General features: G+C 41.7%; 1 long non-coding RNA gene across 4 annotated transcripts; it reads left to right on the top strand.

Annotated features, from left to right (window-relative positions):
- The first annotated feature begins 65,219 nt into the window (after positions 1 to 65,219).
- LOC135050815 (uncharacterized) lies at positions 65,220 to 140,632 on the top strand. Of its 4 annotated transcripts, XR_010241843.1 has the most exons (11): positions 65,220 to 65,341; positions 72,128 to 72,180; positions 72,260 to 72,324; positions 72,406 to 72,484; positions 76,295 to 76,425; positions 80,345 to 80,475; positions 84,395 to 84,525; positions 88,447 to 88,577; positions 92,498 to 92,628; positions 96,539 to 96,669; positions 104,268 to 104,517. It is a non-coding gene; the product is annotated as an uncharacterized LOC135050815 (long non-coding RNA). The 4 variants fall into 4 exon arrangements; XR_010241844.1 differs by lacking the exons at positions 72,128 to 72,180; positions 72,260 to 72,324; XR_010241845.1 differs by lacking the exons at positions 72,128 to 72,180; positions 72,260 to 72,324; positions 72,406 to 72,484; positions 104,268 to 104,517 and adding an exon at positions 140,349 to 140,632.
- The last annotated feature ends 3,547 nt before the right edge of the window (positions 140,633 to 144,179 follow it).

The raw sequence follows: 144,179 nt of genomic DNA, 5'->3' as shown, positions 1-144,179 counted from the left end.
TTTTGTGGCCACACCCCTTCCCCATGAAGCCTCACCCCTATATTTTTTGCACGCGCCTATGGAGAGTACTGCCCTTTTTTACATAGGGGGGGTGCCGATGCCCTATCTTGCACACAGCGCTAAAATGTCTAGTTACGGCACTGATAACTGGAGTCATTTCTCAGTGCAAAAGAGTCCCCCCAAAAAAAGAAACCCAGTTCCAGTGACCCAGCAATCCTTCTGGTTAGCTACCAGAATTAGTCCCGGGAATAAACAGGGATAAGTCTCAGTGTAAACAGTTAACCTGAGTTAATCTAGTAATATATTCACAATTTACTATACTATTACTATTATATATAGAGAGAGAGAGAGAGAGAGAGAGAGAGAAAGCGAGAGAGAGCTAGAGTTAATTATTAAAAGACCAATGGGTATATATATATATATATATATATATGTCCAGGGTCAGTATTAGCTTCTTCTGCCGCTCACCCGGACTCATGCACTTGTTCCAATATTCAACAGAGCACGATATTGTGGATTATATTTGGAAATCCCCTCTCTAGAAATCCTGTGTTTGCCTCAGATAACTATATATAGATTGATGGTGGAAAGTGAACTTTTTCCCAGGAGTAAATGTAACAGTTGTTACTTATGCTCTTTGTGATGCTTTGAATCTGCTTTCACTCTTGGTTTATTTGTCTGGATTTCTGTCTCTTGCTGTGCCATGGTAATTGTTTTAACAGGATCAATAAAGGATACACTTTTACCTGAGTGCCTCTGTAATTTTTTGTTGTTATTGCATAGTATATCATCACATTAAGTTTTTTTTTTATTTTTTAGTGCTACACATATCAAAAATTGCTTAACAAGATTATAATGACTGTACTGTACTTTTGATTTAAATTTTTCTGTCTTCCAACTATGGTAGGTATCCAACTGCCAGCAGTCATTTTATCGTGATTTTAGCCAGATGTTTTTATGGGGCTATCCTATTGTAGCCCATTTTTGCTGTGTGGTAAAATACCCGCGATCGGATGATAACACATGGGATCTGGAATACGTTCCATGACCGATGTGTTATTACCGCAAAAACGGGACTCCTGGGTCTGCTTATCTGGAAATAGGCTTTACGTGCTTCAGGCCTTATGGAATTGGAGTCTCCCTGTTCCTTCCGTTTTTCCTCCAACCTCTGTTCTCATCAATCTCATTAATGTGTATGTTGTTAATAGATGGGAAAGAAGTACCAAATAATGTAATACTGTATTTATTCCAGACAACGCAAACAATAAAAACTTCAAAATTAAGGGTAATAATGTTAGATTGGACTCTAACCATATAGATTAGTCTACTAGCATTGTAGACATAAAAGGCAGTGACATAATAAAATCCAGGCATCCCCAAAAATTAGCATCCACCTGCCCTGTCAGTTCCAGTCATCTCCCAGTGTCTTTTCCTTCCACGCATTTCAATACTTGGATGGTATCTACCTCAAAGCATGAAGAGGATTTGTTCATGGTCTAGTTTTTATACCCCCATATACTGTACACACATTAGAACAGCAATGAGTAAAACCTTTTGCCAGACATGAAATCCCAAACTTCTGGTAAACCCATATGTCCCTTATGCATAGTTCAAATCCTTTAGTCCATTTCATCTGTTAATAGTAATCCTTACAGATGTGTTGAATAAATCTAATGTCACAGTCATTTAAAACAATTTATCAATCTACTCCGCACTTCTGGATACATCTGGAAGTCATGGGCGGTGGATTGTGTTCCACCTGCAGTCCATTGACACATCACTTCCCGTGATGTATTTTTGGGCGAGTGTTTCCCGGGAACGGTGCTAGAGAGTGAGCTTTTTGTTTCTTCCCAGGGTGATGTCCTTAGGACCATCAGCAGCCATTTTGGGAAGGATCAGTACCCCAATAAGAGAAGCAGCCATTTTAATGAAGTAAAGATTTAAAAGTCCAGATATACTATACATTGAAACAAATACAGTAAATAAGTAAATAAATAATCAATCATTAAAACTTGTACCATAAGTGGATAAACATAAGAAATATCAATATCAATAGAACAAATGGATAAATGGATAAAAAAATCTTTAAAACCCATTAATGAATAAGGAAAACAGGTGATAAAATACAAATAAAACAAGCTCTACAATTAAACAAATGACAAAAACCACTTAGTTCAAAATCCTTATTTAGGACTGACGGAGTGAGTATTTTATTTTGTACACTATTAAATATGTTATTAATTTCCCAGAATGCCATGATAATGTCAGTGTAACTTTAGTAAATTTTGATTCTAATCGCTCTCCCCATTACTTGGCCATAATAATCTTAATCCAAGTAAAGGAAGTTATTTTCTGGAATTGAGAGTATGGCTTCAGTGATCAAGTATTTTTTTGTCTTGAGAGAAAACTCTATTCTCCAAAAACCAGGTGATGGCTTCTATAATTTTGTTGTACTCTATGCACACACTGTATATAGGAGCAAAACATCTATGATCACTAGAAACATATTGGTGTCCCACTTAATGTTCTGGAATTTGAATAATGAATATCCAGTGTTCTAAAGGTAAAATGGGTTTTTAACAACAATTGGGCTGTAAATTATGTTTAATACTGTATGCTGAGAGATTTGATGTTAATCTGGCAGTCTCTGCAATGCTGGGTCTACGTGGAGGTAATGTGCTTACAGTGCATCCAGAAAGTATTCACAGCGCTTCACTTTTCCCACATTTTGTTACTTTACAGCATTATTCCAAAATGCAATACATTTATTTTTCCCCACAAATTTCTACACACATTACCCCATAATGACAACTTTCAAAGTTTTTTTGAGATTTTTGTGAATGTATTAAAATACTAAGAAATCACATGTACATAATTATTCACAACCTTTGCAATGAAGCTCAAAATTGAGCTCAGTTGTTTCCACTGATCATCCTTGCGATGTTCCTACAGCTTAATTGGAGTCCACCTGTGGTAAATTCAGTTGATTTGACATGATTTGAAAAGGCACACACCTGTCTATATAAGGTTCCACACTTGGCAGTACATGTCTGATCACAAACCAAGCATGAAGTCAAAGTAATTGTTTGTAGACCTCCAAGACAGGATTGTCTTGAGGCACAAATCTGGGGAAGGGTTCAGAAAAATATCTGCTGCTTTGAAGGTCCCAATGAGCACAGTGGCCTCCATCATCCATAAATGGAAGAAGTTCAGAACCACCAGGACTATTCCAAAAGCTAGCCGACCAAATAAGTGATCAGGGGAGAAGGGCCTAGTCACTGAGGTGACCAAGACCCCAATGGTCACTCTGCCAGAGCTACAGCATTTCTCGGTGGAGAGAGGAGAACCTTCCAGAAGGACAACCATCTCTGCAGCAATCCACCAATCAGGCCTGTATGGTAGAGTTGCCAGACGGAAGTCACTCCTTAGTAAAAAGCACATGGCAGCCCACCTGGAGTTTGCCAAAATGCACCTGAAGGACCCTCAGACCATGAGAAACAAAATTCTCTTGTTTGATGAGACAAAGATTGAACTCTTTGGCATGAATGCCAGGCATCATGTTTGGAGGAATCCAGGCACCGCTCATCACCATGCCAATACCATTCCTACAGTGAAGCATGGTGGTGGCAGCATCATGCTGTGAGGATGTTTTTCAGCTGCAGGAACTGGGAGACTAGTCAGGAAAGAGGGAAAGATGAAAGCAGCAATGTGCAGAGACATCCTAGATGAAAACCTGCTCCAGAGCACTCATGACCTCAGACTGGGGCGATGGTTCATCTTTCATCAGGACAATGACCCTAAGCACACAGCCAATTTATCAAAGGAGTTGCTTCAGGACAACTCTGTGAATGTCCTTGAGTGGCCCAGCTAGAGCCCAGACTTGAATCTGATTGAACATCTGTGGGGAGAATCCAGGGATGGCGGTGCACCGACACTTCCCATCCAACCTGATGCAGATTGAGAGATGCTGCAAAGAGGAATGGTTGAAACTGCCCAAAGATAGGTGTGCCAAGCTTTTGGCATCATATTCAAAAAGACTTGAGGCTGTAACTGCTGCCAAAGGTGAATTGACAAAGTATTGAGCAAAGCATGTGAATACTTATGTACATGTGATTTCTTATTTTTTTATTTTTTTAAATTTGCAAAAATCTCAAAAACACTTTTTTCATGTTGTCATTATGGGGTATTGTGTGTAGAATTTTGAGGGAAAAAATTAATTTATTCCAGTTTGGAATAAGGCTGTAACAGCAAAATGTGGATAAAGTGTAGCACTGTGAATACTTTCTGGATGCACTGTATGTGTACATTTGGTGAGATGTATATGGTTGGTGTCAAGATGTTATGTCTCTTGTCAGGATTGTAGGCATAATCCTGTTTTACGCACTAATATTTCATTGTGTTCTTTCTCTATGTACCATTTTATTGTCTGCATCATTCTCCAGTTTTTATATTCACATTGTGTCATGTAGTTTTTAGAATTTTATATTCACATTGTTTTATTTAGTTTTATTTTATTGTGCTTAATAAATGTCTCTGTGAAAACACAGAGCGTGCGCTCTTGCTATACCATATACATTGCCACTATACTCATTTCTGGTATTAGGGAGACCTTAGGTATAGCATACAGGCTGCACAAGGGTTGCGATGTATCATCCATTTAAACTCCAGTACAACTTACTATCAAGAATGACTTCATTGATAAAAGTCATTGATTAGAGCTGTTGTATGAACCTGAACAGAAATATGCACATGGTGTGCAATGGTCAACTTGTAAAGATTACCATTTTCCTGGAGCAGTTTGTAATGACTGAACTCTTTGGGTTCAGAAAAATAAATAAATAGCAAAGTATGGAATACCCCCTAATGTCATTCATCTTGCCCCCCAATGGCTACAGCAAATGACACGTGTTTTTACTTATACACAAACACCTACTGTGATCACATAATAATGTAACAATGAGAACTAAAGTGCTGTACTGACACATTAAATGCTGCATGTGAGACAAAATGTGTATGATGTAGAGGTAGATGCAGTGTCAATGTTGCATGCATATGACCAATGTCTTAAGTCTGTGCATGCATCTTGTAACCATGAGTGTGTGCATATATTCCTCATATCAAAAAAAAAGCATACAATATGATGCTTTGTATCTACTTGAAAATTATGATGGCCTATGCAAACTTCGAGAGAAACAAAACCAGTTTATATAATTCAAAATATAATAATTAATTATTTATAAAGGCACAGAGCAAAATTATTTTTTTTAACACAACAATCATCCAAACTGACATGCTTTAATAATTAATTCTTTGAGTGTACATAGTGGTTTTTATCTTCTATATTTATACCTTTAATCCAAATGTGCATACCAGACTTGGCACAGGTATTTATCATTCATTGCAGCCATGTATCATTTACACAACATCAGTGATTTAAAATATTTCACTAAAGTTAGAGTATGTTTAGCCTATCACTACCATTAATATTAAAAGAATCAAGTCTGCTACAGTATATAATGTGGCTGGGGTAAACATGGGGCCAAATTATGCAACCAAAACATATAAAATTCTGTGGTCACATAAGAAATGATGCAATTATTATGTTATTAGGAAAATAAGAAATTAGACTCTTGTGTGGGTGCACTCTTCCCAAGAGATTTAAGTTAAGTATGACACATTTTAAAACATAATATTTAACAGGTACAGTATTTAAAATAGCTTGTGTGTCTGAATAAAGAAGAAAAGAGCAATACTGAGACAGCTATGTATCAGAGGCTTAACAAGGGTTTATTGAGCCCAGGGCAAGATTATGAATGGAGCCCCCCCCCAAAAAAAAAATATATATATATATATATATATATATATTTTTTTTTTAAATCATAAACTAAGCTAACCTAAATAAAATGGGCATGGTCACGCACCAGAAGGGGCATGGCCACTGAAAATGGGGAGTGCCGACATGACACACCACCTGTTTCGTGTCACAATGGAAACATTCTTTTCAATTGCACACGCACCTTACCTGTATGGTGGTTTTTCCCAATGTGGAACCTCTGGAGAAATGTATGCTCTAAGGCAGATGGCGTCTTCAGTTGCTATTCACTATTCATGTAGGAGATCACATCATCCAGAATATGCCTGGTTGTGTAGGAATACTAACAAGGTAAGCAATGTACAGCAGCGGTTCCACCAGACTCACATCCTGCTCCCTGCATCTCTCAGCCACACTGTTTCAGATGTATTAAATGAAGACAAACACTGCATGCTAGTTCCAAGTAGTCATGTTGAACAAGGCAGCCTGGACAGGAAGTCACACCCCCATCACAAGCAGCTACATCTATATAACTCACATGGCAACACTAGGTTAGATTAACATTACACAAACATCTTCCTTTTTTTTTTTTTTTTTATGCTGCAGATATAACATAACTAACAATGCTAACAATGTCCTCCATTACTTTGTTTATTTTGAAACTATAAATCAAGTCTGTCAGGTGGCCGTGAATGACGGCCACTACGAGTAAAAACAGGAAGTTGAGTCGGAGATGAAGTTCGTTGGGCAGGAGTCTGTATAACTCTAGCGGGTGATAATGATGGACTGCCATCTGGAATGTCTGCATGTTCCATGTTCTCATTTTCTCCAAATTCAGGTATAACAATCTGTGGCCTTTCAAATTCCTGATTCACCATTGGCGCAACCGGCTCCATAATCAAGCCAGGAACGGAATGCCCAACATTCTCATGTAGTATTGTCCCTTCAGCTACTCGCAAATCCACACGATTGCGTCTGTACAAATTACCTTCCACATCCACAAGATATGAGCGTGGTGCAACCTTGCGCACACAGGTACCAAGTCTCCAACGGCCTGTGCGATCTCCAGGAAGGGGCTTCATGTGAATTGGCTCACCAATAGCAAGTTCAGGCAACTCCTTAGAAGATTTATCATACCCCAGCTTAGAAATCTGCTTCCTCTGCTGTAGCAATTTAGGCACACCTTGGACTACACACGGATAGAGCAAAGTGCTGGCAACTGGTAAAGATGTCTTAAGTCTCCTTGACATCAGACGCTGTGCAGGACTAGTCCCAATGCCCTCGGTGGGTGTATTTCTCCAATGTAATATGGCCTTCCATTGGTCTGTATTATCACTGCTAGCTTTTTTGCACAAATTCTTTACTATCTTAACTGCAGACTCAGCTTTACCATTCGATTTTGGATAACGTGGGGATGAAGTAACATGCTCAAACTCCCATTCAGAGGCAAATCGTCTAAATTGTTCACATGCAAACTGTGGTCCATTGTCAGAGATCACTCTTTCAGGCTGGCCATAACGTGCAAATTGTGCCTTGCAGTGCTTTATTGTAGTCTCAGATGATAAGTCTGGGAGAAGCTCAATTTCCCAAAAATCAGAATAATGGTCCACTATTAACAGAAAGTCTTTGCCTGCATAAGTAAATAAATCCATGCTGACAATCTGCCATGGACGCACTGGTATCTCATGTGACATCATAGGTTCTTTTTGTTGTGCATGAGCATATTCATTGCATGCCGAGCAGTTACCAACATAGTTCTTAATCTCACTTTGCATGTTAGGCCAGTACAATGTATCTCTTGCTTGTCTGTAGCATGCATCACCTCCAAGATGGCTGGAATGTATGCGTGCCAGCATCTCGGATCTTAAAGATTTTGGTATGATGACTCTTGGCCCTTTGTACAAAATGCCATTCTGTACGCTGATCTCATCTCTAAATGACCAATAGTCCCTCACTATGATTGGTGTCTCTTCTTTTGAGTCCGGCCATCCAGCCAGTACAATAGACTTCAAAATCTGCAGGCTCTCATCAGTCATGGTGTGCTGCTGAACCTGCTGCAGTCGCCGATCAGTGACATTCAGATAATCTGCCTGGTTAATCTTTGCAAAGTCAGTCATTACCGGATGCATGGTGCACACTGTGTGATAACTCTGAGCTGCTCCAGAACTCCCATCCATAGCTATTGCTCTACTAAGAGTGTCACTGATATACATCTCAGGGCCTGGCTTGTAGGTGACACAGAGATTGTAATGCTGTAATGTTAACATCATACTCTGAAGTCTTTTAGGTGCACACAGAAGAGGCTTTTTAAAGATGGCAATTAGTGGTTTATGATCAGTCTCCACTGTGATCACGTCCCGGCCGTATAGAAAATAATGAAAACGGGAACAAGCAAAGACAATGCTCAAGCACTCCTTTTCAATTTGTGCATAATTCTGCTCAGTTGGAGTCAATGCTCTTGAAGCAAATGCAACTGGTTGTCCTTCTTGCATCAAGCAACATCCCAGTCCAGTTTTACTCGAATCACTTTGTACAGTTACTGGCTTGGTAACATCATAATACTTCAGCACAGGTGTAACTGTGACCAAATGCTTTATTTCCTCCACAGCTTTATCATGCTTTGGAAGCCAGTGCCATATCGAATCTCTGTCCAGAAGCCTGCGCAGGGGTTCACATACCTCTGAGAGGCGAGGCATAAATTTGGCCAAATATGTCACAAACCCAATCAAACGTTGCACAGACTTTACATCAGTGGGCTTTGGCATTTCCAAGACAGCTCTAACTTTTTCAGGGTCAACTTTCAAACCTTCAGAGGACAGGATATGACCATGAAAATGAACCTCATTCAACTTAAATTGCAGTTTCTTCACACTAAGTCTTAATTTCACTTGTCTGCAACGATCCAATAGCGCTAGCAACTTGCGGTCATGATCAGCCTCCGCTTCCTTTACTGTCTCGCCACAGCCAACCACAAGAATATCATCTGCTATCGGCTCAATGCCGCTAAGTCCAATCAGCAATTCGTGTTGTTTTCGCTGGTAAACCTCAGGTGCTACGGAAACTCCAAAAGGAAGTTTAAGCCATCTTTTCCTACCCCAAGGGGTCCAAAAGGTTGTCATATAACTGCTTTTATCATCCAGCTTACATTGCAGAAATGCATCACGTGCATCAACCAGTGTAAAGACTTTTGCTTTGGGCAGCTTATATAAAACATCCTCCAATGTCGGCATAATATAATGAGATCTTCGCAGTGCTTGATTTAAAAATTTAGGATCAATACAGATTCTTAACTTGTCAGGCTTTGCCACAATGACCATATTGCTAATCCAGTCCGTTGGTTCAGTCACAGGTGCAATATGCCCATCTGCTTCATACTGATCAAGCAAAGCTTTCACTTTCGGTTTGAGGGCTATAGGCACATTGCGTGGAGCACACTGGAATGGTGGAACACTTGGATCAAGTTCAAAATGTACTTCCCCAGGAACAGACTTCACTGGCCACTTGAACACATCATCATAGGCCTCTATTATTTGCTCTTTCCTCAATGGTCCAGACAAATCATGTTCCATCTTATGTAACTCAGAAGGAATAGTAAATTGCATCAACCCCAAACGCTCACATGTGGAACCTGACAATAATGGTTTCTGGTGGGCCTCTACAATTTCAAAAGTAAGCACATGGGTATGTCCACTAACAACGCATTCTGTTTTGAACCGTCCCAATGATTTCATCAGCTCTCCAGAATACAGCTTCAGTTTAGTGTCACTTGGCAGTAATGGAACTCTAGGAGCCAATTTCATCTTATCTTCCAGACTCATAACATCACATGTTGCCCCTGAGTCTAATTGACATGGTTGCCTCTTATTATTCAAAGTCAGATGTGCAAACCACTTTTGGCCTTCTGATCTTATAGTACCAATACATTCTGTTGAATAAATCACCTCAGCACTATGGGTATCAGCTCCAGGTGTTTCATCTACTATGTGTACTTTCCCTGCTTTATTCCAGCTCTTGTTTGATAAGCACATTTTAGCAAAGTGATTGGTAATACCACATGATCTACAGGTTTTCCCAAATGCTGGGCACTGCTCTTTCCCTAGCCTGTGCCTATTACCACAGTATTTACAGGCCATATATTTGGCTGCTGGTGAGTTCTGCTGCCGATTTGCACACTTTGGGCTATCCAGCAAACCACCCCTGCTGTGCTGTTGTCTGTCTGTAACATTGACATTATCAATCTGTCTGTCTATTGCTCTGATTCTCTGGTCAGTGAGCTCTGCTGTGCGACACATTTCAATAGCTGTTGACAGATCTAAATTCCGCTCTCTCAGGAGACGGCGGCGTGTGTTTTCACAATTTATGCCCAATACTAATTTATCTCGTATAAGTTCATCTTTCAATGTGCCATACTCACAGGTTGCTGCCTTTTCTCTCAGCCGGGTAACAAATTTATCAATGGATTCACCTTCCTCTTGTTTACTGCAGCCAAAAATATACCTTTCATAAATGACGTTTTTTGCAGGCTTAAAGTATGCCTCCAATGCATCCAGTATTGCTTTTACATCTGTTTGTTGCTGCGCAGAAAGACTCAGGCTGTGCTTATAAACATGACGGCATTCACTGCCCATCACTCTCCTCAGTGTGGCTGCTTGCACCTCAGCTGATTTATCATTCAGGCCTGTAGCTAAAGAAAAATCTTCAAACTCAGCTCTAAAGTTCTCCCAGTTGATGCACAAATTGCCACTCATCTGCATCCCATCAGGTGGAGGAATATTGTTGTTAGTTGCCATGTTGTTGTACTCCCACTCCAGAGAAGGCAGACAAGTTTAACACAATGGTGATTCAATCCACTTGATATCTATGCAATCCTTATCCTTTTCTTGTCACTGCAGGTCTTCTCATAAGCTTGAGCTGCTGCTCTGCCAATAATCAGCATCATTTGTGGGCTCAGGAACTTCTGACACCATGTTTCAGATGTATTAAATGAAGACAAACACTGCATGCTAGTTCCAAGTAGTCATGTTGAACAAGGCAGCCTGGACAGGAAGTCACACCCCCATCACAAGCAGCTACATCTATATAACTCACATGGCAACACTAGGTTAGATTAACATTACACAAACACACACCATCACCTACCCCCTGTGTCAGCACTCAGCACACCATCACCTATCCCCTGTGTCATCATTCACCACACCATCACCTATCCCCTGTGTCGTCACTCAGCACACTATCATCTACCCCCTGTGTCATCACTCAGCATACCATCACCTATCCCCTGTGTCATCACTCAGTACACCATCACTTACCCCGAGTCGTCACTCAGCACACCATCACCTTATCCCTGTGTCGTCACTCAGCACACCATCACCTACCCCTGTGTCATCTCTCAGCATACCATCACCTACCCACTGTGTCGTCACTCAGCACACCATCATATTTTAAGTCTCCTGGTGTCCCCCCCATGTCTTAGTGTACCCCTTTCCCTCCTTCCTATGTCTCCCAGTGTCCCCCTGCCCCTTAAGTAGCTCTCCCCCCTTCTAGTCCTATCAATGTGTTAACTCTCTCACCCCTTCCCCTTTCTTGAGTGGGAGACGGAAGTCGTTTTATTTTACAAATGTTTTATTTTACAGCAATTGTCACCAGGCCATGAAGGATGTAAAATTAGCATGTAACAAGCTATAGTCTGCCCCAAACACAGTGCGGTGTATGTAATATAGTACATCAGACACATGCAGGCCCAATGATCATGGTAATCCACCTACCAGATTATCTATCTGGTGCGGTGTTTGAGCACTCAGATCCACACACAGCAGACTTGGTAAGAAAATCTGCTACACTGGGCATGTACAACAGCTCCTTAAGGTGCATGCAGTGGCCGCTGGCCAGGCTGTAGGGAAGGCGGGATTCTGGGCAACTGGACCTTGCCTATGAAGTGTTTTTCTTTCAATAGTCATCTTTGCTATCAGCGCACACTTTCACCTGCCCTATTGCTTGGAACATAAGATCCACCTTTAAACAGACAACTCTTTGCTTATGCAGAACTCCAGGGACAGCTCCAGGCATGTTCCAATAGAGCGGCCATGCAGGGCACCACCCTTAAAGGGCACCGCCATATTGGAGCCTGCCTGGAGCCAGGTCCTGCTGCAGTGGCTGTGTGTGCCATCGAGGGGGAGTGCTGTGGGTTGGACAAAGCTAAACTACTCTGTGCGTGCTGTGCAGCGCCTGGCATCAGATGCTGGCACCACACAGCATGCACAGAGTAGCTTTGCTTTAGTCTGCCCACAGCACTCCCCCTCGTCATCACACACAGCCACTTATAGGACTCAGCCAGGAGGCGGGCCATGGGATGGACGCTGCTGCAGATTCACTGCAGCTGTCCCACAGCCAAACGAACGCAGGTGTATCTGGTACTCTGGGGGCAAGTGTATCTGGGAATCTGGGGAAAAGTGTATCTGGCACTGTGGGGGCATATAATGTGTATCTGGCACTGTGGGGGCATATAATGTGTATCTGGCACTGTACTGCTGGGGACATATGTGTATCTGCCACTGGTGGGAGCATATAATGTGTATTTGGCACTACTGGGCTACTGGGGGTGTATGTGTATTTGGCACTACTGGGGGCATATGTGTATCTGGCAGTGCACACTATACTGGAGACATTGGGGCAAATGTATTAAGCTTGGAGATGGCATAAGGGAGTGATAAACCAGTGATATGTGCAAGGTGATAAACGCACCAGACAATCAGCTCCTAACTGTTCATTTACATATTGGAGCTGATTGGCTGGTGCGTTTATCACCTTGCATGTATCACTGGTTTATCACTTCCTTATGCCTTGTTCAGGTTAATACATCTGCCCCATTATGTGTAAAGCACGCTACTGTGGGCATTATTATGCTTAGCTGCAGAGCGTGTGCAGTGCGAAACATAGCACATGAATAATTTGCAAAACTGTGTATGCTCCTGTGTATGAAAGAATGAATTTATCCACACGTTTATTTTTATATTTTTATCCCTAGTCACCAAATCCATGGCCTGGGATATCATCTATTAACACTAGGTAGGAGACAGATTTGACAGCACTTTGCTAGCTTCAAAATAAAGACTTCCCCTGCTAATAATCCTAGATGGTGCAAAGAAATGGTAATTTTAACAACGGAATTTCTGATATGTAGATAATAGCTAGTTAATTATGTTGTAACTGGGTCTAGCCATCTCTAATAATACATAAATTATTCCTAATTATTTACTCTTTTGTCGGTTTGGGTATGGGATCCCGGTGGTCAGAATAATGATGCCAGGATCCTGACTACATTGCCTTTTGCCTTTCTGTCTCTTACCTGCACTCCCCGCATGATGTGTCGCCTCTTATATCTGCACCCACCTCATGATCAGGCCGTTTCGTCTGCACTCCCCTCATGACCTGTCCCTCTCTTGTCTGCATTCCCCTCATGACCTGTCCCTCTCTTGTCTGCACTCCTTATGACATTCCCTCTCTTGTCTGCACTCCCCTCATGACCTGTCCCTCTCTTGTTTGCATTCCTCATGGCATGTCCTTCTCTTGTATGCATTCCCCTCATGACCTGTCCCTCTCTTGTCTGAATTCCTCATGACATTCCCTCTCTTGTCTGCACTCCCCTCATGACCTGTCCCTCTCTTGTCTGCATTCCTCATGACATTCCCTCTCTTGTCTGCATTCCACTCATGACCTGCCCATCTCTTGTCTGTATTCCCCTCATGACCTGTCCCTCTCTTGTTTGCATTCCTCATGGCATGTCCTTCTCTTGTATGCATTCCCCTCATGACCTGTCCCTCTCTTGTCTGAATTCCTCATGACATTCCCTCTCTTGTCTGCACTCCCCTCATGACCTGTCCCTCTCTTGTCTGCATTCCTCATGACATTCCCTCTCTTGTCTGCATTCCACTCATGACCTGCCCTTCTCTTGTCTGTATTCCCCTCATGACCTGTCCCTCTCTTGTCTGCACTCCCCCCATGACTTGTCCCTCTCTTGTTTGCATTCCTCATGGCTTGTCCCTCTCTTGTCTGCATTCCTCATGACCTGTCCCTGTCTTGTCTGCATTCCTCATGACATTCCCTCTCTTGTATGCATTCCTCTCATGACCTGTCCATCTCTTGTCTGTATTCCCCTCATGACCTGTCCCTCTCTTGTCTGCACTCCCCTCATGACTTGTCCCACTCTTGTCTGCATTCCCCTCATGACCTGTCCCTCTCGTCTGCATTTCCCTCATGACCTGTCCCTTTCTTGTCTGCATTCCTCATGGCATGTCCCTCTCTTGTCTGCATTCCCCTCATGACCTGTCCCTCTCTTGTCTGCATTCCCCTCATGACCTGTCCCTCTCTTGTCTGCATTTCCCTCATGACCTGTCCCTCTCTTGTCTGCATTCCTTATGGCATGTCCCTCTCTTGTCTGCATTCCTTATGGCATGTCCCTCTCTTGTCTGCATTCCCCTCATGACCTGTCCCTCTCTTGTCTGCATTCCTCATGACATTCCCTCTCTTGTCTGCATTCCACTCATGACCTGCCCTTCTCTTGTCTGTATTCCCCTCATGACCTGTCCCTCTCTTGTCTGCACTCTCCCCATGACTTGTCCCTCTCTTGTTTGCATTCCTCATGGCATGTCCCTCTCTTGTCTGCATTCCTCATGACCTGTCCCTCTATTGTCTGCATTCCTCATGACATTCCCTCTCTTGTCTGCATTCCTCTCATGACCTGTCCCTCTTTTGTCTGCACTCCCCTCATGACTTGTCCCACTCTTGTCTGCATTCCCCTCATGACCTGTCCTTCTCTTGTCTGCATTTCCCTCATGACCTGTCCCTCTCTTGTCTGCATTCCTTATGGCATGTCCCTCTCTTGTCTGCATTCCCATCATGACCTGTCCCTCTCTTGTCTGCATTCCTTATGACATTCCCTCTCTTGTCTGCATTCCCCTCATGACCTGTCCCTCTCTTGTCTGCATTCCCCTCATGACCTGTCCCTCTCTTGTCTGCATTCCTCATGACATTCCCTCTCTTGTCTGCATTCCACTCATGACCTGCCCTTCTTTTGTCTGTATTCCCCTCATGACCTGTCCCTCTCTTGTCTGCACTCCCCCCCATGACTTGTCCCTCTCTTGTTTGCATTCCTAATGGCATGTCCCTCTCTTGTCTGCATTCCTCATGACCTGTCCCTGTCTTGTCTGCATTCCTCATGACATTCCCTCTCTTGTATGCATTCCTCTCATGACCTGTCCCTCTCTTGTCTGTATTCCCCTCATGACCTGTCCCTCTCTTGTCTGCACTCCCCTCATGACTTGTCCCACTCTTGTCTACATTCCCCTCATGACCTGTCCTTCTCTTGTCTGCATTTCCCTCATGACCTGTCCCTCTCTTGTCTGCATTCCTTATGGCATGTCCCTCTCTTGTCTGCATTCCCATCATGACCTGTCCCTCTCTTGTCTGCATTCCTTATGACATTCCCTCTCTTGTCTGCATTCCTCTCATGACCTGTCCCTCTCTTGTCTGTATTCCCCTCATGACCTGTCCCTCTCTTGTCTGCACTCCCCTCATGACTTGTCCCACTCTTGTCTGCACTCCCCTCATGACCTGTCTCTCTCTTGTTTGCACTCCCCTCATGGCCTGTCCCTCTCTTGTGTGCAGCCCCAGCATGATATCTCATTCTCTTGTCTGCACCCCCTTGCGGCTGCTGCTCTCATGGTGTACTTCTGCGGTTGCCTGCACACTGTGTCTCACTGTTCCTCACCCTGCCGATCCCGAGTCTCTTGTGTGCAGCCCCAGCATGATGTCTCCCTCTCTTGTAAGCTCCCTCTCATGGCTTGTTTGCATCCCCGCCGCCGGCCAGCCCCGATGCGACGCCGCTTTCATGATGAACTGCTGCAGCATAACTTATCATAGAATACTGGCCCCCGGCTCTCCCCGACATGTGGCATACTCAAGACCTTCCTGAGAGGAGCTGTGCGGCAGCTCCCACTACTGTACACGCAGGCAGCAGCCAGCCTCTCAATTTCTATGTAAGGAGGCAGCTGCTGCGGACACAACCGGTGGTATCCACATGTGGCGAGTGGGCTGTGCAGGTGCTCTGCCCACCAAGGCCCCAACATGTCAATCATGCTACAGCTGACAGTGGGCTGTGAGCTACATCGCAAAACCCATTCTGCACATGTGCAGAACGGTTCTTGCGCCTACGCAGACCCCAAAACATTGTATTTGTATACAAATGTAAATCATGCCCATAGTACCTTTAACTAGTGTATAGTTGGAAATTGCTATTCTCAATTATTATGGGTGAGATGTATCAATTCTTCTAAAAAGCAAAAGTGGAGAAGTTGCCCTTGACAAGGAGAGGATGGAGAGCACATGGGCCCCCTCCTCTCTTAAACCGCTTCTGTCTTGTAGTATTATTAATTGAAGTTAGTCAGCTTAACTGGCACTAGCACAAACACTTGTATTGTTAGAAATTGCATGTTAATGGATGGCCCATATGTAATAGTTTGCACTGGCTGAGCTAGAGTGTTTAAACCACATAGATTAGTCAACTGCCAACTGTTTCATCTATTTATCCTTTTTGCTATTAACAGAATGACTCCTGACAATAAGCTGGAACATCTGCACCCATACATCACTACAGAGTTTGCAAGTTTTATTGGATAGAAGGAGGTGTGAGAGGAGAAACCAGAAAGCCTTCAAGTGTGTGGTTTACAAGTTTATGTTCTTAGCATAAACAAAAGTCAGCTAGGTTTTATAAGGAAAAGCGAGAGACATAATTTAGTGTTCTGCCAGTAACAGGATTTCAAGCCAAGTAGGTGATTATATTTATTGAGAGATGATTAAGCCAAAGCACTACCGTAAGTTAGTAAACTCAAGTATTACTTTCAGCTTGTTGTAAAGATTCAATGCAAACATTTATAATATTGCAAGAAAAGGCAATTCATTATTTCCATTCAATAAACATCTACATATACAACAACATATACGAACAGCTCTAGAATGTGACATTTCGCAAAATAAAACTTTAAATCCTGTAAAAGATCATTGCTGTTTATTTTAAAATGATTCTCAATGTCACTAAATAAAATCCACTAACTTGGTGAATATTGCAGAATCTAATTGTGACAGTGTTCGTACTTTGGGCTTAAATCAATACCTTGGTGTGATCAAACAGTTCGAAATATATTAGACTAAGATACAGTAGCAACCATTAAACTAGTTTATTAGTAAAGCAAGATATATGCCTTAAATTTGTTGAGCATATTTTATTCCACAAACCTTTTTTGCCTCTGTTTTTCTTAATGTTATCCAGGTATGGTCAAAGTTTATCAAAGTTCATTTGATATATATACTGACATATACATATATTAGAAATGTGCAGCTGGCACTTTTCATGTTTTGGCTTTGGTTCTAATTCCACTTTCGTGTTTTGGTTTTGGATCTTGATGATTTTTGAAAAAAACTTTAAAACCGCTAAAATCACAGAATTTGGGGGTAATTTTGCTCCTACGGTATTATTAACCTCAATAACATTAATTTCCACTCATTTCCAGTCTATTCTGAACACCTCACACCTCAAAATATTGCTTTTTTGCCTAAAAGTTGCATCAAGGTGGCTGTATGACCAAGCTAAGCGACACAAGTGTGCGGCACAAACACCTGGCCCATCTAGGAGTGGCACTGCAGTTGCAGACAAGATAGCACCATTCAAAAACTAGTCCCCAAACAGCAATGATGCAAAGAAGAAAAAGAGGTGCACCAAGGCTGCTGTATGACTAAGCCAAGCGACACAAGTGTACGGCACAAACATCTGGTCTCTCTAGGAGTTTCACTGCAGTGTCAGGCAGGATGGCACTTTTCAAAAACAAGCCCCAAACAGCACCTCATGCAAAGATGTAGATAAGGTGCAATAAGGTAGCTGTATGACTAAGCCAAGTGACACAAACAATTGGCCCATTTAGGAGTGGCACTGCAGTGGCAGACAGGAGGGCAGATATAAAAAAAGGCCCCAAAAAGCACATGATGCAAAGAAGAGAAAAAGGTGCACTGAGGTTGCTGTATGACTAAGCTAAGCAACGCAACCACCTGGCCCATCTAGTAGTGTCACGCAGTGGCTGAATGTCGAGAGTGGGACGCAATTGTTTGGTCCACTGACAGCATCTCCAGCACGCCCCTGTCATTTTTTAAAAATTCTGCAATTGGTGGACTTATACGGCAGAACCCCAGGACTCATACAGCAGTGTCAGACAGGATGGCACTTTTCAAAAACTAGGCCCCAAACAGCACCTCATGCAAAGATGTCGAAGAGGTGCAATGAGGTAGCTGTATAACTAAGCCAAGCGACACAAACAATTCCAACTGGAATTATACGTCCAAATCACTGGAATTATACGTCAAAATCACTGGAAAAAATTGGCAAAATCACTGTAATTAATAATTATACGTCCAAATCACTGGAATTATACTGCAAAATCACTAATTATACGTCCAAATCACTGGAATTAATTGGCAAAATCACTGTAATTAATAATTATACGTCTAAATCACTGGAATTAATTGGCAAAATCACTATAATTAATAATTATACATCCAAATCACTGGAATTATACTGCAAAATCACTGTAATTATACATCCAAATCACTGAAATTAATTGGCAAAATCACTGTAATTAATAATTATATGTCCAAATCACTGGAATTAAATGGCAAAATCTCGGAATCACCTGCCTAGTGAAGTGGAATCTAGATGAGATTTGGTACCGGGGATACAATACCTCCATCAATTGTCTAAATCCCACTGCACTAATGGTGGATACCGGACGCATGTCTAACACCAACATAAGTGTCAAGGCCTCAGTTATGAGGTCTTCCATCGTTATGTGAAGCTGAACCACTAGTCATGAACATAGGCCAGGGCCTCAACCATTCCTTACCACTCCATGTCGTAAATGGCAAGTTTATGTTTCTATTCAGACCATTTAAATTTCTTTTTTTGGTTCTGTTTACTGAACTTTGGCTTTTGGTATTTTACATGCCCTCTACTATCACAATGGGCATCGGCCTTGGCAGATGATGTTGATGGCATTTCATCATCTATGTCATGGCTAGTGGCAGCAGCTTCAGCACTAGGAGGAAGTGGTTCTTGATCTTTCCCTATTTTATCCTCCAAATGTTTGTTCTCCATTATTTTTCTGGAGTTATATAACACAATATGCAGCACAAGAGAGCATACCCCTACACCTCACAGGGCAAACCCTGTAAAATTATTTGGATTAAATATTAATAACCCCTTTATTTGGAGTAAATAATATACAACACAGGACAGCACCACTGAATTTATATGGCAGCACCACTGGACTGAATTTATACGGAATTATATGGATTTATATGGAATTATACAGCAGTATCACGGGAATTATATGGCAATATCACAGGAATTATATGTCAGTATCATGGGAATTATACACCAGTATTCCAAGAATTATATGGCATTATCACAGGAATTATACGACAGTATCACAGGAATTATATGGCAGTATCACAGGAATGATACGCCAGTATTCCAAGAATTATATGGCAAAATCACAGGAATTATACGGCAATATCACAGGAATTATACACCAGTATCACGGGAATTATACGCCAGTATTCTGAGAATTATTTGGCAATATGACAAAATATATATGGCAATGTCACAAGAACTATACGCCAGTATCACAGGAATTATATGGCAGTTTCACAGGAATTATACGTTAGTATTCCGAGAATTATACGGGTATATCACAGGAATTATGCGGCAATATCATAGGAATTATTTGCTGGTATTCCGAGAATTATACGGCAATGTCACAGGAATTATACGCCAGTATTCCGAGAATTATAGGGCAATGTCACAGGAATTATACAGCAATATCATAGGAATTAAACGCCAATATACCGAGAATTATACAGCAATATCACAGGAATTATACGCCAGTATCACGGGAATTATACGGCAATATCACGGGAATTATACGCCAGTATAACAGGAATTATATGGCAAAATCACAGGAATTATACGGCAATATCACAGGAATTATACACCAGTATCACGGGAATTATACGCCAGTATTCTGAGAATTATTTGGCAATATGACAAAATATATATGGCAATGTCACAAGAACTATACGCCAGTATCACAGGAATTATATGGCAGTTTCACAGGAATTATACGTTAGTATTCCGAGAATTATATGGGCATATCACAGGAATTATGCGGCAATATCATAGGAATTATTTGCTGGTATTCCGAGAATTATACGGCAATGTCACAGGAATTATACGCCAGTATTCCGAGAATTATAGGGCAATGTCACAGGAATTATACAGCAATATCATAGGAATTAAACGCCAATATTCCGAGAATTATACAGCAATATCACAGGAATTATACGCCAGTATCACGGGAATTATACGGCAATATCACGGGAATTATACGCCAGTACAACAGGAATTATATGGCAAAATCACAGGAATTATACGGCATTATCACAGGAATTATACACCAGTATTACGGGAATTATACGCCAGTATTCTGAGAATTATTTGGCAATATGACAAAATATATATGGCAATGTCACAAGAACTATACGCCAGTATCACAGGAATTATATGGCAGTTTCACAGGAATTATACGTTAGTATTCCGAGAATTATACGGGCATATCACAGGAATTAAGCGGCAATATCATAGGAATTATTTGCTGGTATTCCGAGAATTATACGGCAATGTCACAGGAATTATACGCCAGTATTCCGAGAATTATACGACAATGTCACAGGACTATACAGCAGTATCATAGGAATTAAACACCAATATTCCGAGAATTATACAGCAATATCACAGGAATTATACGCCAGTATCACGGGAATTATACGGCAATATCACGGGAATTGTACGCCAGTATAACAGGAATTATATGGCAATATCACTGGAATTATACGGCAATATCACAGGAATTATACGTCAGTATCAGGGGAATTATACGGCAATATCACGGGAATTATACGCCAGTAACACTGGACATATGGCAGCAGAGGACACCACCACTGTGACTGGTCACTGGACTGATGCTGCACAAGACACTACCGCTAGTCTGATGCAAGACAACACAGCAAAAATGCAAGGGACTTATACAGCAGCCAGCAGCACTGGGGACATATAGCAGCAGAGGACACAAACACTACGACTGGCTGGACTTATGAGCATAAGACACTGACTACACTGCACTGCACTGAGCAGCACAAGACAGCACTAGACTCTCCACCCACTTTCCCGCCCCCACACAGACACTGAGCACGGAGACACGTCCTCTCACTACACTCTCCGAGACTGGAGTGAAAATGGCCGTGACGCGCGGCTCCTTATATGGAATCCAAATCCTACGAGAATCCGACAGCGGGATGATGACATTTTGTCTCGTTCGGGCTTTCGAGTCAGGAACCGGGCTCAGAGCGTGAAGTCCGGTAGGGTTCGGTTCTCAAAGAACCGAACCCGCTCATCCCTAATATATATATATATTGTATATAATGTATGTACTTACCTACTTTTGTGACCCCATTTTCACATGGGTGCTATCAGTGTAGTAATGTACTGTAAAGTTGCACAGTGGGCCCCTGATCTTTTGCCCCATGTTGGATGGCAATCTATAGCATTGCACTGACCTCGTAAGAGGGACTTGGCAGGCTCATTTCTTAAGGCTCATCACCAGTTTCTCCATAGCTCTCAAACCCGTGATATGAACTACAAATAGGCGTGCTCTATTATCATGCACAACCTGAAGGTGTGCTACATTTTTATTGTGGGTCTTAATTAGAGATGAGCGGTTTGGATTTCCTGTGCTATGCTGTTTCCATCAACAAGTTGGGTACAGTCTCCTTAGTCTTATTTCATCACAGTGGTGCTGCACTGACTCTGCAGGCCCAATCTACTGAGTTCACACATTTGTTGGCAAAAAAAGTTAAAAAAAAAATTGTTGTATTTGTTTGTACTGTGCTCTGCACCCTTGAACACTGTAGTACCCCATTAAACATGCATAAAAGTGGTCTGACTCCACACAGTGTGAGCCTAGCTGCCAGTTAGAAAAATAAAAAATATATATATTGTACAATTTGCATGTACCGTTCTGTGCAGTTCACCCCAGTATACTGTACTCCAGTGCATGTGCATAATAGTGGTCTCACTCCACACAATGTGAGACAATCTACTGGGTAAATGGATAAAGATCAATTTAAAAACCAGGAGGAACAGCACCCAAATACTATCACTGCAGTTGCTGCAACCATTCAATATGACAATATTAGTCATTCAGCATCATCTAAAGTAAAGACTCAAGGGTGTAGAGCATGCATGTCCAAACTAAATAATCAGGGAATCTGAAATCAATAAGTCAACATTTTACAGGAGTAAAGACAACAACTATATCACCTCTATAAAAGGGAAAATTTAGTGCAGAAATAGCAAGACATAATTTAAAATAGCCATTCATTACATGCAGTGGCAAGGAAAGGCTCAAGCCTTGGCCTTTATTTGTGAGTGGTAATTCTGAAACTGTCAGTGAGGCATCTAATTCTGCATCTCATGGCGATGCAAGACATTTTCCCTCAGAGTCTAGAAGAGGTGTCAAAGGAATGAAAACCACTAACGCAGTAGAACAAAGTGTGTTCAGAACCATCACACATCCTTGAGGAGAGTCTGGGTGTGTCCGCATTAGCTATGTGTGAGTCTGAAATTTCTCACACTGTCCTCATAGAGAAGCCTCTTTCACTTCCTTCCACCATTTCTGTACCATCTGCACATGTGGGGAGCAGCACAAGTAAGGATGGTGATGAGGACATACTGTAATAAAATATGAGGATGCTTGTGTGGAAGTGGAACAGGATGAGGGAGATATGTGTGCACTACTACTATCTGACACTGAAGATGAGGCTGTTGATGATGTTTATGTAAGTCAGTGGCTGCAGTTTTTGTCCATGATAAAAATAAAAACAAAGCCATTGTGATGCCTGGGCATAATTCCACACCCAAGATGTGTCTTTTTTGGTCTTATTTTTGCACAAATCCTGACAAAATTTGTGAAAGCGTGCTCTATTTGTGAGTCCAAAGTTAGTAGCGGTAGAGATGTTAGCCATCTAGACACCTCCTCCATGTTATGACATTTGCAACGAGTTCATAAAATTCATTTTACAAGGTTATAATGTAACTAACACCCTCATCATCAACCTCCTCATTAGTGATTGGAGGTAGTCCTTCAAAAAAATGTTTTGTGGGAGCCCAAACAAACCAAGCACTTCAGCCAAAAAAGTGACACTCCCTGTCATTGAAGTGCTTGTTCAGTTAAACTGTGCATCTCCTTTTTAATATCTAACATAAAGGAGGATGGGAGAGCCCAAAAACAATTCTTTCTTGCACCACTTTTCATTTCTGTCACTTCTGTGTGCCAATGTTTCTTAGATGTGCTATAAACTGTTGTGTGTTTTTTGCTGCTGCTCTATTGCTTATTAACCAGCCAGCTCGCTGCAGCCTTTGGCCTAAAGCAGATGAAAACAATGTTATGAAATGTAATGTGGTCAAAATTGACTGGAAATGAGTGGACATTAATGTTATTGAGGTTAATAGTACTCCGGAAAAAAAATGCCAAATAATTTGAATAGAACCAAAACCAAACTAGTCGTAACAAAACAGCAAAAATGGTCCAGCACAAATCTCTAGTCTTAATAAAAATTAAAAAAAATTGTAAACATTCTACTAATGCAAATTCCAAATAAATAACTTCTGTTCTTACATCTACAACTGACTTCCTGGTCTTACTGGATGACACAATCAGTTTATTTAACTGAAAGGACACATTTTTGTTTGTTCACCTTATATTGGCTAATCAGATTACATTGCTTTTCTATAAAAGCATATTTACATGTTCTCGGGGAAGAAGGTCCTTGTGATAGTGATTAAAAATGTATTAATTAAAAATGTGGTTTTCATGATGGTGGAATGAAAAAGGAAATACAGTTGGTACAACAAGCAATAAAATCATTTAAATTATATACAGACCTAAAACCTGAAATAAACTAATCAAATGTGGTATCCTTTTAAATATATTAAGTCACACCATATATTGGTGTGTAATTCTGTGACATTGCGGTGAGTCTTACTATAGTCTGATTTTCATATTGGTAATCTGGAAATGTAAGCAGGTACAATTCTGGACAATTGCCACAATGTGCCATGTGCAGGAAATCTTGCAATGCTTTGTCTGCAATAGTAGGCAAATATGAACACAACTGAACACCAAATGATGTTCGGTGAGCATATTACACTGAATTGAATCAGCCCCATAGTCTACATAATCTAATATGCTTTGGCACAGTTTGCACATGTAGATATATTTAATCAGAACAGACTGTTGTACTTACTACCCAGTCCTTCATGGCAAATTAAAATTAAAATCTAGCATTTTTCTATTTGTGTTAAGCTAAAATTTTAGATACTGCAATAGAATTTCATAAGGAAAATAATATGACCAGACTTCTCTGTTGAGACAGAACCAATATTTGCTAACTCCAACCTTATTACTTTTTTAATCTAAATGTTAAAAAATATATATTATCTTCAAAAGAACCACTATGCTTACCTGCTTTTTCTATTCCTGTTACAGGAACTGTATGCAGTTCTAACAGCTGCTATTCCTGCATGCTGCTGAGAATAGAGGACCCTCACCAACCTTCTGCATTGTTCACCTTATTCATTGCACTGAAAGTTCTGGATTAAGTAGCTTGTAGATCTGGGACTCTGAATTTAATAATAACAAGCCAATGGAATTAATATTTTGAATGGGAGCAAGGACAACTACAGTAGGAAATAATGTTTCCTCCAAGGTCATAAAACTGTCAAAGTTACACAAGGTTGCTATAATAAGGAAAGTACAGCCAGTAAAATGTTAATTTGTCCTCAGATAATCTAATGTAGTGCAATAAATGTAATTTAGTATTTAATAGTAATCATTACTTTACAGTATATGTCATGTATGACAGCAGCTGCAGTTTCAAAAACATGAAATAGAATGGGTTGAAGTGGCTATGATTGTCAGTTGTATTGGAAACACGACTACATAGCATGTGATGTATCTACAAGTTTGCCTAAAAGCATTAGCATTAGTGATAAAATTAAATTTTTGAATGATGTAGCACAAGATAGACTTATTTATTAATAAACTAGCATTTGCCCACGGCTTCGCTGGCATGGATGTCTGTCATTGCTCAGCGGTACTCATTTTACAAAGACAGTTGTGCCATCTCATATTGTGATATATATTTTATAATGTACACATTGATCACAAAATCTTTTTGTAAACAATATTTGCAGTTTTTCCTTCAGGTATTAACACGTACAGATGATTGAGGACACTACCTCGCGAGTAAGCCACGTAAAGCTACCCATGGGAGAAGAAGATGGACATGAGATCTGCTCCTGGAGGCTTGAGCGTTTTTTTGGTGTGTGCAATATATGTATATATTGTATAGATTTATTGTATATATACTGTATATTTATATACATATAGTTATTTTAGACTTGAGGAGCCTGCACACTGCACGCGCCGAGTGTCAAACAACTGGATTTCTCCTGTATTGCGCCTCTTTCTGATGTTACATCAATATCATACATACCTCAATTTTTTTCTAGAACAATAAGCTATTTAACAGTGAAAATATGATATAAATCGATCCAGTAGTTTTTGTGTGATGCCGGAGGGAAGACAAAGAGACAGACTGAGAAAAATTCCGAAAACTTTCTCTAGAAGTATATTTCTATAAAAAAATAGCTATGTACAGACACAACCCTTACAGTTTTACTATATGTATAGATATAGAGTCCAATGTATATGACATACTGTAAGCAAATATATACCCTCAAAAGGCATCTAATTGTTTTCTAAAATTGATACAGGTCATTTAATCTGTATTATTAATTGTGGAAAGTGAAATTCAGATGACTTGAAGTTGTTTATGAGAAGTAAAGATAAAAGAGCACTGTTTTTGATTTATAATTTAAGCAAAATCCCAGTGTATGTATGTCAATGTCTATCATCACATAATAAATTAATATTTTTTTCTTGATCTAAAATAGAGCTTCATTGATTGATTTATTATTTATTTATTAACAGTTTCTTATATAGCGCAGCAAATTCCATTGCGCTTTACAATTTCAAATAACAATAACAAACTGGGTGATAACAAACAGTCATGGAGGTAGGAAGGCCCTGCTCGCAAGCTTACAATCTATAGGGAAATAGGCATGTGTACACAAGGAAAGGTGCTATCTATTGCATAGTTGTTCGCCAGATTGCAAAGGTTCTTGGAGGGCTGTATGATATGGTCATACAGCAATGATGAAATGGGTTTGAGAGGAAGGGAAAGTGAAGAATGAGAAGACATGTGAGGATATGTGTGGACTGTACATAGTGGATGCAATTTGATAAGAAGGTTTATGAAAGTTATGTGGGTGGTTCTGGAATTTGATATGCTTGCCTAAAGAGGTGAGTTTTCAGGGAACGCTTGAAGGTTTGGAGACTAGAGGAGAGTCTTATTGTGCATGGTAGGGCATTCCACAGAGTGGGTGCAGCTCGATGAAAGTTCTGCAATCGTGAGTGGGAGCGAGTAATGAGTGTGGATGAGAGACGCAGGTCTTGTGAAGAGCAAAGAGGTCGGTTTGGGAGATATTTTGAGATAAGCGAAGTGATGTACGTTGGTGTAGTTTGGTTAATGGCCTTGTGTGTGAGTAAAAGTATTTTATATTGAATGCGGTAGAGTACAGGTAACCAATGGAGGGACTGACAGAGTGGATCTGCAGACGATAATAGAAAATGTCACTAGCAAAGATATGGAAAGTTGTGTTCTATTGATACCACAGGGTAGATGAAAGTCCATAAATGTCTATAGATGTATTTGTGATTGTGATTGCAAGATGTTCCGTACAGTATGTGTAATCACTGAGTATACAACATGGCCTTAACAATAAATGTAAAGGGAATGCACAGCTAAACCAAGAAGATGTTACCTGATTGATCAACTTGTGCAAACAGAAACCACAGTTAATGAAATCCAGTGAATAATTGCTGGATAGACTATATGTAACATAAGTATGCAAGAATCGGGCAAACATTTATTTATCCTATTTTGAATTTGTTGGTTACATTTGAGATGAACTAGTATAATCCCAATATTTATGCAAAACTGACACAGTGCTATAACAGCCTTAAAAACTATTAGGTTTGACAGGAAAAGTAAAAAACTTTTAGTTTACAGCAGTAATTTTTTATGGCAACCAACCTGCTTTTCTTTAAAACAAATTGATGCTTTAAATTTTGCTGCCGAATCACCAAAACAAAGGCACATTCTGCTACCCACAGTTATTAAATTTTTTCCTTAACGGTGAGAGTGGAAAATGTTATACAGGTACTCTTGACTGTTCCACTAGTCTACCTAGCGATAATACTAAAACATTTTAATTCGTGAATTAGAAATAATAATAAAATCAATATAAGTAAAAGTACTAATAGCAACATTCTAATATTATTGTTGTTATTATTATTACTACTACTACTACTACTACTACTACTACTACTACTACCTCTATTATTCTCTTAATACTGTCTTTACTTCTGCAGATGGATACAGATGAACCATCTCAACTGAATTGTGTTATAAATATAGATGATTTAACAAACAATATTTTACTATACAACTGTAAGATGTTTTTGTTGAGATACGCATCAAATTCTAATTAGAGCTAGAAACACCATCTCTTTAAATAAATTTTTTTGTCATTTAAAAATGCCCTGCCAAACAAGCTGTCAGCAAAGGAATTGCTTACTCTACATTGGTGGTACCGGGTGTAGTATGGTTTGCCGTCGGTCGGGGTCCCGGCGACCAGCATACCGGCACCGGAATCCCAACCGCCAGCATACCCCCTTGTGGGCTTGCTGCGCTCACCACGCTGCAGGCACGGTGGCGCGCTATGCGCGCCATGCTATCTGTTCTCCCTCCAGGGGGGTCGTGGACCCCCAAGAGGGAGAAAAGATGTCAGTATGCCGGCGGTCAGGATTCTGGCGCTGGTATGGTGGTTGCCGGGAGGCCAGCCACCGGCAACCTGAAGACCACCCGTGGTACCGTATGTTGCTTAACATACAATATACCGTAATGCGCATTTCTAATGCAAAACTATCCAAGGTATTATTTCTCCTGATAAAACTAACTTGCAGTATGCCATGGCGTTTTCATTATCATTTCACATTTCTTTAAAACAGAGCAACATTTAATAATAGAAACTTCAAATGTGATAAACTGCAATGAAAGTACTTGCTAGTTTTTTTTATCTGTATTTTCTTTTCTTTAATGATAAAATAGAAGTTAATGTATGTATCTATTTTTTTATTTACATAAAAGGTAATACAACAGAGCTAATAATAAGAATAAGTAGTGCTTCTAAGGAATGGCTAATACTGTAATTAGATGTTTGGCAGAGAATAGCCAGATCATCACGTGCTTCCTTGTATCTTTCTCACAGTAGTTTAACTTGGAAAATCTAATCAGAAGGAAGAAGTGCTAAGCTTGCAGAAGCCTTTCCTGTTTGCCCATAGCATGGTCGTCAACTTCTGTTAAGCCTCTAATTGACCATGTCTTTAAAAAAACTAGGGATAAATAGTTCATCCATCATGACCTGCCATGTGTCACAAGCTCTTTTTCTGACCCCTGCTGTAGAAGTCACAGACAAACATCTTGACATCATCATTAAATGTACGGACTGTTATTTTATTACAGTATATGTATATAGAGAACTCTAATTTACTGATCAGCAAAGATAGCATGTTTATTATTTATAATATAATTTATGTATTTTGAAAACACACTTAATTATACTAAATATTGCAATTGTTTCAGTTTATTTATGTACTGTACTGCAGCAGAGTTATAATGACTTTTGTTATTATAGCTAAATTATTCTAGCAATTACCATATTGATTATCATTGTGAACATTACCTTTCATAGGTTCATGTCATAAGACCAACATTCATCTGATGACTTTTAAAGGTCATATAGCTTATATTATGTTATCAGACACATGGAAACATTGCTGCAGTCTGTGTGATTTAGCTATTTAATTATTTATTTTTGTTTTTGTAAAAGTTAACTTACGTAAATATAATTTCAATTTAAGTATAAAATGCAATGTGTTATATAATACAGACAATGTAGGCAGACAATGATTATTACTAATAAATAATCCATTATAAAACGAAAGAAAATTTTGCATAAATATTCTGTACCTTCTTGTAAAAATTAGGTACATACCTAAACTTGATTCAGTCCACAGTTCTATTACTTACTTGGTTTTGCCAATAGTTATCTAAAACATATCCAAAATATATAAAACATATCCAAAATATCTCACACAAGACACTGCTAAAACTCTAATCCATGCTCTCATTATCTCCCGCATTGATTACTGCAATAGTCTCCTAACTGGTCTTCCCAAAACGAGACTCTCACCACTACAATCCATTCCGAATGCAGCTGTGAGGCTAATCTTCCTCGCTAGACATTCATCGTCTGCAGATCCACTGTGTCAGTCCCTCCATTGGTTACCTGTATTCTACCATAATCAATATAAAATACTTTTACTCACACATGAGGCCATTAACCAAACTACACCAATGTACATCACTTCGCTTATCTCAAAATATCTCCCAACCCGACCTCTTCGCTCTTCACAAGACCTGCGTCTCTCATCCACACTCATTACTCGCTCCCACTCACGATTGCAGGACTTTCTTTTGGCTGCACCCACTCTGTGGAATGCCCTATCATGCACAATAAGACTCTCCTCTAGTCCCCAAACCTTCAAGCGTTCCCTGAAAACTCACATCTTCAGGCAAGTGTATTAAATTCCAGAACCGCCCACATAACTTTCATAAATCTTCCTATCAAATTGCATCCACTCTGCACAGTCCACACATACCCTCACATGTCTTCTCATTCTCCACTTTCTCTTCCTCTCCACCCCGGTTCATCAGTGCTATGTGACCATATCATACAGCCCATCAGGAACCTTTGGAATCTGGTGGACGACTCTGCAATAGATAACAGCTATCCTTGTGTATCCATGCCTATTTCCCTATAGGACCCCTTTCCCCGTATGCCGGGACCCCCCCGTGACTCCTGTCACAGAGGGTCCCTTCAGCCAATCAGGGAGTGCCACGTCGTGGCACTCTCCTGATTGCTGTGTGCGTCTGAGCTGTCAAAAGGCACATAGCACAGCCGCTCCATTATCTTCAATGGTGGGAACTTTGCGGTCAGCAGTGAGGTTATTCGGGGAAAGGGGTCCCATGTGTAAACATGGGACCCCTTTCAGTGTGTGGTCCGGGTAAATGCATTTTATTTTTTTGCCAAGTACGTGTATTACAAAACAGAAGAGGACAGATCTACACTGGATTTTGATGAGTATAATTTTATTTTCAGGTACCCCATGGATTCTACTTGGAGAAGTGGACCGAGCCTCGTGTCAACATAGGTAAGTATGTGTGTGTCGGTATGCATGTATGTAATAAAGTTTTACTTTCACGGTGTCTGTGTACTGTTTTTATTTGGGTATTTTTTTAGCAGTAGAACTACAGGTACCAGTGGGCCCGTTTTTCCCCCGCATGCTGGTACTTGTGGTTCTCCAAGTACCATCTTGCAGGGGAGACTTGCTTGGACTTGTAGTTCTGCTACAAAAAACAATATTCTTTTATTTGACACAAGGCTATCAACCCCCCATCCGCAGCCCTTGGATGGGGGGACAGCCTCGGGCTTCACCCCTGGCCCTTGGGTGGCTGGAGGGGGGGACCCCTTGATTTAAGGGGTCCCCACTCCTCCAGGGTATCCTGGCCAGTGGTGACTAGTTAGTGATTTAATGCAACGGCCGCAGGGACCAATATAAAATTGTCCCCCGGCTGTGGCATTATCTCTCTGACTAGTGGAGCCCGGTGCTGGTGTTAAAAATACAGGGGACCCCTACGCTTTTTGTCCCCCATATTTTTTGCACCAGGACCGGATGCAGAGCTGGTTGTAAAAATACGGGGGATCCCTTGTCAATTTTTTCCCTGTATTTTTACAACCAGGAACGGCTCAAAGAGCCCGAGGCTGGTTATGCTTAGGAGGGGGACCCCGCGCAATTTTTTTCTGGGTTTTTTTAAACACTTTTGTGCCATCCAAAAAGTCGAATCCAGGACGCACACTATCCGTCAATTGGTCCGTTTTTCGACAGCGGGACTGTTGAATCCGTTTTTTATTGAATATGTCGAATTCGGGTCCCAGCGGGAGGGTATGTGACTGTCGAATTGTGTCAAATTTAAAAACGGTCGAATTCCAGACGGAATTCGACCGCAATTGCATATACCCCTAAGTCTCTAAAATCACTTATCAGTCACTGAACTGTGGCACTGCACTTAGTTGGTAGCAAGGTAGCCACCATAAATCACATAAATAATAGGACTGACAACGTTTAGGAAAGGGCTAGTACTAAGAATTGGAGGCAGACTGGGACCAAACTACTGTACATCCCTTTCACTGTCAAATCTAGGTGCACTCAGACAAAAACCCTCTGGGCCTCAGGTTCCTGCTAAGGTTGACTAGATGGCCATCTGGCCCTTACTGTAGTTGTAGTTTTCCATTTTTGCTAAATATATATATAACAAATTAGATTAGACTCTCATCAGCAAGGCATTTTCTACTCATTGTTTCCATGTTTGCATTTGATTTGGCTGCAACTTACTGTATGTATCTGATTTCCCTACTGTGGGGCTCAATTTTACAATACAAATCTTTGATTATACAGTAATATGGCAATGTAATGGAGTTGTGGCTAGGATACGATAGATCTGGATGCTCTACAGAGATGACAGAGAACAGGCAAACAGAAGCAGATACAATTTATGAAAATATTCTGAATGTAGAATCAGCTTAAAAGGATATAAAGGTATGACACAAATAATTTAGAATTAAAATAAGTGCTAAATCCATTTTCTCTCCATTTCTGAATTATTGTCCATAAGTAAAGTTTGTAACATAAAATATCCAAACATTAAAAACAGGCGTGTGAGCAAATAAACAAACTACTGTGATGTTTGCTGAATGTCCTTGGGGCTCCGGCTCTTGTGATGTTCAGTGAATGTTGATTGAAAACTGTGAGTTCAGAACATGTTCAATAGTTTGCAAAAGGAAATGTACTGTATTCTCACAAGACTATATTCAAATATACATAGTTGAAATCCACAATCGTGTCTGGAAGTCAAATGTCATAAAAGATGTAAAAACAAGCTTTTATTGAAATATATTACCCTTTAGAATTAATATAACATAAATAAAATAAAAAGTCCAATTACAAATATTACATGATAAATAGTTATATGTTACAAAATAAAATAAAATTCAATTACATTGTCATTTTAAAATTGTGTAAATATTTGAAAAAAATATGTGAAGCATAAATGTGACAACATAGCTTTTACTTTCTTATGTAATAGTTTTTTGTACACACATTATTTTTGGAGTGGATCAAGCAAAAAAAAACAGATCACAGAAAAGCTTCAGACTTGGACCACCCATTGTGTTAAAGGTCTCTTGGGAACCATTGACCTGTCTACATCTATTTGTGTCCATTGACTTCTACACTTAAAATATAGCTATAATTCTTGTAACGTCAATTTGCTAGTCTCTTTGTAAACATTTAGTGCTTTGTCAGAAATGAACAAATATAATTGCTTGGGGGCTGATTTTAATTTTAGAATTTCTTCATCAGTATAAAGGTGGGGCTTTTAATGTGACTAAATTTTGTTTTGACTTGTACTGTATATACTGTACCAGTATACTCACAACTTAGCACTCTTTAGCCTCATGTCCTCTAATAAGGCCATATGAAGGTAACAGTCTGTCAGAAATGTTCTGCTGGACTGCTTATAATATAGTACAGCTGTGTCCTCATACACTGTTGCTCAAGTTGTGACAAGTAGTCATTCTTCGTGCACCAGGTCCTGGACAACTTGGCCTCACAGAGCGTCTTTCTAGCTCAAAAGTTTAATTTTATTTGCATAAACAGAATGCCAATGAGCAACAAACCTATATTGCTAGCTTGCACTGATCATTTTGATGTGTGACATCTGTGTATCTGTTTGCGACTGAAACTTTTTGTCAACCAAGTTCTGTTGTGCTTCATCTGTGATTTTGTTTGTGTTTAAAACTAATTCCTGTATGGTTATGGTTGTAGCCCAGCATATCTAGTACACTGTAAGTTGTGATTTGCTGCATCTGGGATGTAAATATGTTGCAAAATGTAAAGAAAAATATGGTACGCTACACCACAGAGTGTCTCAGTTGTGGTGGGCGGCTTGCGCCGTATGGTGTATAGACACTAGTTGTCCCAGGACACGTGTATTTATTACTTATGAATTATTTTATACACATTACACATTATTCTTATCCAATTTGGGTTGGTTATCTCTGGAGGAATCCGGTGCAGTTACTAATCTGTGCTGACAGTTACCAATATAATGGATATTGGTTTTATACCAACACACTGAAAACTGATCCTTTATTGTGACAGTCGTCAACACATTATTTATGTGGAATATTACCACTCTTCATTATTATTTTAACGGAAACTTGCCAGACTCTTGTTCTGCTGTTGTAAATATTATTAGCAGCTATCTTTAGCAAGTGTTGCAAAGTTTCACTTTGTTTTATCTATTTGTAACAATTTGTCTTGTCCATGATGTATTTTTTTATGGCTTACATTTTTGTTAGAATATTATGAGATATACATGCTTGCCAGACTTCTGATAATTTAATGTTCAAATTTATCACTCATTGATAAATGAGCCCATATATATATATATTATTTATTTACAGTTTCTTATATAGCGCAGCATATTCCATTGCGCTTTACAATTGGAAACAACAGTGATAAGACAAACTGGGCATATATATATTCCTCCAACATCTGCCTGCACTAAAGGATAATGCATCTGGCTCTGGTGAACTGCTAAAGCATAAAACGTGTCCAAAAAATGGCCCTCAGAGGCTATGTAAGAAGCAAAATAGCTCAGCAACATATAGTCAAACGTTTTCTGGCTTGACTACGTGTTGCGGAATATAGCAATTTTGCTTCTTCTATAGCCATTGGTTGTCTTTTTTGGACACAAGCGAACACACACACATACACATTTATATGTAACAAAAAAGTATGCTTGCGAGGTTTTGTTTAAAAAATGCTCAGTGTGGTATCTTCTCTTTTGCAATAAGCCAAGACAGCTACATTACAATTAGTCTCCTGTTTATTTAAGGTAACTCCAAATCTTCAAGTAAAACCATATAACCATTTTGGCACCAATATGTAACACTGGTAATGTTTGCAATAAGTAAAATACATTAGGGTGTGTGGAGTGCCTGTCAAAATCAATGAAACATAAGTGCAAACTAATAGTGTTTTTTTTTAAATCTGCTTTGTTTACTAGGTCGCCATTAGTGTAGCATATGATATGAAGCATACTGTTCTATCTTTTTATTACTTTTGATCCTTTATTGAAGTTCTGCAGATGTTAGGAAGGGTCAGATACTTCATTCAACTGTTACATTCTGTAGGATGCTTTCTCACAGATTGATCTCAACACAAAGCTGATCACTTTACATACCTGTCCTAAAACTCTCCATAATGTACCTTTGTAGGTATTTTAACTAACATATTTCTCTACAAATGCGTGTTTGTATATAAATATATGATTCAGTTTATATGCACTCACTATACTTCTACTCCAACTATCCATCTTCTTGTCAGCTCCTTGCTTAGCCTTCCATGACATTAAGGACTGTGGGCTTTTAGCAAAATAACCATCTACTAGACAGGAAAGGAAACAAAACTGACAACTATATTTATGAGTGTTTTAATTGCAGTCATAATGTCTGACAATCACTAAATTAGCACAGGCTGCACATTATTTTCTTATTGCACTAAGTTGAGAAAGTGTGCATTTCTAGCTCAGTATTAACTTGTTCTAATACATGATATTTAACGCAGTGTCGTAGCTCATTAGAATGTACTTACATACATCACAAAGTGTAAACTTTCACACCTCTTCTCTGACCAACATGAGACTTTTTTAATAGGTCTTTAAATGCCCATGTAAAGTTAAATTAATGTAGCACTTATGCAGGACCACAGGCCAAATTAAATTGCAGAAAATAAAGCATTTAAGGTGCACAATAATGTCATGTTATGCTATTTTAATAAATGCTTCCTTAGATGTTGTTTTCCCTTGTTGGTACTGAGAATTTTTGCAAAATCATTTTTACTAGCTTTAGTGGAAAATACATCTACTGTTGTAACCTATTAAACATTTATACAGATAGATCTAAATTAGAGTTAAGGATTGTGTTTAACATGTATGTAATTTTAATAATAGCTGATTGTCATTAAGACAAATAAGGATAATAAAAAGAAAAATCAACATTAATGTTGACCAAAGAATTTACTAATATTCCAAGTTTATCATGTTCAATTGTAATAATGTATAAAACAATGAAGTAAAACTTCATGAGGTTGAGTGCACATTTTGGAAGATTCTTAGCAAATGCATTTGTGCTTGCCATCGCAGGGTGGCTTACGAGCAGAGCCAAATTATAGGTAAGGCAGACGGGGTGGTCATCTAGGGGCCCCCACACTCTGGCAAACACTGCCCTCGTCCAGCCCCCCGCACCACTCCTGGCCAGCTCTAAGTCCTGGCAGCACAGGATTGTTTTTATCTTTGAGATGGAGACAGCTTTGTCTCCGTCTCTATAGTGAGCTGTCAAACGCCTTGAAGTGCATGCACCATCAGTGAACTGATACTGCTGTAGCCAAGCAGAAAGCATTTATCCTGTTCCATTCCTCCATCTCTCTCTCTCTCTCTCTCTCTCTTTCTCCTGCTTGGTCCCCCTCTCTCTTCTTGACACCCTCTTTCTCTCCCTCTCTCTCTTGATCCCCTCTCTCTCACGGGGTTCACTATGGCTGGCCGGCGGTCGGGCTCCCGGCGACCAGCATACCGGCGCCGGGAGGCCGACCGCCGGCTTACCGACAGTGTGGCGAGCGCAAATGAGCCCCTTGCTGGCTCGCTACGGGCACGGTGGCGCGCTACGCACGCCACACTATTTTATTCTCCCTCTATGAGGGTCGTGGACCCCCTCGAGGGAAAATAAGTGTCGGTATGCCGGCTGTCGGACTCCCGGCGCCGGTATACTGAGCGCCGGGATCCCGACTGCCGGCATACAGAAGACCACCCCTCTCACGCCATCACACTCTCTCTCTCTCCTTCTCTCTTGCTCCCCCCTTGCACTTCCTCCTGAAACTCTCTATCCCTCTCCCTCTCTGACACCCCCATCTCTCTCTCTTCCTGGCACCCACTTTCTCTTCCTATTTCTCTCTCTCTCTCTTCCTCCTCTCTCTCTCTCTCTCTCTCTTTTTCTGCCCCTCTCTTTGTCTCTCAATGAGTTCTCTCCCTGACAGTCGCTCTCTCTTGCTCCCTTTTTTCTCTGTTTCTCTCCCTCCCTGACATCCTTTCTCTCTCTCCTGCTTGTTTCCCCTTTTTCTCTCTCCTCTCTGTCTACCTAACTCTCTCCCTTTCTATCTTGTTCCCCTCATTCTCTCTCTTTCTCTCCCTTTCTCTCTTGTTCCCTCTCTAGCTCTGTTTCTCACTCCCTGAAACCTTTTCTCCCTTGTTCCCCTCTTTCTCACTCTCTCTATCTCCGTGACAAACCACTCTCTCTCCCACTTGCTCCCCGTCCCTCTCTCCCTAACACCTCATCTCTCTCCCTCCCCTCTCTCTCTCTCTCTCTCTCTCTCTCTCTCTCTCTCTCACTTTGTCTCTCTTTCTCTACCTGACATGTCCTATGTCTGTCTCTACCCTCTCTGTTTCCCTGACATGCTCTCTCTCCTGCTCCCCCATCTCTCTGTCTGACTCTCCCTCCCTGACACCCTCTCTGTCTCTCTATCTCTCTTTCTCCCTTGCTGATAACCTCTTTCTCTCTCTTTTTCCTCTCTGTCAGTCTCACTCTTCCTGACACCCTTTATTTTCTCTTGCTCCTCTATCTCTCCACTCTCCCCCTCTCTCTTTTATGCTCTTTCTCCCTCTATCTCTGTCTTTCTCTCCCTCACTGACATCCTCTACCTCTCTCCCTCTCTCTATCTTGTTCCTAGCTGTATTTCTTCCTGACAACTTCTCTATCTCTTGCCCTCTGCCCCTCTCTCTCTCTCCCTGACACCCCCTCTCTTTCCCTGACACAATCTCTCTCTCATGCCGACATCCTCTCTCTCTCCCTGACCCTCCCCTCTCTCTTCATCTTCCCCCTGTTTGTATCATTTGCTCACCCCTCTCTCATTCTTTCTCACCCTCTTTGTCTTCGACTCCCCTTTCTTGTCTCGCCTACTCCAATAAGGGGAATAGTAGTGACAGCAGTATTGTGCAGAGTCAATTTTATTGGTGGGAATCCCACACCTTTGTTGCCTGGGGCCCCCACTAGTCTTCATCTGGTACTGCTTGTGAGGCCAGGGAAATTGAATCTCAAGATGCAGTCCTTGGCCTCACAAACAGGTGAAACGTCCCCATTTCTGGCAAAGCCAGCTGCCCCCATCCATTCCACCAAACATCTCTGCCTGTCAATCAGGCAGAGATGGTCGTGAAACTGTGGGCTGGATGGCATAAGCAATCCAACCTGAAAAGGGCTCTAAGGAAGATATAAATACAATAATAATGAACATATATACAGTAGGCTGACACTGAGTTGTTTGCAAATAGGGCAAAAAGTAATCTAAAATGAAGTGCATGCAAAATTAGGTATTTCTCTCCACATGTATCAAGATTCATGAGCTCATAGCTAATATTAATAATATCCATATTGGACTATATCCAGTCATTTGGTACACACGGTAGCAGCTAGGTATCTTCTGACTTCAGTGGAGGCTGGTATCACAATACTTTGGAGGGCTATGAGAATACATATTTAGCTAACTGAGCTTGCACTTTATAGGCCTGATTCTGAGTCAAAAGCAAAAGCGAATGCAGCAGCATTTATTGGCAGTCACCTTTCTGTGCGTTTTATGCAAATACAAATTAGTGCATTCTTAAATTCCATTATCAGTTGCATCATGAAAACTTGGACCGACCCTATGGCAGGTATAGAGATATATTCAACTGAAGTGAAAAGCTACCATCTGTCGAAAAGACGTCAGTTTTTGACTTTTAACAATCTAACCCCAAATTATTCGACAAGTTGAGGAACTTGACTTGTCAAAAAGCACGTGGATCAGCAGAATAGCTGCCGATCTGCGTGCTTGTGTCGGTTTTGTCCCCCTTTTTGACCATCTCAATTCGACTTTAAAAAAGTCGAAGTGAGATGCGGGAGTAGAGACTGGGAGAGCCGCGGGCAGGTGGGGGAGAGCAGCGCCGGAGGATGTATCACAGCCGCCACTCACAGCAGTGTCCACCCGGCTCCAGCAAGCGAGACCTCGCTTGCTGGAGCCAGGTGGATGCTGCCGTGAGCGGCAGCTGTGATGCGGGGCCGCGGAGAGGAGGGACGGGGAGAGGCAGAGAGAGGGGGGGAGATTGGGGAGAGCTGCAGGCAGACAGGTGAGAGCAGCGCTACAGCATTTAGCCGCTGCTGTAGCACTGCTTTCCCCCATCTGCCTGCGGCTCTCCCCGTCTAAGCTCCCATATCTCAATTTGACTTTAAAAAAAGTCAAATTGAGATGCAGGAGCTTAGACGGGGAGAGCATTGAATAGCCCAGGTTGGATCCATTCCGACAAATGAATGTCGGAATGGATCCAACTTCAATTGAATATACCCCATAGTTTCTCCATCTGACCATAGCTTCCTATAATTGCAACTGTGCATTTGTGAAAGTAGCCTCTTGCATTGACAAGCTCATCACACTCCTATAATATGCTTACTTAATGGATCATTTTCATACGTTACTAGCCACCACTCATCACAGCTGTGATACAGTCTGTTCCAATCATAATAGCACCCTTGTATGTAGACTCTGGGGCAGACTCAATTAGCCATGGCTAATTGCTGTCCCATGACCTACAGTATATAATTAGAAGTTACATTCTGTGCATTAAGCCTTATGAGCTTTGAGGAAAAAACTGTGGTAAATGCACCAAATACAGGAAAAACACACAGGGGTAAATTTACTAAGATGGGAGTTCTATTTAAGGTGGGATGTTGCCCATAGCTACCAATCAAATTCTACTTCTCATTTATTCTAGAAGATATTACCTGGAATCTGATTGGTTGCTATGGGCAACATCCCATCTTAAATAGAACTCCCATCTTAGTAAATTTACCCCATAGATTCTAACACAAACAGTAAGGCGGAATCTGTGGGTTACACATAGAAAAAAAGGATGCAGGTGCACTATGCAAACATTATTACTCAAAATTAAAATGTATACAGGTTGAGTATCCCATATCCAAATATTCCAAAATACGGAATATTCCGAAATACGGACTTTTTTGAGTGAGAGTGAGATAGTGAAATCTTTGTTTTCTGTGGCTCAGTGTACTCAAACTTTGTTTAATACACAGTTATTAAAAATATTGTATTAAATGACCTTCAGGCTGTGTGTATAAGGTGTATATGAAACATAAATGAATTGTGTGAATGTACACACACTTTGTTTCATGCACAAAGTTATTAAAAATATTGGCTAAAATTACCTTCATGCTGTTTGTATACGGTGTATATGAAACATAAATGCATTCTGTGCTTAGACTTGGGTCCCATCGCCATGATATCTCATTATGGTATGTAATTATTCCAAAATACGGAAAAATCCCATATCCAAAATACCTCTGGTCCCAAGCATTTTGGATAAGGGATACTCAACCTGTATAACAATTAAATATCATGTAAGAGGTTTGTTAGCATAAATTTGGGCCTGCCCACCATCATCCAGGTCACCCTATTGGGCAAGTCCCTAACATTCTAGGGGTTCACATCTGGGGTACATTGAATAAGGCATGTGTGTGTCCACACAATATGCACATACAGTGTGTATATATATATATATATATAATAGAGAGAGAGAGAGAGAGAGAAAGAGACTTACTAAGGTGCTAAATTAAATAACTCTGCAGACAGATCTTCAGGCTACCCAGGAATTTCCCAAATTCCATCATTAGATACCCTAAATAAATAAAAAACTATCAATGTACAGTATATAGGGGGCTATTCAGAGATGGACGCAGCATATACTCACATACTGGGCGGCCTTGCCCCCAGCAAAAGGTAAGACCGCCAAGCATGCATGGTGCCGCCCCATGGTGTGTTCACAATTTAATTGCGAAAGCATCGAATAGAGGTAGACCCCTACCTGCTCAGCCTGGATGCATAGACAGGGGCACACCAGCCCTGTCTCCATATGCAGGAAACAAAGGCGATGTCACAGGCTGGGCCCCAGAAATGTCCATGACATGCCTGCATTTCCCGATCTCCTCCCCGCCAATGCCACGTCGCTGCCCCCGGACGCCCGTCTCCTGTCAATCACCATGCGATTGCATCCTTCCGTAATGTGATTGAACGGTGAAGGGTCATGCATGTGCAATATGTCTGGTGCGCATGCGCAGACCCTATAGACGTGGCTGCTGCATGTGAACGCATTGGCTGCATCCATCTTTGAATTACTCCCATAGTCAAAGCTGATTGGAATCAGTATGACTTAACTGGGTGTTTAAAGTCATATACGTATTACAGATTTTTCTTCAAACTCTGTGGCTTCCATGATGCCAATCAGCCCATCTACTCATGCCAGGTCCTGGGCACACCAAATGTCTTCTTGTTCAAATAGGGCATCTTATTTACCGTACATATGTAAATAAAAAAACTGAAAGCAACAAAACTACTTTGCTTGATAACATTGATCAATTTGATGTGGGGCAATTGTACATGTGCAAATAAGTTTGAATCTGAATATGAGGCAGCGGCCGCAGCTCTTTTCATTGTGCTTCATATGCAACTTTATACATGTTTAAAACTATTTGAAAACTAATTCCTGCACAGTTACGGTCCCATCCTAGCATCTCTTGTATACTCCGATCATGAAAAGCAACTATAGTCTAAAAGGGTTAGTCTTTTGTCCTTGAAATACAGCAGTAGTCTGATATCTAGCAATGTGAAACAACTCTATCTCACAGAATGGAGCAGTCTTCTATTACCAGTCATATCCCAATATCATTACTACCCAATATAAAATGGTATCCTACAGTATCTATGTATAAAAAAAACCTTAGATGCATCATATAGTGCCAAATATATCTTAGAACTTCCAGTAATGTAATATAAATTTACAATGGTTTTCTAGTTACAGGTACAGTACCTAGGAAAAAAAATACACAAATACCTGATAAGAGGACACTAATAACAAATGTATCAGGGGTGTTTTAACAGATGAGGGGGCCTGAGTGCAAACTCCAGGTAGGCCACCTCCTCTCCACAGTGCAGTAGGATCCAGCATTGTGCTGGAGTCCATTAAGCATGTGCAGGTTTTCAGAAACACGGCACCTGGCATGTTCCAGAGACTAGTTTTACTGCTGTGCATGCACGGTGGCCATTTTTACTACAATTTTTGCTGCATCTACAGCACCCAACGCCCCAACTTCAGAAAGGTAAGTATAACATGAGGGCAGTGTGTGCCCCCCCTGGACCCAGGGGTCCATGTGCACCACATACATAACTGCCATGATAGAAAAGCCAATTGTATCAGTATAACTACAATCCACAAAAACAAAATACAGGAAAAAAATTACAATTATACGGTACATGACAATAATACACAATACAATAAGCATTTACATACTGTTATTAAAATTTAGAGGAATGGAGCAAATTCATAGTAATCAGTGAATCCATCAATTTTGACATATTTAACTGGAAAATCATAAACTTTTTGCGCTGTACCAATAGTTTATCAGGATCTCCACCTCTTTCTCAAAGTTTCACATGCTCAAAAGCTTTACATGCCAGTAGATCTGATTGGCTCTGTGCTTTTCCATTAAATGTCTGGGTACAGAATGTGTTGTGACTTTATTTCCTATGCTTCTAATGTGCTCTTAGATTCAGATTTTAAAAGCTCTCCTTGTTCTCCTGATATATTTTACGCTACAACCACATTCTAATAAATAACTCACATGAGAAGTGTTTCTTTTTCAATATTCACAAAAAGGAAAAATAAAAACGTGAAATTTATTTCCAACTTGAATAGATCCATATTTTCCTCTTTAGCAGATTTTGGAGCAAAATTTCTCCCTATGCCTTGAATAGTATACTTACTAAATTTGCTGACATTCCACTTATTATAGTAGGGGTGCCAAAATGTTGATTGGGGTCGACAGGTCAATCATGGACACTTGTCCAGTTGACCACGGTGGACATTTATCAGCAGTCCATAAGAATTAAGCTGATTGGCTAACTGCTCTGAAACCACAGCTGAAGTTGTGGCTGTCATGTGTAACAGCAATAGCCAATAAGAATCAGGGTGATTCTCATTGGCTATTGATGTACAATCAAGCCGAAGCTTCTTTCCAGTTAGGGAAGCCAATCCTGCCTGATTTTTTTCAATCCCAGGATTTGAGATTGAAAAAATCTCAGTCCTGGGATTCTCAGGATTGAGTTGCTCAAAGAAAATATTATTACTCTGTGCATTTTCTAAGATAAAATGAATGTGCACATTTAATTGACTCACCCTCCTCCAGTGTTCTCCAGATTGAAGAACAGCGCACACATCTTTACAGCCTCAAGCAATCAGACAGCAGTTTTGTAGAGTACAGGCACAAAGCAGACTCCACACACAGTGTGGATGGGTGTGGCAGCAGGCATGGGACTGCACAGCGTGACCTCTATTATGTCATGTGCAGCTACACAGTACAACGGTAGGAGGTGCAGGGACAATGTCTGAGCTGAGTACTAGTGCTCCGCGCTGCCCAGGCTGAAAGCTAATGTCTGCGTGTTAATCCTTAAAATCCTAGGGAATCCTGGTGTTTTTCTCACCAAATCCTGGGATCCTGCCAATCCCGATCCTGGGTTTGGCTTCCTTACTTCCAGCATATGTTGTGGCCTACTGGACTCGGAGTGTTGAGGAGGAGTGACTTGCCCAGAAGGGAAACAGGAGCTACTGAAATTCTCTGACAGGTCAGTCTTCTGTGTGTTCTGTGTAATTTGTTACAGTAGGGGCAAAAGACATGTGTGGGTTTTTATTTTTTGCTGTGGTGGCCAATGTATGTGTGTTTTATTTCCTAACAGTGGGGACCAGTGCTTTAAAGTGGTCATAGGGAGGTGGAGAAACTGCCACCCCCCTGCCCATTCAATAAGGGACTGCACGTGCAGCAAAAATGGGCATGGCATAAAAATGAAAGGGGAGTGGCCACTCAATGGTATTCCCAATTCAAATTATGATTTACAGTAGCACAATCTTATTCACATTAAACCACATACTAGTGTCCCTTATTCATATAGACGATAGGGATAGGCATATGAATATCCTTACAAAGAAAAATTATATGTTTCTATTTTAAGACACACACAGTAGTGCCCCTTTTACATGATGCCCACATTAGTGCCCCTTATATACAATGCCAACAGTAGTAGTGCCCCTAATACACATAATGTCCAAAGCAGTAGTACACCTTATACAATGCGCACAGCAGTAGAGCCCCTTATGCAATATTGCCCATTATGCCCCCAGGAGCGATTCCCCACACACTGTGCCCCCCCTATGCAATGCTCTCATTAGAATTGCCCCCAGTAATAATCCCCCTGTAGTAGTGTCCCATGTAGTATTGCCCCCAGTAGTAGTGCCCCCAATAGTAATGTCAACAGTAGTATTGCCCCCTGTAGTATTCTCCCATATAGTAATGCCCCAAGTAGTAGTGCCCCCAGTAGTATTGCCCCCTGTAGTATTGCCCCATGTAGTAGTGCCCCCTGTAGTTCCGCTTACACACACACAACCCCCCCCACAAAACTTACCTTAAGCCCCGCTCCTGCATCCAAGAGCTGCAGTCCATCTGGCCACTCGGCCACCTGCTCGCTCCTCAGAACTATGCGAGAGACATCATGACATGGGCTCAGAATTACGGATTGGGTTGTCAGACCAATGTAAAGTTACACTGGTCTAACAACCCAATCCGTAATTCTGAGTCCACTGTGTATTGGTACCCGGGGTACATCTTCCAGTGGATTCCATTTAACATCATTATGGTACTGTTGTCCTGTCCAATTTTGTGTATATGCCAATTTTTTTTAAATATTCTTGGATTCTAATATGGTCCTTTTCCAGTTCTATACTTATGAAATGAAAGACACCTGTTCCCATTAATATCCAGGGAGGACCTAATAGAAGACCAAAGAAACCTTTATGTGCTTCACATCCATATGTTACAAGTAAGCATACATGTAAGAATCTGCTCAGTTTGCATCTATCACCACTTCGGTTGTCGACGCAAAGGAAGGAGGGATCTAGAATTGGATTGGGACTATCTACACAATCTTCCTTTCCTTCAATCACCGACTGGTGGAATCAGTTGTATCCACAGTACTACATTATTATGTGTTTTTTTATTTTTCATGTTATTACCATCGGACATTAATCCTATTCTGAAATCAATACACTGAGGACCGTCAAAAATTTGGGAAATTTTGGAGCGCAAGTGAGATTGTACCTTTTTTTCTACATATGCTTTTATAGGTTGGTGACCTATTTTATACCATCTCGTGCTGCTTCATTGTGCAGCACCGTAGGAGGAATTATTTTTTTCTATAGGTCACTGTGTGTACCCGATGTCCAATTTCCTCAGGCGGGACTTCCAGTATCTTGTTTATGGATGATAAGGTATTTAAAATTTTCATGTCCACACCATTTTACCTTGAAAAATACTAATTGCTACTTTAAAAGCGTTTGCTGAGTGGGCAGAAGGACATCACCTACCCTGAACCTCTATCACTACACCACATAGAGACTTAAAACCTGGGTTCTATCTGAGTTCTCTGTGACTGTTGGGACTGGCAATATGCACATATTTGTCTGGTAGAAAATGAATCCTTCTGTTATTTTTACTACTTATATATTTTATTGTGTATGACTGATGTAAATTTTTTAAATGTTTTTCATATTACACTATGTATGTATGTATTTATATATTTTTTATGAGGACACATATGACTTGTCTAAATCCTTGGAGTACTGGAATTTGTGCTTTGATGAAAAAAAGAATCTGCTTTGAGCCGTTATACAAATTAATTATTAGTAAGGAGAATACCTAAAGGATGGGGTCCAGTTGTAAGCCTAATTCTTATATGGACAGTGTCCCAAACATAACTTATCTTACATCTGCCTTGGGTTGCTCTTCACCCAATTTGTCAGTGTACTATAGGGTGATTGTCACATGTACAGTTTAACACTATGTTGTTGTTATCTTTCTTTTTCATGTACATATCAGTATTTTATCACCATCCTCTAACATGGAGAAAGACAGATTATATTTCACCCATACCAGGGGATTTTGAATTTTACTTTGTTACTTACAGGGTTTGTTAGACATCAAGTGCTACATTCCTACATAGAGCTCATATAAAAGACGACTATGGGGGTTAATCAGAGTTGTTAGCAAACCAAAAAGCACACTAATGGGCAGGGCATGTTGCACTGCAGGTGGGGCAGATGTAACATGTGCAGAGAGAGTTAGATTTGGGTGGGGTGTGTTCAAACTGAAATCTAAATTGCAGTGTAAAAATAAAGCAGCCAGTATGTACCATGCACAGAAACAATATAACCCACCCAAATCTAACTCTCTCTGCACGTTACATCTGCCCCACCTGCAGTGCACATGGTTTTGCCCAATTACTAACTTTTTTGGTTTGAAAACAACTCTGAATAACCCCTTTAGTTGTCCTGTATCGCAAATGTCAGGACATCTTAAATATACTTAAGACCTTTTACAACTTTATCAGCATAACCCTATTGATGAAGCTAAAAATTAAAATTGTGGAAGGAAGTTACATTGCCACAGCTTGTTGACTTTCAGTATTCCTTCCTTTCTCAACCCATCACCACCATCATAGCATTGGCTATTAATATATTAAAACTACTTAAATCGCCCATGGCCAGGTTAGACTCAGCATTGAATTCTATAAACTTCTCCAACCTCAAACAGATGAACGCCTCACATTTTTTTTTTAGGTGGTGATCTTGGAAGAACACCTTCAATCCCATCTAAATACTGCTATCATTAAATACTACAATAATTTAACTATTTACCATATCTGATGTGGACACCAGTCTCATATCACCCAATTTCCCTTCTGAACACTGGCCCTCATTCCGAGTTGTTCGCTCGTTCTTTTTCATCGCATCGCAGTGAAATCGGCGTTTCAGGGGCGTGTGGCTGAAAACGCTACCGTTTCCGGAAAAAACGCAGGAGTGGCCGGAGAAACGGTGGGAGTGCCTGGGCGAACGCTGGGTGTGTTTGTGACGTCAACCAGGAACGACAAGCACTGAAATGATCGCACAGGCAGAGTAAGTCTGGAGCTACTCAGAAACTGCTAAGTAGTTAGTAATCGCAATATTGCGAATACATCGGTCGCAATTTTAAGAAGCTAAGATTCACTCCCAGTAGGCGGCGGCTTAGCGTGTGTAACTCTGCTAAATTCGCCTTGCGACCGATCAACTCGGAATGAGGGCCACTATATATTAGTTACAAAAATCTTAACAACAAGGATTACATTTGTTTTTGCCCACATAATTAAAAATATCAGAACTATACAGGTCAAAACCAGATATGTTTTATACTTAATAGTATTGATGTTTTAAATTCTGCATGCAAAATGCTGATAATTGGTGGCTTAGTCAAGCAGTTGTTTAGTAAATAAACCTCTAGGAATGAGCATACCCTATATTCCTTCCTCACCTTTAATTCTCCTTTACAACACAGGGGGCCATTCCGAGTTGTTCGCTTGCTAGCGGCTTTTAGCAGCATTGCAAATGCTAGGCCACCGCCCTCTGGGAGTGTATCTTAGCTTAGCATAATTGCAAACTAAAGATTAGCAGAATTGCTACTAAATATTTTCTTGCAGTTTCTGAGTAGCTCCAGACCTACTCCTAGATTGCGTTCAGCTCGTTCCGTTTAGTTCCTGGTTCGACGTCACAAACACGCCCTGCGTTCGGCCAGCCACTCCCCCGTTTCTCCAGCCACTCCCGCGTTTTTCTCTGACATGCCTGCATTTTTTAGCACACTCCCGGAAAACGCTGAGTTACCACCCAGAAACGCCCCTTTCCTGTCAATCATTCACAGATCAGCAGTGCGACTGAAAAGCGGCGCATGAACACCAGCAAAACTGCTAAGTTTTTAGTTAAATAACTAAGCGCATGTGCACTGCGTAGCATGCGCATGCGCATTTAGCAGCAAATCGCAGCATAACAAAAATCGGCAACGAGCGAACAACTCGGAATGACCACCACTATGCGCTGTTCGAGCATAGTCTCAATATGTACATTTATTTAGTAAGAGCTATGCTGCATACATTGCCTTGCTTCTGGCTGTCTCTATTTGAACTGTAGTTATAGCATTGGTTCTCAGGCACTTTTAAGCAGTCCCTCCACAGTTGGGCTGTTTTGGTCAAATAGTATGTTTTCCTGATAACTAATCTGACATGACAACAGTAACTATTTTCTAGTGGCCTGCTATGTTTCTGTCGTTGCACATATGTTTTCCAAATATCTCCTAAGATTTTGCATTGTAGTTTTTTGTTACTTAGTTCATTAAGCAGAAAGGCAATATTGTATGGTGTGTGAACATACCCTAGGAGGTAATTAGCCTGCTGTAAGCACCAAAGCTTCATCTTGATTTTAGGTTTTACAGTACTTTTGGTAATTAAAAACATGTGTAACATAGTCTCATTTTATTCAATTTATTTACCTTTCATCGTTGTATATAATTCCTCATTCTTTTTTTCTTTCTTTTCTATCATTTGTTAGATGAAGCTAGGCTTAAATACAAAGGAGCTTTCCAGATCATCTAAAACATGTAACAATTTTCTTTTAGTGGATGCCTCATCTTAAATGTATAACTAGAACTGTTTGTTTATTTTAACCAGTTTTAAGCATAAACAAAGAGTTACAAATGACAAAACAATGTCAGTTGACAGCTGTTAGGGCATCTGGGTTACATGTTTTGTACTATTGATCTTTCTGGATAAAACTATGGGGGTAATTCAGACTTGATCGCAGCAGCAAATTTGTTAGCAGTTGGGCAAAACTATGAGGGTCATTCCGAGTTGATCGCTTGCTAGCTATTTATTGCAGTGCAGCGATCAGATAGTCGCCGCCTACGGGGGAGTGTATTTTCGCTTTGCAAGTGTGCGAACGCTTTTGCAGCCGAGCGGTAGAAAAAAAGTTTTTTGCAATTTCTGAGTAGCTCTGGATTTACTTAGCCGCTGCGATCACTTCAGTCTTTTTGGTTCCAGTATTGACGTCAGACACCCGCCCTGCAAATGCTTGGACACGCCTGCGTTTTTACAAACACTCCCATAAAGTGGTCAGTTAACACCCAGAAACGCCCTCTTTCTGTCAATCACCTTGCGATCGGCTGTGCGAATGGATTCTTCGTTAAATCCATCGATCCTCTTTGTACCCGTACACTGCGCCTGCGCATTGCGGTGTATACGCATGAACAGTTTTGCTTAGTTTTGACCTGATCGCAGTACTGCAAAAAATAGCTAGTGTGCGATCAGGTCGGAATGACCCCCTATGTGCACTGCAGATGGGGGGGGGGGGGCAACAGATATAACGTGTGATGAGAGAGTTAGATTTGGGTGGGGTGTGTTCAAACTGAAATCTAAATTGCAGTGTAAAAATAAAGCAGCCAGTATTTACCCAGTATTTACCCTGCACAGAAACAAAATACCCCACCCATATCTAACTATCTCTGCAAATGTTATATCTGCCACACCTGGTGTGCACATGGGCCCTCATTCCGAGTTGTTCGCTCGGAGTTTTTCATCGCATCGCAGTGAGAATTCTCTTAGTGCGCATGCGCAATGTTCGCACTGCGACTGCGCCAAGTAACTTTACTATGATGAAAGTAAGTTTACTCACGGCATTTTCATCGCTCCGACGTTCGCATTGTGATTGACAGGAAATGGGTTTTACTGGGCGGATGCACGGCGTTTTAGGGGCGTGTGGCTGGAAACGCTACCGTTTCCGGAAAAAACGCAGGAGTGGCCGGAGAAACGGTGGGAGTGCCTGGGCGAACGCTGGGTGTGTTTATGACGTCAGTAAGTCTGAAGCTACTCAGAAACTGCTAACTCGTTTGTAATCGCAATATTGTGCGTACGTCGGTCGCAATTTTAAGAAGCTAAGATTCACTCCCAGTAGGCGGCGGCTTAGCGTGTGTAACTCTGCTACATTCGCCTTGCGAGCGAACAACTCGGAATGAGGGCCATGGTTTTGCCCAACTGCTAACAAATTTGCTGCTACGATCAGGTCTGAATTACCCACTATATATCCATCAATCGTTTTTTACTCCCTAGTACAAAGCTAACCAGTAAATTAAGCATGCATTCAACTAAAAAAAAGACATATATACAATCATTGGCCTCCTTTGTCCCCAGAAAATGCTGAATTATTTTTGGCATGGACTTAACAAGGTGAAACAAGTTCCTGATTTGTTGACTATACTGTACATTCATGCAGTGAATCTCCTGTTATACCATATCCGAGAGGTGCTCTATTGTACAGTATTGATATTTGATTACTGCACTGGCCAATTGAGTACATTGAACGCATTACCATGTTCATGGAACCAGCTTAAGATATTTTTTTATTATTATTATTAATAATAATAATAATAATAATAATAATAATAATAATAATGTTATTTACTGCATATGGAACTTTTTTCCCAATAGGACTCAATGTGCATATGTATAACAAAAAAAAGAGGATACAAAATAAGCTTAATAGAAAAGAGAACTAAGCATTTTTTTTGTTTGGGTGGGCATGTTGTAGGAACTAAAGCAGGGATGGGGAACCTTTCGGCCCTCCAGCTGTTGTTGAACTACACATCCCAGCATGCAGCAGTTTTAGCATGGCAAAATAGCAATACTGTAGCAAGGCATGCTGGTATGTGTAGTTCAACAACAGCTGGAGGGGGCGAAGGTTCCCCATTGCTGAACTAAAGGGACATTAGTAAAATTGTTGCATAAACAGGTAAGTCTTCAGTCTGTTTTTGAAAGATTCAAGAGAGGGGACCTCTTGATAGAGATGAAACAACAAAGCTAAAAGTTCAACTTCTAAATGAATAAAGGTGCCCATACACTAGACTATATCATGAGCGATTTGGCCATTTCTGATAGATTGGAGCTACAAATCGTTCATAATAGTACAGATCGTTCAATGTCTGTGAACGATCACGATGCCTGGTCCCGCTGCTGCAGGGAAGATCTGAAGTTATCGTTAACTACAGCATTCTCCTGTATGTAGCCACTCCCAAGTCATAAGATATATCTTATGTGTATTGTACTATATAATTTGCCCAGGACTGCCTGGGAGCTGCCTGGGAGGTTTAAGGGAAATTGTTAATGAGAAATCATCATTTACAGGACGACAAGTGTATGGGCACCTTTAAGGGAGAATCTAGGTACTACTAACAGACCTTCATCAACAGAAAGGAGCAGTAATAAATACAAATCTGCCTAAGATACATTGGCATTTCTATAATGGGTGCAATGGGTGCGGTGCACACGGGCCCCTGGGTCCAGGGGGGCCCACACCGCACCCATTGCACCCATTTTAACACTTACTTTTCTGGAGTCCAATGCCGAGACCTGCAATCGAGGTGGAAATTGCCACCAAAATGGCCACCGTGCATGCCCCGCAGCCAAATTGGTCTCTGGATCATGGCGAGCGCCATGTTTCCGGAGACCTGCGCATGTGCAGTAAACTCCGGCACAATGGGGGTAATTCCAAGTTGATCGCAGCAGGAATTTTTTTAGCAGTTGGGCAAAACCATGTGCACTGCAGGGGAGGCAGATATAACATGTGCAGAGAGAGTTAGATTTGGGTGTGGTGTGTTCAATCTGCAATCTAATTTGCAGTGTAAAAATAAAGCAGCTAGTATTTACCATGCACAGAAATAAAATAACCCACCCAAATCTAACTCTTTCTGCACATGTTATATCTGCCTCCCCTGCAGTGCACATGGTTTTGGCCAAATGCTACAAAAAAATCCTGCTGCAATCAACTTGGAATTACCCCCAATGCCGGAGTCTACAGCGCCGTACAGAGGACCGGGCCTACCCAGAGGTGCACACGGGCACCCTCCTCTGTAGAAACACCCCTGCTAAGATAACATGAACCCTGGTTATGAAGGGCAGTAAGGCAATCTTGAAATACATTTTCCATCTTACAGGCAGCCAGTGAAGGGAGTAAAGAATGGGTGTTATGTGGCTGGAATGGGGCTAATTAGTTATCTGCCTGGAAGCTGCATTTTGTACCAGCTGCAATTAGTGCTTTTCTTTAGCTGGGAGACCCAGGCAGAGGCATTGGAGGTAGGAGGATGTATTTTTTGAGACATAGGGGCAGATGTATTAAGCCTGGAGAATTGATAAATCCGTGATAAAGCAGTGATAAGTGCAAGGTGATAATGCACAAGCCAATCATTACGTGTTTGAAAAATGACAGGAGCTGACTGGCTGGTGCATTATCACCTTCTACTTTTCTCTGTTTTATCACTGCATTATCACTTCTCCAGGCTTAATACATCTGCCCCATAGTGTGTTATCCTGTTGGTTGTAGGCATTAGAATATGGGTAGACTGTAGCCATAAAGGATTAAACATGGTAAGCAACAATACTCAGGTAGACTGTGGTATTTAAACAAGACTAAAAAGAAAGACCCTTTGCAGGCAAACTCATTAAGGAAAAATAACTAGTGGTATTGATATCCAGTAGTTTAAAACATAACTTTTAATTACTTTTATATAAAAGTTAATATTAATATATATATATCTATATATATATATATATATATATATATATATATAAAAGTGATGGAGAATATAACAGGAAAAGTGGGACATTGTTATGAGCCACAGCAGTGGCTCATTCCTGTTTTGCATTTTGGTTATGTATTTTATGTTGTACTTCTGTTTCTGTCCCCCTTGGCTTTTGTGGGGTGCCCGGAGTCCACCCTTAAGGAGAGGGTACTGTTATGAACCACAAGCAGTGGTTCATTCATGTTTGCTTTCTGTTTATTAATTTCATGTATTGTAGTTCTGTTTGCATGCCAGGATTTCCATTGTATTTGTTTAGAAGACTCTTGTTGGCCGCCGGTGGTGAGTCGGTGTAATTGCAGCCTGTTTCTATGTGTTAAACCTCACCTGTCTGATAGTTGATCATTATGTGGTGAGTCTCTGTACTGCAACCTGGCTCTGGTCGGTGTTACTCTCACCTGCAGCTATTTTGGTCATTACAGTGTGCCTGGCCTCCAGCCATCCTGATTGGGGCGTGTTCCCTTATTAGCTAGCTAGCTATGCAGTTCTGAGCTGGTGATAGACGTTCTGTTAAGATACCTGTATGTTCCTGATTAGTGTCTTGTCCAGTACTGCATCTGTGTCCCGTCCCCTGTCTGATGCTGGAATCCTGTGTACTCAGCTCTGTCAGAGTCCGGAGCTTCTTGTGAGCTGCTTCCTGTCCTGGAGCGTTCCTGTCCTGAAACCCAGTGATTCTGTCAACCTTTGATCCATTAGTCCTGTGGTATTGCCTGATCCTGATACAGTTATCCTGTGTCTTGGTGTCCTCTGGCCTGTTGTCGGAATCCTGCCTGCCCTCCGGTTCTGTGAGCCTGTGTCTGCGGCTTTGGGGGTTCTTGTCCGTCCACCTGTATTCACACCGGTTTCGTGAGTAGCGGCGTTGAAGCATCTTTTGGCCTTGGCCGTAGCTTCTTGTTATATTTGCTTTGGATTTTCTGCAGAGGGTTCGGCGTATGCTGTCATCGCCGGTACACAACAGTATTGTGTCGGCGTGTGGAAAGCATTGCTTTTGTTGTAGTTTGTCTTGGTGGCTGAGCCACACTTACTTTTGTTTAGAGTTCTGGAGTTGCCCCTAACTCTGTTTCAGGTTTTAGTTAGAGGTTCCCCTTGTTATTGCTCCATCTCAGTTCACGCCTTGTCTCCAACTAAGACCGGGGATCATCGGAGTTGGTCAGACTTAATCCGCCCTTCAAACGTGACTGTCATGTGCCCAAGCAAACATAGTCTCGCAGGCGTAGACTGACCACGAGGGTGAGACAACGGAGTCAGGGCTTCTTAGGGGTAACTGCTGAACTTTGCCCTTATTACAGCATTACGTTCCTTTACTCGGAGCTTGTCCACCCTGTTCCCTTAGTACTGAGTACAGTGAACGTAACAGAAATTAAAGCAAATGTATGAATCTGCAGTCAACGTTAGACCGGATTGTTGTTTCCCATAAAACCTACTACACCGAATATTCTCTGGGGGTCCCCCTCCAGGTACTGGTCCAGCCCAACACTTTATCGCTTCCAAGATCGGACAGGATTGGGCAATTTAGGCATGGTCTGTAGTAGATAATCTTTATCAGAATTGTTGATGAGAGCTCATGAATATGGAAAATTAAGTGGATAGAAAAAGAATTAAATTTTGATAGACTGTGGTATTTCAATGATTCTGAATTGATATTAAAGGACTTGTGTGTCAAAAAAACATTTCCAACACACCACCAGCCTGAAATATTGACACAGGGCATGATAAAGCTATGAATTCAAGTTGTTTACATTTAATTCTGACCCTACCATCTGCAAGTGAAAGCAGAAATTGAGATTCCTCAGACAAAGCAATAATTTTCAAATCTTCAACTATCTGGTGATTCTTTGACCACTGTACAGTAGTCTCAATTTTCTGTTGCATGTTTCCTGTAACTGAAGTGCATCCACTTCAAGGTTTAATGTGATGTGCGGTTAGAGATGCTTTCTGCATTACCACAGTGTGAAACATAGTGATTTCAGTTATTGTGACCTTCCTGTCAGCTTCAACCTGTCTGGCTATTATTCAATGACCTCTATTATTAATAAAGCATTTTTACAACAGAACTGCAGCTCCCTGAGCGGCAAATCTATTGATCTCTTTTTTTTTTTTACTAAAATAATGTGAAAATATGTGTTTCATATTATTTTTGTATCACCTTATGTATGAAAGGGCTTTTGGAGGCGTTTTCATAATAAACTTCCCCAAGTTCTCAAATTTGCATGTGGCGTGTCTAAGCACAAATCTAAAGTGCAATGTAAAAATAAAACTGTTTGTGGGCAGCATGCAAAAGCAGACAGTATTTATTTTGCATGCAAAAATATAAATGTATTTGCACCCTTGCATTGCAACATGGTTTATTCCAGATACAAATTTACTGGCTTTTTCCCTTGCTCCCACCTCAGAATCAACCCTAAATGTTTACATAAATAAGTATGCAAGAAAATAAAGTTAAGCTTTGACCACTGGTTAGAATTTAAGTTTATATGTTTTTTTTTTTTCTTTTTGTAGATTTGCTACAACTGACTGTAGCTTCCTGGACAATACCTGTAGACCATAGAATTGATTTTAACTGTGCAACTAAAGGACTGTAACCTGTTATTATTTCTTCACTACAATATGTGTGGGGGATACTTGACCTGCTCAAAAGTACATTTTTCCTAAACTTAACATTTTCAGCAGTTTGAATAAGTTCCCTTACAGTTTCCCTTTTCATTTGTTCCATCTATTTTCCTGCAGCTTTAGCAAGATTCCTAGTCCCCGCTGATGAGAAGCATCCTCACAGTATGATGCCACCACCATACCAACCAATATGCTGAACGATGGAATGTCCAGACTGCTGATTATGTTTCTGAGCTACTTTATTATTATGAGTAATGAACACAGTTCACTGGGAGGTGACACAGATACTTTATTTAAAGACACAAAGGAATTGTAATATTAATGGTAGGCATCCCCACATTGCAAAGATCAAGTGAAGTCTACAGTATGTAAGCTTTTTCAATGTATCCTAACAAGGAAGGCAAGTTGTTAAGTATACTTCTCTTTGGCAGCAATCCAAGACACCATTTTTTTGTTGTTTTTCTAAGCGCTATTCTCTTTTTTTCAATCAATATTAATACTATTACCAGCATAGTAGCAGCAAAAATGGCAGTACTACATATATTACAGAATACAACTCCAAACCAACTGCACATACTGTATGCACACATATTCCACACACTTTACTGTTGCAGAACTGGACTAGTCTGCCTAAGCGGCAATACTTTTTTTATACAGAACTTTTAGTCCCATAGAAAGGGAAAAGTACACAAGTGGGAACAGATTGAAAATAATGATTCACTGTCTTGGTGTCCAGTGGCAAAACTTGTAAGTGGAGGGCCCAGTTGCAAAAATATGGTTTGGGCCTCCCTCCTTCACCCCAACCAAAGGTCAAAATATGCCAAATGGCAGTGGGTGAGGGAGAGAGAGAGAGAGAGAGAGAGAGAGAGTTTAGGAGAGAGCGTGACAGGGAGAGAGAGAGGGTGATGAGGAAAGGGTGATGGGGAGAGGGTGAGGTTGATGGAGAGAGGCTGACAAACAGAGTGTGACAGGGAGTGATGGATAGTGGATGAAAGGGAGAGGCAGTGGGTGACCGGGAGAGGCAATGGGTGATGGGGACAGGGGAGGGAGACAAGAAGAGAGTGAACGGGAGAGGGTAACAGGGAGAGGCAGGGATTGACCTTGATATGGTAACAGGGAAAGGCAGCTGGTGACAGAGGATGGGAGAAAGGGAGAGGATGACAAGCAGTGCATGACAGGGAGAGAGAGAGGTGGTGGAGAGTGGGTGAAAGGGATAGGCAGAGGTTGATGAGAAAAGAGTGAGAGGGAGAGTCAGTGGGTTATTGGGAGAGGTTGAAGGGTACAAGCAGAGGGCATGTAAGGTCTCTGTTTGAGGGATTAAAGGGGGTAAATTGGGTTGAAAGGATTCATTGGGACATGAAGGGAAAGCATCAGTGGGAGAAACATACAGAAAAAGCAAGGGGGTTTAACATGAGAGCTGAAAAAAAATCCAGGAGAGAAAGGGAAAGAGAAAGAAATAGAGCTTGTCAGTGGCAGATCCAGGACATGGCGAACAGGGCGATCGCTTGCCTAAACATACAGTCACAGACATGCCCAATGTAACATGGTTTGTTTTTATGGAGTGTGCACTGTGCAAGAGCATTGTAAAACCAGATGCTGTGCATGCGCTTTTGCCTCCCCAACCATTACTAAGGAGATGTGGCTGATGCACAGGGTATACAGAGTAAACTCCTATGCTGGGCTCTCACTGGGGCAGTTCCAGCTGTCTGTAGTTGGCTGCTGAGACAGTTACTATTCCGACTGGGCATGGTGGGAGTTACTGATGGCACTGGCAGAATGTGTGCTGGTTACTCCCTCCGGTGCCTGATCCCTGAACTCTGCACCTCTGTACACTTCACGGTCTCATTGCCCAGTACAGCTGCAGGATGTCTCAGCCTTCTCTCTGTCAGAAGGTTGCTCTTGTCTGTGACTGTATCCCGGTACTGATGGGCACAAACAGCCTCCAGTAACCTCAAATCATCCTCTGCATGCTGCTATTGCTGCTGGTGGTGGGGGAGCTAGCATAGAATCGGATGATTCCGGGATCTCAAGTCTGCAGGAAACATGGCGGCTTGGGTTCTCTCTGGCTGCTACTACCGCCATACATGCTGTGTCTTTGTGAGAGGACTAGTCACAGTGGAGGTCAGGCAGTCAAGGTTACACTGTGGTATTGTCCCTCTGTGCCCTGACCTAGGGTCCCTGTGTGTGCAGGTGCTATGGAACTATAAGTGCCAGCATGCCCTGCCAGCCAATTATCTGTAAACTGGGTTTGTTTTGCCTGAGGGACCTTGCTGCACATCTGCCTTTATGTGGGAGAATTTCTGAATACATGCGAGATCCTGGAATGGGATGTATGTACAGTGGGGATTGAAAGTTTGGGCACCCCAGGCAAAAATTCATTTTAATGTGCAAAAAGAAGCCAAGGAAAGATGGAAAAATCTCCAAAAGGCATCAAATTACAGATTAGACATTCTTATAACATGTCAAAAAAGTTTGATTTTATTTCCATCATTTACACTTTCAAAAGAACATAAAACAAAAAATGGCATCTGCAAAAGTTTGGGCACCCTGCAGAGTTAATACCTTGTACTGCCCCCTTTGGCAAGTATCACAGCTTGTAAATGCTTTTTGTAGCCAGCCAAGAGTCTTTCAATTCTTGTTTGAGGTATCTTCGCCCATTCTTCCTTACAAAAGTCTTCCAGTTCTTTGAGATTCCTGGGATGTCTGTGACGCACTGCTCTTTTAAAGTCTATCCATAGATTTACAATTATGTTGAGGTCAGGAGATTGTGAAGGCCATGGCAAAACTTTCAGTTTACGCCTCTTGATGTAATCCACCGTGGATTTTGAGGTGTGTTTAGGATCATTATCCATTTGTAGAAGCCAGCCTCTCTTTAACTTCAGCTTTTTCACAGATGGCATCAAGTTAGCGTCCAAAATTTGCTGGTATCTTATTGAATCCATTTTTCCTTCTACTCGTGAAATGTTCCCTGTGCCACTGGCTGCAATACAACCCCCAAAGCATGATTGATCCACCCCCATGCTTAACAGTTGGACAGAGGTTTTTTTCATTAAATTCTGTGCCCTTCCTTCTCCAAACATACCTTTGCTCATTCAGGCCAAAAAGTTCTATTTTATCCTCATCGGTCCACAGAACTTTATTCCAAAATGCATCAGGCTTGTCTATATGTTCATTTGCAAACTTCAAATGCTGATTTTTGTGGTAAGGACGTAGAAGAGGTTTTCTACTGATGACTCTTCCATGAAGACCATATTTGTACAAGTATCTCTTTATAGTGGAATAGTGTACCACAACTCCAGTGTCTGCCAGATCTTCCTAGAGGGATCGTGCAGTCAAATGAGGATTTTAATTTGCTTTTCTCATAATCCTGCGAGCTGTTCTACCTGATATTTTTCTTGGTCTTCCAGATCTTGCTTTAACTTCCACTGTTCCTGATGACTGCCATTTCTTAATTACATTCCGAACAGAAGATATGGGCATCTGATAACACTTTGTTATCTTCTTATAGCCTTCTCCTGCTTTGTGAGCGTCAACTATTCTCAGTTTCAGTGTTCTACACAACTGCTTAGAGGAAACCATGCTGCTGATTGTTGGAGCAAGGTCAGATGAGTCTGGGCTTTTAAAACCTTTGAGATTGACATCACCTGGTCTTTCCAGACGATGATTGAGAACAAACCATCACACTGCCAGGTCTTAGCTGTCCAAAGGGGGCAGTACAAGGTATTAACTCTGCAGGGTGCTCAAACTTTTGCAGACGCCATTTTTTGTTTTCTGTTCCTTTGAAAGTGTAAATGATGGAAATAAAATTAAACTTTTTTTGACATGTTATAAGAATGTCTAATCTGTAATTTGATGCCTTTTGGAGATTTTTCCATTTTTCCTTGGCTTCTTTTTGCACATTAAAATGAATTTTTGCCTGGGGTGCCCAAACTTACAACCCCCACTGTATATGTGCATGGTTTATAGGCTTGAGGCATGGACTATGGTGTAACAAAAATATATAATTAGTTGACTGTAGTCTCTGAGCTGTCTAAATGCTCTGGTATGGGATACAGTGTAATATACAGCAATAGATGTGTATATTGTCACATAGCTGTCTATAGGCTCCTGGCATGGAATATAGTATAACATACAGTATACTGATAGATGATTCTAGACACCCAGCATGAGATAAAGTGTAACATACATATAGCAATAGATAGTCATTGAGCTGTCCATAAAGGATTACTGCATGGGTCTTACAGTATATAATGTAATGGATGGACAGTATGGATGGTGTAATGGTTGTAATAATTGCCTCACAGTACTGAGGACATAGGTTTCTTCCCCACCACAACCCTAACTGTGTGGAGTTTGTATATTCTCCCTGTGCTTGCGTGGGTTTCCTACGGGTGCTCTGGTTTCCTCCAATACTCCAAAAATATACTGGTAGGTTAATTTGCTCCTGAGAAAAATGAACCCTAGTGAGTAAGTGTGCGTGTACATGTACATGGGCAGACTAGATGGGCAGTCTTATTCTATGCCTCTATGTAAGTTTTCACAGTAACCTGCCCGGATGGCATACTCAGCTACTGTGGGTCACTAGGGTGCAGTGCTGAGTGGACTGTGCTGCCCTGAGTGAGTGGGGATCAGATCTCAGCACCAGGTGCAGCATGCAGGAATTGTCCAAGGTTCTTCCTTCTCTTCTTCAGTCTGTGACTGAAATTGAAATGTGTTGGAGGGGAGGAGGGGTCAAAGCCCAGCTTTGATGTGAGGTCTCTACCTGAAAATGGGAGTAGCCAAGACTGGAAATGGGAGGAAAGAGTAGAAAGAAGAGGAGTCATTATTTATTCTTAAACTGCCCCCCCCCCCCAAAAAAAAAAAAAAATAGATCCACCCCTGGATAAAAGAGTAGGGAGAGATGGAGAGGGAGAGAAAGAGTGGGGGAGAGGTATAGGAAGAGAGAGAGAGGGAGATGGCAGGGATGAGAGAAAGAGGAAGGAGAGAGAAACAGAGATTGAGAGTATGCCGTGAGTGAAGAACTAAACTTTCACCCACTCTGCGATCCTTGTGCATGCAGAGAAGCTGAAAAAACAATGATGGAGGAGACATGGACCAACATGCCTGCCTGGCTCCTCTCCTCTGGTTTTTGCACTGGGACCGGTCACTAAATCATGACGTTGGGCCCTTTTAACAGCAGCCTGCCAGACAGCATTACTCTGAGAAGGGAGATATTGGTCCCCCTCCATCTCGGCCCAGGCACGGAGGCCATCATTAATATAAGTGCCAGGCTCAAGGGAAGGAGCTGAGAGGAGTGGGGAGGAGAAGGGAGAGAGCAGCCCCCTCATTCCACTCCAGCCAGACTGATGTCAATCACTGTGTTCACAGCAGGCAGTAGCTGCATTTATTCTGGAGTACAGGTGGTGGGCAGAGCAACAGCATGCACTGAATCAGTGTGACTCATTGTAATGCCGGTGGCTGTGTGCCCCGGTGCAGTGCAACGGCTGCACCGCTAGTTCAGCCTTTGCTATAAGTTCATGTTTTAAGATTCTCCGAGCAGGACCTAAGCACAAGCCCCTCTTCTGTTGCTTATGTGACTACAGTTCAGTGAGTAGCAACCAACTACTGTGTTGAATCAAAAGGAAAGCATAATTCAGGATAGTTTTTCAGAACGTTGCTTGACATTTAAACCTGTGTATACTGTATACAGTAGCACCTTTTTCCATGTAGCTGTTATGGAACTACATGTATGCCTGGAGTAGACATGTACGCCAGACCATTTTTGTTGGTTTTAGTTTTGGTTCTAATACATTGTCCAGTTTTACTTTTGATTTTGTCAAAATTACCCTCACTGGTTTTGGTTTTGTATTTTTTTTAAATAAAATTACAAATAAAGCTAAAATCACATTATCTGGGGCTTTTGTTGTTCCCATAGTATTATTAATGTTAATAAGATGAATTTTCAGTTAATGTTGACCACCTCAGAGCTCAAACATTTTTCAGCAACATTGGTTAACTAAGCAACAGAGCATCAGCACAAACACACAGCAATTATTTCTGTTTAAAAATGTTTTGCAAATTAGTAATGTATTAGCAATAACCAATCAAATCAACTCACAAGTACTTTCAATAGAAAACAACACAACACAGAAATTTACGAAGAATCGTATGTGGAATACCATTGCTCAAAAGCAGTAGTAGTTTACAAACAACACCAGTGCACATGTCCACAGCACATGCATTTTTGCAGTTCTCTCTCTGTACCTACCTCCTGGGGGCCCTAGGCCACTGATGACTGGAATTCTGTGCCCATATAAAACCCCGATCTATCAGCCTTTTTGATGAGCCGCACCCCCAAGTTTCCCCAAACATAAAGACAGAGTTCTATAACTGTGGGATACAGTGAGTATCGGATACAGTGTGGGTTACAGTGCAGATCACATGCAATGCGGGTCAGATACAGTGCAGGTCAGATACAGTGTGGATTGGATACAGTGCAGTATACAGTGTATTTCAGATACATTGCAAGTCAGATATAGTGCGGGATACAATGCACCTCTAATACAGTGCAGGTCAGATACACCAACAGTGCACTTACTGTGACAGGGGGTGCCGTAGGTATCCTCAAAGCAGGGGTGTCAGCAGTGTGGGAGTGCAGGTGGTGTACTCAGCGCGGGGGTGCCTGCAGACTCAGCAGTGCAAAAATGCCATTGGTGCCTTCAGTGTATGGGTGCTGCTAGTGTTAGGAGTGCAGGGGTGCAGGAAGTGCCCTCAGTGTGGTGGGTGCCAGAGGTGTCATCAGTGCAGGGCTGTTGGTGGTGGCAGCAGTGCAGGGGTGCCAGCTGTCTCCTTAGTGTGGGGGTGTCATCTGTGTTGGCAGGGTGCAGATGATGTCCTCAATATGGGGGTGCCAGAGGTGTTCTCAGTGCGGGGAGTGTTGGCAGAGTTGGCAGTGTGGGGATGCTGGTAGTGTTAGAAATGTGGGGTTGCCGGCAGTGTCAGCAGTGTGGGGGGGTCAGCGGTGTTCTCAGTGCAGGAAGGTGGCAGGTATCTTCCCTGCTGTGACCTTTAAAGTCTACGGACAAGTGCTTATTGGCTGAGAGCTGGGACAAGTGTCTCAGCCAGCAGTCAGCCCATTGAATTCATTGGTACTTTTAAAATATGTGCCCGGCAAAACCCACGAGATCTGACAGTAGGATCTTGAGGTTTTGGCTTGTTTTGGGATCCAGGGCAGGCAGAGAGATCCGAGCTTCGTCTTGGATGGCCTTGGAACCTGGAAGTTTGGGTGGGTTCAGTTTTGGAAACCAAACCGATCATCTTTAGCCTGGAGTGCTATTTATTGTCTATCCATGGTAGTTGCAGCCTAATGAGGGTAATTATAGTTCACTTATTAGGAATATGATGTCTAGCTAAGTGGAGCTGTGGGCAGGGCCTTCAAGAGCATCCATGAGCCTGGGTATTGGGGTGCATTGTCATATCTGGGGAGGCATGACCATGCGCATGGCCATGAAGCAATGCCATGTGCTGCACAGTGGGTGCTGGTTGCTGCCCTTGGGGACATTTGTCACCCTGAGCAGTGCTGTAAAGGGGGACATCATCTGCCTTAGCAGCTGACTTGGGCTCAGGCCCATGCTAGGTTGCTCCAACAAGCATGGGCTCAGGTAACTAGTACCCACCCTCCTCAGTGCCTCTGGCTCTGAGGGCCAACAGCAAATTAATCAAGTCATTGTGATAAAATCAAAGGACAAAAAAAGGTTAATTACTATTGTCTTCTAATAGAAGGCACAAGGGACTTTTATCATACCTTAGTTAGATATTCCACAATGTCCCGGGAGGGAGAGCAGAGTAAAAAACCAGTATTTTGGACAACGCCCTATCAATATTTAATCAAACTTTTGTAGCTATACCCACTTTAATGTTGATTACTAGATTACTAAATGGGCCTTTTTAGTTCCTACATTATTAGTAACATTAATTTCCAGTCATTTCCATCACTTCACAGCTCAAAATATTGTTTTCATCCAGTGAGTGGGCTGGCTGAGTAAGGTAAGTGACAATAAGGTGAGGCCTAGTGGCAAAAAGACAATAAAATAAAAATTAAAAAAATAAATTGATTATGGTTGGCAACTGTATGGTCCACACTATCCATATCAATGAACTCAACATACACAAGTTGTACAATTAAAAAGAGCAATTCTTTGTTGCCTTTTTTTGCAAATGACAACTCACAGCGGCGAATCACCCAGCTTATATTTATTATGTCAACAATAAAAGAAGAATCAAAAAAAGATTGTTTGATTGATTGATTGTGGTAAGATTGGCAACTGTATGGTCCATGAGGGAAGACTCTGATGTGAATGAACAGTGGGGGTAAATCAGATCTGATCACAGCAGCAAATTTGTTGGGCAAAACCATGTGCACTGCATGGGGGGCAGATATAACATGTGCAGAGAGTTAGATTTGGGTGAGGTGTGTTCAAACTGAAATCTAAATTGCAGTGTAAAAATAGCTGCCAGTATTTACCCTGCACATAAATAATATAGCCCACCCAAATCTAACTCTCTCTCTCTGCACATTATATTTCCCCCCCCCCTGCAGTGCACATGGTTTTGCCCATTAGCTAACAAATTTGCTGCTGCGATCGGATTTGAATTAGGCCCTTCTTTCTGTGAGGCCTAGCAACAAAAAGACAATAAAAGAAGATTAAAAAAAAGATTGATTGAATGGGGAAGGCTTTGGCAACTGTATGGTCCAAGAGGGAAGACACTGATGTGAATTAACTTTTCTCTGTGAGGCAAAGCAGCAAAAAGACAATTAAAAGAAGAAAAATATTGATTTATTGATTGATTGATTGATTGATTGATTGATTGTGGTAGGCACTGACTAATGTATGGTCCATATTCTCTGTGAGGTGAGGCCTAGTGACAAAAAGGAAATAAAAGAATAAGACAGTCACCATTGCCCCCCAAAATGCAGCACATAATGACAATTGAGCAACATGTCAATCTTTGTACAGCAAGATACCTCTATGCTGGTCAATAAGTACGTACATTCATACATAATATAGCTTTTTCTACACATTGAACCAGGGAAAAGATACACCTTCTAGACATATTTGTAACTCTTCTTCAAAAAGCTGCTTAGCATTTTGTAACATTTGCAACAAAGCAAAATAATATTTCCAGAACTATACAATTTTCTTTACCAAAAAGTTGTGAAGTTACTGAGAAATCAGAATAGTCTTTCATGAAATGCATGCGCTTCTTTACCAAAAAGCAGTTCAGTAACATTAGGACATTAGGACAATTTATTTGATGACCCTTGATGAGAATTTGAAACCAAATTAGGTAGATCATTTTCCATATAACCCAGTCATATACTGAAGTTATCCTTTCCTTAACAGTTTATCTACATAAAAATCTATACATGTATGGGGAAGGCATGCTAAGGTGATATCACTAACATCTGGATGACACACTACATGAGCAGGAGTAAGATCTACAGAGGTTAAGGGAAACAGACAAGAAATGGCTAATGCTAATTATTTAATTGCATCTGTATGGTAGCGATTGACATCACCAGCTAAAATTGCATGGGTTACTGAGTTAGAAAATAAGTACTTAAAGCAGAATAATCCTCTCAGCTTTTTAAATATGGAAACCACCTGGCTCTATTTTTATATTGGTAAATTCTGAAGAAATACTGACTTCAGGTCAGCTGGACACTTTATAAGCAACTGTAAGAATGCTAATACAACTCACTGAATACATAGAAAAGTTTTAGCAGTCTACTTTTATCATGACTTGCCTTTTAAGACACAATAGATTTTAGTGTACAAAAGACTGGGGTTTGAAAGAAAACAGCTTTTTATAAATAATAATTTTGTTTGTTTGAACCCTTCTTTTATTGATTTAAATCATTTATTGCATTACTATTTTAATGAACACAAGATGGAATCCTACTTATATTAATACTGTGAAACTGTATTTGAAACCACGCTCAACCATGTTTTAATGCTTTCTAACATTACCAATCCAAAGTTATTAGGTTTTGTAATTATTTTACTAGTATTTATCTTTCAATAAAACCAATTTGAATGTTTTTTTACTATTACATCTGAATACATGTAGATAGACTAAACATTCTAAAATATATAAAGTACACTCAGAGACATCTCAACATGACTGAAGGTTTTAAATTGAAATAAACATGAACGAGATTAGACCATGAGGTGTTTCTCTGTTTATTATCTCTTTAATAATTAATTAATGTTACAGTTGTTTGCCCTTTAAGATTGAGAATGTTAGCTATGGGTTTCTCCTGTTTTATAGGATTGTTAGGGGAAGAGTTTGTGGAGACAGATTTACCACCTCTCTGATCTAGTTTACCCTCCCACCCTCACTATTACTCTGTTGTGTGCATGACTTTACTACATTGGTTCAGCTCACTGAAATGAAGACCGTAAGCAACAAAAATGAGGAATAATACCAATGGTACTACCTTATAATCAGTGACGGCTTTAGAGGTGGGGCAGCAATACAGTCCAAAGTTCAAATAGGGGAGCCACACCAACTGCCACCAACAGTCATCCCAAACTGACTCACTGGCAGTTGGTGTAGCTCCCCTATTTGAGCGTTGGACTGTGCTACAGCCCCACCTCGGGAGCTGCCACTGTTTATAATTTTTTTAAGAAGTCACGGTGCCATGCCTATAGTCAAAGCATAAGGTAAAAAAATTTGATTTTTTTTCTCAACCATTTGGTTTAAACCATGATTTAAGCTGTGGTGGTTTAAACCAGCCAACCCTGCAAAATACAAAATGCCGATTGATCATACCTGTATAAGTAGAAAAGAAACCAACAGGTTCTACTATATCATACCCTATGCAGCATTTTTCTCACGGTATAATATATAATACTGTATGTAAACATTGTTTATGTTGTAAACAATTGTTTCACAGTGCATGTGTGAGAGATATGCAAGCCATAACTATAGCTAAATACTCTATATGAAAAGGTTAATGTCATAGCTTCTCACCACCAGACTGCTGGTAATATGTGTGAGTCTGAAACGGTTATGTCTTTCAGATGCTTAGGGGGAAATTTACAAAGTCTATCTAAATTGATGTTGTGTTTCAGGAGCTAAAACACATGTACTTGTATATAAGTTTTGATATTGATTTTTAAATGTTAATAAATGTGCAGTTTTGCCCCTGAAACACAACATTGCTTTAGATTAATTTTAAAACTTTCAAAATCAACCTTCCGTAAATTTACCCCTTAAATTTATATGCCAGCATTCTGCCCAACTGCCCTGATTTTGGTGGAACAGGCTTGCTCTTTTGGCACTGCATACTAGAGCAGTAGAGAATGGATGCATGGTGTATACAAACACTGTAGAAAGAGACTAGGGCATCCCAGCAGCTTGGAAAACATTAGGCAAACCCCAAGCAAGAGAGGCACTGTGGGCATGACATGTGGCCGTACCCCCAAAATGACATGTGTACACTGTCACTTTGTCACTCTTCAACCCTGCAACATATTTAGAGGTTTGTGCCAGGGTAGTGACTGTTCACATTGCACATACTATGGTCATACTAGATTACACAGTCTGCAGGCACCAAATTTCCACTTATTATACAAAACTTCCTATTAACTGGAAATTAGTTCTTTGTCGTAAAGGAATTTGTATACTCACAGATTAAGTATAATGATATACTTGCATGGTGCAGGTCACTTGTATTATTACCAGGCACAGAGCAGGTCGCATGATTTGGTAATGCCCCGTACAAGCTGAAATAGCGGAGTATAATAAAGTTGGTACAGTTTTGATGATTGAGTAAGGTACCTCAACCTGGTATTACCCATAAGAGGTACCTCGCTCAGATATTTCCACGTCTGTGGCACTGATGAATAGTATGGTCAAAGCCCTTACAAGTTCCTTACCTGGAGCTTGTATCAGCAACAGAGTCCTGGTGACTAAATACACTAAAGTAAACCGGCCCTTCTAATGAGGAACACTGCATCTACTGGAGCCTTGCTGGTCAGCTTGAAATTGGGTAAGACCAGAACTTGTTTATTTTATACTGCATATGTGGAAGCATATTCATTTTAATAATCTGATGATGTGTTTCTTAAAGTTATACTGTCAACTGGTGTGTGTTCCATCTATATTTAAATATTTTTTTACAGAGGGACGATAGGTACTGACAGGCCCTTAATGCCAAGTACCAGGATGCAGGGGAGGCTTGCTGTGACCTGTAGTCCTCCTGTAAAATACACTATTCTACCTTTAACCAATTGCTATCAAGCACCCACTGCCCAGAGATGCCGAGGATAGAGACAGTCTTCACCCTAGCACTGGTTGATCCTCAGGGGAGGGGAAGGGTTAATGGTGGAATCCTAAGGTTGGGGTGACTAGTAGGAATGGTTAATGCTTTGGCCGGGTTTAACCAAACAAGCATGTCCCCTGACCGTGGCATTACTTCCCCCACCCCCAATCCCACAACCACAATAAGAGCCCAGTGCCACTTGTTGGAAGCACCCCTATTGATTTTTCCCTAGTATTTCTAGAACTGGGACTGGCTCAAGAGCCAGGTGTTGGTTCAATGAAATACAAGGAACCCCACTCTGTTTCCCCCTGTATTTCATAAATCAGACCAGCTTACAGAGTCTGGTTCTGGATTTCCTTTTAGGGGTCCCCACAGCGCTTTAAAATGAAAAAGATTTACTCCTTACTACACTTAAAACACAAGAGCATGTATAGATTTCACTGATCCATTTAGACAGCACCAAACATGCTTGCTAAATGCAAGTGCATTGATATGATGCGATTTTTGTACGATTTTGAAAAAACTATTCTTATTATATACACAATTTTCATCTGTAACAATGTTTTTTTTACGTGATTTTCATACGATTTGGTCCTTAATAAATTATTAATCAGTAAAATGATTGTATTATCACAAAAAAAGCAAAATATAACTAAATCGACTATTACAGAATCCCCCCCCCCCCCCAGAGTTTATTGATTTATACACATTTGCTGTTTCCTTCTATAAGATTGAGGGGTCTGTCTATTTACCATTGATGAGCAATGGTAACTAACATTATATGTATCTTCAAAGCACAGGGATATACTGTATATTGAAGTACTGCCCCTATTTACCAGGATGGCGCTTATCTGACAGCCCCAGTGAAAACCCCCTGCTTAGTGATTGAAAACCATCAGCTTAAGAGCTGCTAGCAAGAAAAATAATTACTGATATTCACATTAGAGAATTTTTTTGCTTTGACAACAGGCTTAATAAGATTGTTAAATCAAAATCAGATCATTAAATGTGCATGCTTTTGAACAACAAATAACTTGGCTCAATGTGGCCCTGCTCAGAAACTTGGGTCCTGCTTTGTGGAGACCCAATTTAATTATATCTTTCTATTACTGAAAAAGGAACAAAGGAAGTCTGCGCAGATGTACTTCATCATTCAGCTAAGAAGGATTGTGTTTTCTGACCTTAATGTGGAAGAAGCACCTGGCACACATCCTCCACAGTCTTGAATGTGTGCAAATAAACAGTAATAGTTAACTTCAGAAATGAAAGAGTTCAGAATTTCATCTATTACTGTACATACACACTGGGTAGCTTATTTAAAAAATGTGTGTCGATCAGGGTCTAACCATCTTATCAGAGACGGATTATAGGAGGGGTGACAAGGGATGTTGTCCTGGAGACCCACACACTGTCCCCCAGACTACCCAGCCACACATTGGCACCAGGGGGAGGAGGGGGTGGAGGTTGATCAGGTACTCTTACCCCCTTGCCCATTCCAAACAGAAGGGAGAGAGAGGCCTGGACTGGGGAGAGAGGGACCTCCTGAAACAGTCCTCTCTCATCCTGTGCACAGATGAATAGCATTGTTTATATATATATATATATATATATATATATATATATAGGTAGCGGTAATAGGATCGGCACTCAGAGTGGGGCTGCTGAAATACTTGCTGCGGTGCCCTCTGTGATCTATTGCAAGATCCAATATAGTAGAAGGAGAAATCAGCGGCACTCAGCAGTCGGAATTATGAAGTGAAGAAAACTTTTATTGCAGTCCTATGGCGTTTCGGGGAACAAGCCCCGTCTATGATTTGTCCCTGAAGACGGGGCTTGTTCCCCGAAACGCCGTAGGACTGCAATAAAAGTTTTCTTCACTTCATAATTCCGACTGCTGAGTGCCGCTGATTTCTCCTTCTACTATATATATATATATATATATATATATATACGTTGCAATGTAGCTTGGCACTCCGGACTCACGAAAGTTCAAATTAGGGGTGCCCTCCTAATCAAATTCTTATTTACCAATGTCCTTGCTTGAAAGAACGAGGCGGCACTCCCAAATATATCCAAAAAACGTGTTGTATTCAATCAAAACAGCATCATATGTCAACATTTCAAAGCCCGCAGGCTTTTTCGTCAGGATGTGAACAGTGCATAAAACGAAGCATAAAACAGTACCTTACCCCATCATACCTTTATATGCTGTGAGCAGCTCCGTGACTAGATGCCCGCCGCTCCCGTCCGGTCTCTTCCGCCCGGCCGCCAGTGCTACAGGATATCCGTTCTGACACACCTCAAGTCAGTCGGTCACCATGGACACCCGCAAACCAGCCGCATCACTTCCGGTTACCATGGAAACGGCGATGCTCCCAGTCTCCGAAGCCGCACACAGTCCCCGTGTACAGAAACTACTATACTGTATAACACAAGAATGTATACATAAATCAGTGTATAATAAACACAGTGCATATTGTGATCGTGCCTAAAAAACTTTAAAAACAGAATCGGAACAGCAGAAACCTAATTCTCATATACATATTGTGCAAAACAGCATCCGAACACAGTACAATTCTCTTTCATATCCCCTATGGTTATTATTTATTATGTAAAAATTTTTTTAAATTTGTAACCTATCCAAAAAACTAGGGGAACTCGACTTAGCAAATCAATAAGAACAGGGACAGACTATCACTTATACCCATATCTTAATTAGCAATAGAATTACCCTTATGTAAACAATAGGCGATGAACATACCCTTTTACAAAAATATATTCCTAGCTATTTTCTCATTTAACCCCTTAGGGGAGATAGTGTCTAAAATATGAATCCATTTTGATTCAACCTGATTAAGGCGTTTCTTACGGACTCCACCTCTCATTTCTACAGGAACGTGATCTATTATTTTATATCTTAAAGAAGTTAAAGAATGATGTGCTTCTTTGAAGTGGCGCACTACGGGTTGGTCACATTCTTTATTTTCTAAAGCTGCTTTAATTGCTGATCGGTGTAGGGCCATACGTTCCCTACTGTCGTTTGCCCTACATAATATATCCCACATGGGCACATTATGATATAGATTACGAACTGTGTAGTACAGCTCAGGACAAAATGTATTTTAAACTTGCGACCTGTATGTGGGTGTTTAAAATATATGCCGGGTTCCATAAAATTGCATGTCGTACACGACACGCATTTATAACAACCCGTTTTTTTCTTTTGAACCAAAAAAGAAGTGTTTGGTGGTGAATACGTGATGTTGGTTTTCACCAACAAATCACATAAATTTCTGCCTCTCTTGTAACAAGGCATAATATTCTTATTCTTGAACCCTGGTAATTCGCTATCTCCCGTACCAATCGGCCACAAAGCCTTAGTGGCACGTGGTAAAATTTGGCTTGCCAGTGTATACTCAGAAATCAAAGGGATGCTATCTTGCCTATTTGTTTGTTTCGACTCTAAAAAAGTGTATCTAGGAGTCTGTAATACCCGTTGTTTTGATTCTTCAAGCAAGGCGGATGGATAACCCCGACTGGAGAATTTCTCTGCCACAAGAACTAAGGCTGGCGCTACCTTTTGAATATCACTGGTAATTCTCGCGGCCCTAAGCATCTGTGATCTTGGTAATGCTTTTTTTAAGGGAGGCGGGTGACAGCTGCTATGGTGCAATAAAGTATTTCTGTCTGTACTTTTGTGAAACATCTCAGTTGATATTGAATTGGAATAAATGTATTTTTTCCCTCAAAATTCTACACACAATACCCCATAATGACAATGTGAAAAAAGTTTTTTTTGAGATTTTTGTATTTGTATTAAAAATAAAAAAAACTTAGAAATCACATGTACATAAGTATTCACAGCCTTTGCCATGAAGCTCAAAATTGAGCTCAGGTGCATCCTGTTTCCACTGATCATCCTTGATATGTTCCTACAGCTTAATTGGAGTCCACCTGTGGTAAATTCAGTTGATTGGACATGATTTGGAAAGGCACACACCTGTCTATATAAGGTCCCATACTTAACAGTGCATGTCTGACCACAAACCAAGTATGAAGTCAAAGGAATTGTCTATAGACCTCCGAGACAGGATTGTCTCAAGGCACAAATCTGGGAAAGGGTACAGAAAAATATCTGCTGCTTTGAAGGTCCCAATGAGCACAGTGGCCTCCATCATCCATAAATGGAAGAAGTTCGGAACCATAAGGACTCTTCCTAAAGCTGGCTGGCCATCCAAACTGAGCGATCGGGGGAGGAGGGCCCTAGTCAGGGAGGTGACCAAGAACCCGATGGTCACTCTGTTAGAGCTACAACATTCCTCTGTGGAGAGAGGAGAACCTTCCAGAAGGACAACCATCTCTGCAGCAATCCACCAAGCAGATACACTTAGAATAGTAGGAATAGTGCTGTTTTATAATCTCATATTGCTGTTCTAATGCTGCACCTGAAGGAGGAAAAGAGACGCTTTGCGTTCCACTGCGGATTTAGTTGGAACTCAGGCGTCACTTCTGACATAGTCACTAGGAGGTGCGCACCACCGCTTTGCTTTCCACCGTGGACATTGGTGGAGCGCAAACGTCACTTCCGGTGCGATCACCAGGAAGTGCGCTCCACCGAGCACCTGAGTGGAATGCAAGATAGTGAACCTGGAGCTCCGTGATCGGATGGATACCTCAGATCACGGGCCCGGTTCACTTTATCAAGAGGGGCAAGTTGTTGTATGTACTATTAAGTCCATACACTTAATAAACTTTGTTAAGTGATGTGTAGAGAGTTAATTCCCACAAAAAGTCGTATGGGCGGAAGTGATGTTACTTCCGGTCATACGAGTGTACACAATAAGTCACTCTATTTCCACCTAAATGGTTTTTTTCTGCACATATTATTAATTAAAAAGGAGGACAGACAGTATATATATATAGGTATAGGTGCTTATAGCACATCTGGACCTTATTAGGTTATAATATCCTACAATGAATTTCATTGGTCAATAAGTCCAGGAAGTTAGGTAATATGGTTATGGGCTATATAAGCCCCATATCCTAGTCCCTCAGTCACTAGCACTTTGGGAGAGCACATAGGAGCACATTTGAACTTGTAAGTACTATCCCTTTAGATTAATTATGAATTATGGTATGTCCATTCTGTTTAATCTATTCACATAGAATCACCTTATTGCAGGTGGTTCATTTGTGGATATATACAAACCATTTTTTGAGATTCTCCCTGAGTGGGTATGTATGCTTACAATTGCACTAATAATTCACTTTTTAATCAAATTGATTAACACTAATTTACACTGCCCTCATTCAGGGTTATTTTTTAGATTTTAGTGATTAGACCTTCACAAATTAAGACTGAGGTCTCATAATTTTGAAGTAAGTCACTTTAAGAGTACTTATTAGTATTTGTTCTTCAATTTTTGGATGTATTAGTGACTATGTGTAATTACTTTGTAGAATTGTCAAACAAACCTGTACTGGTAAATGGTCTTAAGGACCTGAAGATTTCTATGATTGTCAATTTTGGATTGTTTAGGTATGTACCTGTATGAAACAACAAGATATTGTACTACATGGCTGAAACTGTAGACATGTTCTGTCATTTGTAATGAAATTTATGTTTTTTGTTCAATTTAAAGCTACGATTTGTTGATTAAATGTCCTCATCTCTCCTCATTTAATTAATCATGTATATGATAGATGTATTCTTCATTCATTGAATTGATGGATATGTATATGTTTTTACCAGCTGTATTGATCATCCCTCTGAAGATGTCTGCTAAGGATGAAACGCGTCACGGTGGATGAGAGAAAATATACCCTTCATTTCATCGTTTGACACTAATCATTGCCATGTGTTTGTGAAAGGGTTATCTCTTTTAGCAATATATGCTTTTAATAAAGTGATATTATTTATTCATTGATGTGGTCAATTGCATTGCTGGTTAAGCAAGGAAGTGATTATTAGTGCCATCTGATTCATTGTTTGGAGGTGTTTTGGTTCGGTCCTGGCTAACAGTAGGACCATTTCAGAAGGCAGCAATTTTACAGTGCAGGATAAAGGTGTTTTTGGTTTATATATATATATATATATATATATATATATATATATATATATATAATGCTTGATAATGGCGGCACTCAGCAGACTCGTTTATAGATGCAAAAAGCCTTTTATTTTCGGTCCTACGCCGTTTCGGGGAAACCCCGTCTTCAGGGACAAACAATACATACAGAAGTACAAACAGAGAATACTTATATACCCCCCTAAATAGTGCTAACAAGTGCTCATAATAGTTAAGGTTACTCACCTGTCCGGCGCTGTCTTTCCCGCCGCGTCTGGCCGCTGGTTCGAGCGGGTCTCCTGCAGATGACGTCAGCGGTCAGCGCCGGACAGCGTGAGCCCTCAGTAACAATCAGTGCGAGTGTTGCTAGGCAACTCCTGTGTTTGACAACAACAATATACGGAAATGGAAGTTACAAACATTTACAAGATAAAAACAGATCCCTAACTGACATTAACAACATATACTAAAGTTAAAATGAAAGGGGATTAATTACACCGGAGTTTATTTGAGCTTACTGAATTTCATTACTATGTTATCTTCAGGAAAAGCAGCCTTCCCTTTAGGCATGGCCACCCGTTCAGGCATTCCGCCAAAACCCCCTCGCAAACGAGGAGGGCGGGGTAGAACAAAAGGTCACAACACAAGACGCCCTCCGCGATAGCCACGGACTTGGTCGTTAATCTGTCCTCTAGTCTGTTAACTGAAATTGAATATAAAATCTTATCTAAAGGCTTATCTTTCGTGCCCACCGTCAAACCTGACCCGTTTATGGCGAAGGTAGAGAACTACAAATTCAACAGGTCTTTGCGGTTAAAAGAACACTTTGGAGTGAACACTCGTGCTATACCGGATATTCCAATTCCTGAGAAGCTGAAGAAGATCATGCCCAGATCCAGGTTTGACCCAAAAACAAATAGCCCATCTATCAAGACTTTTTCTCGTCTAACAGAACTTGCATATCAGAAGGAAGGGGTTAAACCATACCATTCCAACTTGAGCAGACAGGAACTTTCTGCATTGAATGACCTCTCTAAGAGAACTGATATAATAACACGCAGTGCGGACAAGGGGATGGCTATAGTCATTCAGGACTTGTCCGACTATATTTCAGAAAGTGAACGTCAATTGTCTGACCAACAGACTTATAGTCTTTTGACGTATGATCCGACAGGAAGATTTAAACAAGAGTTAGATGAATTGTTAACCAGTGCCAGTGACTCAGGGATTTTATCCAGTGAACAAAAACGAGCTTTGACGGTTGAACACCCGAAGATCCCGTTGTTCTACACTGTACCTAAAGTACATAAGTCGTTATCCAACCCTCCTGGTCGACCGATAGTGTCGGCCATACAATCCCTGTATCACCCAATAGCTATCTATTTAGATGCATATCTAAATCCCTGTATTCAGAAGATTCCCTCATATCTTAAAGATACTACATCCCTATTGGTGTGTCTGCAATCCCTGGGCACACCACCGGATGACTTAATTTTGTGCAGTGCCGACGTGACCAGCCTCTACACTTGCATCCCGCACAGTGCAGGTGTGGAGGCTGTTCGCTGTCTGATCACTGACAATCCTGATTATCAAGGGCCAGCAGTGGATTTTTTTCTGAAATTACTTACTTTGGTATTGACACGCAACTATTTTACTTTTGATGGCCGTATATACCTGCAGGTACTTGGCTGTGCAATGGGGTCCCCTGTGGCCCCATCGTACGCCAATGCCTATATGTACTCCATAGAACAAACATTGTTTGAGGCTCCTTCTAATTCATCTATGTACTTCTATAAGAGGTACATAGATGATCTCCTTATTTTTTGGCAGGGTTCCCAGGAACAACTTGAATGTTTATTAAATGACCATAATGATACAATGGGCCCGGTGAAATTTACATATCAGGTGTCACATCAAGAAATACATTTTCTGGATGTTATCATCTCCATACAGGCAGGTCAATTGCAAACAACGCTGTATACTAAACCTACAGACCGTAATTCAATGTTACACCATGCAAGCGCACACCCCCTTTCATTACGCAAGGGGCTGCCCCAATCACAATTTCTACGTGCAAGAAGAATTATCTCAGATCCAACACAGGTTGAAAACACTATGGACCGGATGGTCCAGAAGTTTGAACAACGGGGCTACCCGCGACAGGAATTATTAGCTAGCAAGCAGAAAGTGATGAAGATGTCTAGGGACTCTTTATTGAACAAACCTGCTTTGGAAGATGAAAAACATAGGTCCCAAATAATTCCATGGGTCAATAAATTCACAGCTGCGACCACAGCGATCACACGACAGGTCAAGAAATTGTGGCCTATAATTAACACGGATAAAACCCTACCAGGTTTGCTGGATTCTAGGGTATTACCTAGTTTTACTAGGGGATCTAACATTGGGGATAGAATTGTTAAACTAGATGTATTTCCAATCACTAGACAACAACAGACCCATTTTTTACGTCCTAAATTGGGCTGTTTTCGCTGTTTAGGTTGCTCTACGTGTAATACCTTATTGACAGGGGCCAACTTTTATCATCCTCATACAGGCAAAACGTTTAAAATTCGTCACCGGGTGACCTGTACGACCACCCATGTGATATACATGTTGAAATGCCCGTGCGGTCTGGCCTACGTCGGTAAGACGCAGCGCCAATTCCGTGAACGAATGGCCCTACATAGAAGTGCTATTAAGCAAGCTGTGGAAAAAGGAACAAGTGAACAACCAGTGGCACGCCACTGCTTGCTGGCTAAACATAATATAGCCAGCATACGAGCCATCATCATAGATCATGTACCCCCATTACATAGAGGAGGGGACCGCAATAAGATCCTTATGCAGAGGGAGAGCCGCTGGATCCATGAATTAAATACAATCTCCCCTGGCGGCCTGAACGAGACCTTAGGGCTTCAGTGTTTTCTGTAAATATTTCCATAAAGATCTATCCAGTTTGTTATTATATTATAGGGCCCAAATACAATTTATTCTGTTAACAGTGGGCTAGTGAGATATGTACATATAGACTTAGGATGGTCTAAGATAACCTCAGTAAAAGTGCTTTAATATATACTTGTACAAGATATCCTATGCTTAATAACTTCTACCGTTTTTTAACATAGTAATGAAATTCAGTAAGCTCAAATAACCTCCGGTGTAATTAATCCCCTTTCATTTTAACTTTAGTATATGTTGTTAATGTCAGTTAGGGATCTGTTTTTATCTTGTAAATGTTTGTAACTTCCATTTCCGTATATTGTTGTTGTCAAACACAGGAGTTGCCTAGCAACACCCGCACTGATTGTTACTGAGGGCTCACGCTGTCCGGCGCTGACCGCTGATGTCATCTGCAGGAGACCCGCTCGAACCAGCGGCCAGACGCGGCGGGAATGACAGCGCCGGACAGGTGAGTAACCTTAACTATTATGAGCACTTGTTAGCACTATTTAGGGGGGTATATAAGTATTCTCTGTTTGTACTTCTGTATGTATTGTTTGTCCCTGAAGACGGGGTTTCCCCGAAACGGCGTAGGACCGAAAATAAAAGGCTTTTTGCATCTATAAACGAGTCTGCTGAGTGCCGCCATTATCAAGCATTGTTAAAGGAGTGTTTATTCCCTGGATGGCACCGCAGCAAGTAACTGCTTCCCACAAGTGAGTGCCGAGCCTCTCCAAGTGTTATATGGGATAACCTGCAGCAAATACTTCTGAGCCACAGAGGTTGAGGTTATCTCCTGGCTATGGCACCTATGGGACTTTTTCACATGATTTATTAAACACCTTTCCTGGATACAGGCTCAAGCATTTATTGTGCTAATTGGGGAGGACTTCCATTGGAGTGTTACACTGCGCTGTGTTGTATTAATACACACGCCTACAATATGACAGACACTAACGCCGACATGGAGGCAGCATGGGAACTGGCACAAGCTGATGCTAAGGAACGCTTTAGCTTTTCAGATGCAGAGGCCCAGGCCATTCTAATTACGAGGAGGCTGGAAGATGACCCTCAGGCCACTTCGAAGGAGGAGTTATTTCGGCAATGGCAGCGACTTAAGCAACGTGAATGTGACTTAATGTACCACGGTATTAGCCTTTCTGACTATTATCGTAATAATCAGATCCCACGAGGCTTCAGGATCCGGAACACCCCCACAATAGGGCGATATAGCATCCCATTTTGCCGGAAATGGATAGCTATATTGAACAAATGTTCCATGGACCTCCTACTCCTAGTAGTGGAAGAGTCAACGCGAGAGCTTACAGTGATTAAAAAACAACTGGAGGAGTTTGAAGCTTCCCACAAAGCCACATTGGTACAGGATACTACCACCAATTGGTTGGAAAAATTACAAGCTCACATGGATCAATATAGGAGTGATCTCATCAAATACAAGAAAGAAAAATTACATAAAGTCCAGCAAGACTATCAACAAAGAAGAGTATATTCCTGGTTGAACAATACGGGTACTACACAAGACCGACCATATTACAATAAAAGGTATCGGCGTCGACAGAACTACCCTGATCAGTCAGGAGCAAGCACTACAGCTAGTGATGGAGAGGCAAGTAATGGATCATCATCTTCAGGAAAAGCAGCCTTCCCTTTAGGCATGGCCACCCGTTCAGGCATTCCGCCAAAACCCCCTCGCGGACGACGAGGGCGGGGCAGAACAAAAGGTCACAACACAAGACGCCCTCCGCGATAGCCTCGGACTTGGTCGTTAATCTGTCCTCTAGTCCGTTAACTGAAATTGAATATAAAATCTTATCTAAAGGCTTATCTTTCGTGCCCACCGTCAAACCTGACCCGTTTATGGCGAAGGTAGAGAACTACAAATTCAACAGGTCTTTGCGGTTAAAAGAACACTTTGGAGTGAACACTCGTGCTATACCGGATATTCCAATTCCTGAGAAGCTGAAGAAGATCATGCCCAGATCCAGGTTTGACCCAAAAACAAATAGCCCATCTATCAAGACTTTTTCTCGTCTAACAGAACTTGCATATCAGAAGGAAGGGGTTAAACCATACCATTCCAACTTGAGCAGACAGGAACTTTCTGCATTGAATGACCTCTCTAAGAGAACTGATATAATAATACGCAGTGCGGACAAGGGGGGGGCTATAGTCATTCAGGACTTGTCCGACTATATTTCAGAAAGTAAACGTCAATTGTCTGACCAACAGACTTATAGTCTTTTGACGTATGATCCGACAGGAAGATTTAAACAAGAGTTAGATGAATTGTTAACCAGTGCCAGTGACTCAGGGATTTTATCCAGTGAACAAAAACGAGCTTTGACGGTTGAACACCCGAAGATCCCGTTGTTCTACACTGTACCTAAAGTACATAAGTCGTTATCCAACCCTCCTGGTCGACCGATAGTGTCGGCCATACAATCCCTGTATCACCCAATAGCTATCTATTTAGATGCATATCTAAATCCCTGTATTCAGAAGATTCCCTCATATCTTAAAGATACTACATCCCTATTGGTGTGTCTGCAATCCCTGGGCACACCACCGGATGACTTAATTTTGTGCAGTGCCGACGTGACCAGCCTCTACACTTGCATCCCGCACAGTGCAGGTGTGGAGGCTGTTCGCTGTCTGATCACTGACAATCCTGATTATCAAGGGCCAGCAGTGGATTTTTTTCTGAAATTACTTACTTTGGTATTGACACGCAACTATTTTACTTTTGATGGCCGTATATACCTGCAGGTACTTGGCTGTGCGATGGGGTCCCCTGTGGCCCCATCGTACGCCAATGCCTATATGTACTCCATAGAACAAACATTGTTTGAGGCTCCTTCTAATTCATCTATGTACATCTATAAGAGGTACATAGATGATCTCCTTATTTTTTGGCAGGGTTCCCAGGAACAACTTGAATGTTTATTAAATGACCATAATGATACAATGAGCCCGGTGAAATTTACATATCAGGTGTCACATCAAGAAATAAATTTTCTGGATGTTATCATCTCCATACAGGCAGGTCAATTGCAAACAACACTGTATACTAAACCTACAGACCGTAATTCAATGTTACACCATGCAAGCGCACACCCCCTTTCATTACGCAAGGGGCTGCCCCAATCACAATTTCTACGTGCAAGAAGAATTATCTCAGATCCAACACAGGTTGAAAACACTATGGACCGGATGGTCCAGAAGTTTGAACAACGGGGCTACCCGCGACAGGAATTATTAGCTAGCAAGCAGAAAGTGATGAAGATGTCTAGGGACTCTTTATTGAACAAACCTGCTTTGGAAGATGAAAAACATAGGTCCCAAATAATTCCATGGGTCAATAAATTCACAGCTGCGACCACAGCGATCACACGACAGGTCAAGAAATTGTGGCCTATAATTAACACGGATAAAACCCTACCAGGTTTGCTGGATTCTAGGGTATTACCTAGTTTTACTAGGGGATCTAACATTGGGGATAGAATTGTTAAACTAGATGTATTTCCAATCACTAGACAACAACAGACCCATTTTTTACGTCCTAAATTGGGCTGTTTTCGCTGTTTAGGTTGCTCTACGTGTAATACCTTATTGACAGGGGCCAACTTTTATCATCCTCATACAGGCAAAACGTTTAAAATTCGTCACCGGGTGACCTGTACGACCACCCATGTGATATACATGTTGAAATGCCCGTGCGGTCTGGCCTACGTCGGTAAGACGCAGCGCCAATTCCGTGAACGAATGGCCCTACATAGAAGTGCTATTAAGCAAGCTGTGGAAAAAGGAACAAGTGAACAACCAGTGGCACGCCACTGCTTGCTGGCTAAACATAATATAGCCAGCATACGAGCCATCATCATAGATCATGTACCCCCATTACATAGAGGAGGGGACCGCAATAAGATCCTTATGCAGAGGGAGAGCCGCTGGATCCATGAATTAAATACAATCTCCCCTGGCGGCCTGAACGAGACCTTAGGGCTTCAGTGTTTTCTGTAAATATTTCCATAAAGATCTATCCAGTTTGTTATTATATTATAGGGCCCAAATACAATTTATTCTGTTAACAGTGGGCTAGTGAGATATGTACATATAGACTTAGGATGGTCTAAGATAACCTCAGTAAAAGTGCTTTAATATATACTTGTACAAGATATCCTATGCTTAATAACTTCTACCGTTTTTTAACATAGTAATGAAATTCAGTAAGCTCAAATAACCTCCGGTGTAATTAATCCCCTTTCATTTTAACTTTAGTATATGTTGTTAATGTCAGTTAGGGATCTGTTTTTATCTTGTAAATGTTTGTAACTTCCATTTCCGTATATTGTTGTTGTCAAACACAGGAGTTGCCTAGCAACACCCGCACTGATTGTTACTGAGGGCTCACGCTGTCCGGCGCTGACCGCTGACGTCATCTGCAGGAGACCCGCTCGAACCAGCGGCCAGACGCGGCGGGAATGACAGCGCCGGACAGGTGAGTAACCTTAACTATTATGAGCACTTGTTAGCACTATTTAGGGGGGTATATAAGTATTCTCTGTTTGTACTTCTGTATGTATTGTTTGTCCCTGAAGACGGGGTTTCCCCGAAACGGCGTAGGACCGAAAATAAAAGGCTTTTTGCATCTATAAACGAGTCTGCTGAGTGCCGCCATTATCAAGCATTGTTAAAGGAGTGTTTATTCCCTGGATGGCACCGCAGCAAGTAACTGCTTCCCACAAGTGAGTGCCGAGCCTCTCCAAGTGTTATATGGGATAACCTGCAGCAAATACTTCTGAGCCACAGAGGTTGAGGTTATCTCCTGGCTATGGCACCTATGGGACTTTTTCACATGATTTATTAAACACCTTTCCTGGATACAGGCTCAAGCATTTATTGTGCTAATTGGGGAGGACTTCCATTGGAGTGTTACACTGCGCTGTGTTGTATTAATACACACGCCTACAATATGACAGACACTAACGCCGACATGGAGGCAGCATGGGAACTGGCACAAGCTGATGCTAAGGAACGCTTTAGCTTTTCAGATGCAGAGGCCCAGGCCATTCTAATTACGAGGAGGCTGGAAGATGACCCTCAGGCCACTTCGAAGGAGGAGTTATTTCGGCAATGGCAGCGACTTAAGCAACGTGAATGTGACTTAATGTACCACGGTATTAGCCTTTCTGACTATTATCGTAATAATCAGTTCCCACGAGGCTTCAGGATCCGGAACACCCCCACAATAGGGCGATATAGCATCCCATTTTGCCGGAAATGGATAGCTATATTGAACAAATGTTCCATGGACCTCCTACTCCTAGTAGTGGAAGAGTCAACGCGAGAGCTTACAGTGATTAAAAAACAACTGGAGGAGTTTGAAGCTTCCCACAAAGCCACATTGGTACAGGATACTACCACCAATTGGTTGGAAAAATTACAAGCTCACATGGATCAATATAGGAGTGATCTCATCAAATACAAGAAAGAAAAATTACATAAAGTCCAGCAAGACTATCAACAAAGAAGAGTATATTCCTGGTTGAACAATACGGGTACTACACAAGACCGACCATATTACAATAAAAGGTATCGGCGTCGACAGAACTACCCTGATCAGTCAGGAGCAAGCACTACAGCTAGTGATGGAGAGGCAAGTAATGGATCATCATCTTCAGGAAAAGCAGCCTTCCCTTTAGGCATGGCCACCCGTTCAGGCATTCCGCCAAAACCCCCTCGCGGACGACGAGGGCGGGGCAGAACAAAAGGTCACAACACAAGACGCCCTCCGCGATAGCCTCGGACTTGGTCGTTAATCTGTCCTCTAGTCCGTTAACTGAAATTGAATATAAAATCTTATCTAAAGGCTTATCTTTCGTGCCCACCGTCAAACCTGACCCGTTTATGGCGAAGGTAGAGAACTACAAATTCAACAGGTCTTTGCGGTTAAAAGAACACTTTGGAGTGAACACTCGTGCTATACCGGATATTCCAATTCCTGAGAAGCTGAAGAAGATCATGCCCAGATCCAGGTTTGACCCAAAAACAAATAGCCCATCTATCAAGACTTTTTCTCGTCTAACAGAACTTGCATATCAGAAGGAAGGGGTTAAACCATACCATTCCAACTTGAGCAGACAGGAACTTTCTGCATTGAATGACCTCTCTAAGAGAACTGATATAATAATACGCAGTGCGGACAAGGGGGGGGCTATAGTCATTCAGGACTTGTCCGACTATATTTCAGAAAGTAAACGTCAATTGTCTGACCAACAGACTTATAGTCTTTTGACGTATGATCCGACAGGAAGATTTAAACAAGAGTTAGATGAATTGTTAACCAGTGCCAGTGACTCAGGGATTTTATCCAGTGAACAAAAACGAGCTTTGACGGTTGAACACCCGAAGATCCCGTTGTTCTACACTGTACCTAAAGTACATAAGTCGTTATCCAACCCTCCTGGTCGACCGATAGTGTCGGCCATACAATCCCTGTATCACCCAATAGCTATCTATTTAGATGCATATCTAAATCCCTGTATTCAGAAGATTCCCTCATATCTTAAAGATACTACATCCCTATTGGTGTGTCTGCAATCCCTGGGCACACCACCGGATGACTTAATTTTGTGCAGTGCCGACGTGACCAGCCTCTACACTTGCATCCCGCACAGTGCAGGTGTGGAGGCTGTTCGCTGTCTGATCACTGACAATCCTGATTATCAAGGGCCAGCAGTGGATTTTTTTCTGAAATTACTTACTTTGGTATTGACACGCAACTATTTTACTTTTGATGGCCGTATATACCTGCAGGTACTTGACTGTGCGATGGGGTCCCCTGTGGCCCCATCGTACGCCAATGCCTATATGTACTCCATAGAACAAACATTGTTTGAGGCTCCTTCTAATTCATCTATGTACTTCTATAAGAGGTACATAGATGATCTCCTTATTTTTTGGCAGGGTTCCCAGGAACAACTTGAATGTTTATTAAATGACCATAATGATACAATGAGCCCGGTGAAATTTACATATCAGGTGTCACATCAAGAAATACATTTTCTGGATGTTATCATCTCCATACAGGCAGGTCAATTGCAAACAACGCTGTATACTAAACCTACAGACCGTAATTCAATGTTACACCATGCAAGCGCACACCCCCTTTCATTACGCAAGGGGCTGCCCCAATCACAATTTCTACATGCAAGAAGAATTATCTCAGATCCAACACAGGTTGAAAACACTATGGACCGGATGGTCCAGAAGTTTGAACAACGGGGCTACCCGCGACAGGAATTATTAGCTAGCAAGCAGAAAGTGATGAAGATGTCTAGGGACTCTTTATTGAACAAACCTGCTTTGGAAGATGAAAAACATAGGTCCCAAATAATTCCATGGGTCAATAAATTCACAGCTGCGACCACAGCGATCACACGACAGGTCAAGAAATTGTGGCCTATAATTAACACGGATAAAACCCTACCAGGTTTGCTGGATTCTAGGGTATTACCTAGTTTTACTAGGGGATCTAACATTGGGGATAGAATTGTTAAACTAGATGTATTTCCAATCACTAGACAACAACAGACCCATTTTTTACGTCCTAAATTGGGCTGTTTTCGCTGTTTAGGTTGCTCTACGTGTAATACCTTATTGACAGGGGCCAACTTTTATCATCCTCATACAGGCAAAACGTTTAAAATTCGTCACCGGGTGACCTGTACGACCACCCATGTGATATACATGTTGAAATGCCCGTGCGGTCTGGCCTACGTCGGTAAGACGCAGCGCCAATTCCGTGAACGAATGGCCCTACATAGAAGTGCTATTAAGCAAGCTGTGGAAAAAGGAACAAGTGAACAACCAGTGGCACGCCACTGCTTGCTGGCTAAACATAATATAGCCAGCATACGAGCCATCATCATAGATCATGTACCCCCATTACATAGAGGAGGGGACCGCAATAAGATCCTTATGCAGAGGGAGAGCCGCTGGATCCATGAATTAAATACAATCTCCCCTGGCGGCCTGAACGAGACCTTAGGGCTTCAGTGTTTTCTGTAAATATTTCCATAAAGATCTATCCAGTTTGTTATTATATTATAGGGCCCAAATACAATTTATTCTGTTAACAGTGGGCTAGTGAGATATGTACATATAGACTTAGGATGGTCTAAGATAACCTCAGTAAAAGTGCTTTAATATATACTTGTACAAGATATCCTATGCTTAATAACTTCTACCGTTTTTTAACATAGTAATGAAATTCAGTAAGCTCAAATAACCTCCGGTGTAATTAATCCCCTTTCATTTTAACTTTAGTATATGTTGTTAATGTCAGTTAGGGATCTGTTTTTATCTTGTAAATGTTTGTAACTTCCATTTCCGTATATTGTTGTTGTCAAACACAGGAGTTGCCTAGCAACACCCGCACTGATTGTTACTGAGGGCTCACGCTGTCCGGCGCTGACCGCTGATGTCATCTGCAGGAGACCCGCTCGAACCAGCGGCCAGACGCGGCGGGAATGACAGCGCCGGACAGGTGAGTAACCTTAACTATTATGAGCACTTGTTAGCACTATTTAGGGGGGTATATAAGTATTCTCTGTTTGTACTTCTGTATGTATTGTTTGTCCCTGAAGACGGGGTTTCCCCGAAACGGCGTAGGACCAAAAATAAAAGGCTTTTTGCATCTATAAACGAGTCTGCTGAGTGCCGCCATTATCAAGCATTGTTAAAGGAGTGTTTATTCCCTGGATGGCACCGCAGCAAGTAACTGCTTCCCACAAGTGAGTGCCGAGCCTCTCCAAGTGTTATATGGGATAACCTGCAGCAAATACTTCTGAGCCACAGAGGTTGAGGTTATCTCCTGGCTATGGCACCTATGGGACTTTTTCACATGATTTATTAAACACCTTTCCTGGATACAGGCTCAAGCATTTATTGTGCTAATTGGGGAGGACTTCCATTGGAGTGTTACACTGCGCTGTGTTGTATTAATACACACGCCTACAATATGACAGACACTAACGCCGACATGGAGGCAGCATGGGAACTGGCACAAGCTGATGCTAAGGAACGCTTTAGCTTTTCAGATGCAGAGGCCCAGGCCATTCTAATTACGAGGAGGCTGGAAGATGACCCTCAGGCCACTTCGAAGGAGGAGTTATTTCGGCAATGGCAGCGACTTAAGCAACGTGAATGTGACTTTATGTACCACGGTATTAGCCTTTCTGACTATTATCGTAATAATCAGATCCCACGAGGCTTCAGGATCCGGAACACCCCCACAATAGGGCGATATAGCATCCCATTTTGCCGGAAATGGATAGCTATATTGAACAAATGTTCCATGGACCTCCTACTCCTAGTAGTGGAAGAGTCAACGCGAGAGCTTACAGTGATTAAAAAACAACTGGAGGAGTTTGAAGCATCCCACAAAGCCACATTGGTACAGGATACTACCACCAATTGGTTGGAAAAATTACAAGCTCACATGGATCAATATAGGAGTGATCTCATCAAATACAAGAAAGAAAAATTACATAAAGTCCAGCAAGACTATCAACAAAGAAGAGTATATTCCTGGTTGAACAATACGGGTACTACACAAGACCGACCATATTACAATAAAAGGTATCGGCGTCGACAGAACTACCCTGATCAGTCAGGAGCAAGCACTACAGCTAGTGATGGAGAGGCAAGTAATGGATCATCATCTTCAGGAAAAGCAGCCTTCCCTTTAGGCATGGCCACCCGTTCAGGCATTCCGCCAAAACCCCCTCGCGGACGACGAGGGCGGGGCAGAACAAAAGGTCACAACACAAGACGCCCTCCGCGATAGCCACGGACTTGGTCGTTAATCTGTCCTCTAGTCCGTTAACTGAAATTGAATATAAAATCTTATCTAAAGGCTTATCTTTCGTGCCCACCGTCAAACCTGACCCGTTTATGGCGAAGGTAGAGAACTACAAATTCAACAGGTCTTTGCGGTTAAAAGAACACTTTGGAGTGAACACTCGTGCTATACCGGATATTCCAATTCCTGAGAAGCGGAAGAAGATCATGCCCAGATCCAGGTTTGACCCAAAAACAAATAGCCCATCTATCAAGACTTTTTCTCGTCTAACAGAACTTGCATATCAGAAGGAAGGGGTTAAACCATACCATTCCAACTTGAGCAGACAGGAACTTTCTGCATTGAATGACCTCTCTAAGAGAACTGATATAATAATACGCAGTGCGGACAAGGGGGGGGGGCTATAGTCATTCAGGACTTGTCCGACTATATTTCAGAAAGTAAACGTCAATTGTCTGACCAACAGACTTATAGTCTTTTGACGTATGATCCGACAGGAAGATTTAAACAAGAGTTAGATGAATTGTTAACCAGTGCCAGTGACTCAGGGATTTTATCCAGTGAACAAAAACGAGCTTTGACGGTTGAACACCCGAAGATCCCGTTGTTCTACACTGTACCTAAAGTACATAAGTCGTTATCCAACCCTCCTGGTCGACCGATAGTGTCGGCCATACAATCCCTGTATCACCCAATAGCTATCTATTTAGATGCATATCTAAATCCCTGTATTCAGAAGATTCCCTCATATCTTAAAGATACTACATCCCTATTGGTGTGTCTGCAATCCCTGGGCACACCACCGGATGACTTAATTTTGTGCAGTGCCGACGTGACCAGCCTCTACACTTGCATCCCGCACAGTGCAGGTGTGGAGGCTGTTCGCTGTCTGATCACTGACAATCCTGATTATCAAGGGCCAGCAGTGGATTTTTTTCTGAAATTACTTACTTTGGTATTGACACGCAACTATTTTACTTTTGATGGCCGTATATACCTGCAGGTACTTGGCTGTGCGATGGGGTCCCCTGTGGCCCCATCGTACGCCAATGCCTATATGTACTCCATAGAACAAACATTGTTTGAGGCTCCTTCTAATTCATCTATGTACTTCTATAAGAGGTACATAGATGATCTCCTTATTTTTTGGCAGGGTTCCCAGGAACAACTTGAATGTTTATTAAATGACCATAATGATACAATGAGCCCGGTGAAATTTACATATCAGGTGTCACATCAAGAAATACATTTTCTGGATGTTATCATCTCCATACAGGCAGGTCAATTGCAAACAACACTGTATACTAAACCTACAGACCGTAATTCAATGTTACACCATGCAAGCGCACACCCCCTTTCATTACGCAAGGGGCTGCCCCAATCACAATTTCTACGTGCAAGAAGAATTATCTCAGATCCAACACAGGTTGAAAACACTATGGACCGGATGGTCCAGAAGTTTGAACAACGGGGCTACCCGCGACAGGAATTATTAGCTAGCAAGCAGAAAGTGATGAAGATGTCTAGGGACTCTTTATTGAACAAACCTGCTTTGGAAGATGAAAAACATAGGTCCCAAATAATTCCATGGGTCAATAAATTCACAGCTGCGACCACAGCGATCACACGACAGGTCAAGAAATTGTGGCCTATAATTAACACGGATAAAACCCTACCAGGTTTGCTGGATTCTAGGGTATTACCTAGTTTTACTAGGGGATCTAACATTGGGGATAGAATTGTTAAACTAGATGTATTTCCAATCACTAGACAACAACAGACCCATTTTTTACGTCCTAAATTGGGCTGTTTTCGCTGTTTAGGTTGCTCTACGTGTAATACCTTATTGACAGGGGCCAACTTTTATCATCCTCATACAGGCAAAACGTTTAAAATTCGTCACCGGGTGACCTGTACGACCACCCATGTGATATACATGTTGAAATGCCCGTGCGGTCTGGCCTACATCGGTAAGACGCAGCGCCAATTCCGTGAACGAATGGCCCTACATAGAAGTGCTATTAAGCAAGCTGTGGAAAAAGGAACAAGTGAACAACCAGTGGCACGCCACTGCTTGCTGGCTAAACATAATATAGCCAGCATACGAGCCATCATCATAGATCATGTACCCCCATTACATAGAGGAGGGGACCGCAATAAGATCCTTATGCAGAGGGAGAGCCGCTGGATCCATGAATTAAATACAATCTCCCCTGGCGGCCTGAACGAGACCTTAGGGCTTCAGTGTTTTCTGTAAATATTTCCATAAAGATCTTTCCAGTTTGTTATTATATTATAGGGCCCAAATACAATTTATTCTGTTAACAGTGGGCTAGTGAGATATGTACATATAGACTTAGGATGGTCTAAGATAACCTCAGTAAAAGTGCTTTAATATATACTTGTACAAGATATCCTATGCTTAATAACTTCTACCGTTTTTTAACATAGTAATGAAATTCAGTAAGCTCAAATAACCTCCGGTGTAATTAATCCCCTTTCATTTTAACTTTAGTATATGTTGTTAATGTCAGTTAGGGATCTGTTTTTATCTTGTAAATGTTTGTAACTTCCATTTCCGTATATTGTTGTTGTCAAACACAGGAGTTGCCTAGCAACACCCGCACTGATTGTTACTGAGGGCTCACGCTGTCCGGCGCTGACCGCTGACGTCATCTGCAGGAGACCCGCTCGAACCAGCGGCCAGACGCGGCGGGAATGACAGCGCCGGACAGGTGAGTAACCTTAACTATTATGAGCACTTGTTAGCACTATTTAGGGGGGTATATAAGTATTCTCTGTTTGTACTTCTGTATGTATTGTTTGTCCCTAAAGACGGGGTTTCCCCGAAACGGCGTAGGACCGAAAATAAAAGGCTTTTTGCATCTATAAACGAGTCTGCTGAGTGCCGCCATTATCAAGCATTGTTAAAGGAGTGTTTATTCCCTGGATGGCACCGCAGCAAGTAACTGCTTCCCACAAGTGAGTGCCGAGCCTCTCCAAGTGTTATATGGGATAACCTGCAGCAAATACTTCTGAGCCACAGAGGTTGAGGTTATCTCCTGGCTATGGCACCTATGGGACTTTTTCACATGATTTATTAAACACCTTTCCTGGATACAGGCTCAAGCATTTATTGTGCTAATTGGGGAGGACTTCCATTGGAGTGTTACACTGCGCTGTGTTGTATTAATACACACGCCTACAATATGACAGACACTAACGCCGACATGGAGGCAGCATGGGAACTGGCACAAGCTGATGCTAAGGAACGCTTTAGCTTTTCAGATGCAGAGGCCCAGGCCATTCTAATTACGAGGAGGCTGGAAGATGACCCTCAGGCCACTTCGAAGGAGGAGTTATTTCGGCAATGGCAGCGACTTAAGCAACGTGAATGTGACTTTATGTACCACGGTATTAGCCTTTCTGACTATTATCGTAATAATCAGATCCCACGAGGCTTCAGGATCCGGAACACCCCCACAATAGGGCGATATAGCATCCCATTTTGCCGGAAATGGATAGCTATATTGAACAAATGTTCCATGGACCTCCTACTCCTAGTAGTGGAAGAGTCAACGCGAGAGCTTACAGTGATTAAAAAACAACTGGAGGAGTTTGAAGCTTCCCACAAAGCCACATTGGTACAGGATACTACCACCAATTGGTTGGAAAAATTACAAGCTCACATGGATCAATATAGGAGTGATCTCATCAAATACAAGAAAGAAAAATTACATAAAGTCCAGCAAGACTATCAACAAAGAAGAGTATATTCCTGGTTGAACAATACGGGTACTACACAAGACCGACCATATTACAATAAAAGGTATCGGCGTCGACAGAACTACCCTGATCAGTCAGGAGCAAGCACTACAGCTAGTGATGGAGAGGCAAGTAATGGATCATCATCTTCAGGAAAAGCAGCCTTCCCTTTAGGCATGGCCACCCGTTCAGGCATTCCTCCAAAACCCCCTCGCGGACGAGGAGGACGGGGCAGAACAAAAGGTAACAACACAAGACGCCCTCCGCGATAGCCACGGACTTGGTCGTTAATCTGTCCTCTAGTCCGTTAACTGAAATTGAATATAAAACCTTATCTAAAGGCTTATCTTTCGTGCCCACCGTCAAACCTGACCCGTTTATGGCGAAGGTAGAGAACTACAAATTCAACAGGTCTTTGCGGTTAAAAGAACACTTTGGAGTGAACACTCGTGCTATACCGGATATTCCAATTCCTGAGAAGCTGAAGAAGATCATGTCCAGATCCAGGTTTGACCCAAAAACAAATAGCCCATCTATCAAGACTTTTTCTCGTCTAACAGAACTTGCATATCAGAAGGAAGGGGTTAAAACATACCATTCCAACTTGAGCAGACAGGAACTTTCTGCATTGAATTACCTCTCTAAGAGAACTGATATAATAATACGCAGTGCGGACAAGGGGGGGGGCTATAGTCATTCAGGACTTGTCCGACTATATTTCAGAAAGTAAACGTCAATTGTCTGACCAACAGACTTATAGTCTTTTGACGTATGATCCGACAGGAAGATTTAAACAAGAGTTAGATGAATTGTTAACCAGTGCCAGTGACTCAGGGATTTTATCCAGTGAACAAAAACGAGCTTTGACGGTTGAACACCCGAAGATCCCGTTGTTCTACACTGTACCTAAAGTACATAAGTCGTTATCCAACCCTCCTGGTCGACCGATAGTGTCGGCCATACAATCCCTGTATCACCCAATAGCTATCTATTTAGATGCATATCTAAATCCCTGTATTCAGAAGATTCCCTCATATCTTAAAGATACTACATCCCTATTGGTGTGTCTGCAATCCCTGGGCACACCACCGGATGACTTAATTTTGTGCAGTGCCGACGTGACCAGCCTCTACACTTGCATCCCGCACAGTGCAGGTGTGGAGGCTGTTCGCTGTCTGATCACTGACAATCCTGATTATCAAGGGCCAGCAGTGGATTTTTTTCTGAAATTACTTACTTTGGTATTGACACGCAACTATTTTACTTTTGATGGCCGTATATACCTGCAGGTACTTGGCTGTGCGATGGGGTCCCCTGTGGCCCCATCGTACGCCAATGCCTATATGTACTCCATAGAACAAACATTGTTTGAGGCTCCTTCTAATTCATCTATGTACTTCTATAAGAGGTACATAGATGATCTCCTTATTTTTTGGCAGGGTTCCCAGGAACAACTTGAATGTTTATTAAATGACCATAATGATACAATGAGCCCGGTGAAATTTACATATCAGGTGTCACATCAAGAAATACATTTTCTGGATGTTATCATCTCCATACAGGCAGGTCAATTGCAAACAACGCTGTATACTAAACCTACAGACCGTAATTCAATGTTACACCATGCAAGCGCACACCCCCTTTCATTACGCAAGGGGCTGCCCCAATCACAATTTCTACATGCAAGAAGAATTATCTCAGATCCAACACAGGTTGAAAACACTATGGACCGGATGGTCCAGAAGTTTGAACAACGGGGCTACCCGCGACAGGAATTATTAGCTAGCAAGCAGAAAGTGATGAAGATGTCTAGGGACTCTTTATTGAACAAACCTGCTTTGGAAGATGAAAAACATAGGTCCCAAATAATTCCATGGGTCAATAAATTCACAGCTGCGACCACAGCGATCACACGACAGGTCAAGAAATTGTGGCCTATAATTAACACGGATAAAACCCTACCAGGTTTGCTGGATTCTAGGGTATTACCTAGTTTTACTAGGGGATCTAACATTGGGGATAGAATTGTTAAACTAGATGTATTTCCAATCACTAGACAACAACAGACCCATTTTTTACGTCCTAAATTGGGCTGTTTTCGCTGTTTAGGTTGCTCTACGTGTAATACCTTATTGACAGGGGCCAACTTTTATCATCCTCATACAGGCAAAACGTTTAAAATTCGTCACCGGGTGACCTGTACGACCACCCATGTGATATACATGTTGAAATGCCCGTGCGGTCTGGCCTACGTCGGTAAGACGCAGCGCCAATTCCGTGAACGAATGGCCCTACATAGAAGTGCTATTAAGCAAGCTGTGGAAAAAGGAACAAGTGAACAACCAGTGGCACGCCACTGCTTGCTGGCTAAACATAATATAGCCAGCATACGAGCCATCATCATAGATCATGTACCCCCATTACATAGAGGAGGGGACCGCAATAAGATCCTTATGCAGAGGGAGAGCCGCTGGATCCATGAATTAAATACAATCTCCCCTGGCGGCCTGAACGAGACCTTAGGGCTTCAGTGTTTTCTGTAAATATTTCCATAAAGATCTTTCCAGTTTGTTATTATATTATAGGGCCCAAATACAATTTATTCTGTTAACAGTGGGCTAGTGAGATATGTACATATAGACTTAGGATGGTCTAAGATAACCTCAGTAAAAGTGCTTTAATATATACTTGTACAAGATATCCTATGCTTAATAACTTCTACCGTTTTTTAACATAGTAATGAAATTCAGTAAGCACAAATAACCTCCGGTGTAATTAATCCCCTTTCATTTTAACTTTAGTATATGTTGTTAATGTCAGTTAGGGATCTGTTTTTATCTTGTAAATGTTTGTAACTTCCATTTCCGTATATTGTTGTTGTCAAACACAGGAGTTGCCTAGCAACACCCGCACTGATTGTTACTGAGGGCTCACGCTGTCCGGCGCTGACCGCTGACGTCATCTGCAGGAGACCCGCTCGAACCAGCGGCCAGACGCGGCGGGAATGACAGCGCCGGACAGGTGAGTAACCTTAACTATTATGAGCACTTGTTAGCACTATTTAGGGGGGTATATAAGTATTCTCTGTTTGTACTTCTGTATGTATTGTTTGTCCCTGAAGACGGGGTTTCCCCGAAACGGCGTAGGACCAAAAATAAAAGGCTTTTTGCATCTATAAACGAGTCTGCTGAGTGCCGCCATTATCAAGCATTGTTACAGGAGTGTTTATTCCCTGGATGGCACCGCAGCAAGTAACTGCTTCCCACAAGTGAGTGCCGAGCCTCTCCAAGTGTTATATGGGATAACCTGCAGCAAATACTTCTGAGCCACAGAGGTTGAGGTTATCTCCTGGCTATGGCACCTATGGGACTTTTTCACATGATTTATTAAACACCTTTCCTGGATACAGGCTCAAGCATTTATTGTGCTAATTGGGGAGGACTTCCATTGGAGTGTTACACTGCGCTGTGTTGTATTAATACACACGCCTACAATATGACAGACACTAACGCCGACATGGAGGCAGCATGGGAACTGGCACAAGCTGATGCTAAGGAACGCTTTAGCTTTTCAGATGCAGAGGCCCAGGCCATTCTAATTACGAGGAGGCTGGAAGATGACCCTCAGGCCACTTCGAAGGAGGAGTTATTTCGGCAATGGCAGCGACTTAAGCAACGTGAATGTGACTTTATGTACCACGGTATTAGCCTTTCTGACTATTATCGTAATAATCAGATCCCACGAGGCTTCAGGATCCGGAACACCCCCACAATAGGGCGATATAGCATCCCATTTTGCCGGAAATGGATAGCTATATTGAACAAATGTTCCATGGACCTCCTACTCCTAGTAGTGGAAGAGTCAACGCGAGAGCTTACAGTGATTAAAAAACAACTGGAGGAGTTTGAAGCTTCCCACAAAGCCACATTGGTACAGGATACTACCACCAATTGGTTGGAAAAATTACAAGCTCACATGGATCAATATAGGAGTGATCTCATCAAATACAAGAAAGAAAAATTACATAAAGTCCAGCAAGACTATCAACAAAGAAGAGTATATTCCTGGTTGAACAATACGGGTACTACACAAGACCGACCATATTACAATAAAAGGTATCGGCGTCGACAGAACTACCCTGATCAGTCAGGAGCAAGCACTACAGCTAGTGATGGAGAGGCAAGTAATGGATCATCATCTTCAGGAAAAGCAGCCTTCCCTTTAGGCATGGCCACCCGTTCAGGCATTCCGCCAAAACCCCCTCGCGGACGACGAGGGTGGGGCAGAACAAAAGGTCACAACACAAGACGCCCTCCGCGATAGCCACGGACTTGGTCGTTAATCTGTCCTCTAGTCCGTTAACTGAAATTGAATATAAAATCTTATCTAAAGGCTTATCTTTCGTGCCCACCGTCAAACCTGACCCGTTTATGGCGAAGGTAGAGAACTACAAATTCAACAGGTCTTTGCGGTTAAAAGAACACTTTGGAGTGAACACTCGTGCTATACCGGATATTCCAATTCCTGAGAAGCGGAAGAAGATCATGCCCAGATCCAGGTTTGACCCAAAAACAAATAGCCCATCTATCAAGACTTTTTCTCGTCTAACAGAACTTGCATATCAGAAGGAAGGGGTTAAACCATACCATTCCAACTTGAGCAGACAGGAACTTTCTGCATTGAATGACCTCTCTAAGAGAACTGATATAATAATACGCAGTGCGGACAAGGGGGGGGGGCTATAGTCATTCAGGACTTGTCCGACTATATTTCAGAAAGTAAACGTCAATTGTCTGACCAACAGACTTATAGTCTTTTGACGTATGATCCGACAGGAAGATTTAAACAAGAGTTAGATGAATTGTTAACCAGTGCCAGTGACTCAGGGATTTTATCCAGTGAACAAAAACGAGCTTTGACGGTTGAACACCCGAAGATCCCGTTGTTCTACACTGTACCTAAAGTACATAAGTCGTTATCCAACCCTCCTGGTCGACCGATAGTGTCGGCCATACAATCCCTGTATCACCCAATAGCTATCTATTTAGATGCATATCTAAATCCCTGTATTCAGAAGATTCCCTCATATCTTAAAGATACTACATCCCTATTGGTGTGTCTGCAATCCCTGGGCACACCACCGGATGACTTAATTTTGTGCAGTGCCGACGTGACCAGCCTCTACACTTGCATCCCGCACAGTGCAGGTGTGGAGGCTGTTCGCTGTCTGATCACTGACAATCCTGATTATCAAGGGCCAGCAGTGGATTTTTTTCTGAAATTACTTACTTTGGTATTGACACGCAACTATTTTACTTTTGATGGCCGTATATACCTGCAGGTACTTGGCTGTGCGATGGGGTCCCCTGTGGCCCCATCGTACGCCAATGCCTATATGTACTCCATAGAACAAACATTGTTTGAGGCTCCTTCTAATTCATCTATGTACTTCTATAAGAGGTACATAGATGATCTCCTTATTTTTTGGCAGGGTTCCCAGGAACAACTTGAATGTTTATTAAATGACCATAATGATACAATGAGCCCGGTGAAATTTACATATCAGGTGTCACATCAAGAAATACATTTTCTGGATGTTATCATCTCCATACAGGCAGGTCAATTGCAAACAACACTGTATACTAAACCTACAGACCGTAATTCAATGTTACACCATGCAAGCGCACACCCCCTTTCATTACGCAAGGGGCTGCCCCAATCACAATTTCTACGTGCAAGAAGAATTATCTCAGATCCAACACAGGTTGAAAACACTATGGACCGGATGGTCCAGAAGTTTGAACAACGGGGCTACCCGCGACAGGAATTATTAGCTAGCAAGCAGAAAGTGATGAAGATGTCTAGGGACTCTTTATTGAACAAACCTGCTTTGGAAGATGAAAAACATAGGTCCCAAATAATTCCATGGGTCAATAAATTCACAGCTGCGACCACAGCGATCACACGACAGGTCAAGAAATTGTGGCCTATAATTAACACGGATAAAACCCTACCAGGTTTGCTGGATTCTAGGGTATTACCTAGTTTTACTAGGGGATCTAACATTGGGGATAGAATTGTTAAACTAGATGTATTTCCAATCACTAGACAACAACAGACCCATTTTTTACGTCCTAAATTGGGCTGTTTTCGCTGTTTAGGTTGCTCTACGTGTATTACCTTATTGACAGGGGCCAACTTTTATCATCCTCATACAGGCAAAACGTTTAAAATTCGTCACCGGGTGACCTGTACGACCACCCATGTGATATACATGTTGAATTGCCCGTGCGGTCTGGCCTACGTCGGTAAGACGCAGCGCCAATTCCGTGAACGAATGGCCCTACATAGAAGTGCTATTAAGCAAGCTGTGGAAAAAGGAACAAGTGAACAACCAGTGGCACGCCACTGCTTGCTGGCTAAACATAATATAGCCAGCATACGAGCCATCATCATAGATCATGTACCCCCATTACATAGAGGAGGGGACCGCAATAAGATCCTTATGCAGAGGGAGAGCCGCTGGATCCATGAATTAAATACAATCTCCCCTGGCGACCTTAGGGCTTCAGTGTTTTCTGTAAATATTTCCATAAAGATCTTTCCAGTTTGTTATTATATTATAGGGCCCAAATACAATTTATTCTGTTAACAGTGGGCTAGTGAGATATGTACATATAGACTTAGGATGGTCTAAGATAACCTCAGTAAAAGTGCTTTAATATATACTTGTACAAGATATCCTATGCTTAATAACTTCTACCGTTTTTTAACATAGTAATGAAATTCAGTAAGCTCAAATAACCTCCGGTGTAATTAATCCCCTTTCATTTTAACTTTAGTATATGTTGTTAATGTCAGTTAGGGATCTGTTTTTATCTTGTAAATGTTTGTAACTTCCATTTCCGTATATTGTTGTTGTCAAACACAGGAGTTGCCTAGCAACACCCGCACTGATTGTTACTGAGGGCTCACGCTGTCCGGCGCTGACCGCTGACGTCATCTGCAGGAGACCCGCTCGAACCAGCGGCCAGACGCGGCGGGAATGACAGCGCCGGACAGGTGAGTAACCTTAACTATTATGAGCACTTGTTAGCACTATTTAGGGGGGTATATAAGTATTCTCTGTTTGTACTTCTGTATGTATTGTTTGTCCCTGAAGACGGGGTTTCCCCGAAACGGCGTAGGACCGAAAATAAAAGGCTTTTTGCATCTATAAACGAGTCTGCTGAGTGCCGCCATTATCAAGCATTGTTACAGGAGTGTTTATTCCCTGGATGGCACCGCAGCAAGTAACTGCTTCCCACAAGTGAGCGCCGAGCCTCTCCAAGTGTTATATATATATATATATATATATATATATATATATATATACATACATACATACACAGTGCATCCGGAAAGAATTTTCAATGCTTGACTTTTTCCACATTTTTGTTATGTTACAGCCTTATTCCAAAATGGAATAAATTTATTTTTTCCCTCAAAATTCTACACACAATACCCCATAATGACAATGTGAAAAAAGTTTTTTTGAGATTTTTGTAATTGTATTAAAAATAAAAAAAAACTTGAAATCACATGTACATAAGTATTCACAGCCTTTGCCATGAAGCTCAAAATTGAGCTCAGGTGTATCCTGTTTCCACTGATCATCCTTGATATGTTCCTACAGCTTAATTGGAGTCCACCTGTGGTAAATTCAGTTGATTGGACATGATTTGGAAAGGCACACACCTGTCTATATAAGGTCCCATACTTAACAGTGCATGTCTGACCACAAACCAAGTATGAAGTCAAAGGAATTGTCTGTAGACCTCCGAGACAGGATTGTCTCAAGGCACAAATCTGGGAAAGGGTACAGAAAAATATCTGCTGCTTTGAAGGTCCCAATGAGCACAGTGGCCTCCATCATCCATAAATGGAAGAAGTTCGGAACCATAAGGACTCTTCCTAAAGCTGGCTGGCCGTCCAAACGGAGCGATCGGGGGAGGAGGGCCCTAGTCAGGGAGGTGGCCAAGAACCCAATGGTCACTCTGTTAGAGCTACAACATTCCTCTGTGGAGAGAGGAGAACCTTCCAGAAGGACAACCATCTCTGCAGCAATCCACCAAGCAGGCCTGTATGGTAGAGTGGCTAGACAGAAGCCACCCATTAGTAAAAAGCACATGGCAGCCTGCCTGGAATTTGCCAAAATGCACCTGAAGGACTCTCAGACTATGAGAAACAAAATTCTCTGGTCTGATGAGACAAAGATTAAACTCTTTGGTGTGAAAGCCATGTTTGGAGGAAACCAGCCGCCACTCATCACCAGGCCAATACCATCCCTACAGTGAAGCTGTTATGTGTGCAGCGGCTGCAAATCTGTCAGTTCTGCTTTCTGCATTGATTAGCACCTGGATCAGGCTGCTCCCTTCTGTTGTTCTCGTTTCCTAGCAACTGATCACCTGGACCTCATTACCTGCAACTTCAGCCTGACTATCATGTGATTGGTCTTTCTCCCTTTAACTAGGGAGTATCCACATACCACTGGGCCAGTGATAGAGTTCAGTATCAGAGAGTTTCAGGTTCTAGTCTGGACTCCTTAGAGCCGGTTCCTGTGTGCTCAGCACGTGGCCATTGCATGCTATGCAAGTTCCCAGTCTCCTGTGTCCTGGTAACTGGTCCCAGTATTCCTGCCAGTCCTGCATCTAGTTCATCTTGGACCTGTATCTACTACAATTATATATCCAATGTGTCCTTCTGCCTTGGAATCCCTGCTTCAAGATATCTGTGCACCATTCCAGTCAGTCTTGCATCTTGCCTCAGTAATCCTGCACCTGTCCAGTTTTGCAAACAGCAGCCTAATCACACAGACCTTTCTGCATGTTCATCTCCATTCAGTACCTGCAATTCTGTATCCAGACTCCAAACAGACTCCTGTGAATCCTGCCAAATTCCAGCTCTGCAATCCAAAACTTTCAGCCTGCAAGTTTGTTTCCCTCTGTGTCCCTGTTCAGCTCTCATCAAACCTCTGCCTTTAGCCCTGTGTGTCAGTCACTCTGCAGTTAACCCCTGCCTTACCAGCTGCATTTCTCCAGGTAAATTATTCTGTTTATACTTTGTGGACTCCTGTGCAGATACCAGGTGACACAGGCAGAGGGCCGCGATCTGCACATCAGGGGCAGCGAAGCCCAAATCCCCTTGCGGGGTTCCCTGGTGAACACCCCCCGGTGTGTTAGACTCCGCGCCTCTGCTCTGGGTCGCGCCAACCACCTGGTGTCTGCTTCCAGAATACAGGTGCTTCCAAACACCATAACAGAAGCATGGTGTTGGCAGCATCATGCTGTGGGGATGTTTTTCAGTGACAGGTACTGGGAGACTACTCAGGGTAGAGGGAAAGATGAATGCAGCAATGTACAGAGACATTGTGGATTAAAACCTGCTCTAGAGCACTCTTGACCTCAGACTGGGGCTACGGTTCATCTTTCAGCAGGACAACGAACCTAAGCACACAGCCAAGATATCAAAGTAGTGGCTTCAGAACAACTCTGTGAATGTCCTTGATTGGCCCTGCCAAGCCCAGTCTTTAATCGTATTGAAAATCTCTGGAGAGATCTGAAAATGGCTGTGCACCGACGTTGTCAGTATGGGGTATTGTGTATAGAATTTTGAGGGACAATGAATTTATTCCAGTTTGGAATAAGGCTGCAACATAACAAAATGTGGAAAAAGTGAAGCGCTGTTAATACTTTCCGGATACACTGTGTGTGTGTGTGTGTGTGTGTGTGTGTGTGTGTGTGTGTGTGTATATATATATATATATATATATATATCCAGCAATATCAGAGATGGCACTCAGAGACTTGCAGCAGTGAAAAAAGACATCTGTATTGGATGTTGATACAAACGTTTTCGGAGCCTCTGCCCCGTCCTCAGGACAGGTGTCGTACGGTATGCCGGCGCTCGGGCTCCCGGCGCCCAGCATACCGGCGCCGGGAGCCAGACCGCTGGCATACCGACAGCGTGGCAAACGCAAAGGAGCCCCTTGTGGACTCGCTGCGCTCGCCACGCTGCGTGCACGGTGGCGCGCTACGCGCGCCACACTATTTTATTCTCCCTCCAGGGGGGTCGTGGACCACCACGAGGGAGAATAGTTGTCGGTATGCCGGGTGTCGGGATTCCGGCGCCGGTATACTGTGCGCTGGGATCCCGACATTCGGCATACAGAAGACCACCCCTCAGGACAACATCTACAGCAAAGAACAGACACAAAACATTTACATAAATACCCTTACCTGTCCCTCAATTCCCGCTCCGTCCAGCGCTCAACCCACGCGCCCGCCGGAAGTATCATCTGCTGTACTGCCTGGTGCACGGCCTCCGTTGCTATGGAAACCGCTCAGTGTGCGTTCCACAGCCGGCTTCATGCACTGCCATCCCGCAAGCAGAGAGTCCCGGTGTGGCTATGGCATGAGAGCTGTAGGGAAGAGGAACAATACAGACAAATAAAACATACATATAACATAAGATAAACTAACCTAAGGCTAAAAAACAAAATCAATGCAAACAATAATATGTAAAGAAAGGATTAAAGCTGCATGACCACAGTGCCAGCAATATATTAAAGCATGCTATTCCAATTGATTTTTTCATTTAGACCCATAGGTTTGGTGGTGCCCAAATGGATGATCCAGCGGGATTCCTTTACCAACAGTTGTTTACCCCGATCCCCTCCCCGAAGGGATTCCGGCACATGGTCAATAATATAGTATTTCAAATCTTCTAAAGAATGACCTGCCTCCTTAAAGTGTCGGGATACTGGCTGATCAATATCTTTCCCATTAAGGGTCATATTGATTGCCGACCTGTGGGTGTTCATCCACTCCTTGAACTTACGGGTGGTCTGACCGATATAATAAACCACAGGGACACACAATTGTGTACACTACATAAGTAGTGTTACATGTCAAGACAAATCTAATATCATAGATTTTGTCACTGTGTGGATGCTTAAATTCTCTACAGGCTACCATATATTTGCAAGTAATGCAATTGTGGCATCTGTAACAGCCTGGAGGTTTAGTGTACACATTGCTAGGTTTTTTAACCCCTAAGCCTGTAATGTCAGCATGAACGAGTTTATCACGTAGATTACTTCCACGCTTAAAGGCTGCCAGAGGTCTCTTGTTCCTGAAAATTGGAAGCTCTTTATCAGAACTGACAATGGGCCAAAGTGCATTCATTGCCCTACAGATAATTGGACTGGCCGTGGTGAATTTACTGACCCAAGTTATAACATTATCTTGATGACGTTTAGCATGATTAAGTAAACTAGCTCTGTACATAGCTAACACCTGCATTTTTTGTTCTTTGAGAATTGATGGACAATACCCTCTATCAGTAAACTTTACAATAAGATCATCCAGAGCCTCTGGCAATAACTCAGGCTTACTAGTGATGCGTGCAAAGTGCATCATCTGAGACAACGGGAGACCTTTCTTCAAGGCCAAAGGGTGATGACTTGAGGCCCTCAAAAAAGTATTCCTATCGGTGCTTTTGGAATAAACACCTGTCTCGATTTTACCATTGGTGACTGTCACCCGTACGTCCAGGAAATTGGCACTACTGGTACTATGGCTAAAAGTAAACTTAATTGGTGAATCAAAGTTGTTAATAGAAACCATTCGTTGCAAAAAACTTTCCTCCCCCCCCCCCCCCCCCCAGTCCATGGAAGAAAAACGTCATCTATGTACCGGGTGAAGAACAAAATATGCTGGCTGACATTTGGATCACTGAAAAACATATCAGCCTCCTGAGAAAACATATACACATTTGTATACGAGGGGGCCACAGGAGACCCCATGGCACACCCTCATAATTGAAGGAAGAACCCGCCATCAAATAAAAAATAATTGCGCCTTATAGTTAACTCTAGTAAAGTCAAAAATAACACATGGTCAAAGCTCGTTGTAGGGAGATGTCGTTCAAGAAAACGCCTCATTGCTGTCAACCCTCCCTCATGGGGGATAGAGGTATAAAGACTAGATACATATAGGCAGCATAACAAAGTTCCACTTGATACACTGCCAATGTCCCCAAGGAGGTTCAGAAAAGAAGTCATATACTTAAGGAAAGTTTTTTCTTTCAACAATAAAGGCTGGAGGATTCTGTCCAATAATTGAGAAGTAGGCTGTAACATCGAGTCCCTTGCAGAAATGATAGGCCTACCCGGTGGCTCAGTAAGGCTTTTATGTATTTTTGGCAAAGTGTACAGCACCGGGACCTTAGGGTGCTGCACACAAAGAGCTTTAAAAACTTTTTGGGGGATTTTATTCTCGTTGTATGCCTTCTCCAAAATTTCCAACAATTCTTTTTGGTATAGGGCGGTAGGATCCTTACCCAGTTTCAAGTACACTTCCCGACCCTCCAACTGGCTTATAATTTCCGATCTATATTTGTCAAGATCTTGGATCACTATGGCCCCACCCTTGTCGGCGGGCCTGATGACAATGTCCTGGTACGATGCCAGATCTTTCAAGGCCAAATGTTCCAGTTTGGAAAGGTTGGGGCGTACCTGGCAGGGGGTAGAAGTATATTAATCACCGACTCGTCCAACAGACGATTAAAATATTATAAAGAAGCATTAGTTGATATAGTATCATAGTTAGACTTTGAAGCAGACTTCAGAAAAATGGAAAAGATGCACAGGAGTGTTATATTGAAAATGTTCCTTAAGCCGCAGCTTTCTTGAGATATTATGGAGGTTAACTTTCCAATCAAATTCATTGTATTTATTGGTTGGAACAAAACTAAGTCCCATGTTGAGCACTCTAGATTCGGTGGGAGTGAGAGTCCTTTTTGATAGGTTAAAAATTAGGTCTTCTTTTTGTTGACCAGCATGACTTTTCTGGGCTCTCTTGTTCTGACCACCCCGGTGGGTGGGAGCGATTTGTGCGAATTTCTCACCTCCTTTTCTCGTTGGTCTAAAGTGACCACAGACTGTGCGCCATTATCTTCTGAATCAGAGATAATGAAATCACTGTCGCTGCCCCCAGTTCGTTAATCAATATGACCCTTAATGGGAAAGATATTGATCAGCCGGTATCCCGACACTTTAAGGAGGCAGGTCATTCTTTAGAAGATTTGAAATACTATATTATTGACCATGTGCCGGAATCCCTTCGGGGAGGGGATTGGGGTAAACAACTGTTGGTAAAGGAATCCTGCTGGATCATCCGTTTGGGCACCACCAAACCTATGGGTCTAAATGAAAAAATCAATTGGAATAGCATGCTTTAATATATTGCTGGCACTGTGGTCATGCAGCTTTAATCCTTTCTTTACATATTATTGTTTGCATTGATTTTGTTTTTTAGCCTTAGGTTAGTTTATCTTATGTTATATGTATGTTTTATTTGTCTGTATTGTTCCTCTTCCCTACAGCTCTCATGCCATAGCCACACCGGGACTCTCTGCTTGCAGGATGGCAGCGCAGGAAGCCAGCTGTGGAACGCACACTGAGCGGGTTCCATAGCAACGGAGGCCGCGCACCAGGAAGTACAGCAGGTGATACTTCCGGCGGGCACATTGGTTGAGCGCTGGACGGAGCGGGAATTGAGGGACAGGTAAGGGTATTTATGTAAATGTTTTGTGTCTGTTCTTTGCTGTAGATGTTGTCCTGAGGACGAGGCAGAGGCTCCGAAAACGTTTGTATCAACATCCAATACAGATGTCTTTTTTCACTGCTGCAAGTCTCTGAGTGCCATCTCTGATATTGCTGGATATTATTTTGCTTGGAAGGGCACCTGAGCAGTTGGGGTTATTAAACTGAGTGCCGGCATACTGTGGATAGGTATATATATATATATATATATATATATATTAGTATTGATAGGTGCCCCCACAAGTTTGTTGCCCTGGGCCCCACACAGACTTGCATTTTATTGTATTCAATAATCATCTCCTGCTGATACACATTGCATTCCCATGTGATCACTGCATAGCAAATCACTGCATAGCAAATAATATCATCAAATTGTTCACAGTAGAAGATGAGTTTGTGAATGTTGGAGGCAGTGACCTTTCCGCTATTGTCATTATATTGGTGAAAGAAAAGCTATACATTTTAGGGCAGGGAAGCATGGGATTAAGTTCATGCATCAAGTCAAATTAATTCTATTTTTAAAAAGTTCAGTGACTTAACCATACTTTATTTTTTATAGCTGTAATAGTAGTTTTATTATTCACTGCACTTTTATTTACAATCTTAGTTATACATTATGGGCCTAATCCAGGTTTGTTAGCACACCAAAAAAGTTAGCAACTGGGCAAAACCTTGTTTCACTGCAGGTGGGGCAAATGTAACATGTGCAGGGAGACTTAGATTTGGGTGGGGTGTGTTCAAACTGAAATCTAAATTGCAGTGTTAAAATTAAGCAGACAGTATGTACCATGCACAGAAACAATATAACCCACCCAAATCTATTGCTCTCTGCACATGTTACATCTGCCCCACCTCCAGTACAACATGGTTTTGCCCAGTTGCTGACTTTTTGGGTTTGCTAACAAACCTGAATAATTTTTGTAATTGAGTTATTTCAGTTTATTGACATATTTATTTTCCTGTAACATAGCTTTATGTTTTGACCTTGCTGTCTTTTTTTCTAACATGCTTGAAGCCTCTGCTGGCAGTGCCATATTCGGTATGAGAAAAAACAGATGCTTACAAACAACTTATCACTAGTGCCTCCTCTAATTATTATAGTCTTGATGGAACTATACTTTGTTGTGTCTGTTTTGTATTTGAAGAAGAAAAGGAAAACACCTCTGATCTACAGTCGGATCTGTGAACCAGTCCACTTCCATCGACCTATCACTAACTCTTCCTGATATTTTTTGTTGTCTACCCAAATCCCTCCATTTTTTTTTACCATATGTTAAACATTCTGTAACATTTCTCTGTGGAAGGCTTTTCTTTTGATTTTCATGATTACAGTAGTTAAGCTTCTTAGGTCTAAATTCATCAAGCACAATTTAATTTGGTTTATATATTGCTGGAGTTAAATAGAATGGAATCACTTGGCTTTAGGTTTAAAATAACACTTAACTCCTCATGGTTACAAAACTGATGCAAGTAATCATATACATGGGTAAAAATGTCAGTACAGCAAATTATATATAAAAAAAAGGCATAAAAGACACTGGAGTATGATGAATTAGTCTTGTTACATTTTATCAGAAACTGGGATAAAACAAATTATCATTTTACTAGAATTAATGATCTACAGTATAATGTAGAAACTCATTTATTTGATGCTCAGATAATTTGGGAGGAATATGAAAGGGCTCTTTCATAGGTGTCATTTTGTATAAACTGCTCAGAACAGATTTCAAATGTATCTTAACTGGAATAGCTACTTTGAAAAGTGTGCGTTATGTGGATCTCTGGTGGCTTACTCACCTTTTCATAGCCACGTTAAAACATCAAAGGGCCCTACAGTAGGTGTAATATTGATACCAGACAGAATAAGGAAACTGATAGGCTGGGAAAAGAGTTTCTCTTGAGGTTACAGGAAACAGGGGTAATAAGTATTTTATTTTAGTATTATATTTTTAATGATTCTACACCCTTGTTTTCCTTGCCATTCATCTCCCACTTCCTGCCCTCGTTGCAATCCAACTCCCCCTCCTGTCCTCCATGCTATCCTTCCCCCCCTCTGTGCCACCTGATATATTCTTTGACCTTCTACCCTCCCCTCTGGAATTATTAACACCCACCCCTCCTTCCTCGGCGTTCCTCTCCAACGCCTCCCTGCTTATTCACTAACCATATTCACGTTGTGGCACTTAAAAGGGACTTCACCTGGCAGTGTGTGCAGTGAGTCCTAAGATATGGCTGCTCTCAGGCACTGAATTGCTTGAAGCATGCTGCTCAGTGATGATGTCACTATACAGCATGCTCCTAGCTTATCAATGAATGAGAGCAGCTATATTGTGGGACTCCAACTATTTCTTATGCAGCTTGGACAGCCTGAGAGGACCAGGCAATGCTACCGGAACTGAGAAAGTAAGTAACAAACGCTGCCCAAAATCCCAATCCACAGTGTGCTTTGAATCTCGTAATACCTGGGATTCTGTGATTATAGTTTTGGGTCCCAAAAATCTCTGTAATCCCAGGACTGAAATCTTTAGCTGGGACAAATGGAATATACTGTAGGTTAGGTCAATTATTCATAAAGATTGCATGATAAATATTTATTGGTATATACTTATATGCCCCCATAGGTCTCACCATCAAACATTGCCCCAACTCTATGGCAGGTGCTGTGTCGTCATCTGACCATACTTTCTTCTATGCTTGTGTCGTTGTTGCTGTGAACAAAGTCATTATAATTGATGCACCAGGAACACTCCACTAAACAGACTACTAGCACTATTAGCCACCTTCCAGCTACTGCACAGGAATTCTTATCACTTCTGACCCCATCTGAGTACCTTTCTGCATTTACTCATGCACCCAGTGGCGTATCTATAATGGGTGCAGTGTGTGCAGTGCTCACAGGCTTCTGGGTCCAGCGGGGGCCCACACTGCACACACTGCACACACTGCACCCATTTCTTCTATACTTACCTTTCCGGCATCCTTTGGTGTCTGTGTGTGGGCCCCCTCCTCTCCTGTAGCCGGCACCACTGCTGCTAGTGCACTGACCACTAGAGACTCTGACACAGTGCCAGATTCTACAGCGCATGCGCAGGACTCTGAAAAAATGGTGCAGTGGCAATATTTTTGGAGTCCTGCGCATGCACTGTAGACTCTGGCACTGTGCCAGACTCTCAGTGCTCCGAGCGCTAACAGCGGCGCTGCTGGCTATGGGAGAGGAGTGGGCCCACACACAGACTGCATACTGGTCCCCTCCTATCTAGATATGCCTCTGCATGCACCATAGGAGATTTAAGATTTTTTTACGCATGTGCAGTTGCAAATAATTGATGAATTACATGAATTTCGACATTTCATGCATATTGTGGCTCCAAATCATAATGAGTCCATAGTGAGTTTTCATGTAAGACAACATTGATTGTTTTTTGATTGCACCCATGTTGTATTAGCACACATAGGGCTTGATTCAGGAATCTAACGGGTTCCCCATTGGTTACCATAGTTGCATTTTTACGTAGACTTTGTCTCACAGGTCCTGAAGCTGCGAGGAAAAGTGCACCCTCTTGTAATTAATGCATATGGTATCAAGCCGCTATATGAGTTGAACAAACCTTGTGGCTAATTGTATATGCCCCTCAAATTCAATCATATATGGGTGAAGATTTAATGAATAAACAATGTACCAGATCAAAAATGGCTCATCTGCTCAGATAAGCTTTTATTTGCTAAGTACATTGTAAAAGAAAAAATATAATGCAAATTCCAGTGGTAAAGAAGCAAAAACAAAATGCTGAAGCATCCCCATCTCACATGTTAAACATTATAAAAACATAATGGTTGCCTCACATTTTGTATGTTATGTAAAATGCAAAGTAGATTCTGAAAAAATTAACATTTTCTCAATCAGTGATAATGAAAAAATACAAATGCCTACCTTACTAACCACTCCAAATTGGATGCGGTTATATGACACCGGAATCCCGTCCGGTGGAAAGCCCGACAGTCGGCATGCCGACTGACAGGGACTATTCCCTCTCGTGGGTGTCCACGATACCCATAGAGTGGAAATCCTATAGATTGTAAGCTTGCGAGCAGGGCCTTCCTACCTCTATGACTGTTTGTTATCACCCAGTTTGTTATTGTTATTTCAAATTGTAAAGCGCAACGGAATTTGCTGCGCTATATAAGAAACTGTTAATAAATAAATAAATAAATAGTATCTGTGGGGAATGCAGCGAGCCAACGAGCCTGGCAATCTAAACACTGAGATCCCACATCGGTATGGTGACCGGCTGTATCCCAACCGCCGTTCCCCCGTACCCAACCCCTCCAAACAGCCCAACTTGCTCTTATATTATATTGCTCTTATATTAAAAAGGTGCAGCCATATATTGTGTAAAGGATCTGCTACTGTCACCTTGGTGAACAGTTTGACATGAAAATATATTGAATAGGAAATCTTTACAAAGCAACATGGACAACATTTCAATGTTACCATGGAACAAAACTCAGAAAGGCAGCCTTGTACCAACATGTGAACAGCTATCATAGAGAAATACATAGAAGCTGATAAACCAGATAATAGTTTCAAAAACAAGCAGTGTTGCCTTTGCTGCTGCTGCTGATGATGATGATGGTCACGCACCTGATGGCAATAGTGAAAAACAAATTGTACAATTTCAAACATCAACAGAACTAGTCATGGCTATGTGGCTATGGCTAAATCTTAGATGTGCACTATTTAGGGAACTGATGTATTTTGTAGGACCAAAATTGCAAGTAGCTAGTTGTAACTACTGTAAATTGTATCATTTTTCAAACAAGACTGTAATACTTGATATGCTAATTCTAAAGTCCTAAATATTTACTTTAAAGCATCTTTTTTAGTGCCTTAGAAAATTTTAGATTCTTATTTATTTATTAACAGTTTCTTATATAGCGCAGCATATTCCGTTGCGCTTTACAATTAGAACAACAGTAATAGAACAAAACTGGGTAAAAACAGACAGACATAGAGGTAGGAAGGCCCTGCTCACAAGCTTACAATCTATAGATTCTTAATAGGAAGTGTGCGAGAGAGGTGAATATAAGTTAACCACAATTTGCAAGCAGAACTGAAGCATTGAAAAAAAATTAAATACTATAGGAACAAAACAGGTCCAACTTATATAATTTTAGCTGTTTTTATTCATTTTAAAAGAAATCCAAAACCAATAATTAAACAGTACCAAAAACCTTGGGGTGGTTTTGCCAAAACCAAATCACAGGGGTCAGTGCACGGTTTTAAGTCAGTTGTTTAGTCCTGTTAGGTGCATTGGTTAGTCTTATTTGGGAAGAGCGATTGGCATGTTCTTGTATTAGTTTATGCTGGATGGAACATTCTGTTTCCTATTTGATCATTTGGATTGCTGTCCTCGTTCCCTATATGATGGTCTTTGGGGATTAACTGAATCTTTGTATTAGATCTTGAGATGCTCTTCCCCCCAATACACAGGTTATGATGATTCTACTATACTGGGGTCAGCAACACTATCAGTTCAGATAGGCCTTGTGATTTGTGTCATTTCAAAGGGAGTTGAATAACTCAAGAGGAGTATGATTGCAGAGCAGAAGGCACCCATCTTGGCCTAATGTGTTGTGATTGATGGGTTTGGCTATTGCTGAGACTAGGGCCTTTCTTTCTTTCACTACCATACTACCCTATTTTCATGAAACACTAATTTAAATACATAAAGAAAGATGACCCTCTTTCCCTACTGTGTCCTTATTTTAGATAAATTATGGTATGTTTGTTAACTGTCTGTAAAGTGTGGCTGACATCAAGTAGTTTTAAAATTATGAAATTTTAACATGATGGTAAAAGGGGAAGCCTACCACTATAGCAGTTTTGACACCCTAAACACAATCTATTTGGTCTTTCACAGGTCTGGATAAAATCTAAGTTAAAATCTACCTGTCCTTTGATTGCATCTTAAACGTGTCAAAAATGAATGTCAACAGTCTAAATCAATTTCACATACTAAATTAATTTTGGTTCTCAATCTCACAATGAAATTGATATTATAGTATTTAATTTTTTAATATGTGTCATTAAGCCTTTAACTATTTTCATTAATTCAAATGTTTTTTTTCCATTTATTTATTTTTGTCTCCATATAAAATACTGTATATAACATAATTAGGCAATTTAATTATCTCTGTATTTTTTAATTTTATTTTGTAGTCTAGGTTCTCCTCTGTTAAATCGGTAACTATTCTAAGAATATTAATGAAGATGTGGTCTAGTTTATTTGTCATTTTAAATGCAATAAAAAGATTGCGTATTAAATAAATACTGTATAATATTTTTCCAAAAATGTACAGTAATCGAAAAAATAGCTTGATTTTTACATTCAAAATATTATTACACTGTATTTTTTTTATTGTATTTAAATGGACAAATAAACTATTATTTATTTATTATTTATTTATTAACAGTGTCTTATATAGTGCAGCATATTCCATTGCACTTTACAATTAGAACAACAGTAATAGAACAAATCTGGGTAAAAACAGACAGACAGAGGTAGGTAACTATACTACATATTTGTTAATATTATGAGAAGAGTAAATCAAAGATAAATATAAATGAGCTCTCTTATCAGCTAGTGATCATTTTGCACTGGAAACTTTTCCTTTGAAAACAATGATAAATATAGAAGTTACATTTTTTTTCCTTTCCCAGGCAATCAGACAAAACTAGGACAGAATACACGTCTGTTGTGATGACTAGTTTATAAATCACTGCCCCATGGGCATCACAGGGGGCAGAGGGCATGTCCTCACTGTGAACTTTCCAATGATAACACTGATGTTTGGGAAAAGGAAGGTTATTAAGCCATGCCAAATGTCTGGTGCCTTCTGCATTGTTGTTTTCATTTGTCTCATAGAGAAACAATAATCCTTTACCCTGTCCTGTCTGCACCACCCAATGTGTCCCAGTAAAAATCAGCAGTATTAGATAGCTAGATAGATAGCTAGATAGATAGATAGATAGATAGATAGATGGGATGTGAGATCATTGCTGTCATGTGTAAAAGAGATTTATCCGAGATGCAAAAAGGGATGATTATGGGCTATCAGGCAAAGTGTGGCAGTACTGTATATCTATAACAGCACAGTTTCTGAATTGTTCGCTTGCTGCTGTGGGGAAGGTGTATCGCTACTGGACAAATGGCACCATTGTGAATAAGGATGGATGAAACTGCGTGAGAACTTTTTTGGTGTAAAAGTAAGGTGGTTTAAGCATTGTATGCTTGTGGGGCTATGATTCTTTAGTAACAACTTGCTTTGGCAGAAAAGAACATCAGTACAGTAACAACCTTGCTACAGTTTGTTGTTGAAATGCACTCTGATTTACAGTATGATTTAAGCAGATCCCACCCTGTTGAGGGCCAATGACACCACTCTGTCACATTTGTCCATTATTTAGTAATTGAAAGGGAGATTGATACTAGAGATGGGCACCGACCCCCAAGTTTTGGTTTTGGTGTTTGATCTATATTTCCTTCGTGTTTTGGATCTGTATATGGTTTTGCCAAAACCACCCTTGTGTGTTTTGGTTTTGGATCTGTATTTCTCTAAAAATATCAGAAACAGCTAAAAGCACATCATTTGGGCCTGTTTTTGTTCCTACAGTATTATTAACCTCAATAACATTCAATTCCAGTCATGTCCAGTCAAATTTGACCACCTCACAGCACACAATATTGTTTTCATCCAGTATAGGCCAAAAGGTTGCACTGAGGTAGCTGGATGACTTAGGTAACTGACAGCAGTGGGTGGCACAAACATGTGGCACTTAAACTTCCATAATGGCACATCTAGGAAACAGAGTGGCACTGCAGTGGTAGACAGGGTGGCAGTTTAATAAACTATGAAAATGTTTGTTGTCTACACAAGAAGACAATCAGCAATGCTCCAAACAGTGAATAATGCAAAGAAAAGATGTAATAGATTGAATTGGCCTTAGGTCCTCCCACCCACCCTTATGCTGTATATATTAAACAGGACATGCACAGTTTATCTAACGCAATGACTTGTGGCTAAAATAATTGGTTTGTTTGGACCCCACAAAAAAAAGCTGCCAACGGGCAGTGAACATTGCTAGAAATGATCTATACTGTATGTACACAAACTGGCTCTACATAGGCAAGGTTATGTCATCATCATCATCATACAAATCCTCATCCCCATCAGTGTGTACATACTCTTTATTAATTTGTCCCTGCTGGAATCCACCATTACAGATGTCTCTTTATTTTTTGGACATAATTGCCAGTCTCCCTCGCATAATTGGTAATTAATTTTGAATAACAATGGTTTCTACATTTTGGGGCAGTAACCTCCTATGCTGATTGCTGACAAGGTTCCTGGATGTGTTCAAATCCCTTTCTGAGTACACAGTGGAGGGTGGGCGACTTAAGTAAAGCAAAGGCAGTTTGTGCAAGGGCCTCCAAATTGCCTTTGTTTCCTGCCAGTAGTGAAACGGACCATCTAACACGCCTAATTGGATGCTATTACTAAAATACTCATCAACCATTCTTTGAATGGTGACCATATCAGATGGAGTCACAGTAGACACATCACTAATTGTAGGCATTTATTTTAGACTCAACCAGATGTCATAAAGTTTTGCAGACTGATCTGCATCACCACCAGTAGGTCTCTTAGGAAAATTGATTTATTTCCTGGCAGCAGCAGTTTGCTGGAGAAACTGAAGGAGGATATGTTGCTCTGTCACGTACTGCTTGAGCTGACAATTTGTTCACCAACAGCTCTTTGCATCTCATCAGATTTGTGTCCTTTTGAAAGAAAGATACAACATACAACTTTAAAAAAAATTATACCAAGGTATAGTAGGCCACTTATGACATGAGGTGTTTTGCTTAGCAGCTGCCTCAAAAAATATGGGAAGTCACTCCCACAATAAACAATAGAAATTACAATAAAAAGGAGGCTGCGCTGTGATGAAATAATAAAAAATTAACAATGTCAAAGAGCAAATTGCAGTTCTCTATTAAGTCATTTAATAAAAAATTATAAAAACAAACATGTCACACTTAAAATTAAAAAGGTATGAATTCATACACTGGTTATGTAAAATTACCCTTCACAAGTGTCTGGAGCAGGGAAATGTTAGTATTGGAGTAGTCCGTTCCTATTTTTACCCCTGTAATTGAAGTTCAGATCCGAACAACAATGTCCCATGTGCAATGGAGAGTCCAGTAGGAGATGGCAGCAATTCACTGTTAGTGGAAGATGGATTCCAATAGTTCTTTTAGGAGAACTCCTCATGCTTTATGGTGTAGTTAATACTCCATTTCTGAGCAACTGCTAGGTCCTCTCGAAGTGGGATAAAGTTGTTGTATTCCAGGGGATGGTCCGGTTCTCTGCTCCAGTATTCCTGACTTGGTAGTTGAAGTACCTTCTTCTTAACAACTACCAAGTCAGGAATACTGCAGCAGAGAACCAGACCAACAACATGTCCTTGTACATACAGTACTATGAATTACTTTTCTAGTGAAGTCGAATCTAGATGGGATTTGGTAGCAGGAACACAGGACCTCAATTAACTGTCTAAAGCCAACTGCATTAATGGTGGATACTGGATGCACATCTAATACGAGCACAGCTCTTATGGTGTCATTAATTCACTGTGCAACTGGGTGACTTGCTCCCCCCTGCAAAGGATTGTTTCACAGTTGATTGATTTGTTAAACTACTACAAGTAGTCTCCCTGGTTCCCTTCTAGGACGAAGATTAACTCACAGCAGCAGCCACAGGTGTATCACTCAAGGATCCACCTGAGGAAGCCCAGATAGGAGAAGAGTCAGTCTTGCTTATGAAATTGGATGCTGGACTACTTCCAGTCATGATTGAGAATATTGATAATTGTCACGGCTGAGGTTATTTGTCAACCCGTACTAGTACTGGAGACTGTGTTTGGTCTTGAGTGCAGTGAGCAGAATCAGGCTGGCTTAGTGAACAATCCACTCATCGAGACATGGCAGTCAGGCTGTGTACTCTATGAGGGAAGGTGACAAGCTATGGGTACTGGAACACTGGTGGTGGATGCCACCAGTGCACTGGGTATCTGGGTTGTCACCTAATGGAGAGACACGTGAAAACTGGTGAATTGAAGGAATGCTGGGAGGATCAGCAATGCAGGAAAGTCAAAGATCACTGGCTGGAACCACAGTGATGGCTGTTGATGAGGCTGAGGACAACATCAGTACTTGAAGATGAAGCTGAGGATTTCAGTGATACTTTGAACACGAAGATGAGGACATCGGCAAAGCTTGTAGCAGAAGCTGACGATGTCAGCAATACTTGTAACCGAAGCTTAGGACGTCAGCAATACTTGTAGATGGAGCAGAGGACGTCGGCAATGCTTGTAGCAGAAACAGGACGTCAGCAATACTTGTAACCAAAGCTGATGATGTCAGCAATACTTGTAAATGGAGCAGAGGATGTCGGCAATGCTTGTAGCAGAAACTGAGGACATCAACAATACTTGTAATCGAAGCTGAGGATGTCAGCAACACAGGTTTCCAGATGCTGGGTATTTGAGGTAGCACAATGGGGATTCCGTATGCTGTGCAGTGCAGTGCAGTGTCGGCACTGCAGGTTTCCCAGTAGCTGTGATGCAATGGTTCTGCACAATGGATACTGCAATGTTGTAGACAGCAGTGGCAGGTTTTCCAGAAACTATGGAGCGCTACCTTGCGCAGCTGTGAACTGGAAGCTGGCAAGAACCAGCAAAGTCTCCAAGGCCACTAGGGATATTGGACTGTCCCTCTAGTTTACTGGAGGACTTCAAGTGAATCTGGAAATGCCAGGATGTAGTGGCAGCGATGGCCCTTTAAATCATCCAGGGAGTCAGGAAGTGCATGAGATGACAATTGCAAATGTCACTAGGGATATAGAATAGCCCCTCTGGATCACTGGAGGACTTCCAGTGAATCTGGAGCTGCCAGGATATAGTGGCAGCGATGTCCCTTTAAATCATCCAGGGAGTCAGGCAGTGCGGGGATTGGTAACTTGCACAGAGTATATTACCAGCAGGAGATTTTGGAGCTCACTCCAGGCTGAGAGACACCAATGCACTGACAGCTTGCTAGTGCTTGAGACCTGTAACTTATACCCAGTGCTTACAGCTGAGTGGATGAGCAGCTCACATGATGCGGAAGTGAATCCGGATTGGACCCTAGAAGGTCAGCTGACCAGGAACTGTCATGGCGATGTCCATAGCTGAATTTGGAGGGCACTTCTGCGTGGTGTGTGCATAGACAGGCAATAATGGCCACGGGTCCTGAGAGAACAGGAAGGTATATCTGGTAACCACTGGACTTGTGGATACTGACACAGAAGTATAGAACTGTATGAGAATCCTCAATAATTGCTATGCAGGCACACCATGCAGAGACTTACTGAGTTCTGAATTCACACAGAAGCTTAATCACTACAGCTGCACTCGTTAGCAGAGAGTGAGCTCAGCACACAGAGAACTCATGATACTGGTGAGTTGTTTATCCCAGCCAGCAGAAAACATGCAGGTTACAGGACAGATAGCAGAGGTAAGTCACCAAATGATATGATTTCAGTCAGGATTTGGCTAGAAGTAATTCCACACAGAGCATGTGGATTTTTTTATCTTTTGCCAAGGCAGGAAGGTATCTGGTCTCTAGGTTGACAAGACTTAGGTCGACAGTGCCTAGGTTTACCACTATTGGTCGACAGTAACTAGGTTGACAGAGTTTATAGGTCAACAGGGTCTCTAGGTCGACATGTTCTAGGTTGACAGGTCAAGAGGTCGACATGGGTTTTTAAAAAATTTTCTTTTTTTGAACTTTTTCATACTTTACGATTCACGAAGACTACAATTTGGAACAGTAACCTGTGCCAAGTGCAGCAGTAGCAAGCACCTTGCCCGAAGCATGGCAAGTGAAGCGAGCCATGCGTGGGGACACGGTGCACCAATTGGGGTTCCCGGTCACTGTACGGCGAAAAGAACTCAAAAAAAGATTAAAAACTCATGTCAACCTTTTGACCTGTCGAACTAGACCATGTTGACCTAGAGACCATGTCAACCTAGAATCCCTGTAAACCTAATTACTGTTGACCAATAGTGGTCGACCTAGACACTGTCGACCTAAGTGTGGTCGACCTTCAATACCACACACGGCAGGACAATGGGATTTTTCATATCATGGGCAACAACTGTTTCCACTAGTGCCTTATTTACCCAACATCCTCATCAACATCCATATTAGCACCAGCTACAAATATATTCCTCATCCTGGTGCACTTCCACAGAAGCATCCTCAATTTCAATGTCAGCATGTTGACCAGTGCTGCTCATTCCATAATTTTCAGAGGGCACACAAATGGACAAAGGAGCCTCCTCTTTGAGTACAGTATTGGAAAGGTCAGGCTTACCCATGGCACCTTCAGACACAAACTCCCCTCAGGGATTTGTGATGTTTCTGAGCACACAGTTGGTTCCTGTGCCTTCATGAGTTTATTTTTTTACACCTCTTCAGAGAGAAGGACTAACATCATTATAAGAGGCAGAACTATCAGTCATAAATAAAGGCCAATGCCTTAGCCTTTCCTTGCCATATTGTGTGGTGGATGGCATATTACCAATGTTATGCTTTTCTGTAGCTAACTTTATCTTTGATGTTTTTTCTTTACCACTGTAAAATTATATTGCTTCTTTGATTTTACATGCCCTGACTTAAGCCTTCTATGCCTTTGGGCGTTATCCTTAGAACATGAGGTTGATGGCCTTGTATCATCATCACTGGTGGCAGCACCTACAGCACTAGTATGTGCTTTCTCTCTTCTCAATTATATTTCCTCCCTATCTATCAACAAACATGAATGAAGTTGGGTAAAGCACAGATCACAATTTATCACAATATATGTATGAGTCAGAAATAATAACCGAACAGTGCAGTTTACTTTTATTACAGTGTCACACAATATGTGTATGAGTCAAAAATAATAATCTAACACTGGTTTACTTTCACCTACAGTGTCACAAAATACATGTATGAGTCAGAAATAATAATCTAGCACTGGTGTTTACTTTATCCTAACAGTTTCACACAATACGTGTAAGAGTCAGAAATAATAATCTAACACTGTGGTTTACTTTCACCTACAGTGTCACACAATACATATATGACTCAAAATGTTTATTACACTGCAGTTCACTTCCACCTATAGTGTCACAAAATGTGTATGATTATACACTGCAGTCTGACCATCAGTTTCACAGAAAAATAATAGTTTAGTTCACTAGGGTATATCACAAAAAATGTAAATATATATTTATATTTTATTTTGTTTAAACTGGGGTAGGGCATCCCTAGATTGACAGGGCACCTATTTATGTATAAAAAAGCATGGAACACCTAACAATATTGCAATAACTGTATACACAGAGGTCTGACCGACAGTGTCACAGAAAAATATTAGTATAGTACACTGAGGTATATCACAAAAAAATATATCTATATTTGAAACTATATATTTAGCTTGTATTTTGTTTAAACTGGTGCAGACTACCCCTAGATTGACAGAACACCCCTGGAAGACACAACACCCCCTTATGTATAAAAAAGCATGGACTGCACACAGTATCACAATACATGTATGTATACATGTACACAATACACTGTGGTCTAACTGGCAGTGTCACAGAAAAATAACAGTATAGTAAACTGGGGTAAAACACCAAAAAAAAAAATATTTTTTAAAATTATATATTTAGATTTTATTTTGTTTAAACTGGGGCATAGTACTCTTAGATTTACAGAGAACCCCTGGAGGACACAGCACCCCTTTATGGATGAATAGAGTACTCCTGGAGGACACAGCAGCCCTACCCCCTTAATGGACAACACAATAGCACCCCTGGATGGGCAACAAAGCACCTCTGTATGGAGACCACACAGACATGTCAGTTCAGTACAAGCTCCACAGCCGGAGTGAAGATGGTGTGATCACCGGGGACCTTTATAGAATCCAAAACCCAGGAGAATCTGATAGAGGGAGGATGACGTTTGCATTGTTTTGGGATCCCAGTCAGACGGGAAACCCTTAGCCGGACTTCGATCCTGATTCAGATCATGAAGATCAGGTGGGTCCAATTCCCGGAGAACTGGACCCACTGATCTCTATGTGATACCTTATGTGTTTTGACTGGTGCACCTGGGGAGAACTGTCTTCCCCAAATCATACTGATATTTGTTTTTTTTGAAGGGATACAGAAAGCAGACTGTCCTAATTTTGTAATGAAGCTAACCTTTTTAGTGCCAATTTATGTTTCCAGTATTTATTAGAATGTTTTAGTAACTAAAATGATATCAGGTTACAATCTGTCTTCAACTGTTGTGAGTATAATTATGCAATCAGAACAGGATCAATGGGGGTCATTCTGAGTTGATCGCTCGCTCGCTATTTTTTGCAGCACTGCAAACAGATAGTCGCCACCTATAGAGGAGTGTATGTTTGCTTTGCAAGTGTGCGAACGCATGTGCAGTCGAGCACTACAAAAAAGTTTTGTGCAGTTTCTGAGTAGCTCAGAACTTACTCAGCCGCTGCGATCACTTCAGCCTGTTCTTGTCCGGAATTGATGTCAGGCACCCGTTTTTCCAACCACTCCCTCTTCCTGTCAATCTCCTTGCAATCGGCTGTGCGAATGGATTCTTCGTTAAATCCATCGCTCAGCAACGATCCGCTTTGTACCCGTACGACGCCCTTGCGCAATGTGGTGCACATGCATGCGCAGTAGTGACCTGATCCTAGCGTGCAATCATGTCAGAATGACCTCCAATGTACAATGTAAATTCTATACTATTTAGGAAATTTGTTTAGGGATTTCACACCATTCTTCCACTAGAAATTAAACCAAATGCTGGTGGAACTCTGTCAGAAAGGAAACAATTGTAAGCTTTGTTGGAATATGTGTGTACAGTTGGTTGTGGTATGACAGAGGGAATGTGCACACCAGTGTATGCCCTGAGACAACAAACAGGGAAGTACTTAACTAGTGGTATGGTTTAATTATTATGTGATTGTAAAGCTGAACTGACAATCAGGATTATACAGTACACAGACTTATTGGGTGGGGCTAAGCCTGAGTGGAGCATACAGGTCACCAGTCAGTGACTGTATCTGGGTAGTGATGCTGGATGCAAGTGATACTCAGCTCTCTAGTTGAAGTAGAAGCTCTCTGTGGAATAGCAGTAATTGTTGATCTCTCTGGCAATAAGTGGAAGACGCCTGTCTCCCATTGTGGCTCTCTAACACATTGACAAGATGGCGCCATGCATACACAGTAAAATGACTGGTTGTAAGTGTTATGACGTCTCAATCTAGGAACCTAAGTTTGTGCAGTAGCGCTCTCCAACTCCAATGAGCTTTTCATGAACTGTGCAAAGAAGTGGTAATGGGTACAACAGCCTAATTCAGTCAAGAAGGAATTTGGGATAGTTTGATTTGACACATTTGTCTGTCGGGGAATGAAAACTCAAGGAATAAAGAAATCTATAGAAAAGTTCTATTGTACAAGTAATAAGTCATAGTCTGTGTGTAGTAAAATGAATACATCCCAAAGCCAGAAATGGAAAAAAAGAATAGGATTAGATGCTCAGATCTAGGGCAAAGTGCAGGCATCAAGTTGGGAAATACTTTGAGACAAATGAAGAGATCTATGCAGTTTTTAACTGAAATGGGAAGCCCATCTGTCTTTGACACCTGCACTCAATCTGCTTTGTGCAGTATACTTGGGTTTAAAAATGTCTCCTTTATTTTGATAGTCAACTGTATCATAACAACCCGCTATGAAGAATAGCTTAAGCTACATTTTTAATAACTATTTATTTTTATTTAGAAAATGTGATAGTAGAAGTTTAATATGATTGATGCTAATAAAATATACAGTATTTGGATTATAGTTGTTTTGAGTTAAATTAAATGACAAAGAGCACATATTCTTAAATTCATTTTAGTGTTGGTTTACATTTATTTTAAGAAAAAATGCTAATTGCTGTTTCAGGATCATTGGATTATAAAAAGCTTGTGATAGTTGGAAATGAATATTACTTTCTTCACAGTCACTCCAGCTGTGCCCAGGAATATTTGCTGGCATTATAATTAACATTATGTCTAGGCTACAGAGGACATCTCCAAAGGGACATGACATTGTGGCGCATCATTTATTTAGTTCTCTTGGGTATGATGGGAAGCAGCAAGATATGTTCCCCCTGTAATGTATCTTTTATTTTGTAATTTCATAAATATAAACTGCAAACTAATATTATAATCTGAAAATAGGAAACAGATATCCACGTGGTGGGCCTTGTGTGCAGTATTTAAACATTTACTGTCATGTACAATGTTTTTTTGGGATGCTATTAAGATGCCGGCTGACAGGATCATGGAAGTCGGAATCCCGACATCCGTCAGAATGTCAATGCCAGAATCCTGACAGGATCAAGAGACTGATGCCACAATCCTGACAGTATAGCGGCCGGGTTAGGACCGGGCGGGGGAAGGTTAGCTTTAGGCGCCACCCGGGGGAGATGGGAAAGGCTGAGGGGGTTTGAGGCTATGTTTAGGCTGCGGGGAGGGGAAGGTTAGTATTAGAGTGTAGGGGAGAGGTGGTAACATACTAACCTCGCCCCTGTTGACATTTCAAACATAGGAATTCCGGTGGCTTTAGTGTGACTGCTGGCATCCCGTCCAGTGGTGAAACATACTGAGCCCGTTTGTTTTTTCTATTTTTCTATTATCTTCATCCTATTTTCTCAGGCTAAAGTGAGCTTTTACCAAGTTGTGCTTGGCATTTTAGCTAGCATTTAAATGTTCCTCATAGTGCTATTCTTGGTCTTTCAGTTATCACTTGATTAAGTCATTATTCTCAAGTTATGCAGCTTTCCTTATTTTTAGATATTTTGTGTTCGCTGACATGTTTCACAAGCTGGGATATGCGCCAGCCCAAATCTCGGGTTTTGGGTTCTTGTTTTGGATCTGTATCTCCTTCGTCTTTTGGATCTGTATTTGTTTTGGCAAAACCTCCCTTGCGGGTTTTGAATCTGTTTTTTGTTTTGGATCTGTATTTGAAAATAAATAAATAAATAAATAAATACAGCTAAAATAACATAATTTGGGCCTATTTTTGTTCCTACAGTATTATTAAGCGCAATAACAATAATTTCCACTTATTTCCAGTCAATTTTAACCACCTCACAATATTGTTTTCATCCAGTTTAGGTCAAAAGGTTGCGCCAAGGTAGCTGGATGAATAAGCTAAGCGACAGCAGTGGGCGGCACAAACATGTGGCACTTAAACTTCCAACATGGTACATCTAGGAAACAGAATTGCACTGCAGTGGCAGACAGCAGAGCCGGTCATAGGCATAGGCAAACCAGGCAATTGCCTAGGGCATTTGATATACCTAGGGGCATCAGCAGCTTCTACTGATTAAAATGATATGTGGCATGCCTATATTCTGTGTGTAGCATTTCATATGCAGATACAGCCACAGTCTCACACAGTATATAAGCATGCTGCATATCATTTTAATCAGCAGAAGCTGCTTGTGCATCCTAGCCACATAGCAATGTAAATAAGATGCCTTTTCATAAAAAAAAGGTGCCAGATGTTAGCATTGAGGGAAGATTTATGAGGACACATCTGTATCCAAGCAGAGGCAGAGTTGCAGAGGAGACATGTGTTAGTGGCAGTGTGATTGTTGTGTGCATGTGAGTGGGTTGGTTGTGCAGTAGTGTTCGGAATATCTGTAAGGAGCATTATGTGTGTCATGTAAAAATGCATTAATAATGTGCAACATATGTGTAAGGGGCACTATGTGTGTCATTATGTGTATAAGGGCATTAATGTGCGGCATATGTGTAAAAGGGTACTACTGTATGTGTGTCATTATGTGTATAGGGGCACTAATAATGTGCAGCAAATGTGTACTGGGCACTCTGTGTGTCATTATGTGTATAAGGGCATTAATAATGTGCGGCATATGTGTAAAGGACATTATGTGTAAAAGGGCATTAATAAAGGTTGGCATAATGTGTAAGGCGCATTATGTTTATAAGGACTTTAATAATGTGTCTCCTATGTGTAAGGGGCATTACTGTGTGGAATTATGTGTATAAATGCATTACTAATGTGTGGCATTAGGTGTATAAGGTGCTCTACTGTGTGGCATTGCGTATAGAAAGGGCACTACTGTGTCATCTAATGTAAATAAAGAGCAATAGGGTGTGATGTAATGTGAATTAGGAGCAATTCAGTGTGATGTAATGTGAATAAGGAGCTCTACTGTGAGGAGTAACGTTTATAAGGTAAAGTGATACTACTGTGGGATGTAATATGAATTATGGACACTATCGCATGATCAAATGTGAATGAAGTTGCAGTACTATGTGGCGTAATTGGAATTGGGGTAACTATTGTGTGGCCATGCCCCTTGCCAGCAAAAACACACCCCTTTTTGGGCTGTGCGCCAAATGTGCCAACTGTTCCTATTTAAAATATAGGGGGTACAAACACCAAAATAAGGACTGCTATGGGTGAGGGGTGATGGTGCTGGGAAAGAGGTGCAAGGTCAGAGGCAGAACCAGCGGTGGTGCTAGTGGGCACCAGCCAAAATCTTGCCTAGGGCATCATATTGGTTAGGGCCGGCTCTGGCAGACAGGGTGGTAGTTTAATAAACTATACAAATGTTTGTCGTCTACACAAGTAGACAGTCAGCAATGCTCCAAACAGCATATAATGCAAAGAAAAGATGTGCAAGATGGAATTGTCCTTGAGCCCTCCCACCCACTAGGAACAGTAATTAAACACTGCGGTTTAATTTCACCAACAGTGTCACATAATACAGGTATGAGTAGCACATAAAATATATTACTGTGGTACCACCTCACCCACAGCATCACACAATACGTGTGTGTGTCACAAATAGTAATTGAACACTGCAGTTGACCTTCACCAATAGTGTCGCAAAATCCGTGTATGAATACGAAATAATAATATACTGTGGTCTGACCGGCAGTGTCACAGTACTTATGAAAATAAAATAAAAATTGTATAGTACACTGGGGTACAGCACAAACAAAAAAAAATTATAATTATATTTTTAGGCTTTTTGTTTTTAGCTTTTATTATTTTCACTTTACACTACGGCAGTGCCCCTGGATGGACGCACAGATCACCCCTTTCAGATACAGCAAACAGAGCACCCTGCCTGGACTGATACAGCAGACAGAGCACCCCTTTCAGATACAGCAGACAGAGCACCCCTTTCAGATACAGCTGACAGAGCACCCCACCTGGTCTGATACAGCAGAGCACCCCTTTGAGATACAGCAGAGGACCTCTTTCAGATACAGCAGACAGAGCACCCCACCTGGACTGATACAGCGAGCACCCCTTACAGATACAGCAGACAGAGCACCCGCCCCATGCCAGACAGCACCGTATTGAGATGGACATGTCCATCCAGTACACTCTGCACAGCTGGAGTGAAGATCGCGCTAATCACCAGGGACCTTTATAGAACCTAAACCCCACAAGAATCTGAAAGCGGAATGATGATATTTTGCCTCGATTTGGGATCCGAGTAAGAAGGGATGTCCCGAGCCGGAGTCGAATCTGGACTTGGATTGCAAAGTTCGTGTGGGAACCGGACCCGTTCATCTCTACTGGCAGGTGTTTTTTATGGAAAAGGAAATAAATAAATTAAATTGATTCTTGATATGTTTCAGTGGGGCTTTCATCTCTATAAGTACTATTTACTGACTTGCTCATTCTTTCCTACAAATGTACTAAATAGATTTACAATACAATCAGTAGGGGCTTTGGCCATATTTTTATAGTTAGGTTTCATTTTACTGTGTGTTTATTACTGCTGGACACAGCATAGTTATTTTATTCTATTGATCTACATATTGTTCTAGTTACATTGAAATAAGCAAGAATAACACACACATTGTAAAGGGTTTCATATTGTTAACCACTGTCAATTCTTGCCTTATCTTTCAGCATGTGTGTGTGTGTGTGTGTGTGTGTGTGTATATATATATATATATATATATTATATGTGTGTGTGTGGGTGTGTGTGCGTGCTGCACGGCTACACACATTGCGGTTGCATCCCCAATGGATTTGACTGCAATTTGGTTGATAGCAGCGGGCATTTTTTGGGCAGCTACATGGCATTGGGGGATGGGGCAAATGGGGGTGGAACCATTTTCGGAGTGGCTGCATGACGTCACACACAACCACTCTGAAAAAAAATGCCCACTGACAGCACAGTCAGGCTGCGTTGCCAGGGGTCAACCTTAGTTCCGATGCATTCACAATTAAATTCCGAACACATCGGGAGGTGGCCTATCACATGCTGGGAGGCCTTGACCTGTGCTGGGCGGCCCAACATGTGGAGAGATGAACGCAGATCTGGCTGCATATGCACCCATCTGCATTCATCTCGGAATAACCCCCATAGTACATCTCCCCTGCAATCTTTATGACTAGTGGAAGATTGTTGTCTCACTTCCTTGCGTATGCTGAGCTACAAAAGGGACCAGAGGCTGCAAACTGTCTCTCTGCAAAAGACCACCTCTGATGCACTTCAACAGGTCACATACAGGACACCAGTCATTTTGATACATTTTAGGGCAATATCACATAATGAACACACGCACGTTTTGACATATATCTCATGGTTACTTCTAGGCCTTACAATGACAGATCCCCCTTAAACATGGGCACAGGGAGCAGGGACCCACATGTCCAACTTGTGTCTCACTGACCACCTCCTCACCTTGCCAAAAGAGTCCATCATTACCGTGTTCTGCACCCTTTCTATGCTGGATGGTGAAAAAAAGATGTAACCTATTTTTTAGTCTTAGGAGTAGGCTACCTTGTTATCGCTTCAACTTTTCTGGTTCTGGGTACCTCCCTATACTCAGTGCCCAAAGTACTGCAATTCACCAATGACAATTTGGCATTTCTCTGTTTAAAGGTCTGACCTGCCCCAGTAATTTGGGCTAGAACACTGTTTAAGTGGGTCTGGTAATGACCTAGCGATATTGTTGAAAGCTGCATATGCCTCATATAGAGTTCCTAGGGGACTCTGCTGGCCCTTCTGTCTGGGAAAAAAATGGGGTTAATGTTGAAGACACTTTGGTTCAGGTAGGAAGTACCTCCCTTCTTCACTCTGCTTTTGTTCCATCTCCCTGCACAGTACCAATGAGTAAACGTGGTATGCTTCTATAGTATGTTTTTAGTACCTACAGCAGGAGAGAGAGGGAGTCTAGTACAACATATTTACCTGTCATTAGGGAAAGCATACAATCGGACACCATATTTTAAAAAAGAAAATGGTAATCAGTCAGGGACAATGACTCAGAGAATGGGATTTTCAACAGTGCAGGCTGAGAACTTGACACACCTTCCTTCCACACAGTATTACCTAATATATTCTCATCTAACATTTCATTCAGGTTATCCAGCAGACTAGATGAAGTGAAGAAAGAGATTAATGAGATATCTGCAGGGATGGGTTTGGTATGAGCTGCCAGTGGCCGGGTCCCCGGTGGCCAGCATACCGGCGCTGGGATTCCGACCGCCGGCTTGCCGACAGCAGGGTGAGCGCAAATGAGCATCTTGCGGGCATGGTGGCACTCTACATGTGCCACGCTATCTATTCTATCTCCAGGGGGGTCATGGATCCCCAAGAGGGAGAAAAGGTGTTGGAATGCCGGTTGTTGGTATTCCGGTGCCGGTATACTGTGCGCCAGGATCCCAACAACCGGTATACTGAATACCACCCTGCAGGGATGAATGTCTGGGTGGGAGTGTAAGCAGGGGAGGGGGTCAGTGGGGAACCTGGACACTCTGTATCTCTGTCCTTTGTGGCTGCTATGAAGCCACTGTTCATGCACTGCTCCACTGTACTGCATTCTGCCCAACACTACGGCAGGAATTGCAATCAGAAACATTTTTGTACATTTTGCTTGCATCATTTCCTGGTACTTATAACTTTGTAGGGTTATTTGCAATACCCAGATATCCTGCTTAGGGGACCTCATGTGCCACTTGTAACAATCCTTTATGATAAACTTGTGGCACTACCATCTGTCTCTCAGAAATTCCCGCTAGGAGTACCTCTGAGGCATATTTTTCTCTTTGCACTGTATCAGGATCCCTGGCCTGAAGAAGCTGACTAGCCAACATCCTCATTACATCTAAGGAGGAGTCAGTTTGCTGCAGGGACGTGCGGTGAGCTAAATGGTTCAGGAGGCACTGGCTAGCCCCAGAACCAGATTTAAATGCAATATATGAGCCAAAGGGTACATGTGGGCATTATCCACAGGTGCAGCATTATAAACTCCTGGAAATTTGGTGAGTTTTGATCAGAGATGTGCGAAAAGTTAGCCAGGTGAGGCACTGCTTCACCTGCCATAGACTTTTTACTCCAGTGTTTTGGCTATAAAAATGATTAGAATAATACAAAGAAGATATTTCAAACAGATTATTTGTATTTTTCATATACATTATGCAGTCAAAGCTCTGGTAAAAACGTTAGTATGACAGGAAAGGCTCTGCCTCACCTGCCTCACCCCACCGCACGTCACTGGTTTGCTGGTATAATCTGAAAGTATCACATTAGTTCTGGGTAAATGGGAGGGTTTTTGGCTGGATGTGTGCCTGTGGATGTGACTGTGTTTGTGCAAGGTTTTGAAAGGGAGGGGGGTTGATGCGGCTTTGGGGGTTGGTGTTATGTCATTGCCCCCTGTCCATGATACCTCCCAGCCCTTCAGAGGTTAAAGGAGAGGAGTTTATCTGTGCTGCTCTTTCTTGGGCAACTACTGCTAATGCTGGAATCACATTAGACTAATTTTTACCCTTGTTGTCACTCTCAGACCCTGGCACATGTAAATTGGCATAATCATTTTTCATCATATGCATAGAAATGTAATCCAGAGTAGACATAATCATACACATTTTACCCAGCTCTGGCTCAGCAATTTGGGAATATAGGTAGTCATTCCGAGTTGTTCGCTCGCTAGCAGTTTTTAGCAGCCGTGCAAACGCTATGCCGCCTCCCACTGGGAGTGTATTTTGGCTTAGCAGAAGCGCGAACGAAAGGATCGCAGCGCGGCTACAAAAAAATGTGCAGTTTCAGAGTAGCTCCAGACCTACTCAGCGCTTGCGATCACTTCAGACTATTCAGTTCCTGTTTTGACGTCACAAACATGCCCTGCGTTCGCTCAGCCATGCCTGCGTTTTTCCTGGCACGCCTGCATTTTTTCGAACACTCCCTGAAAACGGTCAGTTGACACCCAGAAACGCCCTCTTCCTGTCACTCACTCTGCGGCCAGCAGTGCGGCTGAAATGCTTCTCTAGACCTTGTGTGAAACTACATCGTTAGTTGTAATAGTACGACGTACGTTCGCATTGCGCCGCATACGCATAAGTGCCGATTTTTTGCCTGATTGCTACGCAGCAACCGAAATCTGCTAGCGAACAACTCTGAATGACCCCCATAAAGCGTTGCATTTCACAACACACAAATTAAACTTATGACATACAGTATATTGGTACATATTTTCTCTTGATCATTGGAGAACACCTGGAGAGTAACAGGGTTAAATTGCATCCTTTCAGAAATTACATCATACTCAGATACATACAGATTTGTCCTCATATATCTAGCCTTAATACGCCATGTAGTGTGAGATGCCTGAGGTGAGTGAGCCACTAGGTCTTGTGCAACTCTACTAATGCTGGGCATCTTTTCTAAGCACCAGTAGACTGTGTTGATTAATTTGCTGTGACACTGTTATATTGTGTGTGACTGAGCAAAATGGAACTATGTATTCTAAAAAAAAGTAAGAGTAATTAACACAGTCTTCTGGTGCCTCCTTGTCACCAAAAGATCATCCTTTCTCTTACGTCCTAGAGGATACTGGGGTCCACATTAGTACCATGGGGTATAGATGGGTCCACTAGGAGCCATGGGTACTTTAAGAAATTGATAGTGTGGGCTGGCTTCTCCCTCTATGCCCCTCCTACCAGACTCAGTTTAGAAAATGTGCCCGGAGGAGCCGGTCATGCTTGGGAAGCTCCTGAAGAGTTTTCTGCATTTATTTTCTTGTTTGTTGTCTTCAGGCAGGTCTGGCTGGCACCAGACTGCCTGCTTCGTGGGACTTAGGTGGGAAATGGCCCAACCTCCCTAGGGTTAATGGTCCCGTTCCCCGCTGACAGGACACTGAGCTCTTGAGGGTCCTAATCGCAAGCACCACCACGGTGAGCATAGAGACCTGCAGCATGCCGCCACCCCTAACGGAGTCTGAATGAAGAGTGGTGAGTAGGTGGTCGGCGTCCCGGTTAGCAGGTCGCCGGCTGTAATGGCTGCACAAGGGTAGGAGTGCAGCGCTGACAAGCAGGCTGCGGCTCCAGGCTTCAGAGGCATACAGAGTGTGTGTTCCGCTGTGAGGGGCGAGCTGAAGCCACAACATCCATATATACACACTGGTAGCCCTTCTACAGGGGTTTTAACCCACTGTAGGACAGAAATTACCTCAGCCAGTATAAAAAATAGGAAGACCGCACGCCATTAAGGGGGCAATACTTCACTATGAGCAAATCCAGCAGCTCACCAACGCCATTTGGCCTCTGCAGCTGAACACAGACAAACTGGCAGGGAAGCGCAGTTCCTCCACAAGGACTCCAGAGCACCTCAGTGGTACCAGAGGGTCATAGCAAAAGGGGGGGGAAAGCAATATTGGTGTACTAAACCCTATTAAGGGTACTTAGTTTGTGACCCAGCTGAATTTGTACTTTAGCTATAGGAGTGCTGCCTGGCTGGCTCCAATAAACTCTGTCTCTCCCTAGAGGGCTCTGTGTGGGTTAACTGTGTTTTACCTTAATTTCCTGTGTGTGTGTGTGTGTGTGTGTGTGTGTGTGTGTGTTTTTCTTTACATTTACTATGCCAAAGGAGTGTGTATCATGTACAGCAGTGTTTTTCTCAATCTGGGGGATCACTGTCTGTACTCAGGATAATACACATTCTCAGTGGATCTGAACCAGTATGGTTAGATTCATTAAAAGGGATGATTTCAAATATTTTGAATAAATTATCCCAAAATGAGAAGGAGACGCAATACTTAAGGCAATCTGTTGATGATCTGATGAATAGATATTCAGTGGTTATTCCAGTGTCTTAGACCCCTGCCATTTGTCCACAGAAGCGTACTCTGGCCCAAATCATGCAGGTTGATACCGATGATGATGATGATGATGTAACAGACCCAGAGGAGGGTGAGGTGGACTTGGGAGGGGGGGGGGATGCCGCTTTGTCACAGGGAATACAGGCCCTGATATAAGCTATTAGAGATGTCCTTCACATCCCTGACAAAGTGACAGAGGAAAATGAGGAACCTTATTTTATTGTAAAAAATAAATCCTCAGCTACTTTCATCTGCATCTAAGGAAATAAATTCTTGGGTAAATCCTGATAAGAAGTTTCAGGTCCCAAAACGGTTACTCACCTCCTTCCCGTTCCCTCAGGATGACAGAAAAAATAGCAAAAACCCACTGATAGTTGACGCATCGTTTTCTAGGCTGTCACGTAAGATAGTTTTACCGGTTCCTGGGGCAGCTTCCTTGAAGGATGCTACAGACCGCAAGATTGAGACCACTCTCAAATCTCTGTACACAGCAGCGGGGGTGGCCCAGAGACCCACTATAGCTTGTGCATGGATCTCTAGGGCCATTGCTAAATGGTCGGGTAATCTAATTGACGGGTTAGATTCCTAATCCAGGGGGAGATAATTTTACTCCTACAGCATATACAGGATTCTGCTAACTTTATGGTGGAGGCCATAAAGGAAATTGGTTTACTCAATGCACGCACCACTGCCATGGCAGTGTCAGCACTCAGGGGCTTGTGGCTGCACCAGTGGACTGTGGACGCAGATTCCAGGAAGGGCGCAGAAATCCTACCTTTCACAGGTGAATCTCTCTTTGGAGTTGTACTGGATACGTGGATATCCAAGGATATGGCGGGTAAGTCTACATACCTTCCTTCCACAGCTCCCCCGGCTAGAAAATCCTACACTGTTCAAACTCTGCAGTCATTTCAAACAGCAAATTTTAAAAACAAAACCAAAGTTTGTTCTACGGCCTTCAAAGGCAATAGAGGTAAACCCAGAAAACCAGCAACTGCTGGTTCACAGGAACAGAACCCCGGTTCTGCTTCATCTAAGCCTTCGGCATGATGGTGGACCACACTGTCTGGAAGACAGGCAGGTGGGAGCCCGTTTGAGATTTTTCAGTCACATATGGGCAACGTCATGCCAGGATCCCTGGGTCAAAGATCTTATAGCCCAGGGCTACAGACTGGAGTTTAAGGAACTCCCACCTCACAGATTCTTCAAATCAGTCTTACCAGCTTCTCAAGAAGCAAGTATGACTTTACAGGAAGCAATTCAGAAACTGGTACAGACTCAGGTCATTGTTCCAGTTCCACTTCAGCTGCAAAACCAGGGTTATTATTCCAACCTGTTTGTAGTTCAAACCAGATGGTTCTGTAAGGCCCTTTTTAAATTTCAAGTAATTGAACCCGTACATACGGGTGTTCAAGTTCAAGATGGAGTCTCTGAGAGCGGTGATCTCAGGTCTGTATGTGGGGGAATTCTTGGTGTCTCTGGATATCAAGGTTACGTACCTTCATATTCCAATTTGGTCACCTCATCAGGCTTATCTAAGGTTTGCATTTTAGGGCCGTCACTACCAGTTTCAGGCCCTGCCATTTGGCCTATCTACGGCACCGAGGGTGTTCCCCAAGGTAATGGCAGAGATGATGTTTCTCCTCCACAAACAAGGAGTGAACATAATACCATACCTACATGATCTGCTGATAAAAGCACCATCCAGGGAGTGGTTGTTAGTCAACATTGCCCTCTCAACCTGAATACTCCAGGATCAAGGGTGGATTTTGAACCTACCAAAATCTCATCTGGAACCAACACGGAGGCTTCCTTTCCTGGGGATGATATTGGATACGGAGGAACAGAAGGTATTCCTTCCATTGGAAAAAGCATTGGTGATCCAGTCAATGGTGCGGGATGTTCTAAGACAAACCCGGACATCGGTGCATCTATGCATTCACCTTCTGGGGAAGATGGTAGCCACTTACGAGGTGCTGCAGTGCGGAAGGTTTCACGCAAGGCCCTTCCAGCTGGATCTGCTGGACAAATGGTCCGGATCGCATCTTCACATACACCAGAGGATACGTCTGTCGCCAAAAGCCATGATTTCTCTTATGTGGTAGCTTCAGACTTCTCACCTGACCGAGGGCCGAAGGTTGGGGATTCAGAATTGGATTCTGCTAACCACAGGCGCAAGCCTCAGAGGTTGGGGAGCTGTCACCCAGGGGGAACAGTTACAAGAAAAATGGTCAAGTCAGGAAGCCATTCTTCCAATCAACATTCTGGAACTAAGGGCCATATACAATGCCCTTCTACAGGCATCACATCTTCTTCAAGATAAAGCCATTCAGGTTCAGTCAGATAATGTGACGTCAGTAACGTACATAAACTGACAAGGCAGAATGAAGAGCAGGGCAGCAATGTTGGAGGTAACAAGGATTCTCCTCTGGGCAAAAAGACACGCTGTGGCATTGTCCGTGACATTCATTCTGGGAGTAGACAACTGGGAAGCAGACTTCCTCAGCAGACACGACCTCCACCCAGGAAAGTGGGGCCTTCACTCGGAGGTGTTCTGGTGCTTGACACGTCGGTGGGGAATGCCACAAATCCACATGATGGCCTCTCGTCTCAACAAGAAGCTCAAGCGGTATTGTTCCAGGTCGAGGGACCTGCAATCAGTGGCGGTGGACGCACTGGTGAATCCATGGGTCTACCAGATGGTGTACATGTTTCCAACACTCCCATTGATCCCAAAGATTCCCAAAAGAATTAAAAGGGAAAAGGTTCAAGCAATTCTCATTGCTCCGGACTGGCCAAGAAGGGCCTGGTATGCATATCTACTGGGGATGCTCCTAGAGGACCCGTGGCCTCTATCTCTTTGCGATGACCTTCTCCTACAGGGGCCATTCGTCTATCAAGACTTACCATGGCTACGTTTGACGGCATGGAGGTTGAGCGTCAAATTCTAGCCCAGAAAGTGATCCCAGAAAGGGTTATTACAGCCCTGATCCAAGCCAGAAAAGGGGTAACGTCTAAACATTACCACCGTATTTGGAAAAAATAAGTCTCTTGGTGTGAGTACAGGAAATTTCCTGTGGTGAAATTTGCAACTGGGATGATCCTTTTTCTGCAGTCAGGTGTGGATGTGGGCCTACATTTGGGCTAGATAAAAGTCCAGATTTAGGCCTTATCCATTTTCTTCCAGAAACAATTGGCTTCTCTCCCTGAGGTTCAGACATTTTTGAAGGGGGTTCTGCACATCCAACAGCCCTCTGCGCCTCCTACGGCACCTTGGGATCTCAACGTGGTGTTGCAGTTCCTGCAATCAGAATGGTTTGAGCCTTTACAGGACATTGACGTCAAGTTTCTTACTTGGAAGGCCGTCATGCTGTTGGCCTTGGCTTCTGAGAGGTGTTTGTCAGAACTGGGGGCATTGTCTCACAAAAATCCCTATTTGATTTATCATGAAGGGTAGGACTGAACTCAGAACTCATCAGCAATTTCTTCCAAAGGTGGTGTCTGCATTTCATATCAACCAGTCTATTGTGGTTCCGGTGGTTGCCGACACCTCTGCTACTTCAAAGTCCTTGGATGTTGTGAGGGCTTTAAAGATCTATGTGAAGCGGACAGCTTGTCACAGAAAATCTGACTCATTGTTTGTTCTCTATGATCCCAATAAAATTGGGTGTCCAGCTTCAAAGCAGACAATTGCACGCTGGATCAGGCTTACTATCCAGCATGCTTATTCCACGGCAGGTTTGCAGTGTCCAAAATCTGTACAGGCCCAGTCAACTAGATCAGTGGGTTCTTCATGGGTGGCTGCCATGGGTGTCTTAGCTTTACAGCTCTTCCGAGCAGCTACTTGGTCAGGTTCGAACACGTTTGCTAAGTTCTACAAGTTCGATACTTTGGCCTCTGAGGATCTTCAGTTTGGTCAAACAGTTCTGCAGGAACCTCTGCCCTCTCCCACCTGGTTTGGGAGCTTTGGTACATCCCCATGGTACTAATTTGGACCCCAGTATCCTCTAGGACGTAAGAGAAAATAGGATTTTAATTACCTACTGGTAAATCCTTTTCTCGTAGTCCGTAAAGGATACTGGGCGCCCACCCAGTGCTTCATTTCTTCGTGCACTGTTACTTGGTTAAGTATTGTTGGCTCAGCAGTAGCTGTTCCTTGTTTAAAGTTTGGTTAGCTTGGCTATCCTCTAGTTTGTGTGTGCTGGTTCTGAATCTCACAACTATTCTTTTATATCCTTTTCTCTAAGTATGTCCATCTTCTCGGGCACAGTTTCCTAAACTGAAACTGGTAGGAGGGGCATAGAGGGAGGAGCCAGCCCACACTATCAATTTCTTAAAGTGCCTATGGCTCCTAGTGGAACTGTCTATACCCCATGGTACTAATGTGGACCCCAGTATCCTCTACAGACTACGAGAAGAGGATTTACCGGTAGGTAATTAAAATCCTATTTTTTCAGCTGCATATCCTAAGTGGCCATCTACTGTAATTTATTATTATTATTATTATTATTATTATTATTATTATTACAGATGTGCACCGGACATTTTTCGGGTTTTGTGTTTTGGTTTTAGATTCGGTTCTGCGGCCGTGTTTTGGATTCGGACGCGTTTTGGCAAAACCTCCCTGAAAATTTTTTGTCGGATTTGGGTGTGTTTTGGATTCGGATGTTTTTTTTTCAAAACCCCCTCAAAAACAGCTTAACTCATAGAATTTGGGGGTAATTTTGATCCTATAGTATTATTAACCTCACTAACCACAATTTCCACTCATTTCCAGTCTATTCTGAACACCTCACACCTCACAATACTATTTTTAGTACTGAAATTTGCACCGAGGTCGCTGGATGACTAAGCAAAGCGACCCAAGAGGGCAGCACAAACACCTGGCTCATCTAGGAGTGGCACTGCAGTGTCAGACAGGATGGCACTTAAAAAATTGGCCCCAAACAGCACATGATGCAAAGAAAAGAGAAAAAGAGGTGCACTGTAGTCGCTGGACGGCTAAGCTAAGCGACACAAACACCTCAATATCACAGGAATTATTCGTTCTAATCAATGGTATTATTGGTCCAAATCACTGGAAGAAAATGACAAAATCACGGGAATTATTTGTTCCTATCAATGGTATCATTGGTCCAAATCACTGGAAGAAAATGACAAAATCATTGGAATTATTCGTTCTAATTAATGGTATTATTGGTCCAAATCACTGGAAGAAAATGACAAAATCACTGGAATTATTCGTTCTAATCAATGGTATTATTGGTTCAAATCACTGGAATTATTCGTTCTAATCAATGGTATTATTGGTCCAAATCACTGGAAGAAAATGACAAAATCACTGGAATTATTTGTTCTAATCAATGGTATTATTGGTCCAAATCCCTGGAAGAAAATGACAAAATCACTAGAATTATTCATTCTAATCAATGGTATTATTGGTCCAAATCACTGGAAGAAAATTACAAAATCACTGGAATTATTAATTCTAATCAATGGTATTATTGGTCCAAATCACTGGAAGAAAATGACAAAATCACTGGAATTATTTGTTCTAATCAATGGTATTATTGGTCCAAATCACTGGAAGAAAATGGAATGGATGGATACTTGCAGTGACACAGAGCTGCAAGATACAGCAATGGCCTACTGTACACAACTATATACTGTTGGGTCACCAAAATGCTGCACTGTAATACTATATATACTGCTCACAAAAATGCCGCACAGATATGGAATGGATACTTGCAGTGACACAGAGCAGCAAGATACTGCAATGGTCTACTGTACAACTATATACTGTTAGTCACCAAAATGCTGCACTGTAATACTATATATATACTGATCACAAAAATGCTGCACAGATATGGAATGTATACTTGCAGTGACACAGAGCTGCAAGATACAGCAATGGCCTACTGTACAACTATATACTGTTAGTCACCAAAATGCTGCACTGTAATACTATATAGATACTGCTCACAAAAATGCCGCACAGATATGGAATGGATACTTCCAGTGACACAGAGCTGCAAGATACAGCAATGGCCTACTGTACTGTACTGTACTGTACTGTACTACTATAATTATTATATAGATGACAGATATAAAGTTACATTGTGGGGGAATCCAGTATACATTCTGTCACCAGGTACCAGTGAATGACCACATCATGTATATAGGTGACAGATATAAAGTTACATAGTGGGGGAATCCAGTATACGTTCTGTCACCAGGTACCAGTGAATGACCACATCATGTATATAGGTGACAGATATAAAGTTACATTGTGGGGGAATCCAGTATACGTTCTGTCACCAGGTACCAGTGAATGACCACATCATGTATATAGGTGAAAGATATAAAGTTACATTGTGAGGGAATCCAGTATACGTTCTGTCACCAGGTACCAGTGAATGACCACATCATGTATATAGATGACAGATATAAAGTTACATTGTGGGGGAATCCAGTATACGTTCTGTCACCAGGTAACAGTGAATGGCCACATCATGTATATACTTATACTGGTGGTCCCCAGTCCCCACAATGCAGCACACTGATCAGATATTTGCAGCACACTGAGCACAGATATGGAGCGTTTTCAGGCAGAGAACGTATATTACTGGTGGTCACTGGTCAGCAAAACTCTGCACTGTCCTCCTACTATATACTGGTGGTCCCCAGTCCCCACAATAAAGCACACTGAGCACAGATATTTGCAGCACACTGAGCACAGATATAAAGCATTTTCAGGCAGAGAACGTAGATATTTTCAGCACACTGAGCACAGATTATTTGCAGCACACTGAGCACAGATATTTGCAGCACACTGAGCACAGATTACGGAGCTTTTCAGGGAGAGAACGCTGCCACGTCCTCTCCATTCAATCTCCAATGCACGAGTGAAAATGGCAGCGACGCGCCGCTCCTTATTCAGAATACGAATCTCGCGAGAATCCGACAGCGGGATGATGACGTTCGGGCGCGTTCTGGTTAACCGAGCAAGGCAGGAAGATTCGAGTCTGCCTCGGAACCGTGTAAAATGGGTGAAGTTCGGGGGGGTTCGGATCCCGAGGAACCGAACCCGCTCATCTCTAATTATTATTATTATTATTATTATTATTATCCTTTATTTATATGGTGACACAAGGCTTCAACAGTGTCTGACAAAGTACATAAACAAATATGCAAAACAAGAAAACAGCGACTTACAGTACACGGCAATACATGGTAAGAAAACATTGCTCCAACCAGGTCAGATTTGTCTTGTAAATGATTGCAACTTTAAAAATACGGGCAGACTTGCAGACATTACTGAACAGCTTGCACCTCGCAGGCTATTACGTATTGCCCCAAATATTTAGAGAACAACATGCAAATTTCTGAGGTTAAATGTAGAGGCAAATATAGCATACAATAATTGTGATACTTTCTGTTAATGCTGGCCAGTGTGGTATTATAATCACTGTAAAAACCTTTGCTCTATCTATTGATATGTTTGAGTGAAAAACTTTATTACACAAACATTGCAAGTTGCTGAAGACAATTTATCAATTACAGGTGCTTGCAAGGACGGGGCTGGTCTAATGTTGTTATTTTTTTTTTTTGGGGGGGGGGGCACTTTATGAAAGGAGGTGGTAAAGTAGTAATAAATAAACAATTCTTAATAAATGTATGGGTAGTGAAAAGTGCTAAGTATTACTTGCATTTATTGTGTATTGTATTTTAAATGATATATACATTGCTTAGTGCGGTTGGATATACTGTAGCCAATTTACACCTGACACAGTGAGTGTAGGACCCAGTAATGATAATATACTGTAAATATACCTGTATCACCATATTGAATGTGGGTTTTTCTTCTTAGCTTTATCTGAAGTGTTATGGCCTCAGGGTAAGATTTGTTGCTGAGCCAGGAATTTATTAAAGCAATGGTTCAGATATTGAAAAGACAGTGAAGCATCAGTCATACAATCACTTATGTGTCTGATTCATCATACCTTTGTTGTCTATTTGGACAAAATATTACAGCCCTTACCTAGTGTGTCCTACAGCACTCAACTTTGGTTGGTGGGAGCTGGACAGTAATATAGACCCTACTCTAGTGTTGATTATGGGACAGGATGCTGAAAGGGTCACAGTTCTCTATAACGTAAGAGACTAAGGCATCCCTATAAAAGTCTGAGTGTTTACATGAATTCAGCAGAAAATAGTTTACAACTTTGAGCTTGCTAACTGAATACCATTAAGAAATTACTTCATAATAATTTATTATTTATTTTCTGTTTTCCCCACAAGAGTATAAACTAGATATTTTGTATTAGTTAATAGGATATTTATTACTTGAATTACCTGTTTCTAAGCTTAAATGTATCACTAATCAATTCAGATTGCTTGGATACTGTAAACCTATTTTGTAAATTACACTGAGATCATTGGTGCAATATGATAGAAATTACTACTATCGTTTAGTAATAAAATATCTTATTTATAAAAAGTTAATAAATAGCCTTGTTATTATTTTAAAGTATACTTATTTGGCTAATGTGACATTAAAGAGGGGAAACAAACCTTAGTCAGAAGCATTCTCTAAATATATTTATAAAAAGTTAATAACAACTAAATGGTCACTAAAAGAACATCAGGTTTTACTCATCTCAGTAACATTATTTCGATAATGCCACATACTCAAAAAATTAGAAATAAAAGACTCATGAGTATCTTTATAGCAAAGTAAATACTGTATTTAAATATTTAGAAGGATACAGGTGCTCAAACACTGGTAATTTAGTCTAATCATTCTGTCTTATTATAATAAAATGTAGGGACCTAGCTAAATATTACCAGGTAATTGCAATTTTGTCTGTATTAAAAATATTATTCATCCAAAGCAGTACACTTGCCGAAGACTTTGAGATAGGTAGTTCTAAATATTTAATGCTGCCTAAGAGCCAAGAAATGCATTTTACTGTTTTGTGTTGTCTATGTACTGTATACCCGAGAGAGCTTATTCAACAGAGATCAGTTCTTGTAATTCCTTCTGAAACAAAACTTTTTGGTATCAGACACAACATTGTTCATATGCACTACTGCCTTTGCTTTTTTAACTATAAATATTCTTTTAAGTATCAGCCTTTCACCAAGGGCTATTGTGCTGGTACCAGTGTCTGTAGTCCACTTGCCATGCAGTTCAGTTTTAATAAAACAAGAAAGCATTGGTTTAAACTTTTGGCAAGGGTTTTCATATCATATTAGCAATGAATTGGGCACAAAGGACTCATGGGACCTTCAAACTTCCTTAAAAGATGTAATATTTCATTGTGTCATAGTGGATATATGTTTCAGAAAGAGATATCAAGAGACACATACGTCGTCTCATGGAAGAACAGGTCCTGGTTGCCCAGGTACATAAATGTTTTCATGAAATTGCTACCAAATAAAGGTTTCAACACCATCTGGATGATTTTCAGGAAGTCTTCTCAAAGGGTTAATCTCAAATCCTGTTTTGGCTAACAACGTGATAAAATACATTATTCCTTACACCAGGGGTGGAAAAAAAATGAATGATGATTTAGGTAGACTAGAGGAATGGCCAAGAGCTGGCAACTACAGTTTAATTCCAAAGAATGCAAAATCATGCACTTGGGTCTCAAACACCCAAAGACTAAATATAGTTTTAATTGCACTAAAAAGGAAGCATCAGTCAGATGATTATTTGCATAGGGAGTTGACTCAATAGCAGGAAACAAAAAGTAATAATGCCACTGCATAGGTCATTATTAGGGCCTCATCTAGAATACTGTGTTCAGTTCTGGAGACCATATCTCCAAAAGGATATAAATACATTAGAGACAGTACAAGGAAGGTCAACAAAAATGGTGCATGACCTATATCACAAATCTTACCCGGAAATAGTAAAATATCTTAATGTCTAAGACGTGAAAGGGAGGGCATGATAGAAAGTTTCAAATATATCAAGGAGGTTTTCAAGGTACAGGAGGGATTCAAAGGAAGATAAATTTAGAACACGAGGACATGCACTGAAATTGGAGTGAGGTAAATTCAAAGGAAATTTGAGGAAAAATGACTTCACAGAAAGGGAAGTGGACAAGTGGAATAGCCTCCCATCAGAGATGGTAGAGGCTAAGGCAGTAGATCAGTTTAAACATGCATGGGATAGACATAAGTATATCCTCACAAATAATTAAGGATAAAATGGGTTTTGAAGTTATTATAATGTTATAAAATGGGCATACTAGTTGGGCAAAGTGGTTCTTTTCTGCAGTATAATTCTATTCTTCTATATTTCTATGTTTACAATTTTTTCTAATATAGTTTTTTAGTCAAATGGCCATACAGGGGTCATAATAAAACTTTGTTTGCTTAGACATGTACAAAATAAACAATTTACTATTGGGATAGCCTTGAAGCATTGTTAAAGGGCCCCTATAAAGTGTGTGATTCTAAGAACATTTAATTTAGGAATAATTATTTTGGCTTCAGACATGTAAATAACAATGGACTTGTATGCTTTGCATGCAGAAATTTGCTTTAAAGTGACAATAAGGTTTTTGCTATGGAAATGAAAATAAATAACACAGAAGTCTCTAAAATGCAACATAAATCATTGGTAGCAGGCAATGAAATGACTCTCTGTAATTCCTTTACTTACGTTTCAAATTAATACCATTGCTACAGATGTGTCCTCATACATGTTGCCTCAATATGCTACACAGCGGGAGACGCCTGGCATGACTGAGCTTACAGGTCCTATACAACTATGAATAAGCAGACTACTGATTAAAATGATATGTGCCATGCCTATATTCTGTGTGTGACTGTGTCTGTACCTGCATATGAAATGCTGTCTTACAGTGTTTTTTAGAAAAACACTGTAGCACAGCATTTCGTATGCAGATGTACACTGCCATCATACACAGAATATAGGCTTGCCGCATATAATTTTTACAAGCAAAAGTTGTTTATGTGTCATATTTGCATCATTTTGCAAGTAAGCTTTTTAATGTAAAAAAAAACACTCTGTTACCAACGTGAAGGGAGGCTAGATGAAAGTGGACACATCTGTATATTTAACATCTGAACTGTTTGGTTTATTCCATAATGCAAGGTATCATAACTTTAATAATGTTGTGGAGATCTAGTAAAAAATATACTTACTTGGGCTAGAAACTGTGACTCACTCAGTCTCTCAGAGTAGAACTAGATCAGTGAGCAGGAAAGTGCTTACTGGTAATCTTGTGCTCTAATGATTACATAATTGAGACAGAGCTGCACGGCCATTTCTATGTAAAAGAAGATGCATGGCAGCTACTTTGATTGTCCGCTAGGCTGCCTGTCTCTGTTGAGTACTGCCCCAATGAGTAATTCCCTCCACTTCCCCAGTGACTGGTAAAGAAGAAAAATAGTTAAGAAAAATCTTTTTAAGGAAACAAAAACTAAAATAAAAAACACACCACAAAGGTCTCAGATCTTGTCTGGGGCTTCCACCAGAGGGTCACATATAATTAAAGCAAAAGCCACAAATTTTGCATGATTGACTAACATGATTGTAGCAAGGAAATTTTATTGGGCCATGTTTACAAATTTGAGTCCTGTTTCTCGAAAACTGTAAACAAATGCTGTTTATCCCATTTTCTCTACTGCTTCAAATCAAACAAGAGATTTCTATGAGTGTACATTTTAGCTATTATGGATGATTGGGTGACTTGTTTTCTTGTATGGAGTTCAAAAATAACCACTGTCAACTTTTTTCTTCTTTATGCAGGATCGCTATCTGCCCACCTCATCATCCATTCCATTTTCAGCTATCCTGGCAGTGCATCTCCCTTTTCAAGACTTCTCTAAATTTTGGATTACGTGTAAATGAATTTAGATAACATGTCTTCTCTGCAGTCAGGAGTAGTCAGTGAGTCTAGGAGACAAGATGTCCATCTTTGCCTTCAAGTTCCTGGTGGGAGGTTTATTCCCACTTGTGTGGTTCTTTCAAAATATTGGAGTTGGTGATTCCAGTAGCTTTAAATTGCAACTTCTCTCTTCTTTACTTATAATGTCAATGGCCAATATTAACTAAAAATCAGAGTTTTGCCGATTTGTGTTTTTTTTTCTAAGTCCCAATCTGGGAATTCACTAAACAGAAAACTCGGCAGTGTCTGGTCTATTCATAATGGTTTGATTGGCAAAGTTCTGAAATACGAATCAATAGACCATCGGTCAAACGCAGCAGTTATTACATACAATACGGGTATTCACTATTCATTCTTATTTGGGTGTTAGTCTCTGAGTGCTCAAGTGCAGGTCTATTTTTTTGCGAATCGTTAAAAAAATTAGCAAAAAAATAGACCTGCTTTTTCCAGTCGAGTTTGGATAACCATGCATGGATCAGTGAGATCTGTGCATGGTTATCTATGGGAAAGGGTGTGTTTAGTGTAAAAACAGAAAAAAAATTGCGTGGGGTCCCCCCTCCTAAGCATAACTAGCCTCGGGCTCTTTGAGCCGGCCCTGGTTGACAAAATATGGGGGGGGAAATGACAGGGGTTCCCCCATATTTCATCAACCAGCACCGGGCTCTGCGTCTGGTCCTGGTTCCAAAAATACGGGGGACAAAAAGCGTAGGGGTATTTTTAAAACCAGCACCGGGCTCCACTAGCCAGGTACATAATGCCACAGGCGGGGGACACTTTTATAGTGGTCCCTGCGGCCCTGGCATTACATACCCAACTAGTCACCCCTGGCCGGGGTACCCTGGAGGAGTGGGAACCCCTTAAATCAAGGGGTCCCCCCTCTAGCCACCCAAGGGCCAGGGGTGAAGCCTGAGGCTGTCCCCCCATCCAAGGGCGGCGGATGGGGGGCTGATAGCCAAGTGTAAAAAATGTGAATATTGTTTTTAGTAGCAGTACTACAAGTCCCAGCAAGCCTCCCCCGCAAGCTGGTACTTGGAGAACCACAAGTACCAGCATGCGGTGAAAAACCGGGCCCGCCGGTACCTGTAGTACTACTACTAAAAAATACCCCCCAAAAAACAGGACACATACACCGTGAAAGTATAAGTTTATTACATACATGCACACCTCCAAACATACATACTTACCTATGTTCACATGAGGCTCGGTCCTCTTTTCCATGTAGAATCCTCGGGGTACCTGTGAAAAAAATTATACTCACATAATCCAGTGTAGCTTCTGTCCTTTGTATAATCCACGTACTTGGCAAAACAAAAAAACAAAAACCCGACCACGCACTGAAAGGGGTCCCATGTTTACACATGGGACCCCTTTCCCCAACTGCCAGGACCCCCCCTGACTCTATCAAAGAGGGTCATTTCAGCCAATCAGGGAGCGCCACGTCGTGGCACTCTCCTGATTGGCTGTGTGCTCCTGTAGTGTCTGTGAGGCAGCACACGGCAGAGATACAATGTAGCGCCTACGCGCTCCATTGTATCCAATGGTGGGAACTTTGCGGTCAGCGGTGAGGTTACTCGCGGTCAACCGCTGACCGCAAAGTTCCCACCATTGGATGCAATTGATAGCATAGGCGCTACATTGTATCTCTGCCGTGTGCTGCCTCACAGACACTACAGGAGCACACAGCCAATCAGGAGAGAGCCACGACGTGGCGCTCCCTGATTGGCTGAAGGGACCCTCTTTGACAGGAGTCAGGGGGGTCCTGGCAGTCGGGGGAAAGGGGTCCCATGTGTAAACATGGGACCCCTTTCAGTGCGTGGCCAGGTTTTCATTTTTTGTTTTGCCAAGTACGTGGATTATACAAAGGACAGAAGCTTGCAGTAAAATGCACCCGATACCATTCGAGATAAAACACCCTTCAAAATGGCAAAAACAAGAATCTTTGTAAATATACCCCAATGTCTTTCATTTTTTCCTATTGAATCCCCTCATCATCAAGAGTTTTTTTTATCTCATAATCCTCTGTATCTTAATAAGGTACAACAACAGTAAGAATATGAAATTAGCTAGATTCTGAACTCCCCTTCCGCCGGGGAAATCTGCCAATTTATTGTGGCTCTGGTCCTCGGGAGCATTCCTGGGTCAAGGCCTCAGATTTTTATTTTCTGCAAGTCTTGAAGCTTTAATATATATATATATATATATATATATATATATACTGTGTATATGAAACAAAACAAACCCTTCTTAACCACTTGCCTGGTATGGTCACGCCAGATGCGACCATACCTGCAAGTGTTTTATCTGACCTGGTCACACAGGCAGAGGTGTAGCTAGGTGCTATGGTGACCAGAACAAGAGTATGTTTCGACGCCCCCCTCCACTGTACTGAATTGGGGGCCTAGCCAACATCTGGTGTCATTTTACAGTTGAAAAAAATATATTTAAAAATCTTAAATTGATGATAGGACCAGTTCTAGATCTTGTGGGGCTCAGGGCGAATGTTTGCTTTGGGTGCCTCACATGTTTGAAATATGGACAGTGCACTCCGAAAGAGTGCAGCTAAAATATAGGGGTGTGGCTTCATGGGGAAGGTGTATGGCTACAGAAGAGTACCAATTCACATTACACCATACAGTGTTGTCCTTTAGTCACATTACACCACACAGTAGTACCCCTTATACATGTAATGCCACAGTAGAGCTGCTTATACAAGTTATGCCACAGTAAAGCCACTTATACATATTTGTCGTCATCCCCACAGACCTGAACCCTTCCCACAATACTTTAATGAAAATAATACCCTAGGACTGCCATCCCAGACCTGAAAATTCCATTATGCCTCAAGAAAAATAATGTCCCAGAATCACCTGAGAGGCAGAGTGAGGTGCTACAGCAGCAGCTGAGGCTGGAGCATCAATGTAGGTGCTGGAGCATCAATGTAGAGAGAGGTGTTGCAGCATCTGGGGCAGAGAGAGGTGTTGCAGCAGCTGGGGCACAAAGAGGTGTTGTAGCAGCTAGGGCACAGAGAGGTGCTGCAGCATCTAAAGTAGAGACATGCTGCCGCTTCCAGGAAGGAGAGATGTTGCAAAAGCTGGGGCAGAGAGAGATTATGCAGCAACTGGAGTAGAAAGAGGTGCTGCAGCAGCTGCATTATAGAAAGAGAGAGGTGCTGCAGCAGTGGAGGCAGACACAAGTAACCCTGCTGAACAGCTACAAGCACACAGTAAGCCATATGACGAGGACAGGCAGAGCTCCAGCATGTGTCAGATTTCAGTATTTCCTGCTCTCGCCTCTGGCTTGCCCTGTTCCCTATCTAGTCACAGAGCCGAAGTCGGTGTACGCCCCTCTGCTCCTCCTCCTCATGCTCTGTGGCTAGCTGTACAGCAGTCCATGGCACAGTGGGGGAAGGGAGGCAGTTGTGTGCCCTCTAATTTTTATGGTGCCTGGAGCTCGCACTCCACCAGAGCCACTCTCGCTACACCCTTGCGCACAGGATGCGACCAGTCAGATAAACTGTGTTAGTAGCGGCAGGGAAAACTTCCCTTCACTGCTGCTGTCAGAGGGACCGGAAGGTCCCTCTGCCTTCCAGCACCCAGCCCCCTGTGTTGCCATGCTGCCGATCATTGCTGATCGGTCAGCACGGCTGGATCCGCCAGCGGCTGCAGACAATGGTAGCCGCTGGTAAGTGTAAA

The sequence above is a fragment of the Pseudophryne corroboree genome, chromosome 2 (assembly GCF_028390025.1).
Source record: "Pseudophryne corroboree isolate aPseCor3 chromosome 2, aPseCor3.hap2, whole genome shotgun sequence".
NCBI classification, from domain to species: domain Eukaryota; kingdom Metazoa; phylum Chordata; class Amphibia; order Anura; family Myobatrachidae; genus Pseudophryne; species Pseudophryne corroboree.
The sequence above is the reverse complement of the archived record's forward strand: the minus strand, read 5'-3'. Positions and strand labels throughout refer to the sequence as shown.